At 33.5% G+C, this 114,824-nt stretch overlaps 8 protein-coding genes and 1 non-coding gene across 12 annotated transcripts; 2 read left to right on the top strand and 7 right to left on the bottom strand.

Moving 5' to 3' along the window:
• Window positions 1-3,196: 3,196 nt before the first annotated feature.
• On the bottom strand, window positions 3,197-14,669 carry LOC105166476 (Nucleic acid-binding proteins superfamily). Its single transcript, XM_011085846.3, has 10 exons — window positions 14,234-14,669; window positions 11,554-11,713; window positions 10,061-10,122; window positions 7,905-8,064; window positions 7,691-7,811; window positions 7,078-7,159; window positions 6,893-6,996; window positions 3,841-3,919; window positions 3,693-3,743; window positions 3,197-3,607 (listed from the first exon to the last, which is right to left on the bottom strand). Exons 1-10 carry the CDS (start codon window positions 14,495-14,497, stop codon window positions 3,524-3,526), a joined length of 1,167 nt encoding a protein of 388 aa, XP_011084148.1. The 5' UTR covers window positions 14,498-14,669; the 3' UTR covers window positions 3,197-3,523.
• A 17,010-nt stretch (window positions 14,670-31,679) lies between these two features.
• LOC105166513 (transcription factor bHLH62) lies at window positions 31,680-34,634 on the top strand. The gene is made up of 8 exons (XM_011085892.3): window positions 31,680-32,848; window positions 32,930-33,139; window positions 33,233-33,298; window positions 33,394-33,462; window positions 33,548-33,619; window positions 33,711-33,911; window positions 34,002-34,080; window positions 34,177-34,634. The coding sequence occupies exons 1-8, from the start codon at window positions 31,967-31,969 to the stop codon at window positions 34,212-34,214; spliced, it is 1,617 nt and encodes a 538-aa protein (XP_011084194.3). The 5' UTR covers window positions 31,680-31,966; the 3' UTR covers window positions 34,215-34,634.
• Window positions 34,635-41,154: 6,520 nt separating this feature from the next.
• On the bottom strand, window positions 41,155-49,475 carry LOC105166475 (kinesin-like protein KIN-12B). Its single transcript, XM_011085845.3, has 15 exons — window positions 49,023-49,475; window positions 47,938-48,075; window positions 47,753-47,836; window positions 47,488-47,601; window positions 47,321-47,380; window positions 47,167-47,220; window positions 46,978-47,070; window positions 46,701-46,796; window positions 46,369-46,514; window positions 45,022-45,171; window positions 43,495-44,731; window positions 43,318-43,416; window positions 43,077-43,229; window positions 42,195-42,992; window positions 41,155-41,513 (listed from the first exon to the last, which is right to left on the bottom strand). Exons 1-15 carry the CDS (start codon window positions 49,323-49,325, stop codon window positions 41,292-41,294), a joined length of 3,747 nt encoding a protein of 1,248 aa, XP_011084147.1. The 5' UTR covers window positions 49,326-49,475; the 3' UTR covers window positions 41,155-41,291.
• Window positions 49,476-55,270: 5,795 nt separating this feature from the next.
• TRNAT-AGU (transfer RNA threonine (anticodon AGU)) lies at window positions 55,271-55,344 on the bottom strand. Its single transcript has one exon. It is a non-coding gene; the product is annotated as a tRNA-Thr (tRNA).
• Window positions 55,345-58,362: 3,018 nt separating this feature from the next.
• On the top strand, window positions 58,363-58,987 carry CYS2 (PHYTOCYSTATIN 2). Its single transcript, XM_011085844.3, has one exon. It carries the CDS (start codon window positions 58,453-58,455, stop codon window positions 58,846-58,848), a length of 396 nt encoding a protein of 131 aa, XP_011084146.1. The 5' UTR covers window positions 58,363-58,452; the 3' UTR covers window positions 58,849-58,987.
• A 592-nt stretch (window positions 58,988-59,579) lies between these two features.
• Window positions 59,580-75,123, bottom strand: SEC (Tetratricopeptide repeat (TPR)-like superfamily protein). The gene is made up of 28 exons (XM_011085843.3): window positions 74,585-75,123; window positions 71,115-71,260; window positions 70,937-71,035; window positions 70,792-70,842; window positions 69,349-69,465; window positions 69,207-69,263; window positions 68,673-68,792; window positions 68,466-68,528; window positions 68,295-68,373; window positions 67,039-67,148; window positions 66,882-66,935; window positions 66,728-66,795; window positions 66,503-66,605; window positions 66,128-66,330; window positions 65,769-65,865; window positions 63,865-63,936; window positions 63,638-63,714; window positions 63,438-63,554; window positions 63,254-63,338; window positions 63,002-63,169; window positions 62,769-62,879; window positions 61,404-61,490; window positions 61,188-61,315; window positions 61,026-61,108; window positions 60,807-60,912; window positions 60,547-60,693; window positions 60,005-60,125; window positions 59,580-59,862 (listed from the first exon to the last, which is right to left on the bottom strand). The coding sequence occupies exons 1-28, from the start codon at window positions 74,775-74,777 to the stop codon at window positions 59,749-59,751; spliced, it is 2,976 nt and encodes a 991-aa protein (XP_011084145.1). The 5' UTR covers window positions 74,778-75,123; the 3' UTR covers window positions 59,580-59,748.
• Window positions 75,124-80,567: 5,444 nt separating this feature from the next.
• Window positions 80,568-83,303, bottom strand: LOC105166470 (uncharacterized). 3 transcript variants are annotated; one of them, XM_020695309.2, is made up of 3 exons: window positions 83,139-83,303; window positions 81,901-82,065; window positions 80,568-80,872 (listed from the first exon to the last, which is right to left on the bottom strand). In XM_020695309.2, the coding sequence occupies exons 1-3, from the start codon at window positions 83,263-83,265 to the stop codon at window positions 80,733-80,735; spliced, it is 432 nt and encodes a 143-aa protein (XP_020550968.1). In that variant the 5' UTR covers window positions 83,266-83,303; the 3' UTR covers window positions 80,568-80,732. The 3 variants fall into 3 exon arrangements, with proteins under 3 accessions (XP_020550968.1, XP_020550969.1, XP_011084143.1); XM_020695310.2 differs by having other exon boundaries at window positions 81,901-82,053; window positions 83,139-83,299; XM_011085841.3 differs by having other exon boundaries at window positions 81,916-82,065; window positions 83,139-83,294.
• A 3,201-nt stretch (window positions 83,304-86,504) lies between these two features.
• Window positions 86,505-94,072, bottom strand: LOC105166512 (glycine-rich protein). The gene is made up of 3 exons (XM_088882435.1): window positions 93,905-94,072; window positions 93,574-93,729; window positions 86,505-86,929 (listed from the first exon to the last, which is right to left on the bottom strand). Exons 1-3 carry the CDS (start codon window positions 94,014-94,016, stop codon window positions 86,715-86,717), a joined length of 483 nt encoding a protein of 160 aa, XP_088738561.1. The 5' UTR covers window positions 94,017-94,072; the 3' UTR covers window positions 86,505-86,714.
• A 9,098-nt stretch (window positions 94,073-103,170) lies between these two features.
• LOC105166469 (peptidyl-prolyl cis-trans isomerase FKBP62) lies at window positions 103,171-108,637 on the bottom strand. 2 transcript variants are annotated; one of them, XM_011085840.3, is made up of 13 exons: window positions 108,157-108,637; window positions 107,908-107,994; window positions 106,618-106,878; window positions 106,455-106,529; window positions 106,301-106,381; window positions 106,030-106,224; window positions 105,304-105,393; window positions 105,035-105,210; window positions 104,803-104,925; window positions 104,442-104,716; window positions 104,227-104,347; window positions 104,070-104,112; window positions 103,171-103,693 (listed from the first exon to the last, which is right to left on the bottom strand). In XM_011085840.3, exons 1-13 carry the CDS (start codon window positions 108,365-108,367, stop codon window positions 103,479-103,481), a joined length of 1,953 nt encoding a protein of 650 aa, XP_011084142.1. In that variant the 5' UTR covers window positions 108,368-108,637; the 3' UTR covers window positions 103,171-103,478. The 2 variants fall into 2 exon arrangements, with proteins under 2 accessions (XP_011084142.1, XP_088738869.1); XM_088882743.1 differs by having other exon boundaries at window positions 103,486-103,693; window positions 104,063-104,112.
• Window positions 108,638-114,824: the final 6,187 nt, after the last annotated feature.

Raw genomic sequence — 114,824 nt, 5'->3', positions numbered from 1 at the left:
GGGTAAAGCTCTAATTAATCCTAACCAAGGATAAGGATACCAAATTCAGATTGCCAAGGGAATAAATTAGAAAAATAAATGGTTTATGCCCATATTCTAGCTTGGTGCCAAGGTAACCTTGAGGCCTTAAAAGGGAAAAAAAATGCAATATTGATCCATTAATATAGGATGTGGTGATATTTTCGATCCAAAATCATTTAACAATAGTATTTCAAGATTATAATTTTTGAAAAATGGTAATGTTTCAGTTCAAGAAATTCTAATTTGGCTGGATTCCTCACATAAGCCACACGTGACCATAAAAAATTGAGGATTTCTAACAAATTTGGCCATCTTTGCCTTTGTGTCATAAAAAAAATCCGACCTATATATCTTACATGACAAGGGTCACGTGTTTTATTTAAACACGTCATTCTTACCACCTCATCATGATTGTCAAATCACCATACTTTTGGAGGAAAAAGAGCCGCACATAGGTCTCTCTATACGTACCCCAATGCTTCAAGAACAGTTATAAAATGTTGGAGAACAGTTATAAAATGCTGGAGAAAAATCCAAACACTAACATCAGATACTCGTGTTGTCATCTTCTTTAGTCTCGTAGTCCTCAAAACTATCTTCTTCATCTTTGTTCTCTTCAATATCAAATTCACTATAAGGTGAACAAGATATCTCTGCTCCCTGTTGAAGTGCCACATAAAGATCAATGACTAGTTTGTATACCATTTGGATCATACAAGTCGTACGTCTAAATATCTGTAACAACTTATGGAATAGTTATGACTTTCCTATGATCATGTTGATATGCAACATCAGACCATTGAGACTCATCAACTACTCTTTGTGCCTTGATTTTGCAAATAACTATCTAATCAACTTTGTCTCTCCTCATACTTGGATACTCTATGTAGTAAACTTAAACTGCTTGTTGTGCCAATATGGAAAAGTTCACAATTTTGGTAAATTAACATCAAAGAGATCATAACAAAGGTGTACCTCAAGACTGGACATTGAGAGTCCGATAAAAACTTACATTAAGTATTGCATTCATTGGATGAGTATCGTACTTCATTGGCGACAAGCGTTGGACGTCTATGCAGTTTTAGTAGGTCAGTTAGCAAAATGATCAACTAACTAAATTAACTTGCAGGAATTATCATATGAAAGCCTTTGAGGCTTGGTCGGTATGACTAGAACTCTCGAATTCGATAGTATGGGAGGTTTCCTCAAACTTGAGCAACCATGACAATCACATGCACATAATAGTTGTATCTTGAATCTCAAGAGGTGACTATATCTTGGACATGATCATTATAAGCCTTGTCCAGTGCGGTCAAAATATGTAGTGAGGACGATGGGCGGAGCAAGCACAATCTTGAGTTTTGAGCATAAACGTCTATTTTAGTATGCGAACCTACTCATAATTTTGTGTCAAAGACTGTCAGAAGACTGTAGACGGAAGAACTGTGACCGTACGAAATTTATAAGCCTAAATATTCACACCAACATTCACTTAGTTTCTAGTGCCGTGAACTGTTGCTAGATGGCCACCCGCAGTGACGGGCATTTCTGAGTAGTGGTTAATCATGAATAATTAATTTAATTAATCATTATGTTGGACACAAGATCAAGTCTAGTTGAAATAGAATCTGAAGAGTCAAACATAAATCACTGATGAGGTGATAGAATTAACTTGAAATTAATTTCAAAAAATAAAGATTAGTTTAATTGTATTGAATTAATTCATAAAAGAGTATAAACGATTCAATCATTTACACATGGGATAGTCCATTGATAGATAGCTCAAGGTTAGATTAATTAAATTAATTTACTTAGGCCTACTTTGATTAATAAGTTTGATTTATTAACTAAAGGAGAATGGGTTTATGTCTTTGATTGAATTAAAACCCATTAGACTCTAGACTTATTTTATTTTATTTAAATTAAAGTTCCATTAAAATATGGCTCAAGGCCGAAGTTGACTTCCTTACATGAAAAGGAGTTGGATTCTTCCTTATAAGTAAAGAGAGTTGATTGATTTTGGTGCATTTGGAAAGCACCAAATTTGCCACTGCCCTACATGGTAAGTAGGGGCCCAAAGCACAACTCAGCCATAATAGGGGCTTCGTCTAAAATATAAAATATTATTTATTATATACATGCAGGGACGATGTACCGAGACGCTAGTTATTACAAAAGAAAATTTTTTGTCGCACCAATTTTTTAATACCCAAATTTACCCTTAATTTCATTTCTTCCCTTAAAAAAAAAGTTAGATTAGTAATTTCAATATTTTTTAATAATCTCACAATTATATTTTTTTTTTATATGCTCGCGAAAATTGCATGGTACAACAACTAGTTGTATAATAAGTTATAATTTACAATCATTTATACATAAAACATCAAAGGTAACATGGATGGAACCATTACGCACGTAGTCTCAAACATCAATATTTTGTAGTTATGATATTTGAATGCAGAACCACTTAGCGGCGGACAATGTTTGTGACACTGACTTAACTGCAGCAGCAGCCATTGTTGAAGAAATATTTGAGACATGCATGCAGTGATATGATATTTTCTCAAAGTGGAAAAGGGAAAGAGACGTTTATGGTGTGGAGGCATTTTACAATTGTTAGTAATTAGTGCACCTTTTCAATGTCATGTCAAAATCTTTCACAGTTGAGATGCAGATGCAGATGCAGCCTCTTGCTTTCGAGCATCCATTCTACACTTTTGATGAAAACTTGCATTATTGCAATGAATTCTGAGTATTTTGTGTTTTTGTTATTTTTTTTGAAAAAATAGTAACTTTATAGATTGAAAAATGGAGTGGTTGAACGAAAACGATGCTAGTAAGCCCTTCCCGTTGGTGCCTTCCGCACCGGGACTAGCGTTGCGGGGCGATAGTGTGAGCATGAGAAAAATGCAAGCAATCCCCTATGATATTGCAAAATGAGCAAATTATCCCTTTATAAAAAAAATATAATAATTTAATTACTCCGGTATTTTACTTGCGTTGGATGGGATCATTCCAAAAATCGGTTGCTAACATGCTGTTTTTTTTTTTTTTTTGTATTGTTTGAAATTAGACTAAATTTTGATAGGTTTATAATTGATAAGAACTCACTGATCCAAACATTTTGGATCAATTTTAACTTCTATAACAATTTAAAAAGAAAAAAACCAAAAACAAAAAAAAAGGCGTTTATTGCTTCTTAAACACATGTAGAATTTCATAGCAAACAATTTGTTAGCTAGAAAATACCAAAGTAAACAGAGACTTACTGGAAGAATAAGTGTTATCACAGAATGCATGGAAGGAAATTACGTTATTCTTGAAATCTAACGTGATATTGCCGAAACTATGTACAGGAGTTAAGTGGTGAAGCTTTCCCCAAGTTGAAGCTGTACAATAGCTGCTGCATGGCGTCGTAAATCTGTAACCGCGAATCAGAAAATTTTCTACTCTTTTAGTTCGACGTGGGAACTGCAACATTTATATAGCTTGGGACGAAGATTCATGGAACGCGTTCTAAAACTCGTTGCAATGCCCTTTTGATTCCTTCTTGATCAAGTGATGTTGTCAGTTGTATTTCTTGAACCTGAATGACAAATCTATACTCTGTCAAGAGTAAGCGAAAAAGAAAGAGGGAGGAGGCGAAGGGTGGAGTGTTGTACGGCACATGCCTGTCGTCCAGCTCGTGCAAGGAGAGTGTATTGATCGCCGGTAGGTGGTGCCTGTAAGATCGTGCAAAGAAGATTTGGAATTAGTATCAGAGAAAAATATGTGTTATCAATGGATAATTGAAGACAAGATGGTGCAGTTGGTTCGTACATTTGAAAGCCAAAGCTGCAAATCTTGGGAAACCACACGTTTCTCGAATCCTTGCCGACTGATTTTCACATTATCTATGCTGTTAAAAAGAACAAGATGTGAATTATGTTCTGCTGGGGAACTGACATGAAGTTCTTTAAGCATTCGGAGACGAAAATGAGTATGTGAACCACACTAGCATGTCAAACAAGACTTCGTACTCGTATTATGGCAACATTAAAGGAATGAGTCACTGCAAGAACATCAATTATCCCCTAAAATTGTAATGAATTAGAAGTTATGGTAAACTAATACTATGGTTAATAAGTCAATGTGGTAATCTAAATTATTGACCATAATCGATCAATGTTTACCATAGTGCCAGTTGTGGCCAAAACACTGGCCAATAGACGTTGCAGTTGTGGTTAACAACTGTTTACCATGATTTTTCACTTTTGGCAATAGCAATACCATTTTCAAGTTGTTGCATGAGAAACCCAAACGAACTGTTAAATTCGGTAAAAATCAAATGATATGAAGATTCATATCAACTGTAATGATGAAAACATCTTTTGCAATACAACACAACCGTAGAATTATATGAGTCGATCCTCACCAACCAACCAGCGTTTTCAAACACGGGTGGTCTAGAGGTTATAGTGCAACATAGCTAATCCACAGTTCAGTTGTACACCAATCACAACGGCATTGTATAAGACTTGGGGCAATAATATAACTCACGCCAGCTTTGGATCTATAGCATCTTAACCATCAGTCTTAATTAGGCAGAACAAATGAGGTCATTAGACCTTTTTTCTCTGTCACCTTCCAGTCCATAAACTTTTGACATTGAGATGTCCCCGAAGAATAAGTTTCATTTTCAGATGTCAAATGTTATAAGCCTACTTTGTGATTACCTCCACATGAGATCACATATAATGGTAACTTCGAAGAGAACGAGGTTTAAATATGCCGATATATTTTTCAACTCATTGAAGCTTGAAGTAGGGAAGAGAACTGATTAATATTAAGGACAACAGACAATGTAAAGTTAGGTGACGTAAATTGATGGAAGAAAGAGAACTGAACTACTGAAGGTATAAACATGCCCGATAAGCAAATAAGGATATTAGAAACTTGGATGGATTACTCTTGAATCGTAGTTAACCATTCATGCACCACAATAGAAAAGGATTATTCTCTATATTACAACTGAGTACGGCTTAGAAGCCGTGGTATATCAATATTATCAGCTGCGGCCAGAAAAACCAATGTACAAATTTAAGTTTCCACCATGCTTAATCAATGTTTACGATGGTCTTAGCTAAGGCCAAAGTATTTGCCATCGTTCTTAGTTATGGCCTAAGCATTTGCCATGGTGTGTAGCTATTGCTAATGTTTTGGCTTCACCAGTTGATACAACGGCAATAGCCAGTGTGAAGCTATGGCGAAATACTACTCAACCATGGTTTTTCACTTGTATATCTTGCATTACCTTCTAACTGATTCACTCTTAGGTTGCACTAGATTGAAGGATTTAAAATTATGGACTCCAAATCCTTAATAACAAATTCTTTGAATTTGTGTGGATTTCAAATCCTTCTAGCTTTGAACTATTGTTAGATATTGATGGATTTCAAATGGAGTTATTTGAAATGTTTTCTCCATATTCCTCCCCTCAAATCCAAATCCATCAAGCCAAATGCACCCGTAATTCAAAGTATAGAATGCATCCGCACATGGACTGAAAAGAAAATCTACAAAAATATTTCGTGAATCTGATGACACATACAGTAGAGTGAGTTGTGCTCTTCATTATTATAGAAATGAAGGAGATCATTATCTAAACAAAGTTAGTTTGGAAGAAATTCCCAATTCTTGTTCGACGTTCGTTTTTACATTTTTGTTCACTTTACGTTTCTATTATTTTGAGATGTTGAAACTATTTTACATGGGTTTTGGTGCAAAAACGACAATATGCTAAGAGTAGTGGGGTTGACTTAATAAATTTTAAGGTGTGAGATTAAATGTGTTTGATTTTCCCTGTTATTTTATGTTGAAAAGAGCATGAAATGTGGACTTCGAAAGAGTGAAGAGTACTTGTCCTCTTTATATATGAGTAAGAGTGACAAATTAGGGTCCTGTTACTTCCTATACGTTCTACCACTCAAATTATGCTGGAATGAGAACTATTAATTTAATTTGTCAAAGATTCATTATCTTCTTTACATCACGCCAGTAATTTCAGGTTAAAACGAGAAACTTTATCAATTCATTAGAAGATTATAGTATGTGTGAAGTTAGTGGAACATCATTCGAAGTATTACTGAGAGCGAAGGTCTTGAAAATGGCCCTAACTGAATTTGAAATGACTGTTCAGAATTTCTAACTTTGACTTAGATAAAAAGAGAGTTTGTTTTAAAAGAAAAGCACAACTTTTGGTTGAAAATGGGGTAAACAAACATGTTTTTCAGAGTTCAGGCAATAATAGAAAAGATAAAAATAACTTTGGAAATGAAAGAAACAAGCAGTAGAGTCTTCAGATTCAGTAGACTATGAACATTGCCTTCCAAGTATCATGAGCAACGAAGTAAGAGAAAACTCCAGCAGTTTTAGACAAGGATGGCTAACTCAGACTCAGTCAAGAAAACAGTAAATAATGTTTTCAACTCAAATTATTGAGAGACGGACTGCCGATACTTTAAGTTACCACACTTATTTTGACCAAAAGTGAGTCTGATACTTAAAATACCACATACTATAATGGTCACATAAGCAGCAATGGATCTGTTAAAAGTTCTTTACGTAAACTTATCTATCTTCCTCTCTCCATCTCCCTAGGAGTATCTGTTGTTTCTTCTTTGTGAACGCATGCATGTAATGTTTGGAGACAGACACTAAATCATTGGGACCAATTCTGTATAGGTTTTGCTTCAAGATCTTTAATGATTCAGGTATTACGTAGGTATAAATAGATGTTATACCATCAGGTTCTAATATGAATGAAGTCATTGATGCATTTATAGATCAGTATATATAGCAAAGAAGCATAAAACATAAATGTGAATCATACCCATCTTCCTTCAATAGCTCCTCAACAATTGTGTCAAGCCCCGGAAGCGGTTCTATATCAAAATGATCACTTGCATTCAAGGCATCAGAATCTAGCGGCATGTCCTGTGAACCAAAAAGCTCATTTACTTCAACTGCGCACTAAAAACCAAGAACCGGTCAGCACAAATAGTGACTTTACTACACCTGAGGAATAACTTTGTCCAAAGTTTCCAAAAGAGGATCTTCCTCCAGTTGTTTTATTGACAGTGTGATCCTTGACTTTTCCCTGTAACATGTTACCAGTTTCACATAAAACAGTCAAAACAGTGTCGCTATATGCGTTTTTGTGCATATGTTAACAACGTTTTCAATTGAATGAAGAATAAAGGTTATTTCCACAAGTCACGATTCTGGACCCTTACTAGTTTTATTGACAGTGTGATAATTGATTTTTCCCTGTAACATGTTCCCAATTTCACATCAAGCAGTCAAAACAGTGTGCATATATGTGTTTTTATGCATATCTTAACAACGGTTTCAATTGAATGAAGAGTAAAGGTTATTTCCACAACTTGACTCCGGACCCTTACTGAAAATAATGCAATTTAGTGTCACTTGTCTTCCAACTGGGAGTAGAATGGTTTGACCGTTATATATGATCGTATGTCAAAATTTATTTATTGAAACATGTTCATGATTTCGATAGAGTCAAATATAAAGAAGGCATATTAGTTTTATCTAGCTTTATAGTATGCTTTATGCATAAAAGCAATACACAAGACATATAAAAGTAACACCAGTGTTATTGCAGAATTACCTATCTATACTGACAACTTTGACTCTCACTTCATCACCCTCCACTAGAATGTCTCTCACATCTTGCACTAGATCCCATGACACTTCTGACACGTGAACTAATCCCGTCAGATGATAAAGACCTGTAAAGATTTTAAAGCAAGATTGATATATCAGATAGTATAGCTATAGCATTACAAACTGAATAATCTAAAACCGTTGAGAGAAATATATACCATCTGGAAAGCGTAGGTGAACAAAGGCACCATAATCCTCAACAGATCCTACCCTAGCTTCAAAAATGTTCCCAACACTTAGTTGAGGAGAATACTTTGACCAGATGGCTTCTTTTTCTGAGAAAATCAGCTTCCTGTTCTCCTCATCAGCTTGGATCACCTAAGATCAAAAGTTGACAGAAGACCTTTTAGATGATTTGCAAGAAGAAGAGCGTAGAAAACAAAGTATTTCTACAATATGATCAGCTCCAAGTTAAATAAGAATATCACAGTCTTCTTATTCGTTATTACTTGTCCTACCACAGTGCAACTCCCCAGAAACTAAGGTTTGAAAGAAGGCTGTTTATCTTAGTAATATTCAGCTTTCTTGCAGTCTGATTTTCTCAATAGAATCTCTTACACAACAATACTGTTGTGGAGACCTTTTAGTTCTAAATATTTTTAGAAACTTCTGACAAACTCCTCAGCGGTCCACATCCAACTTTTACAGTCAAATAATCAAAAACTTCAGACAAATTTTATTACAGAAAACAAGTTCATAAAATCTAATTTTTTCTGGAATTTGCAGTAATGTTCCTGATTTTCCTTAAAACCGAAAGACAGGTTTTTTTTTTTTTTTTTTTTTTTTTTTATGTTATCCAACTAACCATGAGGAGTCAAAGAGTTCTTTCAGTCGGAACTGGAGTGAGAAGTCATTTCTTGTACAAGACTTAGTTGACCGAGACAAGAACCAGATCAGCAAGAAGTAAAATTCAGAGAATAACGCACAATAATTCTCATATTATGATGAGCATATGTACAAGCAGAGAAGATCCATAGTGAAGTCAAATATCCCCCTAAATTCCCAAGATTATAGAGGAATAAAGAACAAAGTGTTTTTTTCCTTTTTCTAGGCGAAGAATCAGTTTTCTCCAGAAACAAACAAAAGCAATATAGCAGGGGAAAGGGAGTGGAGATCAGAAGTCCGGACAAACCAGGCAACATCTGTTACCCTCCTGTTTCAAACCCTTCCAATTTGGACAGGTTGAAAGAGAAGGAAACATTGTTGAAGCCAATGCAACTTTGGAAAAAAAAATTAAGAAATTATTCTGTATTATTTCTAGAAATATTTGCACTCTACTCCTTCCCACATAGTAGAATAATTTTAAATAGAAAATCAAATGCGAAAAAAATCCAATAAAACGGAGAGAACAACCAACTGTTGTCGTTAAGTTTTAATTTCAGAAACAAAGCAAAATCTCAACTAAGCCACCTAAGTAATTATCTGACGCAAAACAGCAAAGAGCAACTGAATCCTGAGCTCATTTTACAACTTCTCTATTCAACTGTTGTTCTGACACTGAATGCTATTTCCCTTCCGAAAAGTTAGAACATTAGTTACCATTAGATCAAGCCAGACCCAATTCATGCCTGTCAATTCCACTTTAACAGGAAACAAAGTTTTTTCTAAATTCTTCTGTTCTGTCCTTATTCCAAAAGCATGAACATGTTATTGTAAGCTAACCTTGTAATTTATTTACCACCTTCATCCCGGCAGTTCCTCCAACGCATTTATTAGTTTCTTTCCGCCAAATTTGCACACAAGTCAATTGTTGCAAAACATTTAGGCTTTAGCTACCTTTCTTGGTGTTAATTATAAAGTAGTTCCCCTGTCTTAGTCATGTTACATCAATAAACAAAAATTCATGAATAGTGTTACGGCATTGTCTTTTAGACTTCAATAAACCAATTCGCCCATATTTCAGATTTGAAAATAAAAATATGAATCTGGTCTTTTTGTGTCTGCATATGAAGTAAGTTTTCAAATAACTTGAGATCTGAAATCAAATGATTATTGGATGAAATGTGCAAATTTTTCAGCACAGGCAGTAATTGGACTCGTTGTGGCAACCAAATTAAGCTAGAAGAGTATGCAAAATCTTAAAGAACAGAACACATTTGAACCTTTGTGCTTGACATGTAGCAAAAAGCTCACAACTAACTGGGGAATACCGAATACATTATATTTAAGCAACTAAAGTTCCCCATAATTCACCTATCATGGTTTATTTCAAACAGTAGGAGCTCCAATGAGAATTAAAGAAAAATTCAAAGTTCATGCAATATGATTTAGCATCAAGGAAACTGAGAAAGGTAAACTTTAAAAGAGCTTGTACCTTCATAGAAATTGTAGAACCTACCAAAGTTCTTGCTATCTCTTGGATGGTCTTGCGAGGTTCTGCATGATAAGTTAAAATTAGAAGGTCAGCAGTTCTTGCTGAACTATATGACACAAACTGATTGATCAACAACGTGGCATATGACGCTGAGTATACAGGATCATTAGGCAAGAAAGTAAAACCTTGTCAAAAGAAGGAAAGGAAAAAGTTACAATAAACCATGTATGACAACAAGAAGTATAAAAGAAAGGCGAAATCATTAAAATAATTATGGATTAGTGAAACAGAATTGGCCTCCCTACAATTATGTTGAACAGAAAAACTTATACTTTACATATTACAATTTGATAACATTGTATCTCAGGTTTTATTTCTTCCCTCTGACATATTTCATTCCAAAACTATTACATACTGTAAAAGTAGACATAGAATCTAAACCTAGCAAACTAGTAGATGATTGTTTGCAATGCCATTGATTATTGCAGATTGTTTCCAAGATGAAAGCTTGACATGGCATTGTCACTACACCATTAATTTAATTGTACAAGTCTCATTTTGTTAATGTATTCTATTAACTTGATCAATTTCCTCAATTACTTATGTTAGTACTTCCACCTACATTTGACTTGTACTCAACAAAACCTAGTTATTGTTTCTTGATTGTGCCAAGGAACCTCATCTTTATTTACTTGCTCCACATGCAAGCAGGGCTGCAAGAGTGGAAGGTGTTGGAGACCCAAACTAGTAGATCGACTGGAGGCACCCCAATGTGTAATTTAATGATTCGGTTTAAGAGAGATGCTTAGACACATATCATGGTTTTCATTAAAGGTTCAAACAAGTATAAATATTCAGTTTATTCAAACTTACGTGATTACAGAATGTAAAGTACTGTGAGTAATTAAATCAACTATGATCAAGGAAAATATTAAGACTCTTCTGCCAAAGTAGGAAGTATTTTGTATATATAGGAAGATAACCACAAAAGAATTAAGAAGAAAGTAATACTTTTATATGCAAACTGAAAATATTTACACCCTCAAGGTGCAACATATCGTAGCCCTTCAGTTGAATTCCTGGAGTGCACTTAAATATATATGCTTTATATTACTATCATTTCCATCATGAATGCTCCTTTTGAAAAATATCAGAGTTCACCATCTTCATCTAACTTATTATATTAACTATCTGAAATTTGTGATCGTATTTCAGATCTTGATATTCGGTACCTTATGTAGTATCATAATACATTTAAAATCGAATTATCTAAATTTTGTTCATAGTTACACAAAGAAAAAGAAAAGTCATATGTCAAAAAGGTGATTCATTAGGGAAATGGTAACATTCTATAACTTCATTAAAACTTCAAAGGAGCAAGCTGGTTTTATCTTCACATAACCTAGTTATAAATCACTTGAAATTCTTATATTCTAGACAATACAGTGAACCTTTCTTGTTGAGTGCAGACCAATATATGAATGATACGGTACCTTTACATGAATGAGAGGGGCTCAGCTGTGGGTAGGGAAGAAAACCAAGGAGAGAATAAAATGTTATCAGCAAGCCACCACCATTGTATCCTTCAATTCTTCCTTCATAGATGAGTCCCTTCTCATGATATGCCCTTGCTGCTTTCCAGTCCGCAGACCTCTACTTCTTTGCAGAACAAAGCAATAGGTAAGAAGCTTCTTATTGCAACATTCAACCAAAACTAACTAACCAGAGGATTATTACAGGTTCTTAAATTTTTCTGTTTTCTTCTTTTTTCATTAGTGCTTTCTCTTGCGTCCAAAATTAAGCAATATCATAGAGTTTTAATCTTGTCAGAGCTATCCAAAATTAAGTTGCATAGAATTCTGGAATATATCATCATATATCTTTCTGTCAAATATATGGGCTAATAATGTTATGTAAATAATGTACACATGCAGCAATAATATTCCCTACAAACAGCAGCTGAACAATAATATAATAACTGTTAAATGTTATCCTGTCCTTTGGGTACTTGTATCTGCTGAGTCGTCTTAATTATTTCTGACTTATCACTGCTGAATCGTCTTAGTTACTTCATTAACTTGTAGCACCCATATTTTCATGAGCATGGACATAAACCACATGGTAAATAGATGTTCTTTGTTCTAATAACAAGTCACTCTGTCACCTAAGTGCATGAACATACAGAAAATCTGTCACTTCGAATTTAGCTGTAAAAAGATAAAGGGGATCAATTACAAAAACATGCCCAAAGCAATATCTCAGAGTTTGACAGAGAAATTCACAGCAAAAGGCATGTAAAATTGATGTCATAATTAACTGGATTCAAGACAAGGACACAACAAGTTTCATATGTTTGTAATATATCACAAAAGACAGGGGTATAAGCACTCAAACTTTATGCGGATTTCATTTTTCTTTTTTTTCTTGTTAATTAAGACATGCATGAAAAATATGATAGAAAATGAAATAGGAGAGATGCATTTCATGTTTCATCCAAACAGATAATTCAATAGCATAAAAATCCATAGTTTCAGCAGACTACAGCGATTCTGCAATTAGACAGTTATGCAGAACAAGACTCGTAAACTAGCATAATAGCAGTTTATGACTAGGTTACATATAAGTCGGACGAACAACTACATGGTCGAATAATTGAACAACAGTTCATGTGTGTGAATCTTCATTTGGCCTCTACAAGCAGATCATATCCAGCAAGACTTTGTGGCTTGGTTGTCTGAGCCTAATCCAGCTTTCATTGCTCAAGAGTTTCCCTGAATTCAAAGATACTAGAAGTTTTCATTTACTCATCTATTGACCTTATGACAACTCTTCAGGCATATATATTGCAACATGGTGGGGTCACAATCACACTTGGAAGAAGCAAGGATGAAGGAGGAGAGACTTCAGATGTTCTGAGTGCTAGGGAGTTATGTCATCTGTTATGATAGCTTAAGTTCAAATCAAATAACCCATTTTTAATCTAACAAAATTCCATCAGTTTATCAGCTCTGCCAGTTCATGGAGGTTGAGTACAGGCCTGATCATCATTCTTCCAACTTCCAGATGCCAAAAAAGAACCTTCCCAAATTTCTATCACAAAGTAGTTTTCTAGAAATCTACAAAAGTAATATGGAGATATCATTTTGAAAATAAGACACAGCCTGAAATACTTATATTCCATTATACCCCTGTAAGTTAAACCAGGGGAAACTTCTACTCAGTCAAATAACATACTTAAACTCCTATTTGTTTATAATCAGTGATTCATAAATATAGAAACAAGTCAAGTACCCAGAATAGATAAAAAAGCAAAGACAGTGTATGACAATCTTTTCTGTTTCTAAATGGTTATTAGTACAAGACCTGGCCTATGGCACATCGAGTCTTTTTAGTTAATTATATTTCACATTGATGTCTCTTTACTATCCTTAAGATTCCCAATACGGTTCTTCCAGTTGCAGGTGGCCTTTCAGCTTAAATAATTTATGTTATAAGAACTAAATGGCAAGAAAAACAATGTGATGTGTGCGCTAAGGCTGTCCTTGCTGTACATTGCTGTGAAATATGTGTAACTGGGTAAAATCCACCGAAGTAGTCATACTTGAAAATAATGCTTACTGTGAAACAAACCACTCCACTTCCCTCTCTATAGAAAATCAATAAGTTTCTTTCCCTAATGTGTGCCAATTAACAGTAAATCACTTCCATAAATCATGAATATGCACTTCAGTTCCCTGGGTCACTATCAGCTTCAGAGTTTTACATGCTTTTAATTACCAAACAAATTAAGTAGAAGCAGCTCCAGACCCTGGATGACAGAACTGTAAATTGGGTTCCTGAGCCAATGCTCAGCGTTGTTATCAACAATAAGCTTAAGAGAACTATGCTTCATATAATAGCTCAAAGCCCACAAATCATATAATACAGAAGGAATCACAAATCAAACTAATTTTAACACCAAAAGGATGCAATCATTATTTCTTTTCCACCACTGTTTAAGCACAGAGATCAAGCTGAGTCATCACCGATGGCAAGATTTTCCTCTTTTCCCTCAAAGACCTACCCCAGATAACATTAACAGACTCAATCACCATTCACATAGTATATATAGCAAAACGTAAAAGAATTCCAGCAAGGGGCGACAAAGATAGGACCCCAAAACCAGGAACGCACCCGGGCTTGTCTAACATCATCAGAAAAGAAAGACTGATCGACCCCATCATCAGTACTCGTGCTGCTGCCACTTGAAACCGACACTCTTGGGGCGCTCAAAAAAGTTGGCCGCCTGGTCGAACAACTCTGAGAAAGGCTAAAGTGGAAATTCAATGGGATTGGAGTGTTTGAGATGAGGACATTATGGGAAGCGTTATCAGTGCACAAGAAGTGGGAGAGCAAAGCAATGCCTCCGGAAACTGAGGCTGCTGCTGAAACTGGCATTTCCAAGAATGGTGACTGTGTGTTGTGTGTGGAGAGTGGCGATTAGAGTCAGTTAGGAGAAGGGATTATAGGACTGGGAATCGTTATTCTTTCTTCATTGTGTTTGTGGCTTCGGTTTGTTTGGGTGGCGTGTGATGATAACACAAACACGATGGTGCAAGTAGTTCTGGATCATCCATGTGTCATCCTTGCACCCATACTCGCATTTTTACTTTCCTCTAGTAAAAGAGAAGTCCCATATATTACAGCATAATAAAAGATTAAAGAGTTTAATGCAATTTATGCAACGTATTTATGAAATATTTTAAAAAAGTTCCTATAAAAAAATTATTTTTTTGATTTTATGTGATATTAAAAATAAAGCACACTATCTTCTTGGTATATTTGAATACAAGTCTTAAAGTACAATGATAAAATATCCCCAATTTCTGGAAAAAGAAAACTCTAGTTTATCAAATTAAACCAACAATCCACATTTAACTTAACAAATCAATGATATATATTTAATTTGATCTAATATGGTTCATATTTAATTATCTTTGATAAATATATATTTATTTTATAATATATATTATTAATTAAAATTTACAAAATATATAGAATTAATTTAATATGTATAAATAAGTATAATATACACATCCTCTTTTATATGTATATATATACCTGGGAATCACCACTGAAGAAAGAGTGGTAGGGGCGGGGAAGACCGGGACAAGGGGTAGGGGTGAGGGGAAGAGGGTCTCAACGGTGGATTCGCTGGGGGAGGGGGCAGAAGGATGGGTTAGTCAGGGGAGGGGATCGCTCTGGGAGCTTCATCACTATATACGGCTTTAGGCTTATATTCTGTCTTCTTTCGTCTACCTTAAGTTCCGGTTGATTACATATGATCTTCAGGTTTTTCTCTACATTCAAATTATCCTTCGTTTTTCCCTTTATGTTCATCACGGTATCAAATATGTTGTCAAACACATTCTTTTCAATGTGCATGATATCCAAATTGTGTCGTATCATATGCATCCCCAAGCATTCGAGCTTCCAAAAGATATTTTTCTTCATCCACTTGTGGCCGCTACAGTAGTCTGTTGGGAGCGACAACGGTACTTCAAATGTAGGACTGAACTCTGCAATCCAATCGTGAACATGCTCTCTAGTTAGCCTCAGATGTGCAACTTTTCTTTCTACTCGATTTGTACTGAAGGCTTTCTTGTTCCTGCGGTGTGGATGGTTCCAAGGAAGAAACTGTCTGTAATAGTCAATGTAGCACCTCTTTCTACCATGCTGTGAATAGAATGCTCGTGGATCATCCAAAAAACTGGACCCCATAGCACCAACGATACTCCATCCAAACATCATCCCATAAGCGGGTTGGTCGTTCACGGTCCACATCAATGTGGCCAACATCATGAATGCCTGGTTCGTAGAATTGTCATTTGCTAGTACACCCACATGTCACAAATTCTACAACTCCTCGATCAATGGCTCCATGTACACATCGATCACATGCTCGGGATTGAAAAGGTCTAAGATTACCATCATCACAAACATATACTCAAAATTCATGCATATTCCCAGTGAGAGATTGTTTCGTGTAAAGTATAACGGGCCAATATCAGTAAGTGCGACCATTAGTCCCATGCGGCACGATCCCATCGTGCACAGTCCCAGTCTAACTTTATGAGGCTTTGCTGCAAAATCGCTATATGTTTGGTTGGAATGCCTCCATCCCTCTAATCAAATGGATGGCACATGGATCCCTCTTTCTTTTGATGGTTGGCATACCACGTCATGTGCTCGGCAGTCGCTTTCGAAGCATACAACCTCTGCGGTCAAAGGATAAGTGTAAGTACCTAAGAATGGCATATGGGGTATTCTTGCGGCTAGAATTTCACTCCCCGGTCAGCTTGTACCTAACTTCTCAACAGAACTTGTAGTAATCCATATCAATGTCGTCCTTTCAGTACAATATGCAACCATTCCTACACTCATCAATCTTCTCAACAGGTAAACTCAAATCTCTTATCAACTTTTTCATGCTATAGTAATCAAGGGGCAGGGTGTAATCATGGGGTAATATATTATTAACCCACTGGGGCACTTGATCATATGCTCGCTCAAAAAAATTATTCTCAATATTGATATTCAACAAACCAACAACCGTTGTCAACTAAAATTGGGTGCAATCATTCCACAAAGGCTGGTCGGTAACTCCTGCACCCTTTCCTCATCATGGGAAGTTCAATTATAATACTCCGGCATAAATCCTTGCATATACAAGTCAAAAATTACCTTGTTTGGTATTTTAAAAATTTTATTTTTGCATTTCCGACATGGACACATAATCTTCTTACCATCCATATATGCATGTTGAGACTTGCCTTATTCTAGAAATGCGTAGCACCATCCTCAAACTCTAGTGTAAGACATGTCCTTTTCGGCAAGTCTTTGTCATATATCTGTTTCTTCAACTGTTTTAATATGATGAGTCCTACACATACATACATACATATATTATTACAGACATGCATTTTAATAGACAAAAGTAGAGCAAATATAACCAATTAGAAAGTACTGCATGCATTTTAATTGACCAAAAAGGATTTAAGTTGTTACTTGATCAAAACAGCTTTAAAGATCAATGAAATTTCGAGAGAAATTGAGGAAATGAACTATCAATTGTATACAAGGAAAGAAAGATAGTGAAAAATAAATGAAATGAAAGCAATATATATGTAAAAAAAATTATAACGGGCATTGGAATGATTTTTAGAATTTCACAAGTAGCCGTTAGAATATAGTTGTTACACTACATTTTGGAAACGAGGTCTGGCACACGTTTTGGAATGGAAAAATAGTCGTTAAAATTTAGCCATTGTAATGCATTTGGAATGAGTATTGTAATATAATATTTTCTATCTATTAAAGTCGTGTCAAATTGTAACTTGCATTAGAATAGTACTTGGAACACAAACTATTTTCCACAAATACCATATTTAGGAATGGGTATTGTAATCCAATATTTCTAAGTACTGAAATCGACTCAAATTGTACCTCATTGTAGAATGGTTTTTTTTCACTGTTTTATATTTCAACAACCTTTAGATCACATTTTGGAACCGTACCCATCTACCATTGGCGGGTCGTTCCAATGGTTGCATAAGCATTTCAAACTATGTTACAATATATTATCGTTCCACTTTTGGCACGAAAATAAGATGTGAGCCCATTAGAAAACTGGTTCAAGTCCAAGTCCATGGTATTCAAGCCCAACAGACATGAGCCCAAACCACTATAGCTTTACTCATGTCTATAAAAAGGGTCATCCATCACTCAAGTCAAGATGACATAGAACATTCCACTTAACAAGGCAGGTCATACAACATTCAAGACAAGTCATTACATATAACACACAAGTTACAATAAATCAAAGGACCTAAATTCAAAACTCTTCGTCAACAACAAAGCATTGCAATCGTGAAGATCCCATGCCTTTCTTGGCATCAAATCTTCAAGCCTTGATACAAAAATCTCAAGGTAACACGTTGTTTGCTCTACAAATTCAAAGGAGATTATGCATCCACATTCAAGAACAAGTTTCAAGCCCTTGGATCAATATTTGGAGAGAAGAATTAGGGAATTATCTTCAAATGGGAGATTGTATCTATTTTTCATTTTAATCGATAAAATTTATTTGTCCATATTTTTTTTTGTCTTATATTATTTTTATAGATACGAAATTTTGTGTGCACACTCATTTTTCATATCTCATGATTTAAATTATATTTTACTCATTTACAATTATATCATGAATCAATTTAAATAGAACTCTTTTGGAAATTTACATGATATACAGACTATTTACTGAATGAGTAAAAATTATATTGGTACCTGAGTTTTGGTATTATTATCGAATTAATACATGAATTTTTGTAAATGAACTAATTAATATCTGAGTTTCTTCATAAATATCAAATTGGTACATGAGTTTTTGTAAATATTTGGATCAATACTTAAGTTTCTCCATAATTGTCGAATAGATACATATATTTTAAAATATTTTGTAAAGACAAATATATCATTTAATAATCTCTCTCTCCCCCTCTCTCTCTCTCTCATTAAATCAAAATTAGTCCAAGTATTTATTTATTTATTGTGGTACATTCTATAACTAAATAAATAACATGCTTTAATTATAATAATAAAAGTATTAGTAATATATAAATATTTTGTCCTTTACTGACACAAAAATTAAAAATACCCTTGACGGGAGCCATTAATTTTATAACTAAAAGGCTACAATTTTAAAACTAAAAAGAATATAAAATAAATTTTAATTTTTTTAATTACTTTAAAGTTCATAATTTAAAACAATAAATAAAAATAAATCATCTTGATAAGAAAGATAGTTATTATGAAAATTAAAAAATACATATAGGAGATGAGATTTTATATTTAATTTATAAAAATTACAACTTAAGGAAAAGACTGGTGAAATTATTTTATATTATATTTTTTTATGTTAATATATTTATTTTCGTAAATTATAATGTTTTAGATATTAAATCCAAGTAATTCAAATATCTATAACTTTAAGTTTTAAAAACATCACTTCCTACCAAATCTATTAAATATTAATCTTAATTATTGAATGAGCATTCTTTATACTAAATTACTTTAGTATTACTTGTTATAATAGTGTAGTTTATTTAATCATAGGACTATATAGTGCTATAAATAAATGAATACATATAAAAGTTAAATTAGATTAAAAGGGTAATTTTATCATTATACAATATTCTGAATAGAGATATACATCTAGTTAGCTTTTATATAAAAACTCAAATACCAATTTGGACATTTATAAAAACTCATATACCCAATATTTATATAATTTAAAATATTACAAAAAGTATCTTTTCTTAATTACAATTAAATCAAATCCATATCATAGAATTTTACAAAATAAGTTTAGTCCAGACAGTTGGGCCAAACTCTTGGACTACCAAAAACTGGGGCCAGCTCTTGTATTTATGTAGCCCAAGAGCTATTGTGAAAATTGCAAAATGAAAATGAAAACACAAACAAATAGAATTGATCATCTAATTTGGTTTTAAGTTATCACAATAACTCAGCACTTTGATAAGTTGTTATTTATTTTAATTAATATATTTAATATTTATTCTTATAAATATTTATCATTTATATTATTAATATATCGAATACTCATAGAAAAACTGAATGTTTAATTCAATAATGCCCCTACTAGAAATTTAATTTATATTTTTCCATGATATAGGAATAATATATGATAACATAGAAAATAAAACATAAAAATTTAATATATTAAATATGTGAAAGTATAAATATTATTCAAAAACACTTTTGAGGTGTTTGCAACGCCGGCTTATGCTTCTGAACCTCTCTTAGCTGGGAATGATGGACAATTTGAGTCGAGTTAAATATACCATTGTTCCAATTTGTTTGAACAAATATCGAGTTTTAATAAATACTTTTGAATTTAGTTTGATTATTGATGTAATCGAGTTCAAATGAGTTTTAGTTGGATCAAAGACGAGTCGAGCTCGAGTACTTTGATATTTTTAAATACATTTTATTATTTTTGTACTAATTGAATCGAGCTGAAGCTGAGCTCCAAAGTTTGCCAAATAAAAATTTTTGTTCAAATTGATTTGTTAAGTTTAATAAATCTAGCTAAAATAAGCTTTTATCGATCGACATCAATTGAATATCAAGTAGTTTTATTTATCTTTCAGCCGTAGGTGAATATGGCTAGCAATAGAGGATGAAGAGGAAGACCTATTAGTATATATGTGTTACTAATTTTGCTTAAGTAATTACAACTACAACATTAAAAAGTGTAACTGTAATTTTACAAAAAATATGAAAATTTGTGTATTTAGACTTAAATTCGGGAGATGCCAATATAATTTAGAAAAAAATATGAAAAAGATAATTATACTTTCATCCCCTGAAATTTGATGTAATTACAAATAGACCACATGTGGTTAGAAATATTATATCAATACTCTTGAAGTTTGCACCCTTCTAACAAATAAGTCCATCCATTAGTTAACATTCACTAAATTTTGTTGATATTAATAAGAGAAGTTGATATTTACCCTCAATTGACTTATTGCATGTCGAATAATTTTTTTGTGACTAAACTACATTTATAACATGAGCGAAGATATACCTTCTCACATGCATTAATATGTGAAAATGCATTAGGGTAATTTGGTCACAAAAAATTTATTTGACCTGCAATAAATCAATTATGGGTTAAATATAGATTTTTATCCCCCCTCTTTTTTTGTTAATATCGACAAATTCGATAAATTTTGATTAATAAATAAATTTATTTATTAGACGAATGCAAATTTCAAGATGTAATTTTTTAAATTACAGAAGATTTACATATCCAACGTAATGAAAAGTGAACTGTAATTATCTAAAAAAAAAAAAAGAAAATAACAATATGATCAGATGTGAAAGTTTTTCACGATCATACAGATTTGACTTTACTTTTGGGCAATATATATATATATATAATTATTTAATCTTATTTAACCTAAAAAACTGGACGGTTTGCCGGTGAACATTCTTTATTACAACTACACACATATATATAAACTATATGTAATTAATTAATTAAAGAAAAAAAGAAAAAAAATTATGCCATTGGTCATGGTCTAGAACTCCGAATATTCCCATGCATCCACGTCTCTTATTTTATCATTAGTATTAGTTTATGTGTTTGGTTTACAATTCATGTCTGCATATCTCCCTTTTTACTTTTCTTACATCAACATCCACTTCATTCCAAATTCTTCCTACTTAACTAATTAAGCAAAAATTCTTGATCTGAACAGATTGGATCGAATTGAATCAATTACAGAATAAGTGTAATATATGTATTAATTATATGATTGATTATTTTCTTTAAACTGCAAAACAGTCACACGATAAATATATTACACTTATCATATAATTAATTCAAATTTGACGGAGTCGCATCCGAACTAAAACTATTGCATGTTTGTAGTAGTTTCAAAAGTGGTCCTTTTTTGGAGTAACGATAATGTTAATAATATGACAAGATGGAAAGGATATAATTTACCGTATGTTTAGAGTATAGTTTTATTTTACATTATTAAATAATGTGAATTTTAAAATTAATTGCCGATCACTTTTTAACTTTATGGACAGATTAAAATGTGTGGTTGGTTTGTATGAGCTGGGAAATATTGAAGCATGCACACAAAAAGTAAGGGAATAAGTATAAAAAATGGGTATTAATTGTTCTCTATATTAAAAAATATATACTGCTTAAAAATTATGATAAATTCATACTATTCATTATAAATAAATTAATCAATATGAAAACTTAAAAATAAAAATTAATATTTTATAAACTTTAAAAATAACTTATAAAATATATGAATTTATATATATGATAATTTAAATAAATTCAACCAGACACCCTCCTAGACCCTTTTACTCTACAATCAGCTTATATTTGATTTTTTAAAAATAAACTTAGCTCTTAATTTTATTAAATAATAAGTGGAATATATCCAATTCCTAAAATTGTAAATTAAATAAAATCTCATCAAGACTTTAATAGTTTCACTTTTCTAGCACATTAAATTGAAATATACAGGTTGATTAAGTAACTTGAATCCCAATTTTGACGATTATTGTTTTCACACCCAAGAAATTAATTAATCAAACTTAATATATATTATTACTCATCAATAAATAAAGAAAATAAACTAAAATCTCTCTCTTGCAACACAAGAAAACAACGAAGTCTCCTTTAATATTAATCCCTCAGAATTAAATAAAACTTTCACAATAAAGATCTGACATTACTGTCCCTCAAACAAAAGGCAACCTATCGTGTAGTGAAAAAATAAATAAATATATATATTAAATTAAACCCTCAATAATCCACTGAGCCTGTTGTGCATGATTCCTTTTACCACGCTTTAATTGGGGGAGACTTCTCTCATAATTCTTTATTTTAAAAAAAAAAAAATTCTGTCAAATTATTCTTGAAACAAAAGTAAATTTTTTTTAAAAAAAAAAACAGCAAATTGTCAGAAATTATTTATTAATAATTGAATTAAATAATGGGGGCACCTCGATTTGTGTGAAGGTTGACTAATAGTGAAGTAACAATTGTCCCTTCACATATATATATATTTTTGGTCAAAATTAAATTAATTATGGGGAAGTTGCATATGTTTGTGTGTTTCAAATGATTGACTGTCACGTTAGATGATTAATTGGGAGTATTTATTTATTTTAAATATTTAACCTTTTCTGCATTTTCTTGATTAATTGTTGTGGGTGTCTGAGGGGTACGTATTTGAATGAGGTTCACGGCCGACCTCTTTGAATTTTTTTTCATGTTTTAAATACCATTTTTACAATTTTAATTTTTTTTTGGTATTTTATGCAATTACTTTGACTGAGAGGTACTAATTTTAAATGGAATAATTTTATTTTTAATATATAAAATAAATTAATTAAAATGAGATCACGTAAATTCGAACGAGTAAAGTGTTGGATGAACGAGAAATAACGTTCCATATCCATTCATTGCTTGTTGAATTAAAAGGTTTGGATGGTGAGAAATAGTATTTTTTTCTTATGTTGAAAAGATGAGTATTAATGCACCTTAAAATGATATTCTGAGATAGTTAAAATCTATTATTTGGTAAATTTATGGATGTAAATTTTGCACATAGATGCGTACAAACACATAACGACCACATGCATATATATATATACACTATATGCGGGTACATATATTGTATACTTAGTCGTTTAAAGCACACTTAATATATTTGTTACCTCTATCCATTGGCCTGGAGGTGTGCTACTGATATGCAATCCTTTACACTACTATTGTATTTTATGGCCTTGGATTGTCGATCGTTGTCTAAGATTATCTCTCGTGGGTGTCCAAAACGGCAGATGATATTCTTTCATATAAACTTCATCACATTTGTTTCTGTGATACGGGCGAGTGGCTCAGCTTTCACCTACTTGATAAAGTCGATGACTACTAGAAGAAATTTTCTTTGACTGGGAGCTAGGGGGAAAAGACCCACAAGATTTATCCCCATTGTGCTAAAGGACATGTGACAAAATGGTTGTAAGGGGCTCGATAGGTTGGTGTATGAGGGAAGAGTGCTTTTGCTATTTTTCGCATTTGCTCACCAGTTGTCGCGCGTCTTGTTTCATGGAAGGCCAGAAGCATCCCGCCTGCAATGCTTTGTTAGCGAGAATTTAGGTTTCCGCATGCGCTCCACAACAGTCGCTGTGTATTTCTTTAAGAATATTTGCCCCTTCTGGCTGGGTTAAACATTGGAGTAGAGGGTGTGTGATATATTTCTTGTAGAAGACCCCTCATTGTAGTAGGAAATAGGAAGCTCGAGCCTTGAGTCTTGCGGCCTCCCACCTATTATTTGAAAGGTGTCCTTCTTCAAGCCATCGGATAGCAGGGGTCCTCCAATCTCCAAAGGAGGATATGCTTGAATATGAATTGGATCTCTTGGTTTGGGGAGGTATTGTATGGTAATATGCCTCGTTCTATAATCTTCTATAGCACTAGCTAGTTTGGAGAAGTAGTCAGCTTTGACGTTTTCTTCCCTTTGAATTTGGATAATTTGAAAACTTTCAAACCCCGTCTTCAATTCTGCTATCTGCTGTAGATATTGGATTATATTTTCTTCCTTGGCTTCGTATGAGCCCTCCACTTGTTTGACTATTAGTTGGGAATTTAAATAAGCTATTAAGTGTCTAGTTCCACTTCATGTGTTATTCCGAGCCCCGTTACGAGTGCTTCGTATTTGGCCTTATTGTTGGAGGCCCTAAATCGGAACTTAACGGTGAATTCTAGATCTTCTCCTTAAGGTGAAGTGATGACTATGCCCTAACCACTCGCTTGAATTGTGGATGATCCATCTATATGCAATAGCTATTTTCCGGCTTGAGGGGTGCATTCTTCAGATATCCCTTCTGACTTGAAGACCAAGTCAGCTAAAGCTTGGGCCTTGATGCTAGTTCGAGGTAGATAAGAGATATCGTACTCACTCAATTCTGCCGCCCATTTTTTACCAATCGTCCTGATGTATCTGGCTTACCCAGCGTTTGTTTCAGTGGCAGGTTAGTTTTTACTCCAATGGGATGTGAAAGAAAATACGTACGTAGTCTTCCAGCAGTGATGACCAGTGCGAGGGCTATTTTTTCTATAGGGGTGTATCGCCCTTCTGCTTCATTGAGTACTTTGCTAACGTAATGGATCGACATTTGTTTCCCACTATATTCACAAATAAGGAAAAAGCTGATAGCTTGGGTAGCCGATAGTTACACATAGAGGGTTTCCCTTAGATATGGCTTCACCAGTAGAGAGAGTCCTTCTAAATATCGCTTGAGCTTTTAAAAAGCTTGTTGACACTCATTGTCCCAGTTAAAATTTTTCGCCTTCCGAAAGACTTTGAAAAATGGCATTATTTTTTCTGCCAACTTGGAGATAAAACGGCTAAGTACTGCTACCCTCCTAGTTAGCTTTTATACTTCACTAATGTTTGAGAGTGCCTTCATGTCCAGAATGGCCTTGATCTTGAGGGGATTGGCCTTGATCCCTCTTTGGGTGACCATGAATCCTAGGAAGCGTCCCCCTTTCACTCCAAGGGCGCATTTTTCAGAATTGAGCTTTAGTTGGTAATTTTTCAGAACAAAGAATATATTTTCTAAGTCTGCAACATGGTCCTTGGTCTCTTTACTTTTTACTAGCATATCATCCATGTACACATCGATGTTTCTTCCAATTTGTGGATGGAATATATTTATCTACCAAACATTGGTAGGTAGCCCCGGCATTCTTTAGGCTAAATGGCATGGCCACGTAGCAGAATGTTCCAGAGGACGTGATAAAACTGACTCTTTTGTGATATTTTAGAGCCAACATTATTTGATGATTACTATGAGATGCATCCATCATGCTTAATAATCCACATCCTGATGTGGAGTCCACTGATCAATTCGAAGTAGAGGATAAAAATTCTTAGGGCACGCCTATTTAGGTTTCTGAAGTTAATGCATACTCTCCATTTTTCCCCTGGTTTGGGTATTAATACAACGTCGGATAGCCACTCAGGGATTTGTATTTCTTCGATGTGTGCAATTAATAATTTATCGATTTCAACTTGGATTATTTTATATTTTTCAGGCCTGAAGTATCTCTTCTTTTGTTAACCGACTTGATGCTGGGATCTATATTGAGATGGTGCGTTATGACATTAGGGTCGATCCCCTTCTAGATCTTGGGGGGTCCATGCAAAGATGTCTACATTGCAACATAAGCATTGAATTATTTTTCTTCACGTGTCGCACCCTTCATTTGAGAACCAATGCGAGTAAATTTCTCTGGATCTCTAGGTACAAGTTCAACATTCATGAACTCCTCAGCCGGCTGAACCTTGGGGGATGCTCTCTCGTTTTTTTGTCTTCCATAGTCCCCTTCTCTCACTTACTTGGAGGCACCTCCTTAGGTACTTCGTCCTTATTTCTCTTTTGTCCTTTGCGCACAGTCTCCATGTAGCATTTGTGAGATTGGAGGGGGTCTCCCCGTACTTCTCCTACACCTCCAAGCGTAGGGAACTTGAGTTTCATGTGATAAGTGGAGATTACGACATGAAAGCGTTGAGGGGGGACCTTCCCAAAATGACATTGTAGGCTGAGGGAGTATCCACTATTAAAAATTTCAACAGGTAAGTCTTTTGAGTGGCGCCAGTACCTAGGGTCAATAGGCGTCAAACCATGCCCTTAGGATGGACTACCTCCCCCTCGAATCCTTACAAGGAGGTGTTCACTTTTTTCGGAGCAGTATCCACTAACTGCATCTGATCGTAGGCTTCCCTAAATAATATGTCTGCAGAACTTCCTGAGTCTATGAAGATACGTCCTACTTTGTAGTTAGCTAGCAACACCGTGATGATCAGAGCGTCATTATGAGAGCTCCAAGGACCTGATCGTTCTGCCCTTCTAAACTGGATGAGGGGGGCATCCTCCATTGCCCCAACATCCCATATTTCTTTTATAGTTATGTCATGTGCTTCTCTAGCTTTGGTCTTTCTAGCATAATGAGAATCACCTCCACTTGTACTGCCTGCGATCATTCATATAACTCCTTTATGAGGAGGATCATTAGCTTCAGCCTTCCCCCAAAGGTATTTCTGTGTTCTTCATTTGGTGAAGACTTAGGATTGGAAATCTTTACTTCCTTCCCTTTGTCTGTTTTTGTTTTTGGTATGGTCCTGTTCCTCCAGACTTTTCCCAACAAACGTACTCCTACAGGTATCAATTTTGGATGAGCCTTTCAATCTCATTCTTCAGATGCCGACACTATTCAGTGGTGTGCCTGTAATCATTGTCGGACTTAGGACGTTGGGGTTGTTCTCTCTATGATCTGGGGCAAGCTAGCAAGCCTTTTCCTTCGACTGCCATGAGGGCTTGGGTGAAAGGTACTTTCAAGGGGGTGTAGACTGCATTAACCCTTTGGAAAGGTGTCTTCTTGTCCTGAAAATTAGTTCGAGGCTTCTTGGATGGGGCCTCCTCCCACACTTCTTTTCTTTTATCCCACGAATCTCTTTGTTGACAGTTTGGGCATCTCCATGTTGATATATTTAGCTGCACGGGCTAGGAGAGCGTCGAACTTGCAAACAGGTTTCTTAGCTAGGGACTTGAAGAAGTCCCCATCCATGTGTCCTTGCAAGAAAGCACTGACCTTCACTGCTTGTTAGCGAAGTTGATGGGGGTTTCTGTAGTAACTCACATCTTTAACTCAAAATTTTTCATAGACGACGCTAATTGATGTGTGCAATTTTAGCATGGGTCCAACCGTCTTGGATCTTGACAATGGGCTTGGGCTGATTAAGCAAAAAAACTTGAGAAATAGGACCTGCGAAACAATACGTTAGCACTTTGATACTCAAGTTAGTTCTAGATTTAGGAATAAATAATTGTAGAAATAAATCGTAATGAGAAATTGAGATAAAAATAAGAATTTTATGAGCAAAATATGGTTAGAGTGCCAGTTGAGAGTTGCAGTAAAAACAACAAAGCAATTTTCAGATTCTTGAAGGTGTCCTCGTTGGGGGATGTTGCCTGTATTTATAAAGGGGGCGTTCCTCTTCGTCAGGACTTTGCATGTTACTTGCATTTCCAAGAAAAAAGGGGTAAGGTACATGCAGATAAGCACAATTCCATCTTATCTTTAGTTGATCAACACGTTTTTGCTTGGGGATGACTCCTTTTGCGTGGGGACTCCTATTCTGTAGGGAGTCCTTCTAGGTCAATGAGTCATGCGCCTTGGGGACGCCTCCCTTCTCCTGGGCTGGGCTTGTAGGGCAGACCTGTTGTCTGACAAGCCTTTTACTGGGCTTCTGTCTTGGACCGAGTCTGGTAATCCTTCAGTGGGCCATCTCCATCATGAGTTGATGGGCTTGACTTGAGCTCCGCGATCTCTTTTAGGCCATGCACATCATTCATAATAACAAAGTATGCATGATAATATCTTTTTTATAGTTTTTTTACATTTTTAAAATTTTAAAATAAGTGTATGATTTTCAAATATTACATAGGGGAATCAAATGTACTTTTTACAATTATACGGTAGCATCAATGATTTGAATTTTTGTGGTCCTTCCAAGTCCCTTTAGATTCCTTCCTCTCCTCACTCACTCCTTTCACTAAAACTTGTTATACACTTGATGTGTTTTTTCTTAAATATCTTTACAGACTACAATAAAATATAATATTAATAATCGAATATTGAAGACAATTTAAAATTATCATTAAAAATATATTAAATGGCAATGAATTTAATCTTGTCAACCATAAACGATTAATTTATAGTGACAATTTAATAAAAATACAAATATATTGACATATACAAATATATTGTCAAAGTATGAAAGGTAACAAAAACTCCCCTGACAAAATAATTCAACATTTAAAATTTTCATTTATCTCCCTTAGACATATTTATTACAAAATTTCCCAATTAACTTTTTTAGTGACTTTGAACTTTTATTTGAAAATTAATATTTAAGATATATAATTTTATTATAAATTATATAATATAAAACTATTTAGAAGCTGAATATTTGCAACTATATTTTGCAAGGGTAAATTATTTATTTAGAAATACACATGAATATGTTTGAATCTTGATGTAATCATATATATCATGCATATAATTTTATGAGAATAAAATTTATGTTATTTATAATTTCATATTCAATTACATGAATAAATATTCAAAATATATAATTTGTATACTTTATATATAATACACTTATAAGCTCAACTTAGTTTTTAAAATAGTAATTACATAATTTTATAAAAATGTTATACACATGTAAGTATTTAAATATATAACAACATAAAACATAAAATGTGTAAATTTTAAACAATTATGTATAAAGTACAAGGTACATAAGTATCTATACTAATCATAAAAATTATATATTTCGAATAATATTTGTTTTAAATGAAAACTTTATAATAATTATATTATTTTATAGGAGAATGGTTGAAATAAACATATAATAAGGGAGGTAAATGATAAGGGCATTTTCGTTTTAAAAAATATGGTCAATGTTATCAGGATTTTTCATTATTTTTTATACTTTAGTGGGTGGATGCGACTATAAACATATTTAAGGGACGGGAGGATAAAATTGAAAAGTGGCGTAGACATACTCCTTGCAAAAAAGTAAAATAAAAAGTAAATGTAAAAAATAATTAAAAATGTCTATACAAAAAAGAAAAAAACATGAGGACCTATCTTCAACAAAAAGAAAGACCACACACCACACAACCACAAATAAAGACGAAAAATTCTAATTCAAATTAAATTTGGTCAAAAACGTCGTAATATAATATATTTATCATGTAATTAATGTACAATTTAAAAATAAATAATCAATAACATGTCAGATATATCATTCGTACAATGTAATTGGTTGAATTTAATGTGACAGTAAAACAATATTGTAAGAGAGAGAATATAAATAAATATAACCGGGCAATTAATGATTGATGTATGTACCATAGGACAAAGAGTGCCAGTTGCTAAGAGAGTTGTGTGTGTGCGCGCGCCAGTTGCAAGCAAAGTTACCCATCACCGCCACCAACCCCCCCCCCCCCCCCCAATATACTATTTCCTTTCCTCTCTTCACAAGAAACACTAAAATATTTAATTAATCAATAAAATAAGCATAAATTAATTTAGAAAATTAACAATCAATAATTAGTACTTAATAGAATTTGTTATGTTTTTAATTATCAAATTCCCAGCAACTCCCTTGTAATTAATAATTAATCTTATTAGTACTTTTCTTTACCTCTCTCTCCATAATATTGCCAAATAAAAGAATTATATATATTGATGTAGGGACTCATTAAAATCAAATCTAGACCTATCTTCTGTATGTCTACAGTTTCCAAATAAATTCTGAATTTATTTTATTAGTTTAGGGTCTTTACGATCTGATCTGGGTACATTCGAAATCCTAATATGTATGGATTTACCATAACCATCCGTCATTTTATTGTTTATGGCTTACGTGGAATCGCACAATTTGACAAAAGCTATACATACCCACCCGCCATGCAGCTAGTACAACTTTTGTTGCCTAGCATTCTACGACCTTTAATTCTCGCTTACGATCTACTTGACTTAAGCATCGGAAGACTGTAAATGGTGTTTTGTGGTCTCTTTTGTATGCTTTGCAGCTGATGGGTTCAATCTTGCTCATTGTCGTTAACATTATCTATATTTACTCTAAAACATCTTAATTCGAAAAATCGGTATAATATTATCTGCACGATCTTATCATAAATTATTTTATTTTCAATAAAGATTATTTAAATTTAAATAAAGTCACAGAAGAAGTGAAAAATATTTAAATTTCAAGGGCCTGCAATGTTTTAGGAACACAGCAGCATACACCACTTACATATATCAGTAAGTAGCACAAAACCTTTACATAAATACACCACCTAAACACATATACATGTTTAGTTCCAGCAGTAAGAATGAATTAATTTCAATTAAATAGTTATAAATTCGATTTCTTACAAGACTGTCCCCCCTCCCCCATCCACATATATACACATATTTAGTTCAATTGATAAAAACGAATCAATTTTAATTATATAATTGTAAATTTGATTCCTTCCGTCGGTATAAAATTGCACCACGCACACGCACGAACATATTTTGTTCAATCAATAAGAATGAATCAATTTGAATTAAATAGTTGTAAAGTCGATTTTCTTAATCAATACGAGACTGCATTGATAGATGATATACAAGTAACCTTTAGCTACTTATGATTATGAGGATATATTCTGAACCGTGCTGATTATCGTAATTGAAAATATAAGTATTATCAATCAAGTGGGAAAAACCCACAATAACTCATTTTGTAGATAAAATGTGTTTTGACTTAAATGCCCTTTATAAAATTTTCTTTAATTATAGCAAATTTTATTAATATATATTTCATTTGAAATTAATTTATTGCATTCATATCTTGACATAATTTTTTATAATCTTATTATTATTATTACAATTATATTTTATATGTACAAACACCTTGACTGTGTGTTATAGCTAGCTTTAAATAAATGAGGGACTTAAACATACTAACTTAGTATATATTAATATAAAAATACCCTTATTTTCCTTTATTAAAATATATCCCATAAATAATTACCAACATCCAATTTCTATCAATTTGTTTTTCAAATATTTGTTTATAATTAAGTACAAAACTTTAATTTTGTACATACATCGAATGTGCTCGACCTGAGTATTTATAACATAATATACATGTATATATACACACACAATTATTTATTAAATATAATATTTTAAAATTATATATACGCATCGAATGTGCTCGACTCTGAGTATTTATAACATAATATACATGTATATATACACACACAATTATTTATTAAATATAATATTTTAAAATTATACATACGCATCGAATGTGTTCGACTGTTAATATTTATAATATATATATACATATACATATAAATAGGGTATACACAACACATTGAAAAAAAGGTCAAACAAACATTAGTGATTTGTTTATCCTTCTTTTCTTGCTTCCTCTTCACTTTCCTCCGTTTTTCTCTCTCACTTTCCCTCTTCCCTTTTTCTTTTCCATCATCTCTTTCTCCATTTAAGTGAACTAATAACATCAACGACAACCACAATCGCCTTTTTTTTTCCTTCCTTCTCTCTTCCACTTTTTGTTTTTCCTATTTCTTCCAAAAGCAGCATACCTTCTCCACTTTCACGCATTATATATCCCCAGAAAGATTTCTTGTTTCTCCTGTTACTAGAGTTTTTTCTTCATGGAGAAGGAGAATTTGTTCTTGAATGAAGTTAAAACAAGCACAATCCCTTATGGGATCTCAGGAATGCCCCAAAGCAATGAGCTGAATTGCAGCTTTTTCAATCCCAGTTGGGAGAATTCAGTGGATCAAAGTGATCCCTTTGAGTCGGCTCTGAGCTCGATGGTTTCCTCTCCAACTGCCTCGAATGCGAATGGTAATGGCAGCAATGGTGAAAATGTTGTGCTGAGGGAGCTGATTGGGAGGCTTGGCAGCATATGCAATTCCGGGGAGATTTCGCCTCAGCAGCCTTACAGTATCAATGGGAACAACAGTGCCAATACTTCTTGCTACAGCACCCCGCTGAATTCTCCTCCCAAGCTGAACCTGTCGATGATGGAAAATCAGCAAATCAGGGGGAATTTGCAAATCCCTGGAAGCCATTTTCCTTCGCTTCCGAGCTTGGCACCGTTTTCCACTGATCCAGGGTTTGCTGAGAGGGCTGCTAGATTTTCTTGTTTTGCTAACAAGAGTTTGGTGGGCTTGAACGAAATGGCGCCGAAATTGGATTCTGGGAAGATTTCCAGGGTTTCCAGCAATCAGTCAATCAAGATTTCTGGATCTCACCCAATGGCAGTTCAAGAAAGCAAGGATGGGGGCTTACAGGAAGCTGGAATTTCAGCTTCCGATAAGAAATTCAGCAGGCTGTCGAGATCTTCAACGCCTGAAAATGTGGAATTCGGTGATTCCAGGGAGAATTCTTCTGTTTCTGAACAGATCCCAGGTGGGGAAATTGGGATGAATCCTCAAGTTGATGCCAATTCTCGGAAGAGGAAGTCAATTCCAAAGGGAAAGGGGAAAGAAACCCCTTCTGCTGCAGCAAACCCTGCTAAAGATGTCAATGTAATCTTACTTTCTTTGTACAAGAATTCTTGGTTTTTGAGATGTTGAGAATAGACTCATTGTTTGGCTGATTGATGGCAGGTTGCATCAGAAAATAGTGAATCAAGTGCTAAAAGAAGCAAGTCAGAAGATGGGAGTGCAAATGAAAAGGATGCTGCAAAAACTAAGGCTGATAATACAAATCAAAAGCATTCAAAGGATAATTCAAAGCCTCCAGAGCCTCCCAAGGACTATATTCATGTCAGGGCTAGAAGGGGTCAGGCCACAGATGCCCACAGTCTTGCTGAAAGAGTATGTAATCTGTGAGCTTCTTCTGTTTCATTTTCCCTACCTTGTTAAAATACTAAATTTTCATTGTTTATCTCTCTATCTTTTTTCATACAGGTCCGGAGAGAGAAGATCAGTGAAAGAATGAAAGTCCTACAAGATCTTGTGCCAGGTTGCAATAAGGTAATGTAGTGTTGAGCAAATAAACTTTTTTACATGGTTTTCTTATGAGAAAATTTTGGAGGATTCTGAAGTACTGCTGCTATATTTCTCTGTAGGTTACTGGTAAAGCTGTTATGCTTGATGAGATCATTAATTATGTACAGTCTTTACAGCGGCAAGTTGAGGTAAATCAAGATTTTCAGGGCAAGAAGGATGATTCTCCTTGCAATCAAGAATGTTTACTTATGTTCTTCTTATATGATATTGTAGTTCCTTTCCATGAAACTGGCTACTGTCAATCCAAGAATGGACTTCAACATGGAAGCTCTTATGTCCAAGGATGTAAGTAAAGAACATCTTGAAAAGTTGTTAAAAATCTCAATCCCCTTTGAAATTTGGCTGTAATTATCTCTGTTGATTTTGCTAATTGCAGATGTTTCAATCTCGCGGATCTTTGCCTCATAACATGTACCCTTCTGATAGCTATCCTTTCCAATCTCAACCGAATTTGCATACTGCTTTGCCCAGTGCATCAGAGGCACCCTTCACAGCTAACAATTTCAATTCTGCTTTAGGCAGAAACCAAACCATGCAACTGCCTCCAATGGACAATTTTAGCGAAACTGCCTCTCAAGTAAATATCTAAATCTTGAGAAAGTTTGAATTTTATCAGAAAGTTTCTCTTTTTACAATCTTAACAAACTCTGTATCAACTCATCTTCAGGTCTCAACGTTCTGGGAGGACGACCTCCACAGTGTCGTTCAGATGGGATTCAGCCAGAATCAGACACAAAATTTTCATGGTAAGTGATCTTTTGTTCACACACTCAGTAACATCTTATGCAGTTCTCCTCAGTAAATTCGAGATTGTGATATCTTGTCCCTGATTCTTGTTGCAGGGATTCTCCCCACAGCTCAAATGAAAGTTGAGCTATGATCAACAATGTATCATCAGCATTGTTAATTCTATTTATTTGAGGCCCCGAGCGAGAGTGGCTTCTGTATATAGTGGGAAAACTCTAGTTCAAGCAAAAACTCGGTGATCGTTTCCCCAAAAACACAAAAAGAGGAACCTCCTCCTCTCCTTCATTCTTACTCTGTATCTGATGATCAATTGGGCAGATGATTCTTTGGAAGGAAATTTTTTTACTGAAATCAAGAACTAATTTGAACCAGAGATGGTGGGAAGACTCTGAAAGTCAAATGTAACATTGGTTATCTTTTTCCCTGTAAGCAAGGTAAGAAGTGTGTTTTAAGAGACAATCTTTTCATGTAAACCTTCTTGATTCAGACCTTGTTCTTTTTCCCCTATTCCTTGAGTATGATGATATTCAGAATCTTTATCACCTTGTTTTCATTCCAGTTCCTAAATCTATTTGTTACTACAATTCCCATCTTGTTTGGTTGGGAAAAGATAAGTTTGATGATAGTGGGATGAAAAATAAAAAGCATGAATTAGACCTCCCAACACTGATGAGTGGCTGCATTTCAATTTCCTCCCACAAATGTCACATTCAGGCAAGAATTCTCATAGTGGGACCTTTTCAGCAGAAAAAAACATTTTAATCATAAATCTTGTGTCTTGCACAAGATTAGATTCTTACACTTGTAACCAGCTGTTAGTGGGGACAAAGTGCTGCCTTAAAATTGATTTTTAGGTTTGATTAAAGATTGAGCTGGAACCCAAACTCACTTTGACATTTCATGTCTGTCTGTTTACTGCTTAACAGCAGCTAACAATGACTTGTCTCTTTTCTTATAATGGAGAAATTGTAATCCCAGGTTGGCAAAAAATGGTGAAAGTTGTGAGTTGGGTGAGGAATCAGAAAAAGGCATTTAAAATCCCATCTAACCCTTTTGTTCAAAGGAAGGGTGAGAGAGCATAAGCAGAAGAGAATAACATTAGTGGAGTGCAGATGTTCATACAGATATAACGTAGGAGTATAACTCTTTCCACTCACACTTTGTCTCTCACCAATTTCACACAACAAAATACCCCCACCCCCCACCCCTTTTTTTTTTTCAATTGTAGTTCCTCTTTTTAATTTTTTTCTTATGGAATAATTGTCAAGAGTTGTATTGAGGTTTGATATAGTTATAAATATTTTCTCGTTGTTTTGGAAATTATCCAGACTCTCTGATTTTAACGGTCGTCCAACTACTAGCTCAATTCGTCAGTCTCCGTTATGTTTTCATCCATTTTTTTGTGGTGAACTGATAAAAATGTCTTTGTAGAATATGAATTATAATTTTACTTATTCTTTTAAATTTTTTATGAACTAATCGGATAATTCTTTTTATAATTTTATAAAAAAAATTATCCAACTTTTCTGGTTTCTTTAATAATTTTTAAATTTAAAAAAAAAATATAATAAGCGCAAAATTGACAATTCTAAGCTTCGATCCAAGAATTAAATAATTTCGTCATACACTATATTGATAATTTTTCAAACACCAAGAGAATATTAGTAATTATTCCGAACCTAAGGGAGCTCGTCGTAATTTACTCTTTTTTTATTTCTTGGAAATTGAATATTCGTATATCATTATTTATTTTTGTTTTCTTTTTTCATAATTTTAGGAATACTTGATTCATGCTTTGCTTTCATCTCTGGATGCAAATTGGAGATTTTATTGAAAAGTCACATGCCTTCGATTCGTAACATAAAACAAATATTTTATGTAGACTGTAAAAAAAAAATTAATAATTGTGAAGAACAACATAAATCTATGATAACACGTGAATTATATAATTGCGTTTTTATTCATAGTTTCTTGAAATTAAACATATGTTGCCATTTAAAATTAATAATTATTTGCATAACTAATTTACTATTTAAATGTACTGAATAATATAATTTTACATTTCTCCGCAATAATATTAACGTCGAAAAATATTCATTATCTCCTTTTTTTTATCACCATTTATTCCCATTTCTCAATTAATGTTTTTCTTCACTCTTCCCACTCTCTCTCATTCAATTGTATATGTGGTTATTTTTTATTAAATGTCTTACATAAAATTTAAAAAAAAAAAAGAAAAAACATAAATGCTATATATTTCAACATAATTTTACTTATAAGTAGAAAAAAAATCATTATAATAAATAAAATTTTATTTTTCATAAGTTCGTAATGATAAATTTTAGCAAAATTGAAGAAAGTCATAAAAAAAAAATATTTAATACTTTTAACAAAAAAAAAAAAAGGGTCCTTTTGGTACAACAACAATTAAGTTGGGATGATTAAAAATGGGTCCTCAACCATAAGTGGTATTAAGTGTATGTATGGTTGATCATTGATGCTTTTGTTTTTCATAAAGTGTGTGTTTTCTTCTTTATTCTCCAAGAACAACTACTCTATCAACCACATTCACACTCTCCGATTTGAGGTTATGGATTTGAGTTCTACGTATATACATACGGATATTTCTATTATTTTATGTAAGTTTATTATAATTTATTTCATGATTATTTATTATATTGATGTACTGATCGAACTAATGTATTCTCCGCTTGTTGAAATGTTGATGTATTTATGTGCGCTTCTATAATTAAACACTCACACGCACATTCAAACTTCATAATTAGAGGTCATGGGTTCGAGTGTCACCAGATATGTACACTTCTGTAATATTGAAATATTGATGTTTTTATATATGCTTCTATAATTAAAAACACACACACATACATACGCACATTCAAACTTCATAGTTAGATGTTATGGATTCGAGTCTCATTTTATGTAACTTTGTTGTCATGATTATTTTATTATATTAACGCATTGATTGAACCAATGTACTGCCCGATTGCTCAATCGATCAAAACATTGATGCAATCATATAATTTAATATTTCTATCCGGGAAAAAGAAAAAACACACATTCACACACTTCACAGTTGGAACAATCAGATCATCTTTATTGCTGGATTGTACAGCTAAGTTCCTCCGAAAAGTCAGCATAAAGATACAGCAGACGAGTGCAGAATTTAATTTGTTCAAGAATTGATTTTTTGAAGATTATTTCTGCAATTTTTTTATTTGATTTTAGGAACCGGTTTAAAGATTTGTTAGTTACAACTATATTTATTTATTTATTTTTCTAAAAACATATATTATTAGAAGTTTCTTGTTAAAGTTGACGATCCTAAACTTTGGAGATTTTTAATTCGAGTTTCATTGTACCGATCCACTATTACAGTAATTTATTTGTGGTAAATGCGGTGTGATATGTTTGAAATTACTATACTTTAATAAATTTTATGACATGTTGTATTGTATGATGGACGTAAAAGCTCATAAATTAAAGATAATGGCACCAACATCGTGTCAGGGAGTCGAGTTGCTCTCATTTTTAAAAGTTCAGGAGGTCGTGTCTATTTTATTTTTTATAGGGAATTTTTTTTCTATTAAACTTTCATGAGGGGTTCTGTTGCATTTAACTCATTGTACGATGTAATAGATTGTTTCCATCAAAATAACAATGATAACTAGTAATCGATAACACATGCTACACGTTTGCAATTTTTTTTAAAAAATTATTTAGAATAAGTATTTATCTAATCTAACGATCACTTTTTAAAATAAAGAAAATACTGAAAGATCTATACAAACATAAGTTTTTATAAATATGGAATTTATGAAAAAAAAATATATTAATATAATAATATCAGAATTATTATTATGATTATTATTATTTTTATTTGTGTAATTACATTTAGATTCCCGATGGTTTGAAAAATTACATCTACTACTCTTGACATTTGCTTTTATCTAATAAAAAGATATCTTCGTTAACCAAAATTTATGAAATTTACTGATATTAGCATGAAAATTCATATTTACCTTCGATTACTTGTTATTAATTTATTGCAGGTCAAACAACATTTTCCCTTATACATCTTCACATGCGCTGCTAATGCATGCATATGAGGAGGTACACATTCATTCTTACAAAGGTAGTTGGTGAGATTGATTTGTTTGACCTGTAATAAATCAGTAGTAAGTCAATCACAGGTAAATACAAATTTTCATTCAATCTTTTACTAATATCAGTAAGTTTCGTAAAATTTGACCAACAGAATGATTTATTTACTGGATAAAGTTTAGTGTTAAAAACACTAAATATATTTTCCTAAACTATGAAAAAATTATATATAATTACACCAAATCTTAGAAAGGAACGAAGTAATTATCTCTACTAATAATTCAAATGCTATTTTCAGTGTTGAACCTCAGATGGTACTCAGTTTAGCTGGCAATCACATCTTAAAATGTATGTGGGATGTGATGCATATCCATTCAAAACAAATCAGTTCTAATTTCTAAACCTGCCTCAAACCCTTTCTGACCCCAATGTCCAAATATATACACATCCTTATTCTTTCATCTGCTACAAATTATTTTTTTATTTTACTAAAAATACTTCAACTGAATAAGAAATTTTATAATATCCAAAACTTGTAAAATAATTTTTCTCAATGTCCAAAAGTATGATAATATTTTATGGTTATTTCAAAGTTCAGTAAATAAACTTAATAAAAATTTCAATATTGGAAACTTATACAATAATCTTTCTTAATGTCCGAAAATGTGATAATATTAACGTTTATTTCAAACTTCAATATTAAATTTTATATATTGAAAACTTATAAAATACTTTTTCTCAATATCTGAAAATGTAATAAGATTTTATGGTTATTTCAAAATATTCAGTAAATAACAAGAATTCAATATTGAGTTCTGTACAAATAAATCTGCTATAGTAAGACGGTCATTAAATATGACATTTTTATATAACAGAAAATTTGATCAAAGTACTATATAATTTATAAATTTCCGGGTGCGTACTAATTATTTAAAATCAAGAAAAAAAATAAAAGAAGATGATTATCTTAAAAATGAAGTCAACTTCAATTAAAAAAAAAAAAGGGGGGGGGGGTAAAGTGGGAATCAATCACTTGTAAAATCAAATAATGAAGTCAATATGAAGAGATGATGAGCATAATGGAATTTGAGTGTAGAAAGTAAGAAGAGAATGATTATGGGGATTGGGTGATATATCTTGGCATGATTTACTCCGGACATAACGAAGAAAAGGGTCCACAAAGGGTTTGGAGTAGGAGAGATTGATGTTATGTGTTTGTTGGGTGTGGGGTTTGAAATGAAAAATGATGATCAACAAAAATTAGGGTCCATTCACCAGCCTGTCACTCTTTCCTTCACTTTATGTCCCTTTCTTTCTACTTAAGTTGCATTTTGCTTTAATTAAGGTTAGGTGTGATATTTGGTTCAAGTGTAATGAAGTGAAATCTTGTCATTTCTGATCCAGTTTGACCCAACCCAATTAATTGTATAGTGAATTTGATCATATGATTGACCACTCTTTTAAAGTTGAACGCTGTTAAGGTATGATCAAATTCATTTTGAGCTCATTTATTGAATGTATTAGGATAAATACACTGGGTGCTCCTTGAGATTAGGCCAAAATACACAAAGAGTCTCGATATCTTTTACATAATTATAATTACACTTTTTGAGGTTGTGGTTGTAATGACAATACGCTCCTATTCATGAAAAAAAATTACATAAATATCTTTTAAAATATATTACACGAATATTCTTTAAAAGGCTGTACCTATAATTTATAAAAAAAAAAAATAGACAGTGGTTGTGTATTTAAAACTAACATCAATGAGTTTTAAATATAATTTACCCCATAAGTGGAACTGTTTGCATGAGGAAGAAGTGGAGAGTTGTCCACGTAGATGTGGTCCACTTTGATGCCTAATTGGGATCATTTCAAGTTTACAAGAATTGAGAAATGGGTTTGGGCTATTTGTGAATCTTAGTGTAATAAGAGTCTGATCTAAACTAAAACATCAACTTTTTCAATAATTTTTTAGTTAACAAAGCGTGTTTTATATAATTCTGATATTGTCACAATATAATTATTAATAACAAAAACTGTTATAAAATTATTAACAACACAAATACAACAATTCGTCTGAATTGTTGGTATATATATCATTAATTACTTCTAATGACAATTTTATGCACATTTTTTTGTCACTAATTTTGGCTGTTGACAACTTTCACAAAAAATTGTCATTATTAAAATAATTAAACTTATTACTATGATTAAAAAAAAAAACCCAAAATTATCTCTTGATAGATATAATTATACAAAATTTAAATTATTACTATTTTTTTTGTCGCCAACCTTCCCCTTTTGTTATAGTATGGCTAATGCCATACGTAGGTCACTTTCGCACCAATTGAATTTGTAATATAGTCTTCAAACCCTTATTTTCTATTCTTCCACACACACATACCCACCAAAAAAAAAAAGGAGAAGGAAATTGGATATTTGTTAAATATGATTGGGGAAATGAATGGCTGGGGATGAAGATCTACTTGGTACTCTTCTATCTTCTTTTTGAAGCTAAAATATGGTTCTTCTGGCTGAAATGGTCCACAAGATACCTACACTTTGTCAGGAGAAGACAGACAATGTCACTAGCTACCTGTTTTATGGTCTCCATGGAATGGAATAGAGTTTGATAACAAAATATAAGCACTTGTGGACTGTCTTCTGCTTTTCAAATAGAGCTGGTGTGAGATTGCCCCCTATCCTCTTGACACCAAAACCAAACAAATAAATGATCTGCGCTAACTTCACATCATCTTCATTGTTCATATCTCTCAACATGTCCTATTTGTCTCACCCATTGGGTCCACTCTATCCATACCATACCAACAATACATTTGCTGCAGATGAATACCTTGTCTATTTCACAGTAGGATGTAATGAATCCGAAATTCGTTTTTTTTTTTTTTAAGTTTAAAATTTTAAATACAAATGGAACAACATAGACGCTTCACGAATGGTGAGATTTGTTTGTGTATTAGAAAGCTCGGGGAAGAACTACAATTTTTTCTTTTTAGTATATGACACAAACTGTATTACATACAACAACGGCCAATACAATTAAATGGTTAAAAGAATTGAGAGTTTATATGTTGCAACGGTCGTACCCGGAGAACCATGACGAGGGTTCTTCAACTCCATATGATGGAGCGAATTCCTCTCGCCATTGCTGGTCAGCGACGGCTCCCTCAGTATCCTCAGCAGAAAATTCCTCTTTAGGCATGTGAGAGGCTGCAAGCAACTTGTTCAATTTGTCTATCTCTTTGTAGGCATTCTCGGTCTCCTGCTCTGCCATCCTAGCACGTTTCTGCATGTTTATGAAATTAAGCATGTAGTTCTCAGTTTTACATATTAAGTGAATTTTATACTAAAACAAAGAGAACATGTAAGGAAATATTAATGAGAAAATTTGGCATTATTGAAGAGTAAATCCATGGTCAGACACAGTTTCCGAATTATAAAACCAAATTTCCTGGTTAGAGCACTCACCCAAAAACTGTTTTGAGTACTCGTATAAAGTTATGAACAGCGGATTTTGCTTGATAAGTGGAGTTTGTGCCTTAATACAAAGCAGGCTCTAAAGTTTATTTGATCCCAGCTTTCTATATTTTAACCTTAAGAGATCAACAATGCACTCATATTCTAAAGGGGCAGTAAGTGCAAACTACTTGAGCTTGCTAATCGTGAACAAGTATCATTGTTAAAGGAGAAATCTTGGGTAAATATATTTATTTAAACATGAGGGTTGATGATTTTTTCGGAGGCCGAACAAGGATCGCAGAGTAAGCTTTTCTTCTAGCAGATATGGTGAGGGCGGACGAACTGGCACGCTTGGGTTTCATAAAGGTCAGGAAAAGGAGAGATGGAACTAAAACTAGGACCAGGACATCCAAGTTAGCACTTAAACCCCCTTTTGACTTTTGAAGCAAGACAAATTAGATAATGGAACATCAAGTAACACCAAGAAAGTACAAAAGTCTGAACTCACCTCTGCAGCAGCCACAGCCTCTTCTGCTTCTTTAAGCCGCACAAGTAATTCTCCAGCAGCCTGAACAGCTTCGGCAGTATCCCTCAGTTGGGCCTGAAGCCCTTTGTTTTCATCCCTAAAGTATCGTCTCTCCTTTTCTCTTTCAACTTTAAGTGCTGAAATCTCTGCGGCAAGGGCATTGATAAATTTAGATTCTGCACCTCTTACACCAGCCCTTGTTGCTGCTTTCTTGACATCTTCAATTCCATCTTGAATCTTCCGATGTCTAGCAAGCAGTTGAATGTGTTTCTCTTCAAGCTCGGCGTATTGTTCAAGCATGCGTGCATGGCCTTCCATTGCCATCTGCATTGCTTCCTTAAGCTCTTCAGAACACTTCTTTTCCATATTCAGCTCTTGTTTTTGTTTCTGAGCAAGTGATCGACTGGCTTCAAGTTCCATTCTAAGTTCTTCTACAAGGGAGATCCATTTGCTCTCTGCTTCAGTCCACTGAATTCTCTCCAGCCGAAGTGTCTCCTCACTATTCCCAGTTGAATCTGGAGTAGTAGACAAAGAGGCAACCATGCTTGGCTCACATGAAGAAGTTAGCTGTAGTAGAGGGGTTTGTTTTTTTGACGTCTTGGATGAAGAATCCAGATAAAACTGCAGCTGAGTTCTCAAGTCTTGTATTTCTTCCAACAAAACATCTCTCTCACCCAAGTCAAAGAAATTCTGATATCTTTCCAATTCTTCTTGAACTCTTTTTAACTCAATATTTGTTCTCAAGACATCAGGGTGGTTATCATATTGTTCCTGAAGAATCTGCAGCCACAAGATAACATTTTGATGAATTAGCAGAAACATTTCGGCTGTCCAGTTGACATTATTAAGAGATGTCAGTTATACCTTGTGTTCATGAGTAAGTGATAATAACTCTTCCTCCATAAACTCCTCAGTAGGTAATATTCCATCCATTAGGCTTTCAAGACGAGCAATTTTATCTTCACGAGTTTGACCAATTATGGCGTTACACTCTCTCTCATGTTTGTATTGCTGGATCTGTGTACATGGTCAGGAATGGAGATCATGTCAAATTAAGAGGTTCAGATAGTAAAGTAGGTTTTTTCTTATAACTAGACAAACCTACCAAACGATTAAGTTGCATGATCTCGGAATTTTGTTTGGCACACATCTCCTCTAGTGCCATCTCTCTCCGAATAGCTCCAGCCAGTACCTTTTCTACTGCCTGAAAGAATAGATTTTACTTGATGAGAATTGAGGAAATAAAAGGATATAAAATTCTACCTGTGCACAGCCTACATACTTTAGGAACTTGCTTCTTGCATTGGTCATGCGATGGTAAACTGACAGGTACTAACTGCATATTTTGCCCATCATCATTTTCTATAAGCTCTTGCTGGCAGTTCCCAGTCTTGCATTTACTACACAAAAATTCTTCTGGATCCTTGTTCGTTGACTCATCATCATGAAACACTGTTTGAACACCCACATCGATTTTGATGACTGGTACAAGTGTTTTAACATCAGCCGTCATGCAAGAGAATCTAAACGATGACCGTCTTTGAGCTGGAGTGAGGCGTTTACTCTCAATAATTTCAAGACCACGGTGAAGAGTAGCAGCTAAATGTTGAGTTGATGCAAAACGAGGCTTCCGATTAGAGAGAGAATTCAAGCAGATGCTGTTCGAAGGCTTTGCGATGGATGCATGAGCAGCCTCCAGTTTACTCTGAGTTGGAATACTCTGAGAAGCAGCTGCTGTTGATGAGGTTCTAAGGCTTTTCCTGCTACTGTTCAGTCTTGGTGACACACTAGGAGTGGGAGACTTCAGAACAGGGGAGACATCAATTGGAACAATTCTTAGATTGGACTCTGTACCATCTTCAATGCAACTTGTGGCCTTGTCAGATGTGTTTTCCGCATCTGCAGAAAGTCGTATTGAGGGACATTTCTCCACAAGTTCCCTAGATACACTGTCATTTTGCAGTTCTTCAACAACAGAGGGAGCGAATTCCACAACTTCAGACGGTCCACAAGAACCATTATCAAGTACCATCTCCGACTTTCTTTCAAGAGAAATCTCTGACTCTGTACCTCTCAATTGATGGCTGATGATATTAACTTTGTCCTGGTCAACTGTTTCAAGTACTGCATCTTCCATATTGACATCTGTATCTTCATAACCTTGTTCAGGTGAACGCAAGCATCTTTCTTCAGGGATTACAGGCATTGTCTCATCTGTATCCACAATCTCCATTTCTTCATCACTATCATCCTCAACATGAGGTAACATCATCGGCCGGTTGAGGCTAAATCTCAAGAGATTCAAACTTCTTCGTGCACTCCATCCAGTGGCATAAGCTCCAGTTTGACCTGTTTGATCATTATTTGCTTTCATTCGATGCAGCTCATCCCTCAGCTGTCGAATCACTTCTCTCAAGACATTTACGTCATCTTGCATTTCCTCATTAATGACTGCTTTATTCTTGATTGCTTTAGCACGTTGCGCAAATCTTAGTGTACTGAGAGTCTCGCTCTTACAGCTGCCAAATGAGCATGATATTTCATCAGACAACACAAACATTTAAGATTCTTCTCCTACTTTGATTCTTAACAATTATGATGATAGGAAGATTAAATCATTCTAAAGCACGAACTAAGAGACTCTAAAATTCTTATAGCACTGCTCACTCAGATGCTCATTCGTGATATTAAGAGTAGTGACCACCCCCCCCCCCAACCAAAAAAAAAGCATGGATTATTTAGTTTAGGAAGAAACTCATTTATCTTCTGGAAAAACAAATTACTGATAAACAGGACTTGAACATCACACCTTTGAGATGGAGAAACTGCACATATCATTGCCAATTTTGCATTCCCACCCAGAGATTCCTGTAACAAAAAAGTCAACTTCGAATCTCTATATGGGATGTGCCGCTGTTTTCCTGTCTGGGATACTTCTGCCAAAATATTTATCAAGTTCCTGCAAATCTCATAGAGAACTCAATTAGCTAGAAATATCGACATGTGTTCCAAAATCTTGACATAATATAAATGAAAGTTAAATAGATAAAAAAACAATACAATGAATGTGATTTATGTAAACAGGAGTTGATCATGTGATCATGGTCAAACAACTAGCCAGAATTCAAAAGATGTTTCAAAACCCGAATTACGTTATAATCCATGAGCACGTTAGCTGGTTCTTTGTTTATAAAACTCATGCAGCATCGCAGCCTAGCCTGAAAGAAATTATGATCTCCAAAGTCCTTAACAAAAGTACTTCTCTTAGCCAATGAAGCTTGAATAGTATTTGTCAAAACAGAACACAGAGTAGTATCTATATGTCGGACTGCATCCTATACAGCTTTGGATCAGTACACAATTTATGTTTCTATGTTTTACCCTACTGTATTCTCACTTAGCATCTACTTGAGATTAGAGAATCCACATCTTAAAGAGATAAACTTGATCTTTGACAGCTGGAGTATTTTGTTGCTATAGCGAAGTAGTATTTTACCATCCACAAACATTATCAAATTCAAATGATCGCACTTCTTGTTTTCCTTCGCTTCCTTTAGAATAACAGAATTTAAGAAAGTCAAGGAACCGAAAAAGCTAAGGAGTCAAAATTAGATTATTGGTTTATAAATATAGAAAAGAATTTGAACAAGTTTCTAGAGACAATTATAAACATGCATCAAATTAGCAGAATATAAAATGGTCAATAGATAGAGATCAAGTCCTTTGAACAGTATAGGTTTCAACAAAAAGACATAGATTCTATCCATTAAGAACCTCATAAAAGTTCTTTTCTCAATGTCATTACAAGTTTTGGTAAAAGTAAATTCCTCATATATATGTCTCAACAAGGATCTACCTTCTCATAACTCACCATTTCTACTTAATCGTTAGACACTACACTAAGGAAATCATGAGCCCTGTAACACAGGCATCACTGGCTGTAACAAAAATATGCAGCTACATGCATTAAAAGAAATAAGAACCAGCGCTTGCTAAAAACAAACATAAAGTAAACTGCGTCTATAGGAAAAGTGGGTCAGAGAGAGAAAAAAAATAGATAAAGAAACTACATAAAAAATTGATAGACCAAGTTAACCGAAAGACAGCAATTTTGTCCTCTTCATTTGTAGAATGTCATATATACTGAAAAACATACCCAAGTTGTGAAAGTGAACGGTTAATATTCCCTGCTTCCTTCAAGCGTTCTCCAGCTGCACCCGTTTGCTTTTGCCTCTCAGATCCAGCAAGGTCAACAAAATTGATTCTGCTCATCTTTAAGCGGCTTAAACCATCAGCTGCACTCTATAACACATAAGATTTGATGATTTAGCAGAAGATTGTGCAAGTTAACAAGTAAGCATCAAAACATGAGAATACACATAGAAGTAAGAGGTGCAAGTCATACTCATGCATATGAATGAGACAGACAACCACAACGCACAGATACAATAAGCCAAGAGTAAAAAGTTTCAATAAGGTGTCCATTACCTTGCTGCGTGATTCAACAACACATGTGAAAACACTGTGGGAACGAGAACTTTCAGCATTTACACGTGTAGCACTGGTTCTCCGGTTTGACAACCCCTGCAAAATTATGCAGCCAAAATAAGTTGAATGTCCTACAACCTATTTCACATTTACATGCTACCTAAATTTCTCAAGGACAATAGGAACAAAAAAGAAGAACAGTGAGATCTACCTAAACCTCCATCTTCTTAAAAGGTTACAATTTTGAAGCAAATATAGGCTATCACAAAGAACAAACCTTTGTCAGGAGTTGTGACACATCTTTCATAGAGGATACACACTCCTCTCTTAAATTTTCAACATACACACCAGTTTTAACATCTTCCCTAATCTGGAACAAGAAGCAGACAACAAAAACAAAATTACATTTATGAGATGAAATCAAACACCAGTTAGAAGTTTACTGAAGTATATATATTCCTTTTACCTGGAGGTTCTTTTGACTTGGATCCAATAAATCAGTTATTTGTTCATTGTATATCTGTAAACATGACGCTCAAATATTCAGTAGAGATAATAAGAGATAAATTGAGCAGTAGAAATTTTAGCTAGAGCACAAAAAATAAATCGGATCAACCCACCTCAAGGAAAGAGCAGCGGCACATATACACCAGCTGTCTGTCAGCTTGCTTCACTTGCTCCTGTATGAAAAAGGCGTAAACCAAAAAAATGATAAAAGCTACCAGATTATGAAACGATGTATGCTATAGTACAAAAACTTTATACAGAAAAATAATTGGGAAGCCACCTCTTCAATCCGTTCAAAGAGTCTGTGGAATACACGTGGTGCTAAACCTTGCTGATCTTCCTCCAACAAGGCATTGGATGCGCCCCAAATGGTGTATGTTTTCCCACTGCCAGTCTAATCAATCAAATGATCCAAATGTCAGTTTTAGCAAAACTACTTCTTGCATAACATCATCCATGTGCAAATGATGTCATTGGTGTATTGCTATGAAAAGATAAATTTACTGAGGAATCATTTGAAATCCATAAGTAGAAGTGAATATTACCTGTCCATACGCAAACACAGAGCTATTAAACCCAGCAAGACAATTTTCAACAAGTGGTGCACCTACGAGCTCGAATATATCACTCTGAAACAGATATGTCCAAAATAAAGTTTCATCAGTTCTCCATCCTTTACATTGTTATTATCAGTTTCTCAGACAAGAAAAATGATCGATAAGAGTCTTGCCTGTTTTGACTGAATATCAGCAACAGAGTCGAATGTAAAGGCCTGCCCCGATATTGTTAAGGAATCTTCTGTAATTTTCTGAACTACATTTCCTCCATCTTCTTCATCATTGTTTGGTGGTCTCACACGAACTATTACCTAGTGTATTTAGTTAAAGTACACATTATAAACTTATAAAACTTATCATATATGCTCAGATGGTGGATCTTTCTTAGGTTACAAACAGGAAAATACATTCAATTAGCTATGCTGAAACCAAAGTTCACTTTTAGGAGATAACAATCAACACTACAAAGACTAAGGCAGATAAGAAAAAAAAACAAGTTCCCCAACATATTAAAGGTTTTCAGCTTCACTTTTAATATCAATTTAGCTTTTGTCAAAAGCATGAAAAGTTCAGATGATGTATGAAACACAAACTAAGATTGTAGAAGTTCATTCTTTAAATAAAAGATTTATACAGTAACTCTATTCATATACATGAATACATCCCAAATTTCGTCACATGAAGAAGATGGGAAACAGGAAACAGGGAAAAGTAATATAGTTACTCCTGGAAGATGGGAAACAGGAAACAGGGGAAAGTAATATAGTTACTACTGGTATTGAACTGTAACATAAACATATTTCATATTTTTCAGTTCACATGATAGACAACTGAATATAAATGGCCAACTGAAAGAAGATTTGTCTTAGCCTATGGACACATTTAATAGAAAGTATATTCTCCTTAACATTCTGGTTACAACAATTGCTAGGATGAGCCAGAAATTGAAGGCTGCAGCAATTCCATGTTGATTTATTGGATAAATATTTTTTTGACCACAAATGAAAATGCTGAAGGACACTTCAATGTATTGCACAGCATTCACATAGAATATAACTTAAGGCGCCATTTAGTTTAATTATTAAAAAAAGAGTGCAATTAACTGAAACTTACAGATAAAATCCCAAGATAAAATGACCTACAAGAACTCGTCGAGCAAAATTCAGGGTTTCTCCGGCCAAACAAATGAAATAACTCAATACAACGAAAAATATACAGTAACCAGTCAAGACATAAGATTAACGAAAAAGAAGTCCACCTTCACACCGGAGTCTAATGAATTAGCAGCCCCTCCACAATTCTCCGCCACCGTAGACTCTACGCTGAGCTTGCGCTTGAGCGGCGGACGCGGAGGGAGCGGACTCTTCATCTTGGTGGCGGGAGACGATGTCCCAACGTTCGGATCTGATGCCGGCGTCGGCGGCGCGTTCTCTTTACTGGATTTGAGCTTCCGACTGCTGGGGTTTGGTGTGGTCGGCTTCGATTTAGGGTTGGGAGATGCTGCGACGGCTTCATGATTTTCTCTCAAGATTTGGTTTCTTGGCATCATGAAATGCTTCATTTCGGAAATGGAAGCGCGAGGGAGAGGCTATATGCTTGTGTGGAGTGAGATCTTAGAGAGAGACACACAAGAAATTGGACAGTAGAGAGAGAGTTGGGTAGCCGTTGGAGTGGGGGAGGAGAGGGAGAATTTGAATTGAACTTTTGGGGGAAATTTTTCCCCTTTTTTTTCCCCAATTTCGGATCTGGCGAGCGCTTGCATTTGGGGCCACCACGTTCGGGCTTGGGCCCATCTCACTGGGTCGGGTCCCGACCATTATAATTCCATTCCAAAATTAAATTACAAGTCATTTGATGTTAGGTTTTTTTTAGGGGTAATTACACTCTCCTCTCCTCAAATTTCATATAATTATATATAAACTTTTTTTAATTTAAAAAATTACATGTAGTATTCCTGAAGTTAGCTTCTAACTAATAAATAGATCCATCTATTAGTCAAAATTCACAAAATATGTTGATATGAACAAAAAAATCTGAATAAAAATCAATATTTACCCTCAACCGGCTTAATACTGACTTATTGCAAGTCAAACAAATCTTTTGTGACATCTGACTCCATCCATGTTAATATTTTATTTACTTAAAAATAGACAAGCACGGAATTGTCTCATTAGACATGTGATATTGCTACCAAAATTAAGACTAAGACAAGATTGTCATCTAGCCCATTATGGCTGGATAAATAATCCCAAATGGCCCACTTGGTTGGGATTAAAAATGCATTGCATATTATATTCATAATTTAAATAACAAAATGTCCAATTTATCCCTCAAGTACATTAATTTGGGTGCAATTATGTTAAAACATACATTTATCATGATTTTAATCAAATAAAGTAAACTTTGGATTATTTTATCAAAAACTAATCAGTAATGCTAAGTAAATAAAAAATACATTTATTCTATTTACACATATCTCAGATTTTATCACATATTTATCTATTATACATTAATCCCATCCAGGTATGTAAACATGGCCTTACTTTAATCTCTGAGCCTTTTCTTGATTTTAGTATTCTTAAGTTTTTAGTTTTTGCCTCAATTTCGTCCAATCTAATAATTTTTTTTGCACAAATATGGTCCAAAAATGTTCATGTAACTGGTACGTGACTTAGTTTGTGGGGATAATTTTTTAATTTTTTTATAAAATAAAATAAATTAAATATGATCAGGCCACGTTCTAAGACATCGGAATATTTTTCAAATAAGCACATTCAGCATCCAAATTTGAGGCATCGTATTTCTGCCAACAATTTCAATTTTAAACTTTATCTCATGTTTTTTCTTTGCCACCAAAGTAGCAGTTCTTGGCTAAGGGCCAACATCTAACATCTTCGGCAGAAGATATAGTACTTTTTTCCAACTAGGAAAATGTCTAATTTGATAATTTTGTTGAATTTATGGAATTAAAATGAGAAAAAAAAATTATTGATCATTTTATTTGTTTAAGTTAAAATCTGACCACATTTTTGTCAAAAAATTATCAGAAGGACCAACATGATAGATTCAGTGATTTTAAACGCAAACTTAAGGGACCAATTATACTATTTACCCTTGATGCGATAAAAACATTGAAAATAGATGCACTTTATTTGGAAAATTTACAAAACCTCATAAATAATGATATCAAACACTCGTCACATTTTCAATACACATTTTAAGCATTTCAGAATCCAAATGCATTTCTTTTAAACATTACACTGCTTGCCTAAAAGAAAATCCAAACAAATGATGTGATAAGTAGCTATTTGCATGTTTGTATTAAGGTTTCGTGAGGTTTAATGAGAGAAAAAGGAAAATGTAACAGACAGAGGGAGTGAAAAGGAAAGCAAGAAGGGAAATAATAGTATTTTTTGTTTAAGTTGTTTGATATAATCAAAACTTAAAACGTAAAATTATACTTTTGATCGCATTAGATAGAGACATTCTCATTTTTTTGTCCTGAACTTTACCTGGTAGACATATATAATCTCAAAATCTTAATTTTTTAACTCCTTTGATTCCCAATCGTTATCTTTTAATGAAAATGGCACGTGTTCATGTGCCGTTAGTAATCGTTATGGACCCAAAAAATAATCTTTTATTGTTAATTGCTGCCTTGTGAAGTAGAATATGGAACAAAATCCACCTTTTCCCTCACCAAGAGCCCTAAAATTTTTATATCTCTTGACAACAAAAAATTATGCAACCTTAGGCATCATTTTTTTCGCTGCTTATCTTGAAGATTAACAGGCAAAACATGTCACAAACATCTGAAAATGCCACAGATCTTGAATGTTATTGTCATAAAACCGCACATTTGAAGACCTCATGGACAAGTGACAATCTAGATAAGAGGTTTTACACTTGTTCTTGGAGGAGAGAGAGAGAGGTGGATTCTACATTTTTATATGGTTTCTGATTTGAGCAAGAGTTTGTTGCACCGATTGATTCTGCAAGACGAAGATGTCTAAATGGATAACTAATATGTAATTTTTGTAATCGGATGGAATTAATTAAATTGTTAAATGTCCTATTTAGTTTATGCTCTCTTTAGATTTGTCAGAATAAGTCCTATATAGTTAAACAACCATTAACAATGCTAAAACAAGAAAGCTTAAAACATCACTTTGGGCAATAAATGTACCACTTTACATCCCAAAAAAATGTGGGCTAAATGCATTCTACCCTTATGTTTTGATGAGAAAGCTAAAAAACCCCTCGATGTTATGAAAATAATTAAAAAAAAACCCTTTTATTTTGTAAAACTCAACAAAAAAAAACCCATTCTGTTAACAATTGACGGGAAGTGGCATAAACGCACGGGTGGTGCGCTTGGTTGTTTGTTTCTGCCATTTTGGTCAATGTTTTAGGTCATTTTGGACTAAAGTATCTTTTATATGTGTACATAATAAAATAAGATTTCTCTTGGTTTGTTTTATGTGTATTTTTTTGCTATTAGGACTAAAATATTAAATAAATTGTATTCAAGTTTATTACATTATAAAAAATATATCAAACAAAATTATAATTAAATATCTAATAATTAAGTTAATTAAAAAATAAAACTAACTATAATTAATAATTAAGTTAATTAAAATTAAGGCTAAAAAATGCATTTTTCGCCCCCTTTTTCGCCGATAATTTTCCGGTTGCCAGTGGTACCATTCGATTCCTCTTGAATTTCATACCTTCAATTTGAGTTTTCGATAACCGGAGAGACTGGCTCAGGCCATGACCACCGAACCTATTTACCGTCGATTCATCGCCGTCTAGATGAATCTCGATCACAAACCACCACCATCAAACTCGTCTCTTCAAGACGATTCTAAAGAGAGCGGCCTCACTCATTTTGATAAAGCATTTGCGAAAATCCAACGGTTTGAACAATTACGCATCTAACAGGGTGTGGTAGATAATTTTTTATTAAAAAATTATATTAATATAATTTATTTTAATATATTAATATTATTATTACGACTTGTGGTTTCTAACTGCGACTCCCATTAAAAAATCTTTTTTTTTAAAAAAAAATGGCCTCATGTCATTGTCTGAAATCGCAACTTGGTGTATTTTCTTTTTTTTTATTTTGTTTAATTAAATATTTTATAAATTAATTATATGAAATTAATTTTTAACAATATATTAAAGTTTAAAAAATTATAATATTAAAATTATATTAATTTAAATAATTATAATTAAGTATACAAATATAATAGTATATATCTATTTGTACAATTGTAAAAAATGCAATGAAGTATACAATTTCAAATGTCAAAAATGTCCACCAGTTCCACAATTGCGTCTGTGGCGCTGACGCGGAGTCTTCTTATTTCCTCACCATTTTTTGCATTGGCTCATTTTGCGCCTCATTATCATCACCACCGAACCGACTTAATGTTGTTGCAGAACTAGACTCCACATTGTTACGATATGCACTAAATGATGAAAATAAAATTGGTGAAATATTGTATCTTGGTGCATGTGGTTCATTAATACCAAAAACCAAGGTCAAGATGTACTTGTAAAAAATAATCTTGTGTTTGGTTTGATATATATGGAGCCGATTGAAATCAATCATCTTGAAGAGGTTGAGGCATGTAATAATCTTGATGCGGTTGAAACACGTAATAATCCTGAGGTGTATATACTGTAGAAGGACTAACTACATTCACCCCAACACCATGACATTCAACTGAACTAGTAGACATTCGGCTAGAACTTTTTCTTTGCCTGTGGGATGTTGTGGGAGCATCATCAGATGGAGATGCAATTTGTTGTGGCTGATGGGTTATGGCTTCATTGATAATATGTAACCCGTGTTCGAATCTATCCACCAAATGACTATATCCTTCAATATTTTGTGGCCTAAATTGACACAAAGTTTCAAGGGCATTCACCTCGTCTTCTGTAAATAAATAATGAGCCTAGTGTTGTAAAAAAAAATATTTAAAATGAAGTATGTGATATTATATAACAACGTACCACAACTTGCAACATAGGTATTTTTCCAAGTCGGTACCCGCTTTCCACACGTATATCAGTAGATGATGACACGAAATTTTTTGTTATGTTGTAATACCATTCCCAATAATCTCGTTCTGTTTCTCATTTATTGGAAGTGGGTGGCCTCTGTAAAATCGTGTCATTTCATTTTTACTATCTAGTGATTTATTGTATGTGTTGCAGGTGCCAATTTGTGCCCGTGTGATTTTTACAGGAGATCTGATGGAGGCTCATATCACGAGTATCCGTCGCTTCTGGAATATTTTGCCTCACCGAATTGGCGAAGAACCCGTTTGGGACGATGCATTTCAACTATTGCGTAGAATACCAATGGACATGATGACCTCCATTCAATTGGGGTTTCAAATCAGTGGCGTAAGCCATAATGACATCTGAGTTCATGTTATACGATCGCCAGATAAACTGCAATAAATATAAAAATATAAATTAATGCATATTTAATTCACGGTATAAATGTACGTATAATATTAAAAATACGTTACCTAATCCGCCCACATCTCATTCAATATGTCTCTTGTCACCCGGACAGTAGCTTGTACTGTTCAGGTGAACGTGTGCTCGCAATTCCAAGTAGCACCATATGGTGCTGCTGGGAGCGAGCTGTTGTTGTTCGTTTGGACTTAGCTTATAAATAGTCGTTCAGCACCAAGTCGAGGGCAAAGTGGAGCGATCCGTGACCATGCCAAAATCTGTACTAATAATACAAATATGTGTTAATAATTAATATTCATAATAAAAAAAATTGTGTATACGTCAATAAGTAGATTTTACCTGCAACAATTGCAGTAGCGCCACCAATTGCAACTTTGCTTTCTGTGCTGGCATTGCATAATTCACGATATAAAAATGCCAACACAACACTCTCCCAACTATAGTTCCTGGCCGTTTCTATATCTTCTAATTTTGAAAGATATAGTAATGATACCAGGTTACCTAATGAATTTAGGCACATTATCTCACCCAATAGCTTGAGCATCCACTTCAATGCAAATTCATTGAATACCTCGTGAACATACCAGTTCCAAGCCCTCAACAGAAAAGTATTGGTTTGCACTCCCAAATAATTACAGGAGGGAAATATCCCTTTTGTCGTTAACTTCTCGTAAGACGCCTCTACTTCCTGATTCACCTAAATATCTTAGTATCTATTAAATCCACTCGCTAATGCACCCATCTAAAACTTTTGTTTTTGTATAACTGCACAAGATAGTTCCATACCCTCTTGGACCAAGTAAACCAAAAAATAAGAATAGGCACCTATACCATAATATGTTTCTTCACTACAATAAAGTGATGGAAATTTCCAGTAATTCAACATAATATAGAACATCACTTCCCAAGAAGACCTGCAACATTTCTATGGTCGACAACACATACCACACATACACCATGAGGTGATAGTCAATCCCTTGTTTCACAAATCATAGAAAAGACTTAAATTGCTTTCATTGAGAGTTGAACTCAAGACCTCCCGCTTACTAAACGGGTGCTCTAACCAACTGAGCTATGAAAGCTCATGTGTTTGGCAAATGTGACATTGAAAATTGAACAATGAAAGTTGAAGATACGATCTATATATCACGTGGAAAAGGTAGAGTCAACATTATTTCTAAGAAAACAAAGAAGTCGCATTTTGGCTAATTCTTCCATATTATTTCCTTTGCAATTAAAAATGTAAAACCTATGCAAATAAAATTAAAATCAATAGTATTTGAACTTCCCATTTAAAAAAATAATTAGTTTTATTAATATTTGCCAATCAATATATGATTAAAAAAAAGTTTTTATTTTTTATTCCTCATGAAATTTAAAAGACCAGTATTTTAGGTCAAATGAAAATAAAAAACCACAGTATCTTTTATACTTGACTTGAACCTAGTCCAAAAAGAACAAGAGATGGAGAATAGAGAGAGATGGAAGCTCACCCTTATGTTTGTTTTCGATTTTGGGCCATCTCAGAGATGGCCCAAAACAGAAGCAATGTTTGTCATTGCTTGTTTTGCCATGTTTTTGTCTTGTTTCTAAATATTTCGTCTTGTTTCTAAGTATTTGATTTTTAAATACAAATATATTTTATTTTAATCACTTAATATTTTCTACATCATTGGAATAATTAAAAATTTTAAAAAATATAAAATAATATAATTATTCTACGCGGTTAATTCATATATTACATTATTTGAATAATGTATTTAAATTTATCACCTCGAATAGAACAACTAACAAAAAATATTGTTAATCTATTATTAGAGTGCATTTAATTATTTTTAAAAGTGTATTTACATAAATTATTTTTTTTCATTTCCATACATATATAATTAGGAAATAATATTTATTTTAATCCACTCACAACTAAATAAATTATATATATTTTTATACATATATATATAAATATATATAAAAGAGACATGATTTGACAATGAACAGTATTTTTTGTCTCCCCACTACCCAACATCAAACATAACATACTTATTTTATATTATCTCCAAAAATAAATCCAAACATACACACTATCTCTAACTTATTTTTATTTATCTTTGTTTTTCTCTCTCTATCTCCACAAAATACCCAAAAATAAGTTAAAAACAAAACCAAACATAATGCACGTTTTTTGGAGAGAGAAAGGAGAGGCCATATATGAAAATCTAATTTTCAAAACTTGAATTTACTCATTAACTATCTCTAAGATAATATATTAGTTATACACACAAAAAATACTCCTTGTGTATGTGTGTATGTAGTGGCCGAGCGGAGATCTCCAAGAGTCCCCACTCGGCCTCAACTTTCCCTTCAAGGAAGAGTCTCAATTTTTTTTTTTTTTAATAAATTTTGTCACCGCTGTCACTTACTGTGGTGGCATACAAATTTTTTTTAAAAAAAATATAAATTATGGCACCGCAGTGCCACTTAATTTTCTAAATATTTTCAGAAAACTCCATTTTTTTAATTCTTTTTTTTTATATTTTTTAAATAATTTTTCCCAACGAATAACTTATTTATGAAACGAAACAAACTCTCAAGATATCAAATATAATTTTTTAAATTATATGAAATTTACGTATAATTATATTAAATTGAGAGGGGGAGTGTAATCATTGTTAATTATTATTTATGAGTAAAGTAAATAATTGAAGAGGAAGAGAGTGATATAAAAGTATGTGCCGATGCATATCCTCTGAGCATGATTAGTTAATGTGATGAGTTTGTTGTGGACAGAGCAATTGATGGTGAGGAAATCCGGGTGAGTTTTGTTTGTATACGTCGTCGTCCTGCTCCTCACGGATTCCAATACCTCTGATTCTGAAACCTGAAACCTGAAACGCTCCCCATATTTATTCAGCCCACGTTTCAGTCTTCAGACACTCAACGGTTTCAATTTTCCTTTGTCTGTAACTTTTCTGCCTATTCTCATACTCAACAACTCAGAATTCTGTTTTTTCTTTCTTTCTTTCTATTTTTTATGAATAAAATTGACACGGGCACCAAATCATCTACACTATTTTAAACAAAAAAATGCAAACAATCCTCTGTATTTTAAACGAACAAATTACTCCATTATGAAAAAATAAATACGATTTATCCTATTTATATTTTAAAATTCAACAATTTAATCCCATTGGTCGAAATTCACCGGATTTGCTGATATTAATAAGAAAATTTAAAATTTATATTTTAATCCCGACTGACTTATTACATGTCAAATAAATTATTCTATTGACCAAATTGCCCTCATACATATTTCGTTAATACATATGAGGAGGCATATCTTTATAATTATAGGGGTAGTTTAGTTGAAAAAAATTATTTAATATGCAATAAGACACTAATAATTCAATCGAGGATAAATATTAATATTCATTCAATTTTTTTTGGTTAATATCAACAAATTCAGTGAATTTTAACTAAATAGGGAATTTATTTGTTTAACGAAGGCAGACGTTAGGAGTACTAATAGTTTTCCAAAGTACAAAAAATTGATGTATAATTGCATTAAATTTCAGAAGTGTAAATATCCTATTAATATATTATTGATTTTAAATAGAGTTAATTATATGAAAAGAGTTTATATTGATAATATGGTTCAATCAGCAAATGGAACATTCAACGCACAAAACATGCAAAATGGATGACGACGACATTGCACTTCACGCCTGCCAAAACCAATCCCTCTAAACTTTTACTACACAAAAGAGCAGCTCAAAGCAGAAACAATTATCATATTTTGTTTTACACATACCAAACATTTATATTTAAAATTACTTGATTCCAGGAAAACCAAAAAAGAAAGAGAAAAGGGGGAAATTAGTGGTAAAATTTAGGCAGTGGGGGATGGTCGCTACAGTACAAAACCCAGAAACAGTCTGAGTTGATCATATACCCATACTCATTCACAAAACGCGGCAGCCCGTAGCTGTTGCCACCCCCCCACCCTCACCCTACGTGTCCATTCATTCCCCCATCCCACCTCTCCATTTCCCCTCTTCGTCTCTCTCTCTCTCTCTCTCTCTCTCTATATATATATATATATATATATATAATGCCCAATACTCCTCATTACCATCCATTGGCACTCACTCCCTCCAAAAAACAGAAAACACCTACGCACCATCTCCAAATTAGCCATGTCGAAACCCACCACGCTAATAATCCCACTGCTCCTCCTCCTCCCTTTCTTCGTAATGACCAACGGAATCCGAGGAAAAGTGGGAGGGAGAACCCAAGTGAAGAACGTTAAGCAGAACCAGGAAATACAAGAGCTTGGCAGATACTGCGTCGGAGAGTACAACCACCAGCTGCAGCTTAAAGCCAACGGCAGTACCGCTCTCGTCTTCTCACAGGTAGTAGCGGCGGAGACCCAGGTTATTTCCGGAATCAAATACTACCTCAAGATCTCCGCCGTCACACGCGACGGAGCTCCGGCCAGGACTTTTGACGCGGTGGTGGTGGTGAAGCCCTGGCTTCACTCCAAAGAGTTGCTCAACTTTGCTCCCTCCCCACCTCCCAAAAGCACCAAGTGAAGGGGAGAAAGGGAGAGAAACAGAGAGAGAGAGAGAGAAATAAAAATTTTGTGTTTGTATTTTGTCTTCTCTTACTTGTAACTTTGTTGTTGCGGGATTGTTGATGGGTTGCTGCTAATAATGGAACTGATTAACAAAATGCGTGCGCGAGTATTTTGGTCTTGTGTATGATATCGTGATATGCGCTTAATAGGCCGACAGTGCCGTGTATTAGTGCATTTTCGCCGTGTATTTCCGATCAGCTGCGGATTAAGCTAACAAGGAATTCCGACAGAGGATACAGGTCAAGTGGGAATCAACAAAATCTCTCTATACAACGCCTAATCATTTAATCCAATCGCATACAACACTTGCTAATATCACACTCTAATATGCTGTTGATTCATCACGCGGTTTCAGAGGACTCTGTTCCCGCGAAGGGTAGATTGAAAATGAAAGTCAGGTTAGAGATTCCAAAGATTTGTAACAAAGTTCGGTTAGAGATTCCAAGATTTGTAACACGTTCTCCCTATGGGTGTCTGTATACTTGTTTTCCGTTTATGAATAGTTGAGAAGGACTAGTCGATACAACATTCACCGGCTGGAGAATTGATGTCTGGACACTTCTTCACATCAACCTCATGACGGATAAAAGCTGCAATGGCTTGATGCACATAGGAGCACAGGGGCAGGGCCTCCCAATTCTATAGGAGCCAAATATGGTTATCAAGCATGCAACAGAAGCAGCGATATGACCACCACTTTCTCTATTTCATCGTCGGATGCAAGTAATATGAAATTTGGAACTTCATTTTTAGCATAGCATACTCTCTACTATAAATCCCAAACTCACTCTGGACTTTTGAATCATATCCTCGGTCTCTTTGTTTTATCTACAATCCCGTGTCTTTTCCTATACGTCTAACGGTCATACGGAAATTCCAAGTCGTTCTCAGCAACTTTGAAGGGCTGAGGGTGTTGGCCGGAGCAGTACAAATTCCACATCTTGAAGTAAGCACGCTCCAAATTTCTCACCTGAAAAGGTAAAATACAATTGGCATACATGTCTATGGGTCTCAAAGCAGCATACGTAAGTTAAATGATTCTCCTAGCAATCTACAAAAAAATGCCAGCTAAAAAACTTGTAGTCATGGAAACAGGAAACGGCATTACTTACCCAGCGTGCTGTGTCGAACAGAGGACAAGTTAAACGTGCTGCCTTTAGCCTGTTAGTAAGATCTTGGAGCTTTGGACGATTAAGAGCCAGAGAAACCGCCTTCTCCTCGTACTCTTTCATGCTGTCATTCCAAATACCAAATCACTATAAAAGCGGCAACTATGGTAACATGAAATGACAATAAAATGTGTTCAAAAGATGAACCAAACATTTGGATGGTTTTCCACCACCGCACAAAAAGAAAAAGGGCAAATAACAGTCTGGAATTTAGACATAGAAGATAGAGCGTATGCAGCATATGTGGTACCAAGGCAAGTGCCAGGAGGGGTTAGACCAAGACAGAGAGACATATGGGTCCAGGCATGTTAAAGGAGCATGATCACTAATTTCTACTCTAGATTGACTCTTATTATTGAATGAGGGGCAGGAAGTTGGCACAAAGAACAAAAGAACTAACAACTTGATAGCACTCCATTGTGAAATTGTACTTTCACAGAATTCTTAGCATCTTAAATAGGTTGTTCAGAAATCGAAATACCTACCTATTCACAATCATCTCCTCCCCAACTCCAGTAGCCAAACACAATGAACCAGCAACTCTAGTAGCCATTTTCTCAAGAGGAAGAGTAACCATAGGTAGGCCCGCCCAAAGAACATCCGTCCCGGTCGTATGTGCATTGCAAAGTGGTCTGTTCAACAGGATAGCCCAAAAAGAAAAGAGAAAATCATTTGAAGTTCAATTGTATATGAAATGCTTCAAATGGTTTATGCTTGTAAGAGAAGCTCAGGCAAAATTATATACGTGTCAAGGAAAAGGTCTGCCAATGCACTCCGTCTAATGTGCTCCTGTTTCATTGCAACGTCTGTGAATATTATTTGGTCTGGCTGCACACCTTGAGCAGCAGCATCTGCACAGTAAGATAATGTATTTAGGAAATATTGGCCAGAAACACATCACTCATTTTTCACAAAAGATAGATCTTTTATATGTGATGCCCAGGCATAAATGTAAAAATCCTACGTGCACGAAGCCTCATTTCGCCTGCAGCTGGAAACCTAAGCAGCCAGAGTGCGCTATTTGGGACTCGCTTAAGAATATTGCACCTGCACATAATCAATAAAATTTATTAAGCGTAAAGAAATTTTCAAATCAACCACTCACCCTTACGATAAATGTATTTACCAGGTTGTGAAAATCTCAGGGTCCATCTTGTAAAGTTGATTGAAACAAGCAAATATAAATTTGTCCTCTGGCAGTCCATAGTCCGACCGCTTGGGTTGGCAGCTTGGATCCAGGACATCCAGATTTTTCTAAGGGACATTATAACAGAGGGTAGCAGTCAGCATAAATCAATTATCGAGGTTCAAGAACCAAACAGATTAAGTTCTCAAAATTTACCTGTTTATAATCATTTACGAAATAGCAATGAGGAAGATGGACAATCTTCTCAGAGTATATATGTGAGTAACACATAGGAGAGACAAACTGCAATGTAATACTTAAGTCGTTAAATGGAAGCAGCTAAAAACTCTGAAATTTGGTTGCTGGAGAGCAGTAAAGAAATAGTGACACCAGGAGGAGCACAGATTGAAAACCATACATTAGGGGTGGCAATATGAGTTGAAACCCATGGTTCCAACCCAACCCACCTAGTCTGGGTTGGGTTGGGTTTAAAATTTCTTCATTTGGACCTAATATGGGTTTTGTTTAAGTAAATTGCACTATATAATGAGTTAAAGTTTAATTTTCTATTAGTCAATCAAAAGTATTTTTTAATAGTATAATGAATTGATAAAAGATGTTAGTATAACCAATAGTTGAATGTGGGTTGTGTTTTATTAAGTTCAAGGTGCATATGGTTTCTAATGGGATCATCATATTTATTTTCTAATAGCCAATAAATATGAACTTTAATAATATTATACAATTGAAGGAATATTCTGAAACAATATTTTCATTTGGCCTTTAATTATAAAAAGGCATGATATACACCTCTAATTTCTGGATAACTATTAAATTATTGTTCAGGATTGTTCATTGAGTAAACTCGGTAAACTGAGTTCTCAACAATAAACCAAGTTCATTTCAGTTTTGGCGGTAACCAAATTTTTCTTCAGTACTTTGTTTAATATTAAATCGAATATTTTTAATTAAAAATAAAAAGTAGTTGATGAAATACTATATTATAGTTATACTGTTCATTTATTTGTCTTATTTTCGATAAGTCAATAACAAAAACAGTATAAATTTGAGTAGAAATAAAAATATGTACACAGAAATTAAATAAAAATAAATGAAGAACATTTCAGTATTTGGTATTGTATGGTATGGTAAACCGAATTAAAAACCAAAATCAAATTGAATACAAGATTTATAGTTTAAAAAAAAAAAATTCATAACCAAATTTTTCAGTTAAAGGTTCAATTAAGTCAGTCCACCGAACATTGAACACTCTTATTGCTTCTGTTTGATGGGTGCAATATTTTGAAAGAATTAATTATCAAAGTCTAATAATTCATATTATATTGGCATCATAACTGCAAGCATAACTTATTAAAAACTAGTATATTAGAATGACGGCAATTCAAAATTCTGCCCGAAAAGAAAAATCAACAAGATTCCTTCTATTAGGACCAACCCATTTCTAATCCAATTATTTTTGACCCGTACGTTCAAACCCATATTAGACCCAACCAAACCATTTGCCACCCCTATATAAACCACCATAAGAAAGCAAAACAAATGGCATATAAGTAAGAATACCTCATCTGTCACCAAATAATGTATGTAGGTTGCCCCAGTGGTCCCAGGAAATCCCATATAGGAAACCTGAATGGGAGCAGGCTGCATGGCAAATATTTCATTTCTTGCACCCTGCAAGAATGCAGATAGAATCACAGCTTTCATTTATAATCCGATCCCATGGTAGCAAGATGCAGAAACCAAGCAAACAAAACGATGGACAACAAAAGCCAATAATCATAATAACATGATACCTTAGTATACCCATTAAGGTTGACAAGAATTTGTATCTGGTCCTCGTTGATCATCCTTGCGATCATATCAGATGCCATAGATGAGACGTCAATAAAATGCTCCGCTTCTGATTGGATTCGCAGCCTCCATTCAGTACCATCGTTTGGACTTAAAGCATAGCAGAAAACCTACAAGAACAACCATCTCATAGGACCCCACAAGAAAGAAATTAAAAAAGTATAACGTTTATGAAACACAAAAAACATACTAACCTCGACATTTTCTCTGTCGTGCATGCCAAACACCGAGCCCATGAGATGCGACAAAGGATGGTTACCAAAGTCACTGCTGACATATCTGAGAGACAAAAAATAGTAAACAGATAATCTTTCTTTTGTGCGAGTGGAGAAGTGACTATTTTGAAATGAAATTACAGAAGAACTTCAGTGGGATTACCCTATTCTTAACCGGCTGTTCCTGCCCCCACCCCTTACAGGTAGTGGAGAAGGATGGTTAAAAGAAGGAAGTGAATAACGGGATGCCACAACAGAACAGTGTGCCGCATATTTCCGACTGCACATACAGAAAGCAACTGCTTAGAATATACACAACTGAAATTTGATATACAAAATACAACGAATGGCAAATCCTCTTACCTTATCTCTAGCGCGAGCATGGGGTCAAGTGGATATGCTATTGCATGGAAAGGTTGCACGCTAGGAATAACTGACATCTACAATAAATAAAAGGTGGGGTAAATGTCTCTTATATGTGATGATCATAACCAACAAGATCGCATGAGCAAAATTCAATCAACGAGAGTAGCATGGTGGTCAGATTGGAATGGGGTTGGAGACTTGGCAGCAGCAGATTTTGAGCAAACCTTGATCTGTCTCCTAAGTATCCCTTCAACTTCAATAAACATCTTCTCTCGATCATCCCAGTCGCAAACACACTGAATAAATGCCATTGCACAAGAAATCATATTAAAGAAAGCCCAATTATAACATCATCCAATCATAAATACTAGCTCAGTTCAATAGATGTAATGCAGATGTATCAAGGGAAAGATAACAATCTAGGAAATCAACCCAGAAAAAAAAATCCAACAATTGTTTCAACGTCAGCAGAAAAAAATAGCACGTCATCACATGGTATTTTGTAAGATCCGCCAACTGTAAAAAATTCAAGTGTAATGCTGTATTTACAGGACCCATGAAAAATCATGTCAAACAAAATCAGATTCCTGAGCAACAGCCAACACATAACAGTAAATGAGTTCTTAAATCTGCAAATGCCGTTCTCACAACTACAAAGAAGCTTATTTCACCTCAGTATTTTTCATCTTAAAATTTTCTATTTTCTTTTCCTCTTTTACACACTTCCAGCAGATTCTTCTTTCGACCATAGTTGATAAGGCTCACGCAGACTATGGCATGAAGGAGCACTGAAGCATAGCACACATAGCAGCATGCATCTTATCAAAGTTAGGAGCAGAATTCCATAAATAAAGTACGCGTCTATATAATGTTAGGAGTATATAATGTTAGTATCCTCCAGAAATATAGTATTCTGCAGTAATTATACTACTATTAACAATTACACAAGCTACATTAAAAATTACTTCAGTAGATCCAACCATAATTTAGCACAGTCAGCAATTATTTAACCAAATTCAACATTTCTTTCAGTAATTTCAGTAACATTTTAGCATGTTCCGCAATTACTTAAACAAATTAAGCATATTTTTCAGCTAATTCAGCAATATTTCAACACATTAAGGTCATTTATTTCAGCAAACTCAGGATTTATGTTTCGGAGATTCAGCAATTTTTTGCAATAACCTGCCCTATTTTAGCAATGATTTCTTGAATATAAACAATTGAAAACCAATTTAAATAATTTTGGTAATAAACTCAAGCCAAAATAAGAAAACTAAACCAGAATACTTCATGAGAAATCTCCTTAAGAAAAGAAGAAAATATAGAAGGGCTGGAAAAGATAAAACTGACAGAAAATTGGAAAAGAAAATAAAACATAGACTAAAGCTAAACACATTATCGGAAAAAGAAAACTAAAAGAAATCAAGGGGAAAGAAAATGCAATTGGGCAAAATAAGAAAAAGGGGCAGTACAGGCAAACATCAAAAGAACAGAGAACGAAGAGAGGAAGGTAGAGGTAGAGTCCAAAGAAGATATGTACATGCACCGGGACTGAACACCAAAAAAAGCCCTGCCTAGCGAAAACTTTAGCTTCATACAGAATAGTTCAGATCAAACCAATATATATGAAATGACAGACTTTCACATTTTCCATTGTGATGGCTACATCCACTCAAACACAATCAAAGCATCATTATGTGCCTAAGAGATTATTATCGCCTTAAAAATTATTATCGATAGTTAGACCTGCTTTTTCTTCAAGACTAAGAACTCATGACACTCTTTTAGTTTTCCTCATCATCAAACTTCACAGGCAATAATGTTTTGGCATACTAATTTTGAGGTACTCAACTTGCCATAAAAACCTTTCACGATTCAGTTGAATCCAAATTGGCAACGAAGGAGGAGTTCCCACATAAAAGAATTTACAGCTCACATGAGCAACTACTTAATTTGCATATCTATGATCTACCTTGTAATAGGAGTTGTTATAACAAGTAGAGAACCACATACATATCAATAACTGTATAGAAGTGCCAGCATCCGGATGCAGTCAGGTAAAAACATACTTAATCTATTTCAAACATAAAAAAAACAGAATACACCGAATATGAGTTGCATGTACCTGCAAAGTGTGAAGAAGGTTACAAGTTGCCTCCGGGAAATCTGGACGCAATACCAATGCTTGCTTGTAGCTTTTAATTGCAGCTTCCACATGACCACTTCAAGTTGAACACAAGGTTATGTAAACCACATGTCTCACACTAATCAAACATAAATAGGACTAAGTTCCTTTTTTATTTCTAACTAGTGCCTGCCCAATACAAAAACCCAATAAAGCTTGCTTAGGCTTTTAATGGTTGTTTCAACATAATTACTGCAGGTAGCCAAATGATGGTATGTAAAGCATATTTGACTAGCAAATGTAAAATGCTATCCTCCAGAACTAGTTCTACAATCAATTGAGAAGTGATAAAAATGTACCTGTCCTTGTAAGCTGACGCCAAATTAGCATGAGCCTCAGCCATGGTTGGCCGGATAGCAATAGCACGCAGATAGTCTTGGATTGCTTCATTAACTCTCCCAATTTCTTTGTAAGTATTGCCCCGATTGACAAGGCCATCAGCTGCCAATGGATCAATCCTGAGGACCTCATTGTAGCAAGATATTGCATCCGCATAATTACCCTGTAATTGCATCAGAGACAACAGTTTCTTACCACCAGATGTTAAAAGGCAAGTGAAAATTAAATGACATTCATTAAAATCATGAGACTGATCCTTGTTATACAGAACTACTTGAGTTCCTTTAACTTCACATTGCTGCTCGGCATTTGAGGCAAAAAGACCAACATAATACCTGTTGCTTGTATATTATAGCTAAGTTATTGAAAGGGGCAGAAAGTCCTGTTGTAACAGCTAGTGTTGCCTTGTAGCACTGAGCTGCAGCACTCATCATGTTCCTTTAAAGGATTAAAAGAAAGATTTCACAGTCATAAACAAGCTAACGGTAATACAGAAAAAGGAAGCCTGTTGTCATAAAAACATAAATTTCCGCAACAAGATACTTTGATATTAAACATACCACTCCATATAAATATTTCCAAGATTAGTTAGAGCTTGAGGGTGACTGGGTTGAAGAGACAGGCATTGCTTCATAAACAAACAAAATGAGAATCAGTAAATATACAAGACCAATTACCCAACAAGCAATTGAATAAGAGTGAGAAAGCACTAACTCGATAACAGTGGATTGCTTCCTCTACTCTCCCAGCATCTTTTAATGCATTGCCCTGGAAATAGAAAGGACATGAAAAAGAGAACCACCAGCAAAGTTCATCATAAATATACAGAAAAAAGATTCAGTGGATCTTTAAATGGAAATGATATCCGAACCAAGTTATTGTATGCCTCCAGGAACCCAGCATCACAAGCAATTGCTCGCTTGTAGTTGAGTATTGCCATATCAAGGTTGCTCTGCTCATAGTATACACTGGCTAAGTTTCCTGCAATATTTGCTTTACAGTCAAAATCTCCAAAACAATGGACCAAGCACGTGAAGCTCATGAACATAAAGAGATTAACAACAATCATAAATGAAAAATGAGTCTTTCAGCTCATCAAAGTCAGACAGCCTCCGATTACTACAGGAAAATGACAGCTAGATATCCATTAATAGCAACTGAGATTTAATTAACACTAGAGTTTTGTGGCACCCTAGTGCAAAGTTATTTCACACTATACTAAAATGACTCTGGTAAATGATGGATAAGAATATTTCTAATACAATAATAAGCAAAATGTTAAACAAAAAACAAAAGGAGAGAGAACAGAGATGTTTCTGATAGAAAGAAATAAGAAATTGAGAGACAACAAATAACAGTTCGCGAGTAGCAGAGAGAAAAGTGTAAATTGCGGGCATATATATATAGATAGAACCTCCTCAACAGCAACCAAGTTTCATTTAGACCTTTATATGTCTGATGAAAGTTGGTTTCTCAATCATTGCTGCACATGAAGGGCTATTAACGCAGGAGTCTTATTACAACTTCCACTTTGAGCCACAAGATCAATGTAGAATTTCCATTTTCTTAATGCTGACACAATGAAAAAGTATAACCAGAACATGTTCAGCATATGAATAGTGGAACCTCTAAGTTTCCTATGTTTCCATGTCCTATCCTCTTCCTCATGGCCAGTTCCTCCTATAAATATTAGAAGAACAGGACCAGCAACTACCAATTCATTCCAACCTACAGTAGTCACCCTTTTGGTGCATCCGAACTGGAGTTCCAGCTTGGTATTGGACCCCAAAACTAAACTTATGTCATTTAAAGATCCATTTTGTTTTTTTAGTAACTGTAAAGCATTATATCTCCAGCAGTAGTTCTAGATAATATTCCATAAGTGCATATTATATTGGCAACTTACTATTGCAGTTTAGTTGGTGATAGTTGATTTGAACAAAACCCTTATATACAAAATGTAAGTATCCTTTTTCTTCTGTCCTTGCTTATAGTTACTGGGCAATATCTCAATCTGTCTACCATGGATGAAGTACCCAGACAGGTGAAACATATAGTGCCTGGCCAAAAACCGCCCTATCAAATGAAGGAACAATCATGATAACACTTCCGAATAAAATTACTCACCAAAGGCCATTGCATTGTCTGGTCGTGACTGCAGGGCTCGTTGATAACATACAATAGCCTCTTGTGGCATTCCCAAAGCCTGGAAAAGACAAGGAAGACTCGTATTTCTCCAGATTCCTGCCCTTGCATTTGCAGCTACCCAACCTTACCAGCAGAATGCATAAAGCTTACCTTGTAAACATTTCCCAAATTCAAGTAGGCATCTGAGAAGTTTGGCTTCAACTTGACAGCTTCCTGGACACACAATGACACACTGTAAGGAGTGTGGACAAGATCATACAACCAACCATATCCTAACAGAAACCCAAAATACGCACGAGTTCATCCAAGTCTAAAAGAAGCTCAATTATCCAACTACAATAAATTGGCAATTTCTACCTTGTAGTACTGCAAGGCCCTGTTAAGATCACCAGCCTCCATAAAAAGACCAGCAAGATTGGACCATGCAATAGCAAAAGTGGGTTGTATCCGAAGAGCATCCAAATAACAATTGTACGCCTGAGCCAGAAAAGAGAACTCAAAATCTTCTGAAATAAAGTGTGATTAACAAAAAAATGAAGACACAAGCTAAGTAGCTTGATTGTACCAAGAAATTAAGTGTGTAAAGAAAGCGAGAATCTCGAATCAGGTAAAGGAAATCTTGTATAAGAAGACAAACTGTTACAGGAAGAAACAAAGATTCCAGTTTTCCAATTCTTAAACAGAGCAATAACTCAGCATAAGTGATAGTAGGTTAACCATTGACAGAAATAAGATGCCAGGTCTCAGGAGCTAGAAACTTCAATAGAAGAACCTAGAAATTCACTCTCCCAAAAGACTATGATTAATCGTATATAAATCTAGTCTAAGACAGAGAAATAAGTAGATCCCCTAACAAGAAACCAAGAAAATTGGCCATCTGCTGTATCTTACCTCTTGCACCAGTCCTTGAGCTTTCATCAAATTTCCAAGGTTACTATGAGCATCAACCTAAAACAAACATAAGCTGTAACAGACAGGAGAAATATCCACAAACTGAGACATTTATGCTGCAGAAATCACAATAGATATTTACCAAACGAGGATTTAAAGCAAGAGCTTGACGACAACATTGGGCAGCCTCAGTCAGCCTTCCTTTACGCATGTAAGCACTAGCTAAGTTTGACCATGCATCAGCAAAATTAGGCCGAAGCTGCAAGTAAATTTGGGAAAACGCAGTTATTATGCAAGACTGGAGATGGAAATATCATGTTCTCTCATGCAACCAAAAGTACACACCTTCTTATTGATGCCTTTCTTATACCGACATACCGGACTATTATACATCCAACAGATTGAAATTACCAAAAAAGGCCCAGTAAAATCAATAAGGTATGAGACAGAACCATGAAACTCACAAAGGGATACCAAAATTATACTTAAAAGAAAAGTATTCCTACGCCAGAGGATCTTGGTTAACGCAATTTGCATATGAGTTATCCAGGAAGAACTATAGGATAAGCATAATTAGCTGAACAATAAATCTTAGTAAATCCAATATGCAGAACCCACTCATTTCACGAAATTGATTGGGTTAGCATTCTAACGAATTCTCAAGACATGATTTACCATCAAGATTAAGGCAAAGTTTCATGCCTTTGGAAACTTTACGCCAACTACCTGACTGACTGAAACCCAAAGGTACACAAATATACTTGCTGAAATTCATGTCTGAACTGCCATCCATACTAAGAGAAAGCAAGAAACAGAAAACAACCTTCAGAAAATTTCAGTCCACAACCCCCATAAAACCCAAGTAAGCACTCTAAGAAGTCCATCAATGCTGGCTTCCATCAACATCATCCAGACAGCACATAATAAGGTAGGAGAAATGATACCTAAAGGAGTATGGCCATACTGCAGCCTAACGTTAAAACCAGCAGAGATTGACAAGCTATTAAAGCTGTTACCATGGTACTTTGGGATATATTCTTTTGATGTATGCCATAAATACTCTCTCATGTATAACACTATATGAAGCTACTACGGGCAATAAGTTATTGATTTCCCTCCAGTCAATCATCTTTGAACCCAGAACATCTACAATTATTGGACGACCCATCTCAAACAAAAATAGATAAATCTACACTAATCTTTCATTGTCCTTCCAACAAAGTCGTATTGCTGAAGCCCAGACAGAGAACATTACATAACATTCAGAAAATGAAGTAAAATACAATGTTTTTCTTTAGAGCTGAAACAACCAACTAACACCACAACCATCAAAACAAGTTTCGCCAAAAGGCCGGTCAAAATAACGGGATATGTACCGAAAACAAAAGAACATTTACAGTCAGGTCATTGGGGGACACCATGAGATGCACAGATGACACGAGGATGTTGGTTCAAGTATAATCTCTCAGCAAAAGAAGTTCAGCCTATAGTTGATTTTAATATATTTCTTTTTTTCATTTATGTAAACAGATTCTACTACGACAAATTGTAATCTTTATATTATTTTTTGTAAAGGCAGTCAAACCTCAATGGCGATCAAGTAATAGCGAATGGCTACATCAATATTGCCTTTCTCCTGCCAGAAAAATGAGTGGAACACACATCACGTATCAGTTTCTTGAAAGCAAAACTAGCAAAGACATGAAAGATACATCATCACTAAAGAATACCTTCCAAGCATTTGCCATATTCCCATAGCACTCAGCAAACTGTGGATCAATTCGAAGAGCTTCTTCGTTCTTTGCAATGCACAAATCAAAGTCGTGCAACTAAAGACATAATAGCTAAGTTTCAGACTTGAAAAGGCAAGAACAGAAGTAACATAGATTCATGTAACCCAAGAGTAACCTGATAATAAACTGCACCCAACAGAAGAAGATTATCAGTGCGACGTGGATTTCTCTCATATACAGCCTTGCTATGCTCTAGCGCCTGCTTATAGTTGCCAGCCTTGTAATTCTGATGAGCAAGGTTGAGGAGCATGTCTTCATCAACTGCATCACATGAATCGAGAAAATTACACCACAAAAGTAACTACTTCAACATAAAAAGGGAAATGCTTTGATTTACATCGTTAAAAATGCTTTGATTTACATCGTTAAAAACGCTTTGATTTTGTGCTGGTTTAAACTTATTTCTATAAACAAAGAGAAACCAAAACACAGGAGCATTTATATAATCATCACCCGCACATAGCTTCCGTAGTGATCAACCAAATTGCTAAAGAACTAAAAAGGAAGCCACTTATAATTGACATTGCCGTTTCAACAAGTTGGGTAAGATATGGACTATTTATTGACTGCCTTTTAACACTCTCGCCACATCCCATGGCATTCATATTGAACAATTCTCTCAATTATTTACTTCACCAATAAAAGACGATTACCATCTGAATGAAAATTTTTGCAACATCGCATTTGTTCACTTGTTTTATTTGGTCCAATTTAATCTTCCTTCAAGTAAAGAAATCTCTTAGACCTGGAATAATGACATGTACATCCTTGATCTTTGTAGAACTGAAGGAAATACCTATGCTAAATCATTATTAAACTTCAGTAAAGAAAGGTCCAACCTTCTAGGAAACATAAAGTCCTATCAATCATAAAGTAGTAGAAATACAACCAGTTATACTCTTATGTTGCATACTGAAGTCTGCCGCCAAGTATCTCACTGAAGACTTATTATGTTACTTGAGCTTTGGCTAGTTGCTAAAAAACTCTTCATTAACACTTGCATGCAGATAGAGTGCTTACAACAAACACAGTTTAGGCTTGGCTTTTTCTTCACAAAAGTAAATATTAGATCAAGATAAAGCATTCTGTTCGTAGAAAGCAGATGTACAACCAAATATGTGATCACGTCAGAGGTTAGCCTATAGTGGAGTTCTTACATGGACCTAATCAAGTCAGGAAACACCAATAAACCGCTGGGTTCAGTCCTAGCTGAATCGCCCTTGGATGAGTTCGTTCAACACGCAGCTATTGTCAGAAACGGAGAGCTCACAAGTCAAGCTTATGCTATTTTAGGATTCAATGTGGGTATTAATAAGTGATCATTGACTGTAAAGTCAATGTTAGAACATTCCAGACCATGCCACTCGTCCTTCCAACAACAGCCCACAATTCGGGGTCCACAGATGGTTCGTGTTGGGCCATCCAGGGTCCATGTAAAAACACACAGACCTGTGTCCTGCTTGGTCTTTTAGCTTGTTTGGAGGGTATTTTAATAAGTACAGATAACCTAAGACAAATATATTATCACATCCTAAGATGTTAGTTTACCAAACTGGAAATTTTATGAGGCATTAAGACCCTTCAGAGTTCAGACTTGGACATCGACCCATTTCAATCAAAATCTGAGGTCAAACTTATGAACATCTCGATGAAATTGGTTTGGTTCATCGTTATATCACATTGTGACATTGGAATCCCGAATGAGAAAATAATTTGAATTCTAACTTAAAGACCTTGATTTGGCAGAACTTTCTAATCTTTTGATGGTGTTCCCCATATTTCCATATTTTCTAATACTTCTCATAGTTTGCTACTAACATTTTTGAAATAAAATGCAAATGTCAAAATGGTTCTTCCTATACAATATCTGAATAAGGTACAGCATAATCTTATATCCACATCCATAATTTGTCTTTTTTCCATTTAAAAAACAAAAATGCACTTCACTTTCATGAGTTCTCAAATATCGGTGTGCCCTTTCTGCAATACCATACCACATTCATCAATGGTTGCTTTACGCTAATAAATCACATTATGTATTTCAAGATACCCTACCTTTATATTCATAGCCACACTGAGGTCATTTTTTAAATTAAGTAACAGTCACTTTATACAGGTTTGTAAATTTATTTAAATCTTCCTTCTCTGAAATATCATCTCATACATTTATGTTCTGAACTAAGGGACCCTGTCGGGATCTTCAACATAATAGAATATTTTCATTAAGGCCAAAAACTAATGGCACTATTTTATGCTTCAAGATAAAAAAAACACCCTAAGCCTTGTCTTCTGTTAAACACAGTATCTGTCAAAGGAATACGAAGAACAAATATTCGACCTCAGATAACAAGAAAAAGGAATACACCAAAAATGTTCCTTGCAGCAAAATTATTAGTATGTTGTATACACAAAGTAAATGAGACGAAAGGATTTTCCTTGAGCAATCATCTCAAAATCAGTCGCATGAAATCTAAAGAACCTTATAATTCTTGTCTCATTAAACCAATAGACAAAGAAATCCATACACAAAGTTGTTGGGGAACACAGAGTGAGCATCATTTGGACAATTGGTTTAGGAGAATATGGCTGCTGAATAAGTTTTTCAGCAATCCAATTCAGAATAAAACAGTCCAAGCTTGAAATACTCTATAGTCAATAATCAAGGAATTAAATTTTTTATAACTATAGTATAATCAAAGAAATGTTTAATTACATTGGAAGCATGCATAACTTAAAAAACAAAACAAATTAAGTAAGATGGTTTTATTAATATTAAAATCAATGGATTCATAAACTAACAACATTTAGTCTTAAGCTAACGAAAGAAATACAAATATAGAGTTCACTTTAGCTTCGCACTACTTCGCTCCCTAGATATCACTTGAGCAAAATGTCAACTTCTTCTAAGTGGCCTTTTGTTTCCTAAGTCGTCTGTACATCACAGATTTTGACTTTGCTTCATTGTAACATTTTGGGACTCGAAATCAGATCTGAGCAAACACATCAAGCATCCTAAAAGAGCTAACTATCAATTAACGAATTCCGACCTAATTATCTATGACCAGTGATTAACTGAAAACTTGTGTCTTACACAAAAAAGAAAAACCATTCATCATAACATAGCACTGATAAATAGATTATTAACAAAAAGTCCGAACAAACTTCAGAAGACATACAAATAAAAACTTATTCAATAAAATAAGTCCCTTTAAAATCTAGGCCGAGAAAGTCTGTCAGAGAAGGTCGATTTCAACAGCTTCAAGCCTAAAATAACTGAAAAATGTCAAAGAAAATCTGAATGCTCGACAGAATAAATACCAAACGTCAACAAGATATTTGGATCATTAAAAAAAGAAAGATGTTAAATCATATAGTTCCTTCTACCTCAGAAAACTAAAAGAACAATAGACCAAAAACCCTAACCTCACAATACCCACAAATAAAATTTCTAAACAAATCCACACGTATTTCCCCATATACACTAGAGAACATAGCAAAATTAGCTCACCGACTAAAACAATTAAAACAAAAAAATTCCCAAATTTAAATTAAGCAAACAAACCAAGAAAAAGACGAAATTCAAACCTTCACGAGAAAGCTCTTGCTTGATATTACTCGCAGAGGCCAAAGCCAAGGACGAATCCTCCCGGTGATGATCGGTTCCGACATTGTACGGGACCCTAGCCACCTGCTGCTGCACCAACTGCTGCTGCTGCTGCTGTTGCAACTGCTGCAGATTCAGGTTGTACTGCCGCGGATCGCTCTGCAACGACAGCATCCTTTCCGATCCTCCCGATCACGATCCCAGCCGCAGAATTATTTTCATAAACTCCAACCCCCCCCAAAAAAAAAACAGAAAAAATAAAAATCCACTCAACAATAAGGAAAACTCAAACGAAACTCGAATTATGAGGGAGAAAAACTACTCTCCTTCAGAAGGTTTTTCCCACGGAAAATAGGAGCTACTTAATTTAATATATATTATTTCCCAGCTGAGTAGAGAGAGAATATCGAAAGAAAAAACACCAAAAAAAAAAAATAAAAGAAGAGAGAGGGAGAGAAAAATGGGAGAGCAGAGCCAGAGAGAGAAGAATAAGAGAAATAAAGGAAATAGGGAAGAATCCCCTTTTCTTCGGTTCAGTGTTCTTCCTTTCGGTTATTCTCTTTTAACAGCGATTCCTCTAGAACCTCCTTGTAAAAAAGACTTTTCAGCCCTTGTCCTCAGTCTTAAAATTACCGAATTGGTACTGCCAAATGGGTGACAAAGAAGTCAGGTTTATAATAAGGAATAGATTCCCAGTGAAATTGATACCAAGAATTAATTCCAATAAATTCTGATAGTTTTTCAACAAGAAATGAATTATAAAAGCTACAATGATTTAAATTCTTTGGACGGTTGGAATATTAGTTGCTTTTTTTTATGGAAAATAATATTGAAATTCATTGTGAAGTTATACGTCTATTTTGTATAATTTAACGTGGTTATTACGCGATGGTATTTGAAATTCAAATAATGCGTCCCGACTTTTAATGAGTTCAAATATGGCCAAGATCCACACTTCACTTAATGGTGTCGTGCTGATCTAGGCTCAACTCGACTTGAACCCATGCATACACCGACTTATGATAATCAGGCGTTCATTTATAGATCAACAGATCATATAAAATCATACAATTTTAAAATATTTAGAAATATTAACTTTTTATGCTTCAAGTACAACTTTTGCTACCCAAAGCATTACTACGGTCCTCATACTTTTTTCTTTTACGGCCTTGCTAATTTAAACGTTGGAGTGGTATATAAACCGAATAGAATTTATTAATTAACATGCCATTTTGTTGTTGATTTATATCAGGATGTATTTCTTATCGAAAATGAATTTAACTAATTGTTTCTAATTCGTTAGTTTTGTGGCTTCGATTCAATTTCTATATACTTTTGCATGTTTTATGATAAATCGGACAGAATTTATTATTTGGTCCAATTTAATTATTGTTTAACATGCCATTTCATTCTCTTTCGAAATTAGATGAGTCCAAAATATAAAGGTCTCTCGAGTGAGAGTGGCGGTCCTTTCCTCTTAGACTGTTTTTGGCAATTTGTTTGGTCTTTTGTTTCTTTTTTGACCTTTTGTTGTGTTGTGATTTTCTTTGTGTTACAGTGTCTCGGTGGTGTTCTTTCACTTATTCTAGTTTTCTGAGTGTGTGTTCTCTTGTTCAGACATGGAAGGGTCAATCCAATGGATGGAAGCAGTCGTTTTGTTGACGGAGGAAGAAGAAGAGGGTGCAGTGCTACGTTCGGGTTTGTGGAACAGCAACACCAATCAATATGGTCTTACCTTGGTGGGATGTTTGCTCACTCACCTAGTGACCAATTTGAAACTTTATCGCGTACTTTGATGAATTTGTTTCAACTTAGCGTGGTGTTCAATTGAAACGGGTGTTTGAGCATCGGTTTTATTTTGTATTTGACTATGTGGTTTATTTCGTCTCACGATATAAATGTGTCCTTGTACATTTGGCATAAATCTCTTGATCCTTCAACCACTTGGCGCGAGTCTATTGATCTTGGCTGGTGCCCCTTCCAAGTACATGTGTTTGACATTCCCTACGGTATGCATACTACCGAAGTGGCTATACAAATTGGGTCTGTGATTGGATGATGGGATGATCATGCTTTATTCTCCCATTTCATTAGTTGACACGAGTATTTGGAAATTAGGGTAAATATCAATGTGACAAGGCCTTTGAAAAGTTGTTTAAGGTTGTGGTCTATGGATGGACAGTTTATTCTCGTCTGTTTCCAATTCAAAAGGTCTCCTAACTTTTGTTATCTTATGTGACAGATTTGGTCATATTAGCCGATTTGTCACGTCCAATTTGTTGGTGGCTTTATTGATTTAAGGTTTCATACTCTGTTAGGCCCTTGGTTAAGAACAAACACGTTGTGCTCTAGTGTGCATTATACTTTAGTGGATTTTCGGCCAACTGTGGTGCCTTCTTATAGAGGTTCCCCTTTAGCCTTAGGTCGATGGTTGGTTTTACGTGGATCTTATATTTGTGGATAGTTTGTTAGTGGTCAAGGTAGAGAGCAGAGTAGTTCATGGGAAGGGGTTGGTCCTTCGTCGACAACTGCAACAACTAAGGGTGCTACCATAGTTTTCGGGGGGCAATTGGGGGTACACAAAATTGTCAATGGCGAGTAAAGCTTGCATAGGGCTGATTTGGCAAATACAACTGGGGTTGATGGGCTTGGGATTCTAGGAGGTTGTGTGAAGGAATTAGGCTCTTTGGTGACTTTGGAGCCCACTTTCAAACCATCCTCTTTGGTTGTGGTGGATCTAGCTGGTCGGAATCAATCCTTCATTCTAAACCAGGTCCTATACTCTCCATAACCAAAACTAATGCCAATCTAATGGACATCCCATTGGTTCAACTCTCGACGGCTTCTCCTCTGGGATCTTATTGCCCAGCTCTCTTCTCCTCTGGGATCTTACTGCTCAACTCTCTTCTCTATAAGACGAATGATATTAGGCAAGAGGAGCGTGATGACTCTAATGGTTGGTATTTTGTGCAAATTATCATCGTCGACGACTGCGAAGCAATCCTGCCAGGCCTTATGAATCGCCTTATATGGAACTGTCAAGGGATTGGGAGGCTCGGGGCAATTCGACAAATTTGTGAGATGGTACGATCTCATGACCCTGTTAAAGTAGTCCTAATCAAACGAAATATCGCAAATCACAATCAAATTTGTTGAAAAGTAAGCTGAATTTATTTGTCATTCACATTGATTTTGTTGGTAGGAGTGGTGGTCTCTTTCTAATCTGGCGTAAAGATATCTTGGTCACCTTGCTTAGCTTTTCTAAATCTCATATAGATGTTTGATTAATTCGAGGAATTCTTCTTGGCGATTTACAAGCTTTTATGAAGAAAGTGGATCAGCACGAGAAGCGGGATAGAAGCACGAAAAGTAAAATTAAAATGATAATGCATAAAATAACTCGATCAAGTGGTGTACCCTTGAGCTATCCGGGCTTTTAGTGTACAATAAATAAAATCAAAGGCCAATAATGAGAAGAAAAATTGAGGGGCACTATTATGTAAACATACATTGGGTGAAAGTGTAATTTTGATACTTTTTTTAAAAAAAAAGTGTATTTTCATATTTTTTAGGAGGTCGAAGTGCAATTAATGCATTAAATAAATATAATAAAGATGTTGTGCCTAATTATATATCATATACTATATTAACATGTTATCCTTCCATATTTAAATTATAGTATATGTAAAGGTTTCTTAAGATATATACTTAGATTATTTGCCAATCTTAGAAGAAGAATGCGAGGAGTTTATGATTCAAAATCAATCTCAAAAAAATCGATGGATTGATTTATATGGGATTCTTGGCTTTGCATCGGCCGATGTTGTATAAGTTTTATTATTAATTTAAATAAATTGATTACAAGTACAATCAATTCTATCGATATCAAAATCTAATAAGCATTATTACAATAATCATATCCTACTCAATAACACCTACTGTTACAGCAGACAGACAACTCCTATTATGCAGTAAACCAACTACTACTATAAAACAAACAACATCCCACATACCTAATAGACTTCAACCATAACCTCAAAGATTATTGGCCAAAACTTCGCAAATTTGGCCTGTGCCTCAATGATAGTGTTGCATGGATTCGAATGTTCCCACAAATCAAATCTTGGGCCCACTTACCCACCTACACGTGGTAAATACGTGACTTTTGAAGCCGCAAGATTCTTTGGTAATTTGACAATGTTGTGGGGGGCATGAGCATGTAACATGGGGTGTGTGTAGAGTGGACACGTTTAGGAGAATGCGTGTGAGATTGAAATCTGAAATAATGGGGTTTGGTGGTTCAACTTTTTGACCCATCCTTTTATCCTATTGTATTATTCAATATATTATAATTCAAAAATTAATTTAATACATCAATAATTTAAATCGATAAATATTTTTAATAAAATAATACAAAAAGTTACGATAGAAATATAATAAGAATAATTAGACTCGCCTCTAATAAGGTTTGGTGTAATTACATGTAAATACCCTATTGTTTGAAAAATTACATTTAACACTCTTGAGATTTACTTTCGTCTAACAAATAAGTTCATCCATTAATTAATTTCACCAAATTTGTTGATACTAAAAAAAAATCAGAAAAAAAAATCTATACTTACCCTGGATTGACGTATTACTGACTTATTACAGGTCAAATAAATCTTTTTGTAATTAAATTACCCTCATACTTCTTCACATATTGAAGTATGTAAAGAGATAGATTTTCATCATTGTAAGGATAGTTTAGTTCGAAAAAGTTATTTTGACCTACAATAAGTTAATCGATGATAAATATCAATATTTATTCAGTTTTTTTTTATTAATATCAATAAATTCAATGAATTAAAAAAAAATATTTTTTGCTTTTCCTTCTTTTTAATATTTGATTTGATTAGAATTACGAAAGTCAATTAGAATTAATTTTATTAGGAAACTTTGTTTCCTTCTAGAAAGGAAAGCAGTATCTAGCTTTATTAGGAAATTAATATAAATAGATGATGTAATTCTTAATGCAGGCTTTTATAAAATTCTCTCATTAGTATGCTTAGCTAATCTTATTATTTTCAGTTAAAAATACGGTGAATGTTTAATTCTCGTATGCTGTGAAATTTAATTTGTGCTTTCTACTTCATTAACTTGAGTATTTGTATTGTTCTAAGGTTCTTATCACAAATAATTTGATATTTGAATGATAAGACTGTCAAGAATATTTGTCTAGTCAATTGGACTTTCAAATCTGTAATTGTTTGTTTAGTCTAATTATTAATGGCAACACATCAGAAAATGTAAGGAAATGGAAGGTTGTTATGAATCATTGTTATTTCTTTGATCAATAATGAAATCAAGCATCATCTCGTCTTTAAAGGTTTGTTTGGTTCAAGTGAGAGGAAATACACAGTGAAAGGGGAAGGGGGAGGGAAAGAATAATAGTTTTCTTTCAAGTTGTTTGGTATGATTGAAAGGAGAGTGAATTTCAAACATTTGCAGGAAAACAGATTGAGAAGAAAGACTATTTTTTGTAATTTTATTGAATTAACCCTTATTTTCATTTTGTATTAGAAAATAAATAATTCAATATTATACTAATACAATTTTAGTATATAAAAAAATTTAAAAACCTAATCAATAAAAATATTTTATCAAATATGAATAAAAATAAAATAATATTCATCAAAATATTATACTTTGATCAAAATGAGTATTGTTAATTTATTTTAAATTGTTTAGTTTAAATAAAATAAAAATTACTAACAATATTTTAACTATACGTTCGTTTTTACTTTCACTTCTCTTATGCTCCCACTTTTCGCACAAGCCAAACACACTCTAAGCTGAAAGTCTTTTCTTATATTATTCCTTTTTTCCAATTTTATTTCCAAAATTTAAATTTCACCAAATCCCACTTTCATCTAAAAAAATTAAATTAAATTCAACCCGTGCGAATTCGAACCGACTCACTACTTTCACAAATTTTAATGTAAGATTTTATTCCAAAAATTTAAAGGAAATTTAAACAACAATCAGACGCTGCTCACACCACAAAGAGAACTTGTACTATGCTTCATTTTTCATTCATGCATTTTATTCAGTTATAGGAATTTAAGCACTTCCACTTCACAGCCTGCTTTAAGGCTTGGCGCCACCTCCGCCACCAGTGCGTCCACCAATGTAGCCGCCTCCGCCAACATAGACGCCACCTCCGCCACCGTCTCTTGAGTATTCGACATGATTGACCTCAACTTCATTTGTCTTCTCAGCCTCTTTAGCTGTGATTGGTAGAAGACATGAGTTACGTTACGTTAATCAATTCGAGACTAAAATAATTGAAAAAGTGCACATGACCAGTTTAATTAAGTGCATTTTTTGGTCACTTTAGTAAATTATGATTATTTGTGTTCTCCGATCTGGGAAAAGTTTTTTAAAATTATAGAAAATATTACTACAATAACATTATAAAAAAGGAGAAATTGACAGCGAAAATTCAATTGACATTTTTAATATAGTCCGTAATTATATATATATATATTTAATGAGAAGAATTTTTTATTTTATCACAATAATACATTTCAATTAGCAAAATTACAATTAATGATAATTATTTCGTAAAAATTGTTATTAACAAAAAATAGTGAAAATTCTGTGTATAAAGTTGTGACTAAATAGAATTATAGTGAGACATGTAATTATTGTGACAATATTGTGTTGTACTAATTAGATATAGTGACGACTTTACACAATTCTTAATTATCACCGATAATTATATAATGACATAATAAAAAATTATTGTCACTTAATATATATATTAGTGATAATTTTAAAACTGTTACTTGATTTTTATCACTAATATCTTATTTTTTTTGTGTTTGAATTTATATAGGACTAAAATAACACTCCATACTTTACAGGATTAAAATTATAATTGGTTGAGAGTAAATCACACTTTTAGTCCCTATACTTTATGTCAGAGCCAATTCTGGTCCCTAAACTTTTTGAGAGACGATTTTGATCTCTAGTTTTTATAGATTATTATGATTTTGATTCAATTTATAAAATTGAGTTTAAAGATGTCAAAATAAGGAAATTGGATGGACCAAAATCTTTATAATTTGTCAATATTAAAAATCAAATTCGTGTCTCGAAAAATTTATGGACCAAAATTTTAAAAATTTGTAAAATTAGACCCCAAAATTATGTTTTGAAAAATTTAGGGACTAAAATTTAGTTTGGCCCAAAATATAAAGACCAAAAGTGTAATCTACCCAATTTGTTAACAAGTTAAAAGGGATAAATGTACTTCCGGCCACAGTACCATAGCCGCCTCCGCCTCCGCCTCCGCTTCCGCTTCCACCACCAAAGATGCCACCACCATAGCCGCCACCGAAGCCATCCCCTCCCAAGTTTTTGAAATCATTGACCTCAACTCCATTTGTCTTCTCAGCTTTCTTAGCTGTGGTAAAAACTGTGAGTTACGTTACATTAATCAATTCAAGACTATCGAAAAAGAGCATATGATTAGTTTAATTAGATTTATTTTTTGGTTACTTTAGTAAATTTTGGCTATTTTTGTTTGCAATTTGAAAAAATTTTAATACAAAAACAGTAGAAATAATTCTACTTTACAACTGATTTTATTCAACAATTGACCAAAAGAAAATATTAATAAATAATAAATTTCATGAATTTCGAACAATCACATAATGATATTCCGATTTAATAATTCGTCCTAATCAATTAAATTTGCCCATTTAGACTGTATTCGGTTGAAGTAATGAAAAATCAACCAGCTTTTGTTCTTAATTTGAATAATTTTCTAATCTAATTATATGATAAAAATAAATTAGTGTCTGATAGGAGAAAGACTTGTCTCCTCATGAGTGGATCCTATTGCCAAAAATATTAAAAAAAGATTACTACAATAACATTAGAAAATAGGAGAAATTAGCAGAGAGTCGTAAAAATTATTATTAACAAATATTAGTGAAAAAATGGTGTATAAAATTATGACTAGATATAATTATAGTGAAACTTGTAATTATTATCACAATATTGTGTCGTCACTATGTATAACAAAATTACGACCTTGTACACGCACTCACATACACACACATAGATTCGTAACACAACCACAAATATATACAAATATTCAATAAATCCAAAGGAAGAACGATAATTTCAGTCCTGTAAGTACGACAAGAATACAATTTTAGTCCTACATGAATTATTTTAATCATTTTGTTCCGTAATTTTAAAAAATTCACGTACTGAGGACAAAGTGAACAAAATTTGCTAAAATAGATGGAAAAAAAGTACACCCAAAAACAATCTTTTTTTTTTTTTTATCCTCAACGCATGAAATTTTTAAAATTATAAGATAAAATTATCAAAATAAATTCATACAGAACTAAAATTACCTCCGGATACTTAAAAAGAAATGGATTAAGATTCTAATTTTTGCAATGTACATATGTAATATTACATATAATTGGATTAATGATAGACATAGGTAGGTAGAGAGAATAAAGAAATGCTTGCATGTATCAATGGTATTGGAAGCGTCGGTCAGCTCCACAGCTCCCACTTCAGACCAAATGAGAAGAACCGTAGCTGAGAAAAGGCTAAGGAAAACAATTGCTTTGGGAATCATGCTTTCTTTTCCCATCACTTGAGAATTGATGTTGTGATTTATGGAGCATTGCACATCTCTATTTATAGCCCTCCGTTGTGTATCAAACTATTTACTTATATATTTGATCAACGGTGGGATCACAGTTAGTTGGAAGAAACGGTTTTGATTTCTCCAAAGCCAATCTTACCTATGATCAATTACATTGGTATCACGGCAAATATATATGTTAAGATATTAATATTAAATGAGCCTTCTTTCGAGCAACCTAATCTTTTAGGTGTAGTTGTTTAATATAAAAAATTTTAGGATTGATTCTCATTACTTTTCACTTACAAAAGAAATAAAATTGTAATCTAAGTGCCGTAAGTATTGGGGAAACGAAAATTATAGTCTTCTATGAATTCGTTTCGATAATTTTATTCTGTAATTTTAAAGATATATCAAAATTGAGGATATAAAAATAACTAAAATTTGTTAAAATAGTTGGAAAAATGCACCTGGTTAAGTTGGTCGCGTGCATGTTAAAAGTATTTTTAGCAAATTCCTCTCATCTTTGTCTTTAATTTGCGAAATTTTTAAAATTATAGACAGAATTTTCAAAATAGATGCGTACAAGACTAAATAGGCAGCATCGATCTAACGCTTGTCAAGATGTATTATATATATATATATATATTGTATTATATATATTTTTATAAATATTATGTATATTATTATTAATAACAAAAATAAATATATTATAATTATTTAAATATTTTTTAATTATAATCAATCTTAAGATTAATGTATTAATGTGTTAATTTATTTGTTAAATAGAATCAACCAAATCTTTTTTTATATATTATTATATATTTAGGAAATAATACAAAATAATAACTCAACTCAACAAAATATTAATATAATAACGATAATTAAATTACAATAACTTACATAAAGGGGATAAAAATTTAATTATATTATAATATTTATAATAATTGATTGTAAATGATATATTTATTCTATTATTGTTATTATTAACGAAGCCCAGGGCAAAAGCTACTTCACAATACTCTCCCATGTGTCCCAATCACCCACACAAATAACAAAAATTGGGTAGCCTCTCATATGTAAAGGAGACCAAGTGCTCACCTCCCAACGGTGTTGTAATTTTGAGGGCCCATTTCAATGGGGGATTTACATTCAATCCTACTCTAATGCGTAGTGAGGCTCCCCATGCATAACCCCCATCCTCCATCTCCATATTACTCAACTGGAGTTCATGAATGTGTACGAAAATATCACACTAATCAAGATCCACTTGCATGGGATTCTCGTCCTCCTCCAATTCCATTAAGGATCAGAATATTCTCCTCAAAACTCCACAGGCATTTTGCCAGAGCTCTGTTGCGATCAATGATGTGATTAAAGCGCAATAAGAATCGCGTTGCTGGAAACTGCTTAATTTCCAAGCCCTTCACCGGATTAATCATGCTTTTAACCGATCGGCTAAACCCCTTGAAAGTGACCATCCTATATGCTAACAGCCTCCCGACCAAGATCAACTGATGCCCCTCCAACTTAGCGTTCCATAATTCGTCCGGCACCAGGAGTCCATTGCCCTCCTCCTCTGTCAACCTAAGTGTCCACCCCATGCGTTTGATCTCAGCTTCCATACCCTAGGATCAGAGTGTAACAGAGAGGGTCATAACGAGATCGGCAGGCTGATAATGGGATCAGATACCCTGCGCGCTGCAACCCCTGCCTGAAAGGGAGGAAAAACACATACAAGAGAAAATAAACTCCTAAAACTAACCCCTGCTTGAGGAGTAAGAAACATAAGGGTAAAGTCAAACCCTAAAAAGCGACTGACCCTAACACCCTAAACAACAGCGAACGAAACCTAGAAAGGGACGGAAAACATGACATTAAGCGAGAAAACACCCTATGAAACGAAAAGGAATAGAGCAGCCGTGTGGCCCAAGGGAGCACAAGAAAGAATCCAACGAGGTATGGAAAGGAATACGTAGCAGGTATGATGAGAACGGTGATATTGTGTTGAACACTCTCCAATAAGGCTGGAGAATCAGAGATGAATGATCCCAAACCTCACAAAGAAGTAATTCTGGCTACGACGAGGGATCGATGCCGACGTTCAAAATGTGGACTCATACCAACTCCCATACAAGAGAGGAACTTAATCCTCATAGAGAGGGAACTAATCAAATTATAAAGAATAATTCAATATGTAAAATTTGCACGTGATTTAGTGTCCTATTCGTGATTTAGTGTGGTCCTATTCGTGATATAGTTTGGTCATTGAGGAATAGTTAAAGCTATGGGTACCTCGGAGTGTCAAAATTTAATGCCCAAGTACTTCTGATCAGACTATCCTATGTAGCTTAATAATTACAAAAGAAAGATGCCCCTTTATTAATTTATTAGGATAATTAGATCGCGCTAAATTATATTTACTTTCCCGTATATTAGGGGTGGTTGCATTTCAGGGCATGTAGTTAAGAGTGTAGTAAATAGAATCCCAGAATTAATTTTTTTTTTTTGCTATTGAAGGACTCCGACAACCGAATTTTGCAAATTTGCCGGAAAATGCCTACCTAGACATGAATTAGGGTTTCAATTTGGGGCTTTTGCTGATGTGGCGGTGGGTTTCAACCGGATTTTGCAAATTTGCTGCCACTTGTATGATAATGATATTTCTGATATTTTTACCCCCCCCTCCCCACCACATCAGCAAAAGCCCCAAATTGAAACCCTAATTTATGTCGAAGTAGGCACTTTCCGGCAAATTTGCAAAATTCGGTTGCCGGAGTCCTTCAATAGCAAAAAAAAAATTAATTTTGGGATTTTATTTGCTACACCTTTAATTACATGCCTTGAAATGCAACCACCCCTAATATACGGGACAATAAATGTAATTTAGCCAATTAGATCGTTTTGTCATCAAATTTTATATAAGTAAATTCTTTATAATTTAAAAAGTTATATTTAATATTTTTAACGTTGGTTTTTATTCAATAAATAAAATTTATCGAATTTGCAGTTATTAGCAAACAAAATTGAATAAAAATTTATATTTATCCCGATTGACTTATTATTGATTTAATACAATTTTCTAATCAAACTACACTTATGTATATTCACACTTGCTACTGCAAGTGGGGGTATATCTTTACTTTTATAAAAACAGTTTAGTTATAATTTATTTGACTTGTAATAAATTAATTGGAATAAATATTAATTTTCATTCTTTTTTTATTAGTATTAGCAAATTGTAGTGAACGAAGTAGTCAACGGACGTTGCAATAGCAATAGGATAATAACTGAGGGATTCCAAAAATTTAAAAGAAAGCTAAACAACAATCACAGGCTACTAGGGTTTATGTATATGCATGAAAGAAAAACATCATTTTTAATTCATGCATTTTATTCAGAATTCAAAGCTATTATTTAGTATAGGAATTTAAGCACTTCCGCTTTTCTTCGTTTCAAGGCGTGGCCTGAGCTTCAGCATCTGCCTTCTGACCAGCGTAACTGCAGCATCGGCAACCGCCTCCGTAGTACCTCCGTCCACAGCACCCGTAACGGCAGTAGCCACCATGACTGCCACCTCCGCCACCACCCCAGCCGCCTCCGCCACCATAGCCGCCTCCGCCTCCATAGCCACCTCCACCACCATAGCCGCCACCGTAGCCACCCCCTCCTGGGTATTTGGCATCATTGACCTCAACTCCATTTGTCTTGGCAGCTTCCTCAGCTGTGTTAGAAGTCATGAGCTACGTTATATTAATCAATTCATGACTAAAATTATCACAAAAGTGCATATAATCAGTTTAATTTGGTGCATTTTATGCTAATTTTTTTCAACTAAAATAAGATTATAAAAGAAAAAGAGAGAACTTAGCAGGAAAAAATTCATTGACAATTTTAATAGTCATTAATTATATATATTTAGTGATAAGAACTTTTATTTTATCGCAATAATAAATTTCAATTTGCAAAATTACAATTAGTGACAATTATTTCATAAAAATAGTTATTAACAAAAATTAGTGAAAAATAGTTTATAAAGTTGTTACTAAATATAATTACTGATACATGTAATTATTGTCGCTATATATGTCACAGTTATATATATTGACAACTTTATACACAATTTTTGTCACTAATAATTATATAGTGGCATAATAAAAATTATTGTTACTTAATATATATATATATATATATATATTAAGTGACAACTTTAAAACCATCACTTAATATTTTATTACTAATATCATATTTTCTTGTAGTGTGAATTTATATACGACAGAACTAGCATTTTATACTTATAGGACTAAAATTACAATTTTTTCATATAATTTTTTAGGCTAAAATTACACTTTTAGTCCCTACACTTTAGCCAAAATCAATTTTTGTCCTTACACTTTTCGAGACACGATTTTGATCCTTAATTTTTACAAATTGCTGCAATTTTGGTCTAATCATCAATATTCAATTTAAAGATGTTAAGAATAGGGGAATTGGATGGACCAAACTCTCAACATTTTCTAAAGATTAGGGACCAAAGTCGTGTCTAAAAAAATTTAAAGACCAAAACCTAAACAATTTGTAAAAATTAAGGACCAAAATTATAACTCAAAAAATTTAGGAACCAAAATCAATTTTTGACCCAAAAGATGAGAACCAAAAGTAAAATTTACCCAATTTGTTGAGAAGTTAAAAGGAGTCAAAAGGAATAAATGTATAATAAAAGTGCCACCTTATACATGCACTCACATACACACATAGATTCGTAATACAATCACAAATATAAACAAACATTTAATAAATCCAAGAAAGAAGGATAATTTCAATTCTGCAAGTATGATGAGAAATCAATTTTAGTGTTATATAAATTATTTTAATGATTTTGTTCTGTAATTTTAAAAAATTTACGTACGAGGACAAAGTGAACAAAATTTGCTAAAATAGTTTGAAAAAAAAGAGTGCATGCAAATAATCTGGAGCCAGAGAGAATAGAGAAATGGTTGCATGTACCAATGGTATTGGAAGCGTCGGTCGGCTCCACAGCTCCCACTTCAGAGGAAATGAGAAGAACCGTAGCTAAGAAAAGGCTAAGGAAAATTATTGCTTTGGAAATCATTTCCTATCACTTCGACGATTTCAGAATTGATGTTGTGATTTGTGGAGCATTGCACATCTCTATTTATAGCCGTCTGTTGTATATCAAACTATTTACTTATATCTTTGATCAACGGTGGGATCACAGTTAGCTGGCCGGTGAAGACACTGCTATCATTTCTCCAAAAGTCCACCTTATCTATTATCAATTACATCCGTTTCACGGCAAATATATTTATGAATATATATATAAATATTAAATAAACTTTTTTTTTCAAATAATCTAATCTTTTAAATGAGTTGTTGTTTAATGTAAAAGATTTAGGGCTGAATCACATTATCTTTTATTTTCATAAGAAACAAATTTGTAATGTAATGTCATAATAAGTATAATGGGTCACAATTATAATCTTCTATGAATTCATTTGATAACTTTATCGTGTAATTTTAAAAAAATTACCCATATTAAGGATAAAAATAACTAAAATTTGCTGAAATAACCAGAAAAATGTACTTGGTCACTCGCATGTTATGGGTACTTTTTTGATAATTTTAGCAAATTGCCCTCTTGTCCTCAAAGTGCAAATTTTGGACTAAATTGTTGTTCCTCATACTTATAGGACTAAAATTATAATTTTTTTATTTATCTGCACGTAAAAAAACGTATTAAAATACTAATATTATATAATTTTTTTCTATCTAACAGCTTAACTTTTTACATGAAATTCCGTATAAACCATACATTTAGTTTTGACCTTTTCATAAGCCCGTATTTTATATCCGTGTTGGGATGGAAATCCAATGGTCCTATTGTTCTATTCTTGATTTAGTGTGGACCTCGGAGACTGAAAATTTAATCCCCAAGTACTTCTCACTGTCCTTTAACTTGATAATTTCAAAACAATGTATTAGGATAACTTAACCCGTCTTGTTTACGAGGTTTTGTGTATTTTAGACGTAAGTTCTTTATGATTTGAAAATTTATATTTTATATACTTAGATGTTTGTTTCGTATAATAAATAGAACTCTTGATTAGTTAAAATTTATCGAGTTTGCAAATATTACTAAAAAGATTGAATGAACAATCATATTATCGTCGATCTACTTATTACTGACTTAGTTCATTTTTATGATCAAACTAGACTTATATATTTTTATACTCGCTATTGCATGTGAGGAGGTATATCTTCACCCTTATAAAGATAGTTTGGCCATAAAAATTTTGTTTGACTCGTAATAGGTCAATAGTAAATCAATTCGGATACATATGAATTTTTATTCATTTTTTTTATTAGTATCGACAAATTCTGTGAATTTTGACTAATGAAAATATTTACTTATTGATGGAGACAAACGTCAAGAATACTTGATGTAATTTTTTAAACTATAATGTATTTATGTGTAATTCTGAAGTTCATGAAAAGACCCCTAATTTATTTCTTTGAATCATAATCTTTTCGGTGCGATGTTTGGCATAATGTGACTTGACATGAAATTCAGGGTAAATTACAGCTACTCCCTCTTCTGAAATTTGACATAATTATAATTGCATTCATTGAGTGAAAAATTACAAATACCTCCCTGATTGTGAAGCCCCTGGATGGCAAGGACAAAATTACTATATTACCCTTAAAAATATTTAATAAAAAAATATTTAAAAATATGTTAAAAATTAAGGGGTAGTAAGGTCATATTTACCCTCCTCTCTCACCCATTTGCAAAAACCCTAATTACTAAACATGCAAAACCCATCTCCTTAATCTCTAAACCCCCAAAAATATTTAAACAATTCAACTCAAAAGTTTCCTAAGTTCAAAAAAATTGATGGATTTAGTATTTCTAGATAATTTTAGTACTTTTCATGTTTCTATAGAAAATAATATATAAGTTATATTGTGGTTTAAAATCGAAATCTGACAATTATTTTAGGATTTTTAGTATTTGGGGATTTGGAGGAATTCATGTTTGGCTATTGCTGATGCTGAATCAGAATGTAGGAAGTCATAAGGGTTATTCTTTGTAATATTTTTGTAATTTGTTGGCCTGGGATGTTGCATACTTGTATTTTGTGGGACTAAAATGCTAGATTTATATATTTGTATGGGTGTATTTGTAATACTTTTTTATGTATGCATTATATGTGTAAGGGTTGGTAGAGACCATAAATGAGGTTGCATGTGCAAGATATATGTAGGAAAATTTTTGCACGTATCAAGTTTAGTCAAACCAAATCAATTATAAACTAAGTATATCACACTTCTATGTGGCTAGTCACTTCTCTTAAATTGTACACAATCACATGACAAGTATATTACATTTGTCATATAATTGGTGCAGATTTTATTGACATCGGGTCTAAATTAGAAGTTCTCAAGGTATTGTTTAATAACTTTTTCATATTTACAAAATATTATTGTAGACGGTATTTCTAAATTTTTCCTATCTATATAGGTGAAAGGTGAACCTATCTTGAAGCAAGTACAACTACAAGTTTGATTGATTCTTAAAAATAAGAATTTTATTTATAAAAGATATATCATTTTGTTTCTTAGAACTCTACTGTCTTTCATTTAGTATGGACTTTTTTGTAAGAACTACTACTTTAAATTAAGAAGTTATTTGTTTTTAGATGTATTAATTTTTTATCAATTTTAAAAAATAAATATATCTCACATTATATCCAATAAAATCATGTGTGTGGAAATCGCGTACCACCATTACTAGCATCTATTTATTTGTAGAATAAATACAAAAAATAAAAATAATAGGATCTACTCAGTTAGACTGCCCCGGACAAATTTTGTACCAGGGCAGGCGAGTCCCGAGTCCTCCCAAAACCTGCCCCGTTGCTACCCCTACCCATAATATACAACTCAAGGGACACATTGCAGGTTGTTTTGTATTTAGAAAGTGTTTGCGAGCGTTTTAAAAAAGTACTTTCCAGCTTCTCGCTTCAAAAAAATACTTTTGACGTGTTTGAATGCCAACTTCTAAATAATAAGAAAAGTGCTTTTAGGCCAAAGCTATAAACAAATTGGAAGGTGCTTCTAGATGCGTTGGTTTTTTTTTTTTTTGTAAATAAATTCAACTTCATTTTTTAGTATTGTACCCTCATTATAATATTTTTAATTCAACTTTACCGTTTTTAATTTATTTTTAAAACTATATATTTAAAGTTATATTGGAGTTTTTAAATAATTTGAATAATTTAAAAATAACAAATTTACACTTTCGCATATATAGAATTTTTATATTTTATTTGCTATATCATCATCTAATTATATTATTTCATTGACATATATTGGTTGATTAATTAATAATATATATATATATATTTTTGGCAATCATACAAGTTCAATTGTTGTGTATGAATCAACATGTATATTACTTTGTGAGAGCATTATTATATTAAATATTTATTTTAATATAAAAATATACTAATTGAAATAAAAATTTATTATTTTTTATGAAAATATGATCATTATTGACAAACAACAAGTTAAATAATAAGGAAAAATAGTACTTTTTAACAAATCAGGACAAAACGATCTTTAATCAATTAAGTTTATTTTATAAGTAATATTTTACAAAATATTATCTAATTTAGCTTTTGTTTGTTTTTCATCTTTTTTACAAATACTACCCACTTTTGATTCTGCTAGAAATTCTAATTTTTTCTACAAAAATCACTTCTTGAAAGTAGAAATTTTTAAAAAACTCCCTTAATAAAAAAATTTAAAATAAATGTGTGAATAATAGAGTAAATTTATATATTGATAATTACGATAATTTTCAAAACTTTTGTTTTTTTTTTTCCGTGATATTTATAATATAAACAAATGTATGGCTAATGCGAAGGGTTTGGAAAAATCATTTTTCCTAATTAAAAAGTTAGAGCAATGTGATTGATTGGTGTATTATATCGTGATACAACAGTTATTGTGACGTGCTCACAATAGAAAAAGTCGAGGCATTCTTAAGTTTAATGTTAAGGTGGTGGTGAGCGGATAGTATTTATACAGAATGAAGTTATTACAATCTTAAAATAATATTGTCAAGTAACGTAATTCCTACATAATTGCCGTTTTTAAATTTATATATATATATATATATATATATATTCGCATGCATTTTTTTATTGATTTGTTGAAAGCTATTTAAACCTAAATTAAAATTTTCACAACAACAGAACCCCCCTCGACAGACAGATCTGTGCAACAGCCTACCGGAAATGTTGAGACTCAACCTCTCATAGACAAGCATGACTAAATTAGGATTTTTAATTTTTTTCTTAGTGAAACATAAAATTTTCCCATTTATTAATTATAATTTTTAAATTTTGTGAAAGTAATTGTTTCCCATTTTAAATTTAACTGAAAATACAAATCTAATGTAAAATATCTTAATATGGAATATTAAAAATAAGGAATAATTTACACTTCCTTCCTTGAAAAATTATTATAATTATACGTGTGATTTGAAAATTATATATGTTTAGCAGTTCTGAAATTTGTTTATGTGTACCAAATAAGTCCTTTCGTTAATCAAAATTAACTGAGTCTTGATGATATTAACAAAAATAGAAAAAATAAAAATCAATTTACCCCTAATTGATTTATTAGGGGGCTGGGCGTTGTTTGCTTACTATCAAGAAGCCCAAGAGAGAGGGTGTTTTCACAAGTAAGCAGAATTTGAACATGATTGGAGTGTAGAAAATTATTAATCGAATCAGATTTAATTGAATCAAATCAATTATAAAACAAATATATCATATATGTTATGTGATTGGTCATTTTTTTTTAACTATAAATTTACACATATTAGTTCAGATTTGGCCCGATCCAGATTAGAATTTCTTGATGTGGTAGTTGGTTTTTGGTTACTTGGATAATATATTTCTGATTTTTGTTCAAAAAAAGAAAAACAAACAGTAACATTAGTACTAACTGACAGACAGTAGATTCAGGAAAATTAAAACAAGAAGCAAAACAAATACACACACTATTACACCCATACACCTCTAAGAGCACCTGCATGCTCCTGGCATGAATGAACCAACATCATTCATGGCATTTTATTCATATTTCAATACTGACTTTCTCAGTTTTGAGGCTTCGCCTGAGCTTCAGCATAATTGCAGCACCGGCTGCAGCCGCCTCCATAGTACCTCCGTCCACAGCACCCGTAGCGGCAGTAGCGCCTGCGTCCGCCATTGTAGCCACCGTTTCCAGGGTATCCTCCACGCCCACCACCCGGGTATCCACCGTATCCACCTCCAGGGTACCCACCGTATCCACCTCCAGGGTACCCTCCGTATCCGCCTCCCGGGTACTTGGCATCATCGACGGGGGCTCCATTTGCCTTCTCAGCTTCCTTAGCTGCGTTGGAAGTTATGAGCTATGCATTATTACTTTAATGAATTTTGTGTAACTTCACAAACGAAAGCTTTTCAGCACTGTACATTCTTAGATACTTACATACATATATATATATATATATATATATAGAGAGAGAGAGAGAGAGAGAGAGAGAAGCACAGAAAGAAATGCTTACATGCATCAATGGCATTGGAAGTCTGAGCCAGTTCCCTAGCGGCCACTTCTGAGGATATGAGAAGAACAGTAGCTAAGAAAAAGGCAAGAAAAAGGAATGGTTTGGAACCCATTATTCTTTCCGGAAAAGAGTTGAGAAATCGAGAATCGATGTTTTGATATGAGGAATGGGGTTTGTGTATTTATAGCAAAATCTAGGAGTGGAGGAGGTGTTGTAAAATAATTAGAGGTAGGCCCTTATTTAGTTGGCTGTTGAAGAGATGTTTTCAATGAACCCCAAAAATCCACCTTTGCTTCATTGCATCTATTTGACTCTTCCCATCTCTAATTTGTCATCCTTATCTTTGGAGTGTTCTAAAATATATATCTATATATATTTTTTGAAATTTTATTTGGTGTTGGGAAGGAAAATGCACTAGTTTCATTGCATTCTTCATGTTTTCCTATGATGTTTGTGTTTGAAATTATTATGTTTCGTGTTTGTGTCTGGGAGAAATATAAAATCAAATACTTACACTACTATCTTTGGATTCATGTTTTCGCATTTTCCAGAACAAAGATAAAATACACCTAATATTTATTTTTGTACTTTTACATCTTATTTGTGTGTTTTTTTGTTTTTTAACTTTCTATATATAATATAAAATAGACTTTATTTGACAATAAATAGTGATTTTTGTCTCCAAAAAATACAACATTAAACATACAATATTTATATATAAAAGAGATATGATTTGAAATGAACAGTAATTTTTGTCTCCAAAATCCCGATATCTACATCACATATTTTAAAATATATTAAATTACCTCAAAACACAAATCTAAACATACCATCTATCTCCAACACACACTTACTTATCTCTATTTTTCTCTCTCTATCTCCAAAACACAAAACAAAATACTCAAAATACAAATTCAAACATAATGTTAATGTTGTTGATGTTTTCATTCATATTTATAGATTTGTAATATGGGTGTGAAATCGGTAGATATATTGGGTCGAATTTGGGTTGGATCCGAACGGATTCGATTTAAAATGATTAGGCTTAAAATCAATTAAAATGAATGAATTTAAAATGGATTGAATTGCAAAAGGGTCGATTTAATAAATATTAATTAAGTTCAATTCATTTAAATTTATTGTAAAATATTTTAAACCCAATCCAACAAAAAAAATTATTTAGTGACTAAATTGAAATTTTATAAAAAAAAATATATACCGATTAACATTAAATAAATATGTTTCTTACTATAGGAAAAAAAAAAGAGAAAAGAATAACAAAATTAAACTATACACTAAACATTTAATAGAAAAAATAATAGATATAAAATAAAATAAATAAAGTGGTGGCGAATACCCTGAAAAGCTCTTATCGGTGATGTCAGATGAAATTACAAAAATATTTAATAAGTAAAACTTAAACTGAAAATTAACAAACTTAGTTAAGATAAATGTAAATTAAATTAATATAAAATAAAGCATAATCTTAAAATATAAAATTATTTTAAGATAAATACAAATAGATTAGTATTGTTAAACTACTAATTAATTTAGTAGTAATATAATAAGTAAAAGTATAGAAAAATATATATACATCAAATTATCAAAATATTTGCACATAATTTTGTAGAGTTATTAATATTAATAAAATAATTAAACATAAATAATTTTTTAAAAGTGATTGATCTCATTATATACAAAAAATTAAATAAATAAAAGATGATTTTTTTAACAAAGTACAAAATAGTGATTTATCTCATTATATATATATATATATATATAATAAAATAACAATAAAAGTAATTAAAATTGTTCAACCATCATCGTCATCATCTTTGATTAATTTATAGGGTATCACCAAACTTAATTTGACACAAGATTATAAGTAATAAAATAGGTTGCATATTATATATCTTGGTATAAATATATACTCACAAATAGATATAAAAAATATAAGTTAATTGTAACAAATGAATATTAAAATTTAACATAAAATTTATATGCGTCATATTAAACAATTATTTACAAAAAAAAAATATTAAAACTAATCAATTTGGTTACTAAGCTTTGTCTAATTTGCATAGAGATTCAATATATAAATAAAAGTACCATAATTTATTATTATCTAAAATTAAAATATATGATATTGATTAATAATTATAATATGTAGTTAATTTTGAATATAAAGTTGATATAGTATTGAATATTGAGTTAAATATATAAAAATTTTAAAAATAAAAAAGTATATTAAAAAATAGAAAAAGCTCACGAGCGCTTATGAACATAATACTTTGAGCTCACGAGTTGACTCAACTGAATGAAATGGAAAAAGCTCACGAGTTGACTCGACTCATCTACCAACCCTATTTATGGTGTACAAAAGACAAATGAATGATTATGTGATACTATATTTAATTGAAAACGGAATTGAATAATGAAATTATTGATGGAAAATTGATTATCGAATGAAATTGAATGATGGAGTTATTAATGTGAAATATACTATCAGAGGACAGATATCCTCTTGGATTCCACTATCCTCACTGCATACTTCTACTATTTTGGACAAGACTTATAATGACCATATTAAAGATACGGTCACCTCTCACCATATACAATATACATCCTTCATATGCATGCGACTGTCATGATTCCTAAAATCCAAAAACTAATCTTATACTATTGGAATCGGGAATATTTGTCATACCAACCAAGCCTCCAAAGCTTCTATATAACAATTTCAATGAGTCAGTTCAGTTAGTTGACAACCCTTGTCAGCTAATCCACTAAAATTGCATAGACGACCTACGTCTATCGTCGATGAAACAAGACACTCATCCAATGAATGCAATACTCAGAGCAAATCTCTATAGGACTCTTGATGCCTAGTCTTGAGGTTCTCAACTTGAAATGTTATGGACTAACTCTCAAAAATTGTTTTGATATCTGCCAATCTATGTGCAATCCAACTACACGGGTTTTTCAATTGGTCTGAGCATTTAACGCGACGTTAAAGTGTAGCTTGACGTAATTAGTAAGTACGACAAATACACACTACTAGAGATGAATACTTACTGCTATTCATCAAGAAAAATATTACTTTAATAAAGATTGTTGAATAGTTTCTAAAATCGCCAAATTGGCTTTTTGATCACATATTCTTACAATCTTCCACTTGACCTAAAGTCAATTACCCATGTAACCCAAACCTATCTGAGTATACCATATTTTTCTGATGATGTAACACAGTTCATATTATTTACTGAGATTACAACCACATTTTAGTCGGATTAATAAATTCATTTATCCATATTACTTATTGTCTCGTGATTATTTTTTGCAGATAGGAGGTTTGTGTAATTATATTTTATTAATTTAGGAGGGTTATGATATATATCAATAATTAATAAGGAGGGTAAATTGCATTTATCCAACAAATTGTACTTTTTATTTCCTAACTTATAATCTTTACACTTTTACTCTCATTGCTTATGTGATTTTAAAAAATAAATCAATACTTTCTAAAGAATTTCACTTTTTGAAATAATAATATTCAAATAATAATAATGGCCACATGAATTGCAGGTAATTTTGTCATCAATTTTTTTAAAAAAAGCAGTAAATGAATTGAAAATAAAACTTTTAATTTCCAAGATACCTAACTAGTTTAAAGAATTCAATACGTAATAAGGGTAAAATGCATTCGCATAATTTATGCAAAGCAAAATGCAATTCCCTCCATATTTGTCGGCAAATTCTAGCCTGAATCCGATTTAGTTAAATGTAATATACTTGTTATGTGATTGATATATAATTCTAAAAAAATGAGTAATTATATAGTAAAAATAATTGATTTGATTCGATCAAATCTAGTCGGAACAAAAAAATGTCCTTTATTCTGTCACATCAAAAATATATATACCTATATTCAACATTCAACATTCTTACACCTATATACTTATATTTGAAAACAACTAATCCAAACATATTATCAGTTTTCGCACAAAAACTGATAAAATATTTTTACATAAATATAATTATTGAAAATTAAAAATAAAAATAAAAACAGAACCAAACGGGCTCTAAAAATCCCGAGAAACAGGCTGCGTCAAACCTCTTATCCAAAAGCAAGAAATATTGAAATCTCACTGAATTCAATGTGTGCAGCCCTGCACTTGCACGTAGAATTAATTGTAGGACAGGGATGAACTGAAGGCTTTCAGAGGGTTGGCCCATGGTTTTAGCATTGTCAACTCTACATGAGGCTCAAATATGATTCTCTTCAAGATTTTGTAGGACAAAAGTGGTTGCAATTAAATCCATCAATTTTGGGTTTATTTATTTTGATGTGTTGATTCAGATATTGCTGCATATTTAGATTAATTTCATAAAAACCATCCATTTACTTTGTGGGTAAATTATGTTTTGTTATTCAAATTGTGCTCATTTTTTATACTTTACCATCTAAGTATTTTATTTTGTATCAATTTACTATCTCAATTTTGTAAAATTTGTATTTTGTCATATATGACCTAATTTTTATTAATTTTCTATGCAAAAAAACATCACATGTTATACATATATGAAAAATATCACATCACATATCTTTAAATATCACATATGCACTGCATGTGATGGTTTTTCGACAAAAAACTTGGCGAAAAACAGTTATAAATGGCAAAGTGTAAAATTTCGTAAAGTTAAGATAGTAAATTGACACAAAAAAAAAGATTTAAATGTCAAAGTGTAAAAAGAATCATAATTCGAATGACAAAATATAACTAACCCTTACTTTAATGAACCACGGTTCAGTTGATATCCATTCAATCCGCGATTCACACCTATTACTTATCAAGGCTGGGTGACGAAGATCTTTCATCCCACTCGGCCAACTCTTGGCCCTGTCTTGTATTTTAACGTTTATGTCCCTAATTATAACTTTACATATTATTATATAATTTTTTTAAAATTAATTGTCAATTAAATTTAATATTAAAATTAACTTTATAATTAAGATTAAAAAAATATAATTTTGAGTTTTATTGAATTAAAAGTGTTATCTATTATAATTATAATACTAATAAAAATTTTACTTTTATTTATGAGATTAAAAAAATATTTTATCGGATATTTTCGATAGATCTAAGTGACATATCTCAATCACCCTCAGTCCATTCGGAGACATCATTCATGTCTTTGTTTGATACATCACACAATGTAAGGACCAGCAGCCTACATATTTGACCAATTCTCCAATTATAACACAACTGCAAAAACTCGCCACATCAATCCTACACAATTAATTGCTATAGCAACTATTTAATGATATAAAAAATAAATAGATTATTTTTTTATAAAAAATAAAATAATAATTTATTTTATATTTTTTAAAATAAAGTAATTTACCTCTATAATCGGAAAGATAAACTGTTATATTTTTATAAAGAAAAATAATTTACTCATTTTTTAAATTATATAGAGATAAATTGCATTTTACCCCCTATTTAACGCTCATATCCTATACTTGTGAAAGGAACAAAGTCCACATGTTGGATCACACTTTGGTCCCTGAGGCTATTTGTGAACAAATCCAGAAGTATGTTGTACTAATCTATTGTCTATACTTTTTTCATCTATACTAATGTAAAATAAATGGTCGTTTTCACTCACAAACGAATGTTTCTAATAACGTGACCCTAAATTTTTTTATTGTGTTAATAATATATTTAAATTGGTTTTCTTTTCGAATTTTAATGCAATTTATCTTTTTATGATATTGCAAATAAATAAATTATTCTCCTATTAAAAAATAACAGCAATGAAAAAATAATATGTCTAAAGGGGATAAATTGCTGCATTTTTCAAAATACGATGAGGTAATTTGCTAATTTTTTTCAAATGGGATAATTTGCTTATTTGCAATATCACAAGGGGTTGCTTTACATTTTTTCCTTTCTTTTCTTTTAGGCCAAATTGCATATTACCACATGTGTTTTCAAAAGTCAGCTAAAAACCCCATGTATTTTAAAAATAGGAAATAAAGCTAATCTATTTTCTTAAATACAGGCACTTTTCCCTCACCGTAGTTGAAGTTAGCGGACGTTCATTTATTTTATCAAAAGATCGTTATGTCCTTATCTATTATATATTATTTCTTATTTTCATGACGTTGGATTGTTTTATTGCATAAAGGTTCTAGGATTTAATTAATACATCTGAACCGCTAGATTTAAATTATTAAGGGTTAAATTTAAATGTTGTGGACGACGTGAGGGATCATACATGGGGTTCTAAAAGTGAATGGATCGAAAACAACGCTTGTAGAGGTACAACGTACAAAAATGAAAAAGTAATGTATTGATTACATTTCTTGCAACTTTTTCGTTTTCTCCTTTAGCCACTGTACATACATGTTTATTTTATTTATGCATTTGTAGCATTGATCGCCCAAAAATTTTGAAGGAAAACACTATTGTGGAACCCTTCTAAATTTTTTTGTTTTTTACGCTATTGTTGCGTTTTCCAAACCATACCGAATCATTCAGTTATATTCACTACAAGAAAATGGTTCAATAGCTATATAAAATATATATATATATATATATTAGAGCAAATTAGCAAGTAAAATTCTCGTTGCTAATCTATATTATCAATATAAATTTTAAACAATTTGTTGTTGATTCATTAGCAATTATCTAAATAATATAAATTAACAATGAGAATTTTACTAATAATAAGCTCAATGCTGATTTTAACATTAAATTATTTTGTAGCTATCAAATCATTCTCGCGTAGCAATTATTGATTGGGGTATTAACATTATAATGTAATCATTGCCTCAATATGAAAAAAAATAACAAACTTTACATTTGTTCTTACACCAATTTGATAGTACGGAAGAAAGTTTAATCAATTTTAGGAACAAAACAAAGCTGTTGATCTGAAATTTGCATCAGAATTATTGCTTCATTAGAGCATGCTAAAGTAATTGACATAATTATGTCCAAATAATTCCAGCAATTATTACTATTTCTAAAAGTTTTGGGTGTTGGTGTTGTCTACCAGATTAACTAACTAATTATTAATATAAATTTCAGTTTGCATGTTTTCCATTATATACTCAGATTAAAATAGATCAAGACTCAATAAAGAGGATTATCTTAAAGAAGCGTTAATTATTTAATTATATTAATATTTTAAAAAATTGAGCGATATATCAACTCAATTGATGCATCAATTTATATAACAAAGTGCACAAAGCACTTCATGTGATATTACAAATAAGTAAATTTCCTCCCATAAAAAAAAATACAATTCACCTTCCTGTATTTTTTAAAAATAGAGAACTTTACCTCCGTGTGAGGAGATAAATTACTTCATTTTCAAAGGCATAAGTAGGTATTTTACTATTTTTTTCATAGAGGTAATATGATCATTTACAATATCAGGTATGAGAATTGCTCACATTTTTCCAATTAATCCTCTACAATAATAGCTCTTGTCGCTAATAATTGTACAATAACAAGACAAAAATTATTATCAATTCATACACAATTTTAGTGACAATTTTAAACTTATGATATGATACTTTATTATTAATATTATATTTTTAAGGTAAATTATATTGACATCCCAGCCAAATTACACAAACATCCTTTGTGTTTTACAAAATCACAGCTTTACCTCCTGAGAGGTGTTACTATAATATTTTTTAGGGAGTGTTTGTGTAAATTTTGTATTTGAATAGGGGGTGATCGAGAACCCAGCCTACACCTGATTTGCAGTTCCTATCTCCTACGGTCCGGCTTACCCAAAGCGGAGGAGCAGGGCGTTTCCTAGAATGGGAAGAGCGATCCCCGCCCACCCCCTTCTCGCTAAAAGCCCCACATATATAGTAGGTCGGCTGATGCACACTTGCCCGTCGAAAGGCAGGCGAGTTGAGTATTATTGTAGGCAAAATCTCCGGTTAAACAGTGAAGCAGTCTAGCGAGCTAGCAGTTACTCTCCTTATCTTTATGTCTTTACTTTTGTGTCTTTGCCACAAAATAATAAATTCTATTAGGAATAACGGCGCGTCGAACTTAGAGCGAGTGTCTAAAAATTTGAGATCCGAATTCAATGGATCTGATAAATTCGATTTAAAATTTTTAGGATGGTTGTTTAAAAAATTACAAATATGTTCTGATATTTGATGAAATTATATAAATTTTGGATGTGGTATAAAATTGTCAACTTTGCCTTACTATATATATTTTTTTAAAAAAAGAAAAATAAAAATTTGTAAAAAAACCGGACTGATGGATGGAAAAATTTTAAAAATTATAATAAACTTATCCGGTTAGTCCATAAAAAAATTAGAGAATTTTTAAAAACAAATAAAATCATAGTTATTAGTCCACAAGAACGTTTTGGTCAGTTCACACAAAAAATGGATGGAGATTTAATCGGGACTAACGGATTAGATTAATTGTTAGACAGTCGCTAAAATCAGGGGGAGGGAATTAGTAATTTTTCAAAACAAGAGGATATCTGTAATTATGTCAAACTTCAGGGAATGTCGTTGTAATTTACTCAAAATTTTAATATATTAAAATAATAGATTTACTTAAAAAATAATCCTACATTAACTTTATAAATATGAAATAATAATATTATTGAAAGATTATATTTTGTGAACTTAAAGGTAGAGTTGAAGGTTTAAAATATGAAAACCTTGGAAATATACGCCATTAGTGCATACATTAAAATTACAAATCTGGAGTGTCCAAGTTGATAACTCAACCCAACTTAAAAGGTGATTTGAATTATTTAAGTAATACCATGTTTAGTAGCGGGCTACATCTCTAAGCCCAGTTCCCTCTCTCCTCATGTAAATAGCTTTTTACTCAATCCAATAAACCCAAGAAAACAGGGTATCTATGGATGTGAGGATGATATTGAATACGTACCTTGTAATTACTATTATAAACTTTCTTCATCTGTGATGATGATATTGTGTTTTACAAAATTATAACTACAATCCCTTAGAGGTGTTAGTGTAATATTTTTTAGAAAGTAACTATGTTAGTTTTACATTTGAATAGGAGTGTAGTTGTAATTATAACTATAATTTCAGAAGCGGTAGCCATAATTTTACGAAAAATAGAAAACATTTGCGTATTTTAACTTAATTTAAATATATGTCTAATATTATCTAAGTGTATAAAACTAAGTCTCGTGCTCTTTTTTAAAAAAGAAAAAAAAAAAAAAGGTAGTGGTGAACTATATAGTCATAATGTTGCATGCTCAATCTAAAATATTATGGTAAATTACAGACACTTTGATATGGGAGACTTTAGTCCAAAAGAGGGGTCAAAGGTAGCATATACAACATTTTCAAAACTATTAGAAGCTGCATCATGCTTCCCTAAGCAGTCTGCCACTCTAAGCAGTCTGCCACTTAAAGCTCGTTTCGCCCTCACAAAACAAGTAGAGACATTTAAAGCGTTACAGACCATTCTACCTGGCTAGCTGCCAGACCAGTAGAGACATTTATTGCCTCTTCCTACTAAGCTGACAACCATACTACTCTTTCTTATATGATATTATACATTAAACTCCTTGGAGTTTGGCTTTTGTTGTAGAATACACAGATCACAACTGCAATAACTACCATCAGCAGGGATATCAACCACAGTTTGGACAATCTTGCAGGAATAACAGAATCGTTGACTCTTTCACTCTTTACTAAATCCACAGTTCGGAGAGCTTTTTCTGCCAAGCCCCCACGTAGAATCAATCTCCTCAATCCTGAGAATGAATATTATCATAGTCACAAATGTGTATTTCACTTTGTGCTGTAATGTACCAAACTGAACTCTAACCCAAGGAAAGAAGTACAAAGACCATATAGAAAAAGACCAATAAATGGATTACTGAAAAAAGTAGAAAAGCCCTTTATTGATAATTTGAGAAGCCATTACAAACACTTAAATGTATGAGACTGGCACAACTGGTAAAGCTTGACATACTACGACGCAAAGCCATACTCATCAGCACAAACTATCTACGTCAAAAGAAACTTCTTCCATTAGGACACATGTTGGACTCATGAAAGAGAGGAAAGGGGAAGAAGAGGGGTGAGGGAGAGTAGAATTTCAGCTGGAATTGCAGATTTACTCCTTACTATCAATTGCCATCGGCACTGTCCCCTGCTTTGCAGGTGCACCCTGCATTGAAACCAAGCATAAAGTTAGCCATCGCGTGGATCATCATCTACTTAGAGCAAGACATATGTGATAGGTAAAAGTGGTTGAACTCAGATATCAAACTTCTTCACTCACTGCAGATTTAGTCTGCTCCAGCTTGTTCATTTTTGCAAAAATGCTGCCATAAAATTGAGCATCTTTTTTGTTGTACTCCTTTACTTTCTCCTTCAGAATCTTGTATTCCAATTTCACATCCCTGTCATATTCATTTTTAGTTCCATGTAACAGCCTATACAGTAAGAATCAAGTCATGCAACCTTTCAGCCTACAGGACTCCAAGGATAGCATACCTGTTGTCTGGGTCTATCTCTAGTGCTTTCTTGATATCTTTTTCGGCCAATTCCAACTCAACCAAATTTAGATATGCTTGTGCCCTCCTATAAAGTGCTTTAACATTTTTACCATCAATTTCTAGTACTTTAGTGCATAGTTTCTCTGCCTCCTTGTAATCCTTAAGTTTCAGCTTGCAAGCGGCGTTGTTAAGATTGCATGAGACTTTAAGCACCTTAGCCTTCTCCTTCTCTTCCTCATTAAAGTTGGAGTCAAATTCAATAAACCTGACAGCCTGGTCACAGGAAAAATTAATCAGGATGTTAGTTTAGTGTCCCAAAAGCATTAGAGCCAACACCACAAAATTTGTAATGGGCTTACCTTTTCATATCTCTTTGATGCTCTCTTATACTTTCCTGCTTTGAACCATACATTCCCCTCCTCTTTCTTCTTTCCTGCAGCAGCGATCTTCTCCTCTGTGTTCATATCCCAAGATTCCTTTTCCTGCAACCAGTAGCAATTTTCATTGAGATGAAGAATTCATTAACTCCTCGACCCTGCTCTTCCTGACACAGAAATAAAAGATGATTGACGGATTAATAATTTCACCAACCTTCAAAAAGGAGATCATCTCAAGTTCGTAATATACAACAGAGTTTCCAGGGACAACAGCCAATTCTTGTGGGGATTCAGATGGCCCAAATGCATACTCTGGCTGAATCGATACAAGTGCAACTTCTCCTTTCTTCATGGTCTTTATAGTTCTATCAAGTCCCTCTATAACTTGATCTGTAAAATAAAATTTTATGAGAACATCGGAGACATGAAGATAAGCCTAAAAATAATAAAATGATCCTAAGACTGTAGTATACAAATGATTACCTTCATCAACCTTGAACTCGAATGGTGGCTCATCATCATATCCTTTTCTAACAAAAATAGTTCCATCATGCAGCTTACCAATCAACTTTACTGCCACATTGCAAAACAGAAGGAATTTTAGATAAAGCTTATTGCAGCACATAATGCACCAGGAAAAGAAAAGGAAAGAAAGGATGTCTGAAGCTTCTGAAAAATACCAACAGCATGAGATTAGAACACTTGAAGTCTTCAACATGCCACAAAACTACCTTGACACTCTTGGATGCCCTCTCTAACATTCCCAATGCAAAACGAAATTGGACAAAAAGACTTTAAAAAATTCTGTACCGCAACATATAATATGCTAAAGCTGTTAAGATGTTGCCAAGTAAAAATTTCAATGGCTTGTATCATGATTTTTTGGTGATCTAAATAGCCCTCCGGTATTCTTTGGTGTTGCCAAGTAAAAGTTCAATTGCATGTATCATGATTTTTGGTTATCTAAATAATTCCTTCCAGTATTCTTTGCCGACTCATGCCTCTGTCAGGCTCAGACACTCCAATATATTCTCATCTTAGGCTGAATACATGAGTATCTCCTCAACTGCACTTGCAGTTGACGGTTTCTGGCTTTCCTTAATATATTTACTTGAATTCCTACCTGTGTCCTGCCTCACAATCATGTACATATGACCTAGCACACAAACCATACAGGATTTCTCATTATCCACAAAACAAACAGCTAACCTTGCACAGTTGCACCATCATCTGGACGCTCATAACCTTCTCCTTCCTTCAGGATCTTTTTGAGAATCTTTTGGTCATTGCTAACATCAGAAACTGTTTTCCAAGAGACCAACTCCAGATTTATTTGAAGAGTAGCATTTGGTGGCACATATAATTCATCACCAGTGGCTGGTCTTCCCTTCTCCCCGAACCCATCTGCAACAAATGCTGACAGTGAGGAATCTAATGGAGCTGCTTCAGAAAATCACCGTGGAAAACAGAAATCACTTACATTGTGCCTTTACCGTCAGGAGTACTTTTTCTCCCTTTTTCATAGTTTTTATAGCTTTTGACAGAGCAGGACAGAAATAACCTGCAGCACAACATGTCAAGAGAAATCCCGCATCACAAGTAGGACCAATAAATGTCCACGGTAAGGTACATACCGTCTTTTACGGTAAACTCCACCCCATCAGCTTTTGACACAATTGTGCCATCTTCAAGCCGAGCTTCATATTTGACTGGAACAGAAAACAGATTGAAGAAGAAATAAATAATTCAGTTCAGTGAAATTTAACTTGTCAGAAATAAACAGAACTGGGCACACACCAAATACTTCATCAAGGTCTTTTGGGTTTTGCCAACCCTCTCCTTCAGTTAGTACTTTCTTATATATTCCTCCATCCTTGCATATGTCTTTCACGCTGTTCCAAGAGAGCAACTCAACTTCAAACTGTAGAGTCGAATTTGGAGGAATTTTTGGAGGGGATCCAGACTCTCCATAAGCCAGCTCTGGAGGTATGGTGAAGAGGGCCTTTTCACCTTTCTTCATTGTTTTGATACCTTCATCCCATCCTTTTATGACTTGGCCTGCATGCCAAAATAATTTTTGCATATGCTCAACAGAAGATTTCTCAGCACCCATAAGGAAAATTACGACATTTCACATCTCAAGGTTACCATGCAGACAATCAAGTGATCAAGTGAGACCACACCAACAACTGTTCTTATTTGCAACACAGCTTCATGAGAATGAGTACAATAACTTGGAGTTTAATCAATTAGAATCCAAGCAGTGATTATTTTTAATGCTTCCACATGACAATAGGTAAAAGAAACATCATTTCCAATCAAAATAAAGTTTATATTGAAAACAATAACCAGATTAGATCTGTTTTCTTCCTAATTTTCACCGCAAACAATTTGCACTCGTACCAAGCATGATGCAGTGTAAGTTGAGCTTTGCCAAAGTGATGCTACAATGTTGCATTAATCAGTTACAAAGGAACTTAATCACTGCTTCTACCTTTCCCTGATTCTACTATGTGTTTAATTCCCAACTTCCTAGTGAGTTATGCCTTTATACAGTGTGGTGTACTAGACAAGAATTGACAATAATCCCATACATCTTCATAAACTAATTCTCACTTGCTTCAAGATGCTAATGAATCTCCAATCACACACACATTCAGATACATAATCTAGGCAAAGTAGTACTACCTTACAAGTATATGGAGACATACCTGTAATGGTATAACCAGAAGATTTTATGACAGAATAAGTTGTATCATTTGTTTACAAACTGAGAGACCAGAGTCCATGAAATACAAATATGCTAATATAGCAGAATCTACCACCTAAATGAGTTGTTTTAGTTATACTAAGTCTAACACAGGGTTTTAGACTGACATTAAATAGATGAAGCAAAACAGAAATTTACATGACATCCAAACAACTACACCGATCTCAAATTGTGTATGTCAGTTAATTCTTATGATAAAAAGGTATGTCAAATTACAACTAGTGGCAAGGCAAAAAATCAATCTTTTATTTCTCAGTATTACAAGAACTTCGGATCTCTTACTGTTCAGCAGGTACAACCAAAATTCAGAAACGCACCTTGGCCTAACTTGAATGTGAAAGGAGTGCCACGATCACGGCTAGAATCAAACTGAGTCCCATCCAGCAAAGTACCCACATAATGAACTGCATCAAATGAACATCAGCCCGTTATCACTAAATACTTGAAATCGAAAGTACATCCACAAACTAATGTTAAAAAAGATCCAAAATCGCCATTCAATACTAAAACACAAATGAAAAGACCAATCGGACGCAGAAATGACATGTGAATAATACGAAATGTACCTTCAACTTCATCGCCAGAATCGGGATTCTCCCAGCCTTCACCCTCCTTGAGAAGCTTCTTCTTCAACCCATCCTTCCCAATTTCTTTCTCTTCTCCCACTTTCAGAATTGGGTTTCCCACTGGGAGGTCCATATCATTTCCAGCATCCATTTCATCATCCATTTCCATTTCGTTGCTTCCAGCAGCTGGGAACTCAAAATCGTCATCCATTTCGGCAAGCTTCTACTCAAAGATGCTGCTTCAATATTCAAATTTGTGACAATGCAGATAGCCTGATCAGGACGAAGCTTTGATATTGTCTTGCGCGACGATGTGGAGACGATAGCGGGGTTTATATGGAGAGTATTGGTAGAGCTCTAGAGAATTCTAAGGAGAAATACCAGAGGGAACGAGTCGAGTCCACGACCTCAGGAAAGAGAGAGACTCTAGAGAGTTCTATGGGCTTCGTGAATGTGATTGGCGTGGTGAATTGGTTATTCTGCAGTTGAGTATTGTTCTTAGGATCAAAGAGAAAATCGTTTATGGTTAACATCCCACAGTTGAATTTATATTTCCTTTAAATACTTGTAATAATGTTTTTGGTTTTGCATCCATTTGTTTGGTCTAATAAAGAAAATTACAACAACTTCATATAATATTTGGCATAATTTATCTTTTTCGTTCTTTAAAAAATTACAAATACTCTCTTGATATTTGATGAAATTGTGTAATTATGTATGAAATTATTAACTTTACCCGTATTGTATTTTTTAAAAAAAATTAAAATTTTGTAAAAAAATCGGATGGAATGGATGAAAAGATTTAAAAAATTATAAAAAAAGTTATCCACTTAATCCATAAAAAATTATAAAATGTTAAAAAAATAAATAAAATTATAGTTTTTAATCTACAAGAGCATTTTGGTTTGTTCATCATAAAAAATGGATGGAACCCTAATGGAAACTAATGGATTGGTTTGATTGTTAGACGTCTATTAAAATCATGGAGGTATTGATAATTTTCTAAATAACGAGAAAGCATTAATAATTATTTCAAATTTTAGAAAAAATGATTGTAATTTACCCAATAAAATATATAGTGATTGGATAGGAATAAACTCTGTTTTTAATATCTTTATAATATGGTTGCTAATGCTAATAATTATAGTATTCAAGTATATGTTTAAATTAAAAAATATGAAAATATCAGTATAATCATCAAAATATTTAAATATTCAGTATGCATATATAAATTAATAGATTCATACTTTAAAAGTATTATATAATACTAGTGTGTATGGCACACCAAAATTTTGTACAATTAATTTAAAATATTGAAATATAATGATTACATTTCCAAATTGTATATTTCAGTTAAACAAATAAAGAATATTAAAAACATAGAGGTTGTGAGTAGTTATTTAGAAAAAAGTGGGAGAAGAAAAAAATTATGGAAATTGAGAGAGAGAACGAAATGGAGGTTGAGAAAAAAGAAAAACAAAAAACTGCTAAAATAATTAAATAAAATAAAAAATAGCAGATTGAAAAAGGGAGAGCACCTCTTTGTGTACACCATCAACAATAATGATGAAACACAAATTATATGCTCGGCCCAAATGTCGGCCTGACCCATCTTGAGGCCTAAACCCCATTGGTTAAGGATAACATTTTCTTAAGAATTACACGTATCAACTCATTATTTGAGCATTTTTATTAGCAAAATTATTCTTTCACCTTTTAAGCTCTCATTTATTTTACTTTTCTTGGAGTATATCTTTCTACAATCATTTACTGATTTGATTGTCGATGTACTAATATCTTTTTTGCAAGTCTTCTTTCTCAAACTTGTTAAAGATTCGACCCAAAGACTTCAAGAACAGGAACCAGTACTTCATTAACGAGCTCTTTTTGTTGCTTCAAGTGGCGTTGTTTGTGGGAACATAGAATTAAGATGTGAGAATCAATGGAGGACCTCAAACAGCAATCTGGGCAAGTAAAAGGTTGTTGAGGCGGCTATGATGCCAAGCTTGTCTAATGGTGGTGGGGATGCCTTTAGCCCCCGCTGGACCCACGGTACAGGGGTCTTCCAAGCCTACCAAGCCCCTAATTGGTGGCCTGTGTAACACTTCGTCTGACACCTCCCAAACAAAGTTATCTCTGGAGCTGTTGGAGACTATGCAGCAAATGATTGCTTCAGCAATACGAGTGCAATTGATGCTTGTAACTCAAGTGCCTGTGGCGGTTCCTCTAACTGCGGAGGCACCATGTGAGGGGGAGGAGACCCTACCTCAAAGGCCATTGGCTCCCCCCTGGGGAGCAGGGCCAACCTTCATAGCTACTGGAAGAGGTTCCCCCTCAGTAGATAGCTCTTCTGGAATGCCTACAGAAGGGACTTTAGGATGTCCAACACCATGTGACGAAGTCCCGAGGGAGGAGAAACATGGCATCTCCTTCACTGAGGGGGTTATGATAGATGAGCTTCCCTTAAACTGTCGGACTCCAACTATCACGGTGTATGATGACACCACATATCCCTAAAACTTGATATCCCAATCTAATTGATCATTAGGTCAGAACTTTAAGGCCAAGACCTTAGACGCATATTTTATGATCACCATTATATGCATGATCATGCCCTATAGTCATGTGTGACTTGGGGATATCATTCTATCATGCAGATATATTTATAAGCAAAATGGATGAAGAATGCTATATATTATTGATGTGAAATAAATAAGATCATTGTGCACGAGGTATTAAAGCGTGCTACCTAGCTAGTATTCGATAACCTAGTTGTCACCTTGTACACTACCCCAACAACGTGTATGTATTAACAGTTGAACATGATTTCAGGATAAATCTCATTAGTTTGCAATGGTATCTCATCCAATTTGCACAACCACAAGAAGTCTAGAAGCAAGCATCAACCACGTTGCCAAAACTCTTTTAGACTTGTAGGAGTATGAAATGTATTTCTCAAACTCATATGAAACTTTTAAAGTAAAGAACGTTTCTTGACGTGACAATTGAAAATTATAACAACCCTTTAAATTAATTACAAAGAATTTAACCATTATAAAAATTTAAAATATCCTATTAAAAACTCACAATCTTCATGACAAACTCAATCATAAATAGGCCACATAGATATATAAATTACAACAACCAAATATTTAGTACACCTCAAAATATCACAATTAAACTTTATAATGATGAAGCCTAACCTCAAATAAATACCATATTAAAATTAGCACATTAAGTTAATATTAAGTGTCGGGAATAATTTTAAAATTAAAAAAAATACAGCTTATTTCCAACAAGTACTTTTTTTTCATTTTATGTATATTTTTTTAACTAATAATTGGTTTAGTCTTTTCTTCCTCTCGGAGACGATATCCTTACAACATGTTCATTGCATCAGGGCTCTCATGAATATGCTTCTTCTAGTAGAGGGCAGCTGTAAGGAGAATCGTAATTATCCACTAATCCCTCATGCCTATCTACTGAGAAATCCTTCCTCCTATTAATAGTTTGATTAAAATTAGGCTTGGGGGTCCTCTTCCTATAGTTTCTCCTCTAAGCTCCCTCAAGAGTATCCTTTAGGGCCTTCTCACAGTGGAATTGGGACAGGATTTCATTCTATAGGTAAACCATCATAAGCAACTTTCTTCTATTTTAGGTGTTGTGGATATTGATCTAAGGTCGAAAAAGGCACAAAATGTCATTATTGACCTTAACATTAGCTTAAGGATTGAGAAAACTATAAGAGTAAAAAGGTTAATGGAGAATGATGAGCATACCTTTACAGATCGAGGAAGGACGAGGTCACCCTTTCACGGGAGTAGCCCTAGGCCTCATACTGCTGACAACATGTCTTTAATCTATGCTTATAAGAGAGAATAACCTTGCTTGCAAGGAAGGTATTAAAGTTAGTATATTTTAATAGAAAAACTCTCAACTTCTTAAGAGGTTTCTATGTACTTCTTCACCTCATGTGTATTCAACAACTTCAAATAGGCATCTCACTTAGTCCTGCAATGCCCTCCTTCAAATAGGCATCTCCCTTCAAATCTATGTTCATTGCTCACTACAATGACATAGGGAAAAGAAGGTAATGACATGTTTAATGGGTAAGGGAATTGCAAAAGATAGAGCTCTCTCTCTCTACAAATATGGATTAACAAGACCCCTAATCCACTGAGGGGTCTAAATTCTAATATGACGAGTACCAGACCCATTGACATTGCGCCTAAAAGGCACACCAATAACAATTGCATCATAGGCGCCATGTTGCTAATAAAAGACAAGCATGCAAACGCCTCGACCACCTCAAGGTGGGACGGGCTCACCTACGCGAAGACAAGAACAAATATACTATAATAACTAATCTTGCTCCTACCTATTAAAGTAGGGGCGCCAAATGATGCCCCCTAAATCTGGTAATTAAGAAATCAACCAAGCGGCCTATGTGAAACGACCTAGGTGGCCCAAAAATACCTTAGCCAAACTTTTTGAAGAAAGCCTAGAAGGGATGGCCCGACCCAATTAACGCCTTAGTGGACAAAGACACATGGCGACTCCCTGAGAGACAACAGGCATCGCATAGTTGTTGCATACCCTTGGAGCGATTAAGACACATGGAGCCAGGAAAACAAGACACGAATCATCTCCAGCTTGCAACTAACCATCCTGGAAAAAGTCGAAAATCCATCTCGGAGCTGGCTGAATCTATCCCAATCCTTTGTTTGCTTATAAATAACAAGCCCAGGGATAAATTTTGATAACATTTGACCTGCACATTGCACACTCTGACTACACTTTGAAATTTTTTCTACTTAGTTTTACTATTTTTTCACTCTTGACCCATTACTAATTTGATCATTAGGATGCTAATATTTGTTTTCTACGTTGTTGTAATGCAAACTTCTTGTTTATGAATTTATCGAAACAAGAAAAATATTACAAATGATTTTTGAATCTAAATGAATATCTTGTGGACAAAATCTCTATTTGGAACCTCTGATTTTTCACTTCAAGAAGACGATCTTTGATTTTGGCAAATTTGGAGGTGGAACTTGGCATTTTTATCTCCTCTGGTGTTGACTTGGATTTTCAACAATGTTAACTGAAGGGTCTCTTGGCTTATTTTCGAATTGAACCTATAAACTTGGAATGTTTGACTTGAGCTTTGGATATTTCTTGGTGGATTTGAAGCTTCGATCTTCTGCCAAGGTGGATTTGTGTCTTGATAAGTTAATTCGTCTTTTGACTTGCCTTGAATCAGACGTTGAATTTTGGTGAGTTCCGCAACGAACGCCTGGTTTTTGCTTTGAATGCCGTGGATTTTTTATTGATTAGCTTGAGACAATTTTGGAACTTCTTGAATGCTCTCTTGCTTATGCCTTTGATAGTCTCTTCAATTCTATGTGTTGAGTGGCCTCTTGACTTGTCTTCACTTGTTTCTTATCTCTTACCTTGAGTTGTGTCTTGAGTAGTCTCTTTACTTGTTGAGTTGTGTGTCTTGAGTAGTCTCTTTACTTGTTGAGTTGTGTGTCTTGAGTAGTCTCTTGACTTTTCTTCATTTGTCTCTTATCTTGCGTCTGAGTTGTGTGTTTAGTTGTTGAAGAAACACCCCTATTGATAGTTGTTAGGCGGAATACTTTGCCATATTACTTGATGATGTGGTGCGATATGATTGGTCCTTTACAATTTGTTTCCTTAATAAAAATATATGATATAAAATTACCAAATTATTGATATTTGCTTTCTTTGTTGGCAAGAATATATTTAAATTGCCTTGAATACTTCAATTCATATATGTTAATATTTGATTTTATCCATCCATTAATCAATTATTTTATTTTATAAAAAATATAAAATAGATAAAAAAAAAATATTGCACAAATTAATATAATAATGGACTATAAATTTTACATTTTGACAGTTGTGTCATTAAAAGCTTGCCAGGCCTTTGAAGATTTGCGACCCGATCTGCTTGACCAATCGCAACCCAGTTGATACAGAATCCGCAGAGCAACTGTTAGAGGAGCTGACCACTCCGACCAGACTGCCCAGAAATCAATTTCCTATGAACGAGCAACCTGATTACCTGTTTAAGAATTCGGAGGAGAAAAACCGAGTGATGAAATAAAGGAGCAACTCATGTGGTCCAAGAATTCAGACAAGGCGAATCAAAAGAAAATGACAGCAAAAACACAAAACATAATGTCGCTAGAAGAACTTTTTACAATGTAAAGGAGTAATACTCATCTGTTTATGATTTTATTGCAGTAATGATGTAGCGATGACTGTTAGTTAAATTTCAATGAAAAAGGGACGGGGACCCCAAAAAACTTCCATCACCTTCGGGTGTTAAAAAAGAAAAGCTTGCAAAAGCTCAAGGGTTCGTACAAAATCCATTGGAGTTGAGCATTTTTGCTCATGTTAGTTTACATCTCATATCAATTTATCTTTCAAGAGGAACGTGCAATACATAGTTATCTCATCCAATATTTAAAAATTATATTGTTTAAAATAACAAGATATAAAAAATTAAAAAAAAAGTACTTATGTAAATAAAATGAATTATTAAACATCTATAAAAGTGACATCCCGATTCATAAATTTTACCTAAACAAACTTTACAAACCTCGTATTTACAGCATTCTCCATACAAAATTTTGTTCGTC

The sequence above is a fragment of the Sesamum indicum genome, linkage group LG7, assembly GCF_026168435.1.
Source record: "Sesamum indicum cultivar Baizhima isolate 11 linkage group LG7, ASM2616843v1, whole genome shotgun sequence".
NCBI lineage: Eukaryota > Viridiplantae > Streptophyta > Magnoliopsida > Lamiales > Pedaliaceae > Sesamum > Sesamum indicum.
Note: the sequence above shows the minus strand (reverse complement) of the source record. Positions and strands in the feature narration are given on the sequence as shown.

What these genes read in the sequence shown, in the direction of transcription:
- LOC105166476 (XM_011085846.3), bottom strand. Translation starts at nt 14,497, where the DNA reads ATGCCAGTTTCAGCAGCAGCCTCAGTTTCCGGAGGCATTGCTTTGCTC. An exon ending in TCACCTACGCTTTCCAGATG is followed by an intron (nt 7,812 to 7,904) that starts GTATATATTTCT and finishes AAATCTTTACAG; the next exon opens with GTCTTTATCATCTGACGGGA. An exon ending in TGCAGCTTTGGCTTTCAAAT is followed by an intron (nt 3,744 to 3,840) that starts GTACGAACCAAC and finishes ACGATCTTACAG; the next exon opens with GCACCACCTACCGGCGATCA.
- LOC105166513 (XM_011085892.3), top strand. Translation starts at nt 31,967, where the DNA reads ATGGAGAAGGAGAATTTGTTCTTGAATGAAGTTAAAACAAGCACAATC. An exon ending in ACCCTGCTAAAGATGTCAAT is followed by an intron (nt 32,849 to 32,929) that starts GTAATCTTACTT and finishes GATTGATGGCAG; the next exon opens with GTTGCATCAGAAAATAGTGA. An exon ending in TCAGACACAAAATTTTCATG is followed by an intron (nt 34,081 to 34,176) that starts GTAAGTGATCTT and finishes TTCTTGTTGCAG; the next exon opens with GGATTCTCCCCACAGCTCAA.
- LOC105166475 (XM_011085845.3), bottom strand. Translation starts at nt 49,325, where the DNA reads ATGAAGCATTTCATGATGCCAAGAAACCAAATCTTGAGAGAAAATCAT. An exon ending in TCATGCAACTTAATCGTTTG is followed by an intron (nt 43,230 to 43,317) that starts GTAGGTTTGTCT and finishes CCATGTACACAG; the next exon opens with ATCCAGCAATACAAACATGA. An exon ending in AGGCTGTGGCTGCTGCAGAG is followed by an intron (nt 41,514 to 42,194) that starts GTGAGTTCAGAC and finishes ATAAACATGCAG; the next exon opens with AAACGTGCTAGGATGGCAGA.
- CYS2 (XM_011085844.3), top strand. Translation starts at nt 58,453, where the DNA reads ATGTCGAAACCCACCACGCTAATAATCCCACTGCTCCTCCTCCTCCCT.
- SEC (XM_011085843.3), bottom strand. Translation starts at nt 74,777, where the DNA reads ATGCTGTCGTTGCAGAGCGATCCGCGGCAGTACAACCTGAATCTGCAG. An exon ending in TTGCTTTAAATCCTCGTTTG is followed by an intron (nt 69,264 to 69,348) that starts GTAAATATCTAT and finishes TGTTTGTTTTAG; the next exon opens with GTTGATGCTCATAGTAACCT. An exon ending in CCTGAGATTTTCACAACCTG is followed by an intron (nt 61,109 to 61,187) that starts GTAAATACATTT and finishes GATTATGTGCAG; the next exon opens with GTGCAATATTCTTAAGCGAG.
- LOC105166470 (XM_020695309.2), bottom strand. Translation starts at nt 83,265, where the DNA reads ATGGGAAAAGAAAGCATGATTCCCAAAGCAATTGTTTTCCTTAGCCTT. An exon ending in TTCCAATACCATTGATACAT is followed by an intron (nt 82,066 to 83,138) that starts GCAAGCATTTCT and finishes CGTAACTCACAG; the next exon opens with TTTTTACCACAGCTAAGAAA. An exon ending in CTATGGTACTGTGGCCGGAA is followed by an intron (nt 80,873 to 81,900) that starts GTACATTTATCC and finishes TACCAATCACAG; the next exon opens with CTAAAGAGGCTGAGAAGACA.
- LOC105166512 (XM_088882435.1), bottom strand. Translation starts at nt 94,016, where the DNA reads ATGGGTTCCAAACCATTCCTTTTTCTTGCCTTTTTCTTAGCTACTGTT. An exon ending in TTCCAATGCCATTGATGCAT is followed by an intron (nt 93,730 to 93,904) that starts GTAAGCATTTCT and finishes CTTCCAACGCAG; the next exon opens with CTAAGGAAGCTGAGAAGGCA. An exon ending in TGGAGGATACCCTGGAAACG is followed by an intron (nt 86,930 to 93,573) that starts GTGGCTACAATG and finishes CCAAATACCCAG; the next exon opens with GAGGGGGTGGCTACGGTGGC.
- LOC105166469 (XM_011085840.3), bottom strand. Translation starts at nt 108,367, where the DNA reads ATGGATGACGATTTTGAGTTCCCAGCTGCTGGAAGCAACGAAATGGAA. An exon ending in CACATTCAAGTTAGGCCAAG is followed by an intron (nt 106,879 to 107,907) that starts GTGCGTTTCTGA and finishes TTTGGCATGCAG; the next exon opens with GCCAAGTCATAAAAGGATGG. An exon ending in CGAGTTCAAGGTTGATGAAG is followed by an intron (nt 105,211 to 105,303) that starts GTAATCATTTGT and finishes TTTATTTTACAG; the next exon opens with ATCAAGTTATAGAGGGACTT.